The 144,179-nt window shown below is 43.6% G+C and overlaps 1 protein-coding gene and 1 non-coding gene across 7 annotated transcripts; both read left to right on the forward strand.

The window, feature by feature from the left end:
* Positions 1 to 3,835: 3,835 nt before the first annotated feature.
* Positions 3,836 to 81,698, forward strand: KLHL13 (kelch like family member 13). Of its 6 annotated transcripts, XM_054996932.1 has the most exons (9): positions 3,836 to 3,978; positions 16,695 to 16,753; positions 21,495 to 21,566; positions 59,445 to 59,586; positions 64,108 to 64,240; positions 64,447 to 64,643; positions 69,662 to 70,457; positions 77,059 to 77,172; positions 80,144 to 81,698. In XM_054996932.1, the coding sequence occupies exons 2-9, from the start codon at positions 16,734 to 16,736 to the stop codon at positions 80,629 to 80,631; spliced, it is 1,962 nt and encodes a 653-aa protein (XP_054852907.1). In that variant the 5' UTR covers positions 3,836 to 3,978; positions 16,695 to 16,733; the 3' UTR covers positions 80,632 to 81,698. The 6 variants fall into 6 exon arrangements, with proteins under 6 accessions (XP_054852907.1, XP_054852910.1, XP_054852909.1 ...); XM_054996935.1 differs by lacking the exon at positions 21,495 to 21,566; XM_054996934.1 differs by lacking the exon at positions 16,695 to 16,753.
* Positions 81,699 to 83,013: 1,315 nt separating this feature from the next.
* TRNAA-GGC (transfer RNA alanine (anticodon GGC)) lies at positions 83,014 to 83,085 on the forward strand. Its single transcript has one exon. It is a non-coding gene; the product is annotated as a tRNA-Ala (tRNA).
* Positions 83,086 to 144,179: the final 61,094 nt, after the last annotated feature.

Raw genomic sequence — 144,179 nt, forward strand, 5'->3', positions numbered from 1 at the left:
TCATGTCCTGCTTTTCACTTTTTAAACATGTTGTTCTTGCTTTAATTTTAATGTGATGCTTTATTGTATTTATATACATAAAATACATTATTATATTATTATATACAGGTTTATGAATTGAAAGAATAAATGAATAATATGAAGATAACAATGATGGCCATATCTGTTCGGCTGTTAATTATTATCTGATACTTAAAATTATATTGTCTTTGAACCAGTAATGCTGTTTCAGATTTTAGTAGCAGGGGGACATAGCAATTTTAGATACTAATTATGATGGAAAAATATCTTCAGTAAAGGCCTATTCTTAGATGTTAAGACAAAAATGCAGCACTCTTTCTCTCCAAAGGGTATGTCTGAAGAGAGAAATGTCACAACAACTACAAGAATGTTACCGATGCAGTTCAAAGATTGCCTTTGACTTCATCATCTTATATATTAATAGCCAAGTGGCCCAGATCTGTGCATACTTAAATCCAGAGAATGGAGTCATGAACAGACAAGACAGATCTTCCTGCAACCTGAAAAATGTCCTAGGTTTGAATATCTGAAATCTAAAAAAAAGTGGTTAAACTTCTCTCCCGTGCTAAAAGCGCCCATATCTTTAACCAGATGCCTTTGGTGGCTGTTGCTCGGCAACCGTAACAATTTAGACAGTATTCCAGACTTGGTTTCTGATAGGAAAAGGCAGGGTGAGAAGGTAGGCTCTTTCCAAGGCTGTTTTGGCCTGTGAGGGAGGACACATTGGGGCCTCAACCAGAGGAAACCACCAGGTGTTTTGATACCACATGACTTGCATGACTCACCCATGCCTGTTTGCTACTGTTCAACAACAGCACCTCTCCCCTCCCCCACTCTGTAGTGGTTAGAGTTTCAGAGTAGTATCCAAAAGACCCAGGTTCGAATCACCATGCTGCTGAGGAAGCTCACAGTGTGACTTTGATCCAGTCATACTCTCTCAACCAAACCTACCTCAGGGTTGTTGTAAGGATAATATGGAGGCGAGAATTATGTAGGCTGTTTTGGGTCACTCTTGTGGAGAAAGGCAGTATATAAAGGAAATTAATTACTAAATATAGATGGAAATGGGGGGCAGGTAAAAAGTAAGTTGTTTAGAGGGTTTGAGGAAAGAAGGACATAGATAAAGGTGAGCATATGGAGGCTGCCATGAGGTGGGAAAGAGGAAATAATGTCAGGAAGGGGATACAGGGAAAAGTACACCTGCAAGTCCTTTCAGGTTCCCCACCATGCACCTGGGCCCAGCTCAGCCAGCACCATGCAACTCAGCCATAGGGTAGAGACTGTCAGGGGAAAGGTGAAAAAGGGGAGCAGGCAAAGGTGGGCGGGAAGCAGGGAAAGTGGGGGAGGCCATCTGGGTGGCCAGGAAAGGGAAAGAGAACTTGGTGGGGGAGGGGAAAACAAGATGCTCCCCATAAGAGCTTGCAGGTCCCCCACTTGTATATACTAATAGCAAGTGCCCTCTTGCGGATCCTTAAACCTATGGAGCGAGGCTGATTGGCTACAAAACAGATGCTTCTGCAACTTTGGGGAACGCACCAGGGTTGCAGAAAAATCTGAAAAGTTTCAAACATTACATTGGGGGGTTAAATCTCCACAAAACAAAAGCTTATGTGCTCAGGCACACAGTGATTGGTGGGGAGGGAAGTGGCTGAAACCCATGTAGTCTATTTGGGGCTGCTTTCAAGTCCAGACAGCCTTCCCGTGGCTGCAGAGCAAGCCAGGAGGCCTTTTAAGCCACCAGGACTGCTAAATCAGGCTAGCCCTTGGCAACTTCTAATAGAACCCGGTGGCCTCCCATGGCTGCCGAAGATGCCTGCTGTGGCCTTCTCCTGCCCAACAAAGAAGCTGCAATGCCCTCTGTGGCTGCTGCCAACAATGCAAGTGCTTTCTCCAGCTCAGCACTGCAGAAGCTGAAGGCAAACATCCCTTCCTTTCCTTTTTTTTAAAAAAGGATTTTATTTTGTCACATTTTTGAAAACCAAATAATCCAATCCCACATGCTGCTTTCTTTTAAATTCAGAAAACTAAGCAGAAGTTCAGGGTGTTCTCTCCAGTTAAATACCCCCCAGCCTCCAGTTTTGTTTTATTTGTTACAGAATTTCTCAGCTGGATGAAGGTGTGTTAGTATGTGGCTTTTGGGGCTCGGTCATCCCGTACTTTTTCTTTCTAGAATTCAGCAAAGTACCCAGAACCCCCTAATGTGGTCATTGTCAATTCTATCTAGTGAAAGGTCAAAATAGAGCTAATTTCAAAAGCAAATGCAGTTTTTCAGCTTAGGGCCACATTAAAAAACCAGGAGATGAGTTTTGCATATCAGCTTTTTAAAGTTCAATCTGTACAAAATGGAATTGATTCCTGCATAATGAATGTGAAGAGAGAACTGAGATTCAAAGGGAGGCAAAAGATAGGGAGATTGGAAAAGGTTGCTGCTGAAGGGGGGAGAGGAAGTGACTGCCTATCATTTGCTTAAAGAAAAGAAAGGGCAGTCCAGTATCAAGCTTGAATGACTCATGAACCTCGAGAAGCCTGACAGTGATGTGTGGCTGCAGTGGTAGTCTCAGGCTTAAATATGCATAGGGAAGCTTGCCTTGCCATGCTGCCCACAATCCATCTACGCAAATATCTGAAATTCTCCATTTTAATAGAGCAAGATTTGGGTCCAGAAGTGGCTTAAAGATCAGCTAGAGTAGAAGTGATATGCATGCTCAGCCTAGCTCCCAATAACTGATCTGCAGCATTCTGCGCCAACTGGAGTCTTTGCAGTAGCTACCTTGAGTCCGAGGTGGGTTAGAAATGTTTTACGTAAATAAGCTATTGCAGCCAAGTCTAAGGCTGCAATCTTGCACGCACAACGACTTGGGAAGATGTCCCATCAAATGAACATTGGACATCCTGGCTCTGATTATATACTACCACTGAAGAGCTAGGAATCCTTAAACATCTAGCAATGATAACTCTGATAAGCAATAGTTCACTATGGTGACCAGGCAGAAGTTTCATCCAGCTGTACTACTTGAGATCTTTTAGCAAGGTTCCATAATTTGAACCTGGGACTTTGTGCAGATGCAAAGCACATACTTTGCCTCTGAGGTATGAAGTGACTAGTGCATTTATTATCTCCTGTAACTGACAGCACCTCTCCGTGGCTGGCCTTCGCTCTCCCTGAAACACTTTTCAGCTACAGGACCTTGGATATTTTCCCACACTTTCATGTGAAGTTGCTTTTTACTAAGTGGACCAACAATTCCAGCTGTCAGTACCTCCCCAAGGTCTTAGTGTTTCCAGTCCTGTTCCCAAAGACCATCCATGCTAGGCACCGGGACCTCTTACTAGGTAGTTCTATATTGTTTAGTGTGTCAGTTTTAGAATGTCTTATGGTCTATTTCAGCATTTCTTTAACTCAGTATTGGATTTTTGCTGGTGTTAAATCTTTACAAATTTGCATGTATACTCTATTATATATGTATTGAAATGGCTTTCGAATTGACTATACTGATCCACACTGTGTAATCCGCCTGGACTCTTAGCAATAAAGATGGACTATGAATAATGTAAATAAATAAACAATTCTTTTTTTTAAAAAAACGAGCTCCAGTGGCTAATAGGAATTTCAGTTCTAAAGTTCCGTCACAATCCCCGGCTTCTCAGAGCAACCGACTCCGAGCAAGGCTCGAACTCCCGTCCCTCACCGCCTTCGTTTCCGTCCTCGCCACACCGCCTCCCATCTCGCGCAAGCGCAGAGAAGCCCAACTTCAGGCTTCTTGGTGACGCAAGAGGGCGGGACGAACGGCAAAGGGGGCGGGGCTCCCGATTCCGGACTCGGGAGGACTTTTGAAAAGCTCCCGCAGCCGCCGCGGCTACCGCTGAAGGGAAAGACCGGGAGAAGAAGCGGCTGGGCCGGCCCTCTGCGGCCTTGACGCCGCCTCGCCAGCGGGCTGGGTGGCGCAGCGATCGCGGGTGAGACGATGGCGGCGAGCGAGAAAGCGCTCGTTGTGAGGAGAAAGGGGAAGGGAAGGGTCGCTCTGTGTCCTCCTCCGTGATTGGCTGGAGGAGGGGGGCTTCTGGGAGGCCTTTGCGTATTGGCTCGGTTGGTTCCGAGGAAGCGAAGTGATGTGATTGGCCGGTGATAGTCGGAAGGGGGGGAGGAGAGGGGGGGGCTGGTGTAGCTTAGCTGGAATCTTAACCCCCCCCCCGAGTTAATGGAGGGAAGAGGGGCTGCAACTTGCAGTGTGTACAGTGGCTCTCCCCACGTGGTGGTTGCTGTTGAGGGTCTGGATCTAGGGGTGCATTCTGCCTTTGTAGTTGTGTATGTATGATGTGCTGACAGCGTGGTTGCTAATAAAATACTCCATATTCAGTATTGTTAATGGATGTGTTGCATAATGCGATGTATGACCAAAGTAAGATGTGTCCCTACTTTAAGGAACTTGCTATCTTTAATTTTTTTTAAATATAAATTTTATTATTACATACAGAGAAACATATGAAATAGGAATATACCATCAAACTGCAACCCTTTTCTTACAGGAACAGTCAAGTTCCATATCACTCATACTATCTTAAATTTTCCCAAAGAAAGAAATAGGACCACCACAATTATCCATACATTATAACCAGTGGCATAAATGAAATATAAATATACCATCAAATTGCAACTGTTTTCCTACAGGAACAGTCAAGTTCCAGATTGCTTGTACTATCTTCAATTTTCCAAAAGAAATAAGTCCACCACAGTTATCCATATGTTACCTCCAATAAAACAAATGAAATAAAAAAATGCCGTCAAGTTTCTACTCTCTTCTTACAGGGACGGTCAAGCTCCAAATCCCGCATGCTGCCATCTAGTTTTCAAAAGAAAGATATAAGACCACCACAAATATTCATATGTTCTGATCTTAACGTATCTTTTACGTATCTATTATATCTTTCCTCATACCAGTTTTTATAAATTGTGAGTCATATAAGCTCCCTACATGGTTGTTAATGTTGAGTGTCTGGGTCTGGGGGTGCAGTCTGGCTTTGTAGATGTGTGTATGGTGTGCTGATAGAGTGGTTGCTGATAAATACTTATTCAGTGTTATTAATGTATGTGTTGCATAATATAATGTATGCACAAAGGAAGATAGGTCCCTACTTTAAGAAACTTGCCATCTAAATTTTGACTGGAAAAGACAGTGGTGGGAAGGGAGAGGAGAACTTACTACAGTTAATAGTTTTGTGCTTGCTTGGGGTCATATTTGCAGGATAGAAACTGATGTGGTACGTGTGAGGCTGCTTCCAGTTTGTTTTCGAGCCCGGTTAGAAGTGCTGGTTTTGACTTGGGAAATCCTTGGGAGTTAAATATGTGATGGACCCTTTCCTCCCCACATTCAGGCCGTTGGCTGAAGTGCTCCTTCTAGTGCCCCCATTCTCTGGAGCCAGGTGGATACTACCACAACAGGGCAATCCTAATAGCTGTAAAAGAGAGCAAAGGGACCATCTTCTCTGTAACCTGGCTGGACTGGAGAATTAATAATAATAATATTTGATTTATGTATCGCCTTTCAGGACAACTTAATGCCTGCTCAGAGCAGTTTCCAAAGTATGTCATTATTATCCCCACAATAAACACCCTGTGAGGTGGGTGGGGCTGAGCAAGCTCCTAGAAGCTGTGACTAGCCCAAGGTCACCCAGCTGGCTTCAAGTGGAGGAGTGGGGAATCAAACCCGGCTCTCCAGATTAGAGTCCCATGCTCTTAACCACTACACCAAACTGGAATGTTTGTGCTGCCCCTACTTACCCATCTGGAGAGAAGGTTGCTCACTAGCAAAGAATATTTTCTGTTGTAGGAGCGATTCCAGAATGATGTCAAATTGTAGAATCTTTCCTTTCTGGTTCTAGTCAGTCAGCTTCTCTGCTGCCAGAGATGTGTTCCCTTGTGTGCTTGAGAAGGAAAACTCTCATTCCCCCCGCCTCCTTTTGAGTATAGCATTGAAGTTGGGTTTGCAACTGTGGTAGAAAGTTTTGGGTTGATCTCAATGTTTGACTTGAAATGTACTTGTTCCTTTTAGGCTTGTGAAAGCTGAGAAAATACTGGCAATGGCTTCCTGAACTATTGCAATCTATCCTTTTCCAGACTGTCTTGACTGCGTGCTCATCACAAGCATGGTTATTCTGTACATAAACAGCCCCCTGTTAGGATAGCTTCTGGTTTTCCATCAGAATTTGCTTATTTCATAGTAAGCATCTCCTCACTTTTGCTATGATGTAGCATTAAAAGGCACTTTTAAAAACAGATGTGCAGTTTCATGTAGCTATGCTTTTAAATATTTATATATCCCCTTATTTGCAAACTTAAGTGCAGTGCATTTATGTGAGTAATGCACATTGGCACACAGTGTTTCTAAAATAAGAATGTTTAGAGGGAAGCTGTTGGTTTGAGGTTAATTGCAAAGTGATGAGATTTTTTAAAAAATGGTGTCTTATGATTTCCCAGCAGATTTTGTAACAGTTGTAGTATTTCTTGAAATTCAAAAGTCCGTTTGTCCAGCGATAAGCAAGAGGGTATGCAATTAAAGAAAAAGGGGGGGGAGGGTAGTGGTAATCCATGCAGTGTTGCCAAAGAGGGTTTGAGGGAAAATCACCGTCCTCATGGAGTTTTAAAAGGGAACTTTCTGGTGGGTAGAGGAGCTGGTTCCTACGGGCCAAGGAGAAGTCAAGATGACTGTGCAAAACACTTTCCCTTTGAAATAGCTAGCTGTATAAAGCAGCCATTCAGCCAGCACTTACACCGGCACCAATTTTTGTGTCCATTGTAAAACTCGCTTGGGGGCTAGTGTCGCTTAGTTGCCTGATTTGTTCTCCAGCTTAGATGGTGACTTTTCAGTATTCCCTTCCCCTTTTATCTTGTGCTGCAAGATTCCACCCCCCCCCCCCCGCCCCGCATTATAGAGTCTCTCCATGTATTGATGAAGGGCTGTTTGCACCAGCGTATAGGCACAGAGGGCTGCTGTCTAACAGGGATGCAATTGGAGAAGTAATTTTGGATTCCAAGGGACCACTATAAAATATTTAGATGACAAGGTGTTGTAATGGTTGAGATTTCTCCAGTTACATGATAGGGGCATGTGAGGAATTGTGGAAGGATGGAACAGCTGGGAAATCCCATCCCTGTACCCCCAAATCTACTCTTCTAGGATTGTGTCAGGTTGCAGGGGCCCGCCGAGGCTGATTCTCGCCATGTTTCAATTTTTCTTTTAACTGTCTCAGATGCTATCAGTTTTCTGTGCTTTCTGGAGTATATTCAGCTTTCAGAGCATTAGCACCTCCCCCCCCCCCCCCCGAGTTAACTTGGAAAGTTTTGATTAATCTACACATTCTATTTGTATTTTTCTGCATACCTGGGGAGTCCCCTGAATGTGTGGAAAACACTTCCTTGTCTATAACTGGCCTGGCTTACATACTTTAATGACTGACACAGGATATTTCCTCCTTTCATTATATATAGCGATGGGCCATGGGAATACCTGCCAGTTGAGGGCCGTAAGGGAGTTCTTTTGCACTGAGGATTGCTCCTTTATCAAGCCAAGAGATGAGTGTTGTTCAGATAAAATGGGTCAATATAGTCACTGATCATACACAGGCCAGCAAAAAAAAAAAAAAAGGTCCAACTTGGATTTCTGTATCTCAAATGGTGATCAGCCCACCATGTAGTTGTTGGGCCAAAGTAAGCTTTACTATGTAAATAAGGCAGCACTTAACAAGGGCCTTCCCCCCACCCCCTATGTTTAGAAGTTCTCAGATTAGCAAGCCATCCCTGGAACTTGGTTCTGTACCTTAGTTAGCATAGTGGTTAATTCAGAATTAACTCGGAGCTGGACCTATGTTGGCTTTCAACATCAGTATTCATGGCCATTTTTTTGTTTTTGAAACCAAAATAGTGCTTTACACTTGTGGCTAAGGATAAGGCTTGTAATTAGCCATTTGCCTGTGGTGAGGAACAGTTGTCTTCTAGTGACTAGGAGTGATAGTGCAACATGGGCTTGGTTGTGCAAGTGGTTCTCTCCCTCTGGCTTAGATGGACTCATTTGATAGTTCTGCAGTGGTTATGTATGCTGATTTCTCCCCTGCTTAAGGGAGCTGTGCATTGCACACCAGGGGAATGATCCCTACTGCTTGCCTTGGATCCTGGATCCAGGCAAGGTGGTACAAAGATTGGCACCCAGACAGCAACTGCTGCCCACCTCAGCCCTGGGAGCTTTTAAAGTCCAAGGCAGAGACAAAGGTAGCTTCTTGGGTTCAGCTCTTCCTCTAGGTGCCCTTGAATGTTCTGCGTGCTGCAAGTTCTTTATGACTGCAGGAGGAAATCTATATTCTTCTCTTTAGGGTAAAGGATGGTGAATCAATTGTAATGTAGGCTTTACAGCCTCTAAGCATGCTTGGGTGAATGAATTACAGGCTCAATAAGAGAGGTGTTATTTCACTTGAATCCCAGGTGAGGTTATTGCTTTTTATACTGATAACGCAAGTAATCATTGTTTAGCGCATTTATTGCCATCTCTGGAGCAGAGGCAAGACCAGATTCAGTAAGGTAACGGGTATGACTGAGTGAGCTTCTGTAGACGAGTCACTAGTGTGTTGGGCTGTAACAGCCAGAGATCAGTTCTGGGGTTCTGTACTTAATCCCTCCCTATCCCAAACATTGGGAAGAATCCAAGATTCCCGCTTTTAAGACTGATAGGCTGCAGCTATAGCCCTAGTGATGCTGCATTGCATTTTCAGGGCTGCCAGTTCCAGTCTCCAATAACCAGTGAAGGGGGTGGGTGGCGTGGCTCATTAATAGAGCATCTGCTCAGCATGCAGAAAGTCCTCGGTACAGTCCCTGGCCTCTCCCGTTAAAAGGGTCAGGTGGTAGGTGATGTGAAAGAGCTTTCTCTCTCCCCCCCCCCCCAAGATTCTGGAGAATTGTTGCCAGTCTGAGTACATAGTACTGACTTTGATGGACCAGGGCTCTGATATGGCACAAGGCAGCTTTCTGTCTTCATGTGCATTCACTTGCAGCCTCCGGGTAGTTCTGCAGTTTGCAAATGATGCCTTTGTATCCCCTCTCCCCCCGCGCATGTATCACTGGGGAGATGTAGATTACTGAACATTTTTGGAATTTACTCCTTATTGTGTGGAGATGTAACATTTCCAGAATCTCTGAAGATGTGATCAGGAGGGATCCCCCCCCCCCCCTTTCCTGCTTTTTCAGGGGAAAAAATGAAAATTTGGGAACATTTGGAATATATTTCAATACTTTTACATTCTTATCAAAACTAAACTTATTCTACTCCATTAGAAGCATAATATGCATAATTTATAACTTATTCAGCATATTGGGTTATACTTCTTGGCATATTTATGAAATTTAAAAGTATAAATGCCTTAGTTTTCAACAAGCAAAATTGCAAATACATCCAGTACTGGAGAGAGTGGCAAACTGCTGCTCCCTTTGCTACTTTACCATATTGTGTCTTAGTTTCCTTCAATTGAGAGGGAAGTGGGGAAAGTTTTTGAAATAGAACATACAATTTTTAATAAACTAAGATAATGTATTACTTGGCCAGAAAAAGCCTCATGTGGTCTCAGTAAGACTAGTATTGTATTAGGACATTGAATTAAATTTTATAACATTGAAAACATTGAACACTTCGATGTATTGTCGAAGGCTTTCATGGCCGGAGAACGATGGTTGTTGTGGGTTTTCCGGGCTGTATTGCCGTGGTCTTGGCATTGTAGTTCCTGACGTTTCGCCAGCAGCTGTGGCTGGCATCTTCAGAGGTGTAGCACCAAAAGACTTTGGTCTTTTGGTGCTACACCTCTGAAGATGCCAGCCACAGCTGCTGGCGAAACGTCAGGAACTACAATGCCAAGACCACGGCAATACAGCCCGGAAAACCCACAACAACCATTGAATACTTCAATAGCACATTATTTGTGGCCAGAATAAGACAAGTGTATGCAATGAAGATATCTGAAAACACGTTGTCTGTGATAAAGTTATACAGAGAAACTATCATCTGATACTGTACATCATCTTGCATGAAAATATTCCTGTTATATATTTTGTGGAAGTAAAATGTTATCTTAAAAAGCATTTAACTAATTCCGAAAGATAATATATTTCATAGGAATGTTGTTGAATTCTCAAAATTTCTAGTAGTCCATTAGAAAAATTGAACAAAAAAGTGTATGTGTGTGTGTGTGTGTGGGGGGGGGTTAATCTTGTCCCCCTGAATTTTTCTGCTTGGCCCCCGCCCAGGCTTAAATCTCAAGGTTTTAAAAAGCTATCTAGAGTTGAAAGATGCTTCTTGTGTTCATAGATTTTTCTTGTTTTGTGGTGGCATGGGCAGAGCTTATCTGTAAAAGGATGTAAATGCAGCATTCATGTAATTCCTACCCATTTCCACCAGCAAGCTGTGCTGTGTAACCAGTCATGTGATTGGATGGACCTGGGCTTTTTTTCTGGGAAAAGAGGTGGTGGAACTCAGTGATGGAACTCAGGACCACACAATGACATCATTTTGGGTCAGCTGGAACAAGGGGGAAGTTTTTTAAAGTTTAAATCGCCCTTGATGAAAATGGTCACATGGCTGGTGGCCCTGCCCCCTGATCTCAGAGGGGAGTTTAGATTGCCCTCCGTGCTGCTGAGTGGCACAGAGGGCAGTCTAAACTCCCCTCTGTCTGGAGATCAGGGGGCGGGGCCACTGGCCATGTGACCATTTTCAAGAGGTGCCGGAACTCCGTTCCACCGCGTTCCCAGTGAAAAAAAGCCCTGGGATGAACAATATGTGGGGCAGAGGGTGGAAGTGGAGAAGGCTTTTGTGGTGTGGCAGTTAGTGTGTTGGACTAGGATCTGGGAGGATCACATCCCCACTCTACTGTGAAAGCTGGCGGGGCCATCTTGGGCCAGTCTCCTACTTTCAGCCTAACCTACCTCACTGGCAAGTTGTGAGGATAAAATGGACAACTATGTAAGCTGCTTTGTGTCCCCCTGGGGAAGAAAGGTGAGATAAATGAAGTAAATAAATAAATTGTTGTTGAGGGTAGAGAAGAATGCAAATAGGTTGGTAGGAGATGAAAAGAGAAGTGTAAAGGGGAGTCTGTATGTTTATAGGCAGTTCCATTGCCTTACCCAATATGTCTGACGAGGCATGGCATTGTTTTAGCTGCTTTCTTTCAGACTGTTTTTAATAAAAACTTTGACCCTCCCAGCATGGCAGAAGGAAGGGATGACGTTTTCTTGTGCTGAGATGCCACCTGCAGAGTCTGCTTGAAACAGAGTTGAAATGCATTCGCTGCTTCAGGCACTTTCTTGCCTGGAGGAATCACTTCAATGTTTTCTCCTGTTGCTTGCATCACCGCTTTGCTTTTGTTGCCATATTTAGGGCATCCTTTGATAGTGAAGCTGCTGGTATCAAATTCTGTCTAATGCAAGAATCTGGAATACATCCTTGGAAAGAAATGTCACCTGTCTTGTGTAATATGTGCTGTCAAGTCACTTCTGACTTACGGCAACCCTATGAATTAATGCCCTCCAAAACATCCTGTCATTGACAGCCTTGCTTGAGGTCTTGCAACCTGAAGGCCATCACTTTCTTTACTGAGTCAAGGGGTTTTCTTTTTTTCCTACTGCTTTCAACTTTTCCAGTTGAAGAGTCTTACTGTCTTTTCCAGCGAGTCTTATACAACTCACCTGTCATGTTAGTCATTAGTCATTTTAGGTTCTAAGAAGAATTCAGGCTTGATTTGATCTAGAACCCACTTACTTGTCTTTTTGGTGGTCCATGGTATCTGTAGAATTCTCCTCCAACACCACATTTCAAGTGAATCAAGTTTCTTTCTGTAAGCTTTCTTCGTTGTTCAACTTTCACATCCATTCATAGTAATGGAAAATACCCTAGTGTGAATTATCTTGATCTCACCTGTCTTAAATGTAATGCCTGAAGTATTATTCTCTCTCGTTTTTTAGAAGGGGTGCCTGGTGATGGTCTATTGCATCTGTCCATGTCTGCTTAGTTTAGTTTATGGATACTACGGCCTTTCTGCCCAGTAAGGGCACTCAGGCAACCAGCATGGTCTGGAGGTTAGCGTCGGACTAGGATCTAGGAGACTTGGGTTTGAATCCTTACTCTACCGTGGAAGCTTGCTGGATGCCCTTGGGCCAGTTACCCTCTCTCAGCTTTACCTACCTCACAAGCTGGTTATGAGATTAAAAAGGGGCAGGAAGAAAATGGTGATGTAGGCGGCTTTGGGCTTCCATTGAGGAGACAAGCTGGGTATAAATACCTAAACATAATAACTCCAACACTCAGACTTTGTATCTGAAGGAAATGCAGAAAGCCCGTGGGTTCCTTTTTCTGTTCTGTCACTGGTGTTCTTCTCTTGTGTGGCCTGTTCTTTGGCTTGCCTCATACCATGCTGGGGCATCACTATGCTGAAGACATGGCTTGATGGTGAAAGTGGGCAGGGCCCTCTCAGAGTGATGGCAAACATGGTGTTTGGCTCCAGGGACTTACAGCTGTCTGCTTGCTCCAGCAAACTGGCACGCTTATTCATAGCTGACATCGACTGAAGGGTTGGGGTGTGTGTGCGAGGGGGGAGGATCCATCCTGCTGTGTATTATGGGCTGGAATGTACAAGAATATTAAGTGGTGCCCTTAGATGACTGTTCAGAATTAAATAATCCTGCATGCTTGCTACAATTGGCCCATTTTTATTCATCTCTCAAGAGGAGAAAGTTGCAGTTTTGAATGAGCTGTTTTCTTAGGTTTGCACTATGAAAACCTTGTTGTTTAACTTCGTATATCTTCCTTTTCTGTGTATCTTTTTGTTCCTCACCCCCCTCAAGTCTAAGTTGATGGTATATTGGGATTACCAGACCAACAATACATTTCTTACACTTGCCCTGTTTTCTGATTGTGACCAAATGCACCTTTCACAACTGCAAGCAGGAATTGTCCTGGCTCATCTTTGTACTCCAAGTACCTGTGGAAGAGGGCGGCTCCATATATGCTTTGCAGCATTTCCCTTGCAGTTGAACAGGTGTTGTGTTTTTCAGCCAAACTGTTTTGCCAGCCCAGATCTACAAGTTAGCCTAACTTGGTGGGGAGTGGGGGGGGGGGAGGTGTTTGAGTGAAGGCAGTAATCCAGAGGAGTTAGCCATGTTAGTCTGTAGTAGCAAAATCAAAAAGAGTCCAGTAGCACGTTTAAGACTAACCAATTTTATTATAGCATAAGCTTTCGAGAATCACGTTCTCTTCATCAGATGCATGGAGGGCAGAAGGAAACTGGCCAAATATAGAGGAGGAGAGGGGGGAGGGGGGAGGAAGAGAGGGGGGATGTAAACAACTCCTTTGATATGGAGATGCAGACAGCTCCTTTTGGTGTGGGGATCAGTTTGCTTGTGTAAAGATTCAAAGGAGTTTGCTGTGTTAGTCTGTAGTAGCAAAATCAAAAAGAGTTCAGCAGCACTGCTGAACTCTTTGATTTTGCTACTACAGACTAACACAGCAAACTCCTTTGAATCTTTACACAAGCAAACTGATCCCCACACCAAAAGGAGCTGTCTGCCTCTCCATATCAAAGGAGTTGTTTACATTCCCCCTCTCCTCCTTCCCCTCTTCCCCCCCTCCTCCTCTATATTTGGCCAGTTTCCTTCTGCCCTCCATGCATCTGACAAAGAGAACGTGATTCTCGAAAGCTTATGCTACAATAAAATTGGTTAGTCTTAAAGGTGCTACTGGACTCTTCTTGAAGGCAGTAATGTTTTTCTTTCTCCTCACCTCTAATAGTATTTTAATACTTGGTGTTTGATACAGCTCAGTTATAGATTTGCCACTTAGCTGAGAATTAGGCTACAGAGTTGGCTGTTTTTAGAATAATCTCATGTATGGCACGATACAGCCCAGAGGCTGCCGCATAATAAAATCCCTCCTATTTGCCTATCTACCTAACAACCCTTCAAGATCATTGTGGAAGAAACACAGAAGTAATTCATAAATACACCATGTCTATTGAAGCCTGCTTCAGGCTAAAAGATGGGTTCCATTTCTCTCTTCCAAGTGGAGATCCAGTTTACATAGCAGCAGGAATCAATAGTCAGCTTCAATGGAAATGTACCCTGGAGCTCTTTAAACTGCAGCTTACAGGTCTTGGTGGCAATATCTCCTCTCCCTCCCCTTCTGTGTGGTTCTCTTCAGTGCATCCGTATTACAATGAGCTTCTGGGAATGGTAAAGTATTGAGCAGTACAGCAATACTTACTATTAATCCTCTGTTGCTGGTGTGAAGATAGCTGAGAAGCTTAGATAAAAGACTCAAAAATAAATGTGTAGCTTTGCATGTTAATGTGAATTTCTTGATCATTTGCTTATGAAAGACTGTGTTTCTGTTTTCTATAGTGACTTTATTTTTGGTAGTATCTGCTCGGCAGAGATCAACCTGAATGTTTTTTTGTGAATGGTGTAACTGTGCACCCTGTCGCTATATTACCATACATCTGGCAAAGGCTGGAAAATAGAGCCAGTTCACCAGAAGGGATTCTAGATAAATCTCTGCACCAAGGAGAATGATCAGAACTTTACTGATGGTGGGAAGACGTGCTTTGGTTCTTGAGCATGGTTTTGAAAGTTTGTTCCTTTTTCATGGCAGTGTTTGTACAGTGAATCCTGGAGTTTCCCTGAAGACTGTCAGAGGTCCCTCAGGAAGGAGAATGGTCATAGTAGTCAAGCTGTCTCTTAGGAATGCTTGTCTGCCAAGACCAATCTTCCCTTCTTGCTCACAGCTTCCAGAGAGCGTTGAATGTGTTCTTTTTGGGTACATTAGTTCAGGTGGGAACAATGCTGAAGCCTATCAACCAGGCCAAAAAATGGAACAGGTGGAAACTGTGGAATGCAAAATGGCCATAGCCAGTTTTCCAGACCGTGGTTTACAGCCTGCTGATCTAGTTGAGATAAGAAGTAGAATTCTCATGTGGCGAGATCTAGAAACTGGCCATGTCTGAAGAACAGGTTTCCTTACCAAACTTAACTACTTGGTGCTGTCCTAGAGTCCTGTTCAAGTCATTTTTTCCTGGTAGTATGTGATCAGTAAATTAAAAATTGTGTAAATGGTGGCAGCGCTAATTTGACTGCCTAGAAGTCACTGAGGCGAGCTCTGCCTATGAGCTACTGGTAGATGCTGCATGGTTCATCCCACCAGCTTGTCTCATTTTGTCAAAGCGCCTGCAGTTAGCCAGAGTTTAATTATTTCAGAGAAGGGGTTGGCTAGAGATTAAGTTCACAGAATAAAACTGTTCAGACCCGTTTCTTCTTGCCTCTCCTCTCTGCTGTAGCAACTTGTTGGGAGCTGAACTGTTTGCTTAAACCTTGTTAAATTCAAGCTGGGTGTGACTGGCATGCTTGCCAGCTGGGCTGTGTTGGCTTCTGCTCTGCTGAGCCTTGCAGAGAAAACCACAAATGGGACTAGCCCACCTGCCCGCACTCCTCCCCACATTGGAAGTAGCCTTATGAATAACCTGAGAGTTGGTGGCTTGAGGGGGAGGGGTCACTTGAGAGCCGGCTCTCTAGCTGTGGGTCCAGCTGGTTCACATGGGAACAGCTCAGGACTTGCCTGGTTGTTCCCCATTCTTGTCTAAGAAAGCTTTTGGTAACATCCCCCTTCCATCTGCTGCTTGAATATGATGGCATTATTGTGGGAAAGCAATAGACTCTTGGGGTTGGGTCCAAAGATGTTGTTCTGCTGGCATAATTTTTTTTTTCTGGCAGAGGAAGGATGAATTTTTTTGCCAATGCCCCCCATGCTATTTGTGAAGTTCACTTGCTCCCTCAGAGCAGAACTTAAGAGGGTCATTGGTGTGCAGCTGTAAGGGGAGTCCCATGAGCCTTTTCTCATTTGTGATCATTTGGACCGAACTCTTGGGTATTCAACAATGTCAAACTTTCCCTCAAGAATCACAGGCAGGACATTGTCTTGGCTTGGTGAAGAATTGGATGTGGGGCCACACTCATCAATACCTGCGGAAGAGACTGTTCCAGTGTGTGGGACCTCACTGCTAAGCATGCTTTGCTTTGAGTTTCCACATAGTAAAAAAGCTTGCCAGACTTCTTGGACTGGCCACCTGATTTACAAAATAAAGCGGAAGTCTGGTGGCACTTTGAAGACTAACAAAATCAGTTCCGGCCTGAGTGTTCCTGAGTCCGAGCTCGCTGCTTCAGATGCAAATCTACTTTGCAGTATACTACGCTTTCTGAGTGAACATTTCAGTTTCTACTTTCTTGGTGCATTTAAAAATGATTGACTCTGGTCCTGTCTTTAAGACATCAGGAATTAAGGCACTGGTTGCTATTGGAAGGAAGTTTTATGCATGAATAGAATGGAAACCAGGGTGACTGCTCTGAGCATACTCTTGCATTTGACAAAAGGCGACCTAGATTGTCTTCCTTCATACCCCCCCTCCAAATCTCCCTGTCTACCCTAAGAAGAGGCTGCAAAGAATCACCGTATGAGAAGAACATGAAGCATTTGCCCTGATTCTGATACCAAGTTATTAATGTATAGCTAGCTGTGGCTTGCCAGACTCTGTCAAAATGTCACCTTCCTCTCCCTGAGAGTTTGTCTCAGTTTTTGTTTTTTGTTTTGCTTAACTTGCAGGTGTGTAAGCGGCAACGGAGGCATATCAGTGTGCCGGAGATGATGTGGAGAGACACTTTGTGAGTAACTAGAGATTGTGTGTTACACAAAAACAGTCACTGAGTAGGGATAGAAATGAAGTGGAACTACTGATCTTTGCTCCTGGGTTCTTGATTGTAAACTAACAGCATGATAAGCTTGGATTTGGTCGAGGGAAGCAGTGGATCTGAAGGGGTGGCTGACACAATACCTTTCAAGGTGGAGGTGGAGTAGAATGTTGGATGCTTCAGATTTGCTTATGGGGACTGAGCCCCTTCTGATATGTTCAGATCTGTGCAGCAGCTCTGTGGTGGAAGATACCATCCAAGGCCCTCTACATTTGCATGTACTAGCTTTAGGTAGTAAGGAAAGCAGCTTTCTTAGCAAAAATGGAAGCTTCAAAAATGTATAATGAGTGGGAGCCATTGGATGACTTTGTTATGTTGGTTTTCTGGGAAAAGATGCCCTTAAAATGGAGTGTGACTTGATGTAGCATGTTTATTTGGACTTGTATTTAGTAAACAAATGCTTAAAAGTACAGCTTGTTAATTTTATGTCCCAACAGTAACAAATACTTGGAAAAGAAACATTTGATTAGGGACCAAAACAAATTAAGTGTGGTTTAAAGGTTATATTCAAAGCTTTATGTGGCTATTATTTTTATTGGAAAATACTTGTAAAATTTGAAGAGAATATTAGCATACATTTCTCTTGCACTGTTTAAATTTAATAATAAGGAAAAAATGAATGCGCTGAAAACAGTCGAGATACTAACAGTGCAGTCCTGTGCAGATATACTCCAATTAAAGCCCATCATCTTCAGTGGACTTGCACTAGAGTAACTCTTCATAGAATTGTACTGTAATTTTAATACCCCCAAAGAACTGTGCATGAATGGCCATGGACACAGTTGTCCATTTATTTATTTCTGCAGAATTTAAGTCTCTTCCATGGAGGCTGTTGAGGCATCTTGATTTCACTGTTACTCTGTAGGATAACTTGTTCGTTCTATATCAGATACTTAATTACAATGTCATTTCCCCCATGTGAGAAGAGACATAAATAAGCAGCTGTACAGTTAGTTCTGATTTGATTTGGTCTGCACAGCAAATCAGGTGAATTCACAACGTTTTTATTCTGGCTTGTATTTGTGGTTTTATTGGCAATGACATCCATTCATTGTTGTTACTGTTATGGAACAACCACTCTTTAGAAATGGAAATCATTCTACAGAAAAATAAGAGCATAAGCAGGCCCCTACTAGATCAGACCTGTGATCCATGTAGTCTGGCATACTGTTTCACACAGCGACCTTCCCCAATGCTACTTCCTAGCTTTGGTGTACAGTGGGTTACTTTAGTCACCGTGGATAGTAACCATTAATGGATCTATCCACCATGAATCTCTCTAATTCCCTCTTAAAGCCATCTATGCTTGTGACCATCTAGCCCCTCACTAGGGCAGTGAATTCCACAATTTAGTTACTTGTTGGGTAAAGGTTTCCTTTCATCTGTCCTGTAGCCTGTGGCTTATCCAGAGAGTCTCCAAGTCTTAGTATTATAAGAGAGGGAGAAAAAACAAGCCACTTTCTCTACCCCATACATGATTTTATAAACCTTTATAATGTCCCCCTCCCTCCCAGTCATCTCTTTTCTAAATTGAAAAGTACCTAAGCCTTTCCTCATAGGAAAGGTGTCCCAACTCCTTAATAAAGGCCTGCAAAAGTTTCCTTTTCTTTGCCATGTTGGTTTTGCAGAGCAATATGTTTTTCAGAAGTCATACTGTATTCAATATAGTAAAGAGTCCAGTAGCATCTTTAAGACGAACCAGCTTTATTGTAGCATAAGCTTTTGAGAGCCACAGCTCTCTTAGTCAGATGCATGCATCTGATGAAGAGAGCTGTGGCTCTCAAAAGCTTATGCTACAATAAAGTTGGTTCGTCTTAAAGGTGCTACTGGACTCTTTACTGTTTTGCTACTAAAGACTAACACGGCTAACTCCTCTGGAACTGTATTCAATGGATCTTACTCTCTACTAACAGTAGAATTTTCAACTGTTATACCCATCTAAACCCTCTGAAGTCAGTGGGCTTAGAAGGGTGTAACTCTGACTAGGACTGCACTTCAATTGTCTAAACTGTTTGCAACTCCCTGCTCTACTGCTTTTCATTTATTATCAGCTGGGTCAGTTTTCATAGCCTGTCTGCCATCTAACACTTGTTGAAGCAGATCAAATGCTTGGTTTGGTTATTCCCTCATGGAACTAGTTCACAGGGTAAGGTCTGTGACTGTGAGACGCACTTAAAAGCCCAGATCATTTCGGGTACAGATGCCTTTGTGCTTAGACAATGAAATAATCCCTTTTTAGCTCTGCACTGGAAGAGTGTGTCATGCCAGACCAAATGCAAATTGCTGTGTAGCAGCTGGGTTTGTCAAGCAGTTTTGAGCTTACAGGGTTCCAAGTGCAGGGGAGAAAGTGTCCTCTTTCCTTCTTTGTGCTTGTTTAAAGCTTCCTGATATTTCTTTTCCCTTGAAGCATGAAGCCTTTTTACACTTACGGCTTCTGGAGTTGCCATGAAATACAGAGTTCTGCTTCCAGAGCATGCAACAAATCTCGTTTGCAGGAAAGTCAAAAGTGGGGGCCTGCCGGAGAGTTCTTACGCCCTGCTTCTGCTCTCTGTCCTGATTATGGCACTTGGCACCCCTCTGCTTTTAATAAGGGAGGGGGCACGGAGAGCTTCAGCAAATCTCAGTTGTGTTTTTGCTCTGTAGGTAATTTGCTGGGGGGGGGCGTAGTTCTAAAACCGCACTTGTGCAGCTGGTTGCTCTGCATAATTTAGAACGTTTTCTGCTAAAAGAAAGCAAAGGTTTGGTGTTTTATTTTCCGACAGATTTTATATCGGGCTCTTTGTCAAGTGTTTTGTGTAAGTTGAGCTGAAACATTTTTTTTCAAGAATGTATGTCTTGGTAAATAGCGTACGTTTCCATATAGCAAATGCATTTGACCATACGAAAAACAGCGAGATACAAAATATCACTTGTTGCTAAATAGGAATTTAATATATATATTTGCATATGTTTGCGTATGTTATAAATATATATATATTTATATATATATTTGCATATGTTTATGTGCATATGCTTCTGGGAAGTGCCAACTCAGTCATAAATGGTGTCAGCATAGAAATGAGTTCATCTTTATGCTCCATGTAAGCATGAGTCTTTCTGTCTTGTCAGAACTGTCTGATGGTCCCATATGGCTTGTGGTGAGGTTTGGCATGGGCAGTTTCTGACCACTGAACTCTTTTTAACCGTTCAGAACAGATGCGGCAGATCGGGGTGGTAAGGGAACATTTTGAAGTGTGCATATTTACATCTGCCGGTATTTACAGACAGAATTAAGAAAGCATCTGATGTCAGAATTGAGGTTTTTTTTATATAAGAGACAGAGAGATTGGGTAGGGCAGTTGTCCAGGCCCTGCTATAGTCTTCTGTTCTGTGTGGGCTCCTTTTCTGGCTCCTATACTTGCAGTAATTTAATCCGTTGTGTTGCATATCGTTTAGGTGCCCCCCCCCCTCAAAGTAGAGATTAATGTTCTCCTCTGCATATATGAATCAAACGAGCACGTTAAATCCTGGGTGAGTTCCCTGTGATTGAAGGAGGAGAAACACAAGCTTTCCCTTTGCTAAGATCTGTGTTCTTTGATACTCCTTTTGTTGGAATCTGATCTCTGCTGGCTGGAGGTGTGTTGTCTTTACAGTGTTTTCTGAAGACCCCAGGGACTGGGGATAGATTTTTACGTCCGGCTTCTTTTGTAGATGCTTTGCTGGATTTTTTGGGAGGAGGAGAGCAAAATGTGGAAACTAGCGCTGCCTCTTTTATTTCACTTTTGAGCTTTGGCTCTGTTTGCAAGAAAGATGTTTACTCACAGAAACGTGAAACGTGGCTTCAGGTCAGCACAAACATACTCAGTCCTACCCCGGAACAGAATCTAGCTTCAGTCCTTCCAAATTGTGTGCAGAACCTACCTGTAGCAAGGCAGTGAACAGTGTGGTAGTTGTGGAATACAAGGAAGAGTAAGCAACACACACACTGTTTAGCAGGAAGGTGGAAGAGCCTTGTATACAAAGCTCTTTTTAATAAAGAAGCCAGCAGTATCTCCAGGGTCGCCACAGGTCTGCTTTGGCAGCTGAAAGGAAACTTGATCAAAGGTCCTTAAGCTGCTTTATCGGGTGGATTTTAGGAGAAGGAGAGTGCAGCCCAGGGAGCCGTCCCTTGTGAAGAATGACATTTTCTGATTTCGAGTCTTGACTCTTTGCCTGACATCCTTATTCTGTGAAGACCTTTTTCTTTCTTTTTTAAAGGCGGGATTTTTGTTCCTAAAATGATCTTAGCATGCCCTTTCAAGGCAGATGGAGCGTTTGCTATGTTTGCTGTTCTTTGCATCCAGACCCACTTGAGAGCAGAAGGCTATTTGAAATGCACATTTAACCAAAAAAGGAGTGGTCTGGCAGCACTGTGTGGGACTTGACCCTGCCACTCTCTGGTGAAGAACGAGCCCATTGTCCAGGACTTCCTTGTCTAGAAACAAAAGCTTCATTTTCCCAACTAAACAATGGATGGTGTTCCTATGTGGCTGGCAGTGCAATTTCATCAATAATCCCCCCACCCGCCCCTATGAACATCACTCACATGGTATGTTAGGATGACATGGTACATTAGAGTACCACGTTTCCTTTCTAAAAATCAGAACATTAAAGTCTTATGTCCTTTGGTCAACAGGGGAGTTACTAACATTGACGGCATGGATCATTCTGTGCTCAGAAGGGAGGTGTCAGCTGTGCTTCATGACAGGTATGTGTGTGTTTGGGTTTTTTGCTGCAAAACATTAACACTGTTGTTTGATTGCCAGCATTTGCTTGCTCCTAGTCTTTCTTTGGGGGAACATACATTCCAAGAGCTTTAATAACGTTCTTGTTTTAAAGTGCAACAAACTATGGCTTGAGATACTTGTTGGCTTGTTAGGGCGCTCAGTCTTGTTCCCAAAAGTAATGAGATCAGATGTGATGTGGTCTAGCAGGCCTCTGTACAATTGTCAGTGGGAACTTGGTTTGGGCAAGTCCCAGACAGCTGGACATTGATTTCTAGGCTGCAGTATCTTGTGGAAATTGGCTTCCCAATGCACGCGGGTTCCAGTAGGCTATTAATGGCTTTTGATGACCTCCAATTTGTTGTTGACCTCTGGTGCACAGAGATGTTCGGTATGGAGGGACAGAGGCTCTTTGGGATCTGTGCTGTGCACCGCAGATACATTTTGACTGACTTGTTGGCATTTTCAGCATGAAGTCTATGTTCCTGCCAAATCGCATGCAATATGGACAATGCTTGTTAAAGGTGGTTTGGTCTTAAAACAGGATGTGAAACTTGATGAGCCGATTGAAAGGAAACACTTTGGAGTCAGAACTGAGTCCCATGGTCATAGCTTATTGGTCAGGAGGGGATGACGGTTATGTTCCCATCCCTTGAACCTCTTTCTGCTGCTACATCCAAGTGAGTGTTAGCAAAATATTTAATATCAGTAATGTTGGTGGACTCATTGGGAGCCACGCCATGGACCCACCAACCCTCTTGTCTGTGATGGAGTTCTTACTTGTTGGTTACTCAAGGCAACGTTGTCCCTTAAATTACAGGCCACCTACCATTCATATAAAATGGTTAAAACCTTCCAAACAGCTTCATATGTTTCATCATATTCTTCTTACTCTTAAGAAGAATTCTTGCATTCTTCTTACTCATAGCTCTCAGGCCCTTTAGATTCTTGCAGCTTTGACTTCAGGTCCTTTGATCAGAAAGTGGCTTCTAACTACATTATTCATTGCCGAAAAGCCTTTGTAGTCCCATGGCTCTGGGGTGTGGGCATGTGCGTCCCTACCTTCCCTTACTTGGGTAAAAATTGCCTTGTCCTAAAGTATGGCATTAACTACTTGAGGAATTCCTGGTCATTTGAATATATTGTTTTACTTTTTTTCTTTTTTTTATATTGTTTACTTGAACACATTGCTCCTGACAAATTGTATTTCACGCTATTTGTTATAGACACTTGCTAGATTGCAATTGGGAGACGTGTGGCACGGCTTCATTTCTGCAGGCGCCATTTCAGTACAAGGCAAAGGTGTAGCTGGTGACCCTTTTGTTGAGTTTGAGAAAGTCAGCAGTTAACAAACTTCTACATATAAGACTTAAAAAAAATGTGTTGGGGAAGAGAAGTTCAAGTTCATGCTGTGTTAAGATTTTAAATTGCCTATTCTTAAGCATTCTAGTAGCAAATATCTTGTTAGCTTGTCAGGCTTTTTATTTGCATTGTAATATCAACCAGCTCATATGTAGTGGTGACTTATCAAATGACATAGCAAGATCTGTGATATTTATAGTGTGAGAAACTTCCTTTGAGTTTTGCCTGGTGCTTCTCTGCTAGTTTTAATCCAGGGGGGTGGCGGTTGTTTTTGGTGTGTGGGTTGTGTGTATTGTATGCTATATGCTGTCAGGTTGCTTTCGACTTACGGCAACCCTATGAATGAAAGACCTCCCAAACATCCTGTCATTAATAGACTTGCCCAGATCTTGCAAATTGGAGGACATGGCTTCCTTTTATTGAGTCAAGCTGTCTCATTTTGTGTCTCTCTCATTTTCTACTAATCTGGTCAAAAGAGGGAGCAAATTTTTCCAAGCTGAAGAAGTGGACACTAAAACAATTAGTGTGGTAATGGAGTCAACTCAGCTGAAAAAGGGAAGAAGATGCAGGCCTGGCTGCCTAGGGAAATGAGGCCCAAATGATTTTAAGGCCCCCCCCACCTTTGCTTATATGGAAGAGGGTGGTAGGAACATAGATGAAGGGGGGCTCTTTAAGAGGGATGCTGCTATTCTTGTGAGAGGCTTTGGGGGAAACCATTCTTGAACATGCAGACCAGCTCCATCAGTATGGGAAGGATAGAGACACTAGTTTTATTCCTAGAACCTTGGAGCAGCACTTGTTAGCAGTCGACTCTGATCTTCATGCTAAGAGGGAAGCTTATAAATATGGATATATCAGAAACACTGCTCGATGAGGGTAGGGAAATGGCTGCCAACCCATGGCCAGGAGTTGGAAAATTACTGACATGTGAGTCATAGTCGAGAATGGCTATCAGGCCCGCACTCCCTGGAGAGGTGCAAAGAGCTTAAGACAATAGGGTCTTCCAGGAGTTCCTGAATCAATCATCTCCACAATCTCCTGCTCTTGCCCTTATCCTCTCTTCAGTCTGTGCTAACCAGGGATCTGATAAGCCCCACGTGTCCCGCCATTGCGGGTCATCAAGCACCTTTCTACCTTTAGTAACACCCAGGAAAGCTTAATCAAACCTTTCCCAGTTTTATTATCTTTCTTCCGGAGACAGGTCATTAAGTTATTGTTTTGGGGCAGAAGACACATCCTGCCCCAGGGTACGCACATTCCACGGTATAATTGGCTACCCTCCGCCATTGTTCTGTGTGAGTGTTCTTGGATCCGACACCCACCCTTGGGTGCATGTCTGAGCCTCTCTTTCCTAGTCACTCAAAGCTACTGTCTCACACATCCCTCCTGCCTTCTAGACTGGCAAATGTTACCTGACCCTGTACTCTCCAGTTTCCTCCCTGTTTTTTAGTTAGCTCTGTGTGTGTATGTTGTGTGCTATTTCCCATGTGTTTGCTTTTGCTACCCCTTCAATAAAACCATTCCTCTTGAACGTCCGCCTGTTTATTAAAGAGTTCTCTAGAGGAACGATCCTCAAATACATTGATGGAAGAATCTCACTTGTTACCCCCTCTTGCTGCTTCTCCTTGTATGCTAATTCCCCCCAGTTTGCAAGGAGACAACATATTTGGGTAACGCACTGACCTGTAATAAATTATAACAAAGCCTTATGGACAATTGGACAGTGTTAGCCCTGGACTGCTTTATGGCTTCTCTGTGGTTGGTAGCAGAGGGGGGAGAAGTTCTGGTAGTAGCTTTATGTGATGTAGGATGTTTGATGAACAGTTTATTTCATTGCAGATTGGAGCCAGCATGAGTGTTTTCAAAGATGGCTGGTGATAGATAAAAGTGTTTGCTGCTTATCCTATCCTCAGTCCTCCCCTGAGATAATGCTGAAGGATCCTGTTTCTTCTCCTTCATCTTTAATATTGTGCAACTCCAAATCAGTGAGAAACAAAACTACTCTCCTGACTTGGTTGCAGGAGGAGGAGAAATTGATTTAGCTTGTATTATTGAGACTTGTTTGGAAGAAAATGAGGTGGTGTGTCTACCTCAGTTAACTCCTCCTGGTTGTCTGTCCCTTCGCCAACCCTGCACTGGAGGCCAGGGAGGGGTGGTGGTAGCTGTCAAACATCAGGGACAGCTACCACCACTGTGGTATGAACATCTTAAACCAATCAGTGACTCAGGGTGCCTTCCCTTGTCCACTCAAAGAGGTGGTGATCAGCCTCACTACTTTCAAAACTACTCACAACAGGAAAATGATGTAGCCATCTTATTACCTGTCTCTAATTTGCCCTTTGTGGTCAAGGTGATTGAAAGAGTGACTGCAGACCAAGTTCCGGTCTTCCTGCATACTCAGCTGCTCTGGGCCTTTTTCAGTCTTGTTTCAGGTCTGGCAATGGGATGGAGGTGGCTTTAGTGGTTGATCTGTCTAAATGTAGACAAGGACCATATCTACTTGTTGCTCCTGTTGGATCTATCATCAGCCTTTCATACATATTGCTGAGATGTTTACAGGTAAAAGTAGGGATTAAAGGATGTGCTTTGAATTGGTTTAAATAATTTCTTATGGGCAGGACACAGAAGGCTGCTGTTGGCGTCAAGTTGTCATAGGTGTGGGACCTGCCTTGTGGAGTTCATCAAAGCTGAGTCCTATCCCCCATGCTATTCAATTTCTATCCCCCATGCTATTCAATTTCTGTGTAAAGCCCTTTGGGGAAATCATTTGTGCTTTTGGAGTAGGTTGATGTCGGTATGTCCAGCTCTATATCTCTTTATCCAAATTGTGTGGTGAGGCTGTAGAGATTGTGAACTGGTGCCTTACTGCTGTGGTTTAATGGCTACGGATAAACATGTTGACACTAAATCCTGACATCAGGTAGTGTTGATTGGGAAGGCTGAAGGACATTGTGCTTCTCATAATGTCCTTCAGCTAGATTGGGGTTAGATTGGATGCAGCTTTATTGCTGGAGAAGCTAGCAAATGCAGCTCCAAAAAAGGCATTCTTTCAGTTTTACCTAATCCAAGGTAAAACTTGATTCAGCTGATCTGTCTATGTGGAACTATGCTGTGGTTATCTTGAGGCTAGACTATTGTGAATCACATGGGTCTGCGCTTAAAGATAACTTGGAAAGTCCAGTTGGTTTCCAGTGCTGCAGCCTGGTTACTTTAGAGAGCTAGGTGTAGTATGCATATCACACCAATTGTGTAGTCACTCCATTGGTTACCTATCAGTTTTACTGGGTTTGGGTCAAGGGACTAGTTATTGTGTACAAAGCTGTTCATGGCTTTGGACCCTCATATTTACAGAACCCCCCCCCCCCCCGCCCGCTATGCTCTGCTATGAGAGCTTTGTCATCTTAGTAAGGCCTTCTGAAGATACTACCTTATGGGTAAGATGCCCATAGATATGTATTTTCAGTTGTGAAGGAGGGAAAAATGAGATTCCCCCCACCCCTTGATGGATATAGATTTGAAGAAAAGGGATTTTATATACTTTTTATATACTACTTCTGTGCCTTTTCAGTATTACATGCCTTGCACTTTTTCTATGCTCAGGAGCCAATGTAGTATTTGTAATGCAACCTGTAAGAATATGACACTTGAAACAAGAAGATCTGAGAAGAATGTATGCTGAACCTTGTAAGAACTGAGGACTAAAAAATAAATATATTGCTTGTAGAGCTGCACTTATAAGAATATTACACATATGTTACATTATTCTATAAGATTCCAATAGGAATCAGTATTAGAGAACCTTTTGTAGAAAACTGATTTGTTGCAGCAAGCTGGTTTGGGCCACCTGTGGCATTATCTCCCTTAAGGCTGCAGAAAAAAAACTGGGGGAAAGGGCAGAAATGGGGGAAACATTCCTTTCTGCCCATGGACTTCAGTTATCTGAAGGCCCCAAGGCTGCCAGATTGAGACTTCATGGCGCCGTCGAAGGTAACAGTGGCAAAAGGAAGTGGGCAAAAGGGTGGAAGGTGTCCTTCCAAAATGAGGTCAAGATAAGAAGCTGCAAGAATTGGAATTCCCCCCAAGTAGAGGGGCCGACCCAGAATTGCATCTTCAAATCAGAACTGACCCTAGATACCTTACGAGCCAATAAGATAACAAATATTAGAATATTGTAATATTATTATAATTACCTGAAGGTATTAATTGCTTTGCACTTCTATTGTAATTTTGATGAGCTTTGCACACGAGGAGACCGTCTACTTCTGTGTAAAAGAAAGGGCTCATCCACCGGTTTAATTAAACCATCTGTTTTGCTTCAATTTAAAAAGGACTCCAGGATCTTTATTTTAATTTTTATTGTGGTTGGTCAGAAAAGGGAGAACGAACAGCCCCCCCCCCCCCCGGCAAATCCTTGTAGGTTTCTGCCCGTATATGACCTATTTGCTGTGTATATTATCTGTTACTGCATTGCTTTCTACTTTTGTAATTCCATTTCCTATACAGCATGTTTGATATTTTTGTACTTTTTCTAATTTTTGTAATTATAGTCCTATTGCATTGCTTATTAGATCTTATGCTAAGTGTATTTTACACCATGTAATCTGCCTTGAATCTCAGTGAGAAAGACAGATGGGAAATAAGGTAAACAAATAAAATAATGCTATAGGAAGTCTTGAGGAGACATGCATTACAGAAGATACGTGCCAGATGGAGAAAATGCCTGAACTTCAAACCTTAAAAATTGTTAAGAGATTTCTCTTTAACATCTGAAATGCAAGTTTTCATCAAGGGAAAATGGATTTCATTTACACCAAATTTATTTCTTCCTTTGCTGGGATGTTGTAGTCTTTTGCTGTTCAAATCTATGCATTTACTCTTGTATCCATTGTTACATATATTCTTTGAGGTAAAATATCCCCCCACCCCTGAAACTAAAGTGCATTGGTCTTTACGAAAAAGCCTCATGCTTGGTTCATGTTTATCAAAGTATAAGAGAGAAGCAGAAAGCTTGTACTTAGTTGGTAATATTTCTAACAAAATATCTCCAATGCTTTCCCTACCATCACTGTGGCTGAATTGAAGAGGGATACTATTTTTTTTTAAAAGAGTCTGATAGCTCTCAGGCTGCAATTCTATTAATGGCCAGCTGGTGGCAGAGAAGAGTAGACCCAACATGTGAAAGCGCATGAGTGGATAAGCTGGGAGAGGTCGGCTCCTTGTTGTGGCCTAGCAGCTTGAACTCTGGGCCAGGTCAGTCAGTCCCTCATTCTGCATGTTAAAAAAAAAAGGCCTGAGGGAGATCGTTTTACCGCACCCCAGTCATGTGTGAGGCTGTATCTGAAAGACAGAACTGGATGCACCCTGCACTGTCATTTCTTCTCTCCCCCTCCCCAGCCCCATAAACAAATTGGCCAGTGAAAGAAGGTTGTTGTCGTTCTTTTTTCTTCCCTTCTTAATATCAGTATCTGCAGAGTATCTGTTAAGAATCTTTTATCCTCAGATACTTTCAAAAGCATTTTAATTTAAGATCTCATTTGGAATGTCTGTCTGCTTGGTTCACTATTTTGGCTGAAGCCAGTTTTTATAGATCTGAAGGCAAGAGATTGCAGCATTAACAAAATGGGTAGTTTGGTGTCTGCACCAGCTTGGTGTGTTTTAAGAAGGGAAATAATGCAATGACTGCTGGGGTGGAGTTTTGGCAAATGCCTGAGAGTTGGTTTTAGGCATCGTGCCACACTGTGACTTGTCTTAAACCCTAGTTTAGAGTTTCCTGCTTTGAGTTTCAAAACCACAGCTGCTCACCTGCTTTGGTTTTTTGTCCTTCTGTGCCGCACTTCCCTTCTTTAGTTACAGTGGTCTCTGGAAGTGGAGCGTAACTATGGCATAACTATGGTTTGGCAATTTAGGTATTGCAGCCAAGCATAATCAAACTTCCTAAACCACGTGTTAGTGTTTATGGCTGAACTTAAAAGGTGGCTGATGCTACAGACTGAAGTATGTTTTGCAGAGAAGTCTCAATAAACTTAGTGGGACTTCTTCTCTGTTAACTGTGCTTAGGAGTGCTGTCGAACAGTGGAGTTACACAACCCTCTAAGCTCATTGACTTTGGTGGATTTAGCAGTTTGTAGATTGAGGAGTAATGCAAGTTGCAAATAGAGAACAGTTGAGGGCTTGCGTACAGAGGAATGCAAAAATAGGGTTTTGATCAGATTGCCCAGAAAGTATGAGATATAGGTGTTTGTGTAGACAAAGTTTTAGTTTCAACTCTATAACTTAACTCTTTAGATAATGATAATGATAACGATAATGATAATATAATTTTATAATAGCACTTTGGATGGCTTCTCCTGATGAAGCCTGTTGCACTGAGAGATTTACCTGTGCCTTGTTTAACTTTTGGGAACGTAATGAGGGAACTGGGAGACCAATCCAGAATGCTAATGGATTAGTATATTAAATACATAATAGTTCTCTTACTGAAGACTAGACTAGTTTATTAATTACAAGTTAAATAACCAAATAAAATGAATTATCTTATTGCTGACAGAGGGGGAAACTTCTTTTATAGTAGTCTATATATTTGGTTACTTATATGATTGCCTAGAGTAACTGTTAAGTTTGTCTATTCCTTTTTTTCTTTTTTGTTTTGATATTTGCATATATTGTCCTTATTATGTCCTTTTAATTATGATTTCTAATGGATTAACCATATAGATGTTTATAGTTTCATTCATGTGGGATCCTCAACAATAGGTGGAAGTATAATCTGTATTGCGTTGGACTTTCTCCCTCTGAGTCGGAGGACATCCTGGGTGTTTCCACTGTCCAATCAGGGAGGGCAGGAAAGTTGATCTTTCGTCCACTTCCTGGCTGTATGTGGAAACACCCCCTGTGCTTCCAGTTCCAGTTCCTTTCCTGCCTCCAGGGAGAGCAGTTTACCTTAGGCTAGCTGCACTGCCTTTCTGAATTTTTCTATCCTATACCTTCCATTTCTTTCTTTCTTTCTTTCTTTCTTTCTTTCTTTCTTTTCTTTCTTTCTTTTCTTTCTTTCTTTCTTTCTTTCTTTCTTTCTTTCTTTCTTTCTTTCTTTCTTTCTTTCTTTCTTTCTTTTTTCTTTCTTTCTTTCTTTCTTTCTTTCTTTCTTTCTTTCTCTCTTCTTTCTTTCTTTCTTTCTTTCTTTCTTTCTTTCTTTCTTTCTTTCTTTCTTTCTTTCTTTCTTTCTTTCTTTCTTTCTTTCTTTCTTTCTTTCTTTCTTTCTTTCTTCCCCTTAACTACTACTACTTCTTCATTTCTACACTCCTTCTCCTTTACCTCTACTGAGGGGACAGTCAAGGAGAAGATCGGAGACTGAAGATCCAGGATGGCATCTGCAGCCTCGTCAGACTCGGAGGAGAGCTTTATGGAGAGGGCGAGCCACCCCCCAGGAGCTGTCTTACCGATGCCGGGGGTGTGCTCAGCCGGCGCCGGCTCACCTTGTGAGGCTGAGCGGCTCCCCAGCGAGAAGATGGCTCCCAGCGAAGATCAGCCCTCAAAGAAACGGGCCCATCTCCAGCAGAGGAAGCTCTTCAACCAAGCAGCAAGAGCCTCCGAACAACAGCGACGGAGGGAGCTTCCTTTTGGCGGCAAACGACAGCGCGGCTAGCGTTTTCCCGCCTAAGCCGACCAACGCGCTTCCCAACCTCCCAGCGGGAGAAATGGGAAAAAATCGTGAGACAGATACCCAGGACGCCCAAGTAAGTGCCGCCTATTTATCTATGCCCCCAGAAGTGATGGGTTTTTTACGCCACACTATGAGAGAAGAGATCCTGGCCTTATGGAAGTCTGAAGAACTCCAGCCTTTCCAGCCTTCCTGCTTCAGGGGATGTCAGGATTCCCAAGGGAGATCCAGCTCTACAACGCCTTGGCCCACCAAGGCAGCTAGAAAGACTCAGTCCAATGCCACTATGGGGGGAAGGGGCTGGATAGAGGAGATCCCTTCCCCTAGTGAGGAATCTGATGGCGGGGACTTCCTTTCTGAGGAAGAGCAGGATGAGGAGTCTTCTAACACTGAACACTCAAACAGGTTGCTCCAGGCAGAGGAGTATCAATACCTTCTTGCAAAGACTCTGTCTGCCCTCGAGCTCCAAGAGCCATCCAGGGGGGAGGAAGAGGCCTCTCCTAGGGACTCCGGGAACAGACCCAAGGGGAGTAGAGAGTTCTTCCCTAGATCAGAGGAGAAGTCCAAAGTTTTCCCCTTCCCTGGGGTCAGGGGTCAGAAGCCCTGACTCGAGAGTGGCCCCGGTGGGAGGGAGACTACTTCTGTTTCGCCAACAATGGAAGGATTCTTGGGCGGATGCCTGGGCTATGGAGGTGGTATCAGTTGGCTACTCAATCGAATTCTACTCTCTTCCACCGGAGCGCTTCCTCATTTCTCCACTCAAGAAAGACCCGAGCAGAAGAGCGATCACAATCCAAGCAGTACATCACCTGTTGGACATCAAAGCCGTGGAGCTGGTACCTCAACACCAGATAGGAACCGGGGTGTACTCCATCTTTTTCACCATCCCCAAAAGGAATGGAGACTGGAGATCCATCCTGGATTTGAAGTTCGTGAACCGGTTCATCAAACTTCGTCACTTCAGGATGGAGACCCTGCGGTCCATCGCGGAGGCGTTGAGACGGGGAGAGTACCTGACATCCGTGGACCTGATGGAGGCTTATCTTCACGTGCCCATTGCTCCACCTCACCAACGACATTCTAATATGGTCCAGCTCCCGAGAACAGTCGATCAAGGACACTCTCCTGACAATACAGGTACTAGAACAGCATGGCTTCCTGATCAACAGGTCCAAGTGTTCCCTAGAACCGTCTCAAAGTCTGGAACACCTGGGACTGGTTATCGACACGCGAAAGTGCTCCTTCTTTCTTCCAGAGGAGAAGATCAAGAAGACCAAACAACGAGCGATGGCCGTCATCAGACAACACCAGTCCTGCATCATGGAGCTAACCAAAGTGCTAGGTCTGCTCGTGGCCAACTCAGAAGCTATTTTCTGGGGATGCTTTCATACCAGGTCGCTACAGGCTCTACTGCGGCCCTACCAACACCAGATAGCTCAAAAAAGACCCATCAAGATACAAGTACCCTTGTGGGTCAAGAACAGCCTACGTTGGTGGACCATCGATTCCAACCTCAGACAAGGCAAGGGTTTCTTGACTCCCCAGCCCATACAGTTGTTCACGGATGCAAGCCTCTCAGGTTGGGGAGCGTCGCTGGATGGTCTACCCGGACAGGGCCGGTGGTCTACGACAGAACGGAGGCTACCCATCAATGTCTTAGAGTTGAGGGCAATCCGTCTGGCTCTCATTCACTTCAAGAACCATCTGTTTCTCCAGCATGTTCTCATTCACACGGACAACGTGGCAGCCAAAGCATACATCAACAGGCAAGGAGGTTCCAAATCATCCCATTTTCAGAAGGAAGCACACAAGATTATCAGCTGGGCGGAGGACAATCTTCTATCCCTGCAGGCGGAACACATCAGGGGAGTGGACAACGTGGAAGCAGATTGGCTGAGCCGAGAGTCTCTACACCCGGGGGAATGGTCTCTCAACAGGGAGATGTTCAGACTGCTGACAGACCACCTTGGCACTCCGGCGGTGGATCTCTTTGCATCACCTCAGAATCATCAAGTACCGAGGTTTTTCTCTAGATACCTTCACCCGGAGGCGGAGGGCACGGATGCCATGACATCACAATAGCCCGAGGGCCTGCTGTATGCATTTCCTCCCCTTCCGGTTCTACCAAGGTTACTGCGAAGGATCCAGGAGCAAGCAGCAACAGTAATCCTAGTGGCTCCTTACTGGCCCAGGAGACCCTGGTTCTCGACTCTCCTGTCGCTGTCGATCCATTCGCCACTCCACTTACCAGTACGTCCGGATCTGCTACAACAGGGACCATTCTGGCATCCTCACCCAGAATGGTGGTCCTTGACCAGATGGAGGTTGAGAGGTGGTCTCTACTTAGAATAGGATATCCAGCGAGTATTGTGGAGATGATGCTAGCAGATTGAAACCGGGGGATAGAAAGCTTCACAGTAATTCAACAACGCACCACGCAACAAAAGAAGCACGCCCCAGGCGGAATAAACCAAAGGCAATTTTACAAATTCCTACAATTATAGTGCATAATACAAAAGTACAAGGAACATTAGATATCAGCAATTACAAAGTCCAGTAAACTCACAGTACTGCTGCTTACAGCAGCTATAGCCAATATAGTCCCCAATTGTATAAGTGCTTGTACGTTCACATAAGGAGGGCGGTAGCCCTGGTAGGCGTTCGTAACAGCCGTGGACTGACAAGCTGTCCCAATCCGACGCTTGTAGAAGCCGCTGTGAGGTGAGCAAAAATAAACAACTAAGGCAAAAAGCAAGCCGTCCCAGTCCGACACTGGTGAAAACCGCTGTGAGGTAAGCGGGAACGGATAACTGAGGCAACGAACGTAAGCCGGCCAGATCGTTTTCTTTTTCTCGTTTCAGACTTAATTAAGTCTTTCATCAGGCCATAATATATCATAAATCACAAATTTAACCTCCCAAGAACAAATCCAACATATCCGGATATGTTGGATTTGTTCTTGGGAGGTTAAATTTGTGATTTTTGCCTTAGTTGTTTATTTTTGCTCACCTCACAGCGGCTTCTACAAGCGTCGGATTGGGACAGCTTGTCGGTCCACGGCTGTTACGAACGCCTACCAGGGCTACCGCCCTCCTTATGTGAACGTACAAGCACTTATACAATCGGGGACTATATTGGCTATAGCTGCTGTGAGCAGCAGTACTGTGAGTTTACTGGACTTTGTAATTGCTGATATCTAATGTTCCTTGTACTTTTGTATTATGCACTATAATTGTAGGAATTTGTAAAATTGCCTTTGGTTTATTCCGCCTGGGGCGTGCTTCTTTTGTTGCGTGGTGCGTTGTTGAGATGATGCTAGCAGCAAGAAAGAGATCTACAAATAGGATCTATAATTCCTCGTGGAAGGCCTTCGTATGATGGGGAAAACGTAAGAAGATTGACCCGATGTCCCCGTCCATACGTGACGTCTTGGGGTTCCTGCAGGAAGGACTGGACAGAGGTCTGAAGCCACCTACCCTAAAGAAGCAGATTGTGGCGATCAGCACTGTACTCCCAAGATTTGAGTCATGTCCGCTATCCACTCATCCTCACGTTAAGAAATTCCTTCGGGGAGCCACCTTACTAAACCCACCTACGGTGCATCGTTTTCCGACCTGGCACTTACACATCGTTCTCAAGGCCCTTACCAAACCGCCTTTTGAGCCCGTGCGAGACATCTCTCTCAGGTGGCTGAGATTAAAAGCTGTATTCCTAGTGGCCATTACTTCGGCACGTCGAATCTCCGAGCTGAGCGCATTGTCTGTTAGACCAGATCTGTGCATATTTCATAAAGAGAAAGTGGTCCTCAGGATGGACCCTTCCTTCCTCCCCAAGGCGTATACACGATTTCATCATACGCAAGAGATCGTTCTTCCCTCCTTCTGTCCGGATCCTAAGCATCTGAGGGAAAGAGAGTGGCACACCTTGGACGTACGCAGAACACTCAAGGCATACATTATTAGGACGGAACAGATTCGTAAGACGGATTCACTATTTGTTAATATTGCTGCACCAAGAATAGGACAGAGAACGTCTTCATCTTCCATCGCATACAGCATCAGGACCTGTATCAGCGAGGCGTACAAGGCTTTCAAGATGGAAGTCCCATCAGGCATTACAGCCCACTCCACCAGGTGTACAGCCGCTAACGCAGCCCTGAGATGGAACGCCTCCATAGAAGAAGTCTGCAGGGTGGCCACCTGGTCATCTGTGTCGACCTTTATTAGACATTATCAGTTACACACCTACTCGTCAGCGGATGCAGCGTTTGGTAGAAGAATCCTGCAACATGTCGTGGAGGACGAAGAGCATCTCCCACCCGAATCCTGAAGAGACTGCTTTGGGAGCACCCAGGATGTCCTCCGACTCAGAGGAAGAACGGCCCCTTGGATACTCACCTTGAAGGGTCCTTCTCCTCTGAGGTAAGGAGGACATCCTGCCCTCCCGAGCTCTTCGTCCTCTGTCTAATACTGTTTTTCCTTCTACCGCTGCACTAACGACCTTTATTCTCTGAAATTATTCTCTTGTTATAACAGTTACTAGTTATAAAGGGTCTTGGTTAATCATAGCCCTTTGACAGTTTCTTTGTTTGAAGTCCCTCTCGTTTCAGGGATATTTACCTTGTATAGTGTCTGGCACGATGACTGCTGTGGGGATACCTCCGGAACTGGAAGCACAGGGGGTGTTCCCACATACAGCCAGGAAGTGGAAGAAAGATCAACTTTCCTGCCTCCCTGATTGGACAGTGGAAACACCCAGGATGTCCTCCTTACCTCAGAGGAGAAGGACCCTTCACGGTGAGTATCCAAGGGGCCGATCTGCTTGAAATTGAGGAAGGGGTGTGAAAAAATAGTTCATGTAATTTACTTATATTTTGTAGGTACTGCAGTGTATTATTATTATCCAATGTATTTCACAGCATACATAATCCGTTAGATTTATTCATAGCTTTCTGTATAAGGTTCTATGCACTCCTATTGTTCTTTTCTATTTCTTAAATAAAATAAAATTTAAAAAAAGAAACAGAGATGGGAGGATCTTCTCCTCTCCAATGTGTCACCACCTGATGTTTATTGTTAACTTTGTTTCCTACCACCAGGCTATGGTTTTCTCAATAACAAGAGCGGAAATTCAGCTAGAGAATCCAGGAAACTGTCCCCTCCGTGTGCTAGTTCTCAGAAAGGGCAGGATTTCTTTTTACATTGGAAGCAAACCTGTTTGTATGGAGAGAATTGATTAGGAAGGGTCTTTCTGGCTTTTTCAGACTAGTAGCTCTTCTTCCCACTTCTGTACAGAGTGATCAACCCCCCTGTACCCTATACTTCGTATATAGTTACTTACCCAAAGAATAACTGTCCAGCTAATTCTAGAAGCATTTCAGTGGTTGTGAAAACTTGGCGCACTTCTCATAAGACTATTGGCCAGTTAATTTTTTTAATCCGTTTAACTGATTGCCTGTCTTGCCGTGGTTAACTGCGTGAAAATGAACTTACTGCATAGCTGAAAATGCCTCTTGAAGGAAAGTTGTATATCTTTTTTCTGAAGCGCAGTTCCCTCTTAAGCTCAGTTTTAATAAAGAAAGTGACCACTTGATGAAAGATGATGAAAGATGATGAGAGAAACGTGTGTGAGGCATGTTTGTGAAAGAGACCCGTGGAATGGGCATTGGGCAAGGGTCGTTGCAAGCAGACGGCGTGCTGCCCAGTGTTTTTGTGAAGGGAGGCTTCTACTGGTTTGTTTAATAATCAAACAGAGCCTTAAAATCCTGTAGCAGAACTTATATAGATATAGTTATTGTCAGTGTGTCATGTTTAGAATTGTTTTTTCTTATTCTCTATGTTTATTGTTTATTGTGTTATGGTGTATACTTTATAGTTTAAATAAAGAAAAATTTTAAAAGGAAAAAATCCTGTAGCAGAACTTCCCCGTTGGCTGTTATCTCTACTTCTGGTCTCCACGCCAGTCCCCAACCCTGGCTTGAAGAATGGATTTTTTCTGCAAAACCAAGCCCAGAGAACCCCACCCCTTGTAGTCCCAGTTAGTGCTCTGCAAAGGCTGGGGATAATTACCCTTTTTAATTTGCCACCTACTCTTTCATTTACCTGCCAGATTGATGTTCAGATCTTGAGGGCTCTGTCTTTCCTGTTGATTGGATAACATCACCCCAAGCGATTTTGGGAAGAGGAGTTGCTGCTTGGCTGTGTAGAAGCAAAATGAGTAGTTTCTGAGGAAAGGGGAGCCTGAGAGATGGTTGCCTGCGAGATGTGATCCCTTGGTTTTTTAAAATAACTTTAATTATTGCTTTCAACATGTTGAAGTTGCATGTTTGAAGGGTATGTATTTCTCCCCCATAGTTAAATTTGAGATGGCCGAGGTCCTTCGAGGAAAGTGGAAGGCTAATGTGCATGCTCGGTGTGTGCGTTCGCGTTTTGCTGTTGTTAAGATTTCTATTTTAGTCTCCTGTTTTGCACAGCTGAGGAGTTCTGTGCAAAGGGATCCTTTTCGGAGACCCAGAGTGGTATACTGTTAGGATGCTGGACTAAAATTCAAAGCCAGTTTAAGTCCCCACTCTGCTATGCAAAATTGCTGGGTGGCCTTGATCACACCCTCCCAACCTAACTTATATCATAGGGTGGTGGGTGTGAGGATAAAATGGAGGAGAACAATGCTCTGGATTTCCTTTGGGGAGAAAAACTGGTTACAAATAAATAAAATCTTTACTAGCTGGAAAGAAACCCCTTGGATGGATATCTTGACTACCTTGTTCCAAAACCTGAGGTCCCGCCATTTCCATTCCTGTTACAGAGGGGGATAGGATCCTTGTTTGTCACTCCCACCCCAAACTAACCCCTGGGCCAAGATACCTATATTGTGTTGCCTGTACATTTTCTTGAACAACAGAATCTTGAAAAGAGTAATTCGGATTAACATGCACTAGGTCAAATGTTTTTTAAAAAATTAATTCAGATTTTGCTTTCAAGTTCTTCTTTTATAGCTCTGCTGCATGTTGCAGCCTGCCCATAAAATGGGAGTTATGAACACTAAACTTAAGCCCATTCTGTTAATCTGTTCACTTAGTTGCCAGAAGGTGGCATTACGGATTTTGAGTGAACATTTCCTAATTTTCTGAACTTTCTACCTAAAAAACCAATAATAAAACTTCCAAGTTTAACAAACATTGCCCCCTGGGTGCCACCATATGTGACAGCAATCCTTGCTATTGAAATTTGTCAATGTGCAGGGAGCTGTCCCGTGGCTCTGCTTCACCTCACTTTGTCACCCAATTAACTCCTACTGACTTGATAAGATGAAACAAAAGGATATTTCAAAATGTGAAGTTTAAAGCTTGGTTACCAGAGGCTAGCTAGCTAAATTAAAGCAGCCTCCCTTCCCCCTTGGAAGGCCTGAATATTGTGTTTCTTGCTTAATTCCTGAACAGAATGCTTTGATTTCTGCTTCGACTTTATATTGAGAACTCAAACCCACCTTGACCTTACAACCATCTTCTCAATTATATGACTGAGGTGGCTTTGAAATTGAGGCTCCCTTTTGGTAGGAGAGGAAATAGCTAAGGTGACATCAGAACTGGCCTAAAGTGTGCAGAGGAAAGAGTTTGAATCAAGACTTCTTCAAGCTTTTTACTCAAATGGGAGGGCTGTATTGTAGGGAAGATGCTTCGCTAATGAGTTAGGGACCAGAGACTTCATCACTTTATTGCCTTACATATTATCTGCTGCTTTAAATATGTACTCCTATGTACCACCAGTGCTCTATGTTGTCTAATGTTAGTCCTAGAATTGATTATGTTCTGCTTGAGTATTTTTTCTATGTTTTGAATTCTTGCTAATACTATGTCTTTTAAACGTGTATCTATTTACCCTACGGTATTGTTTATGAAATGTCCTTGATACTGTTTTGAAATGTACTTGATACTGATTATACTAGTCTCGTACTGTATAATCCACCTTGAATCTCAGTGAGAAAGGCAGACGATAGATAGATAGATAGATAGATAGATAGATAGATAGATAGATAGATAGATAGATAGATAGATAGATAGATAGATAGATAGATAAAGCAAGTGGCTCTTTCTGTAGTCTGTCTTCTGACCATGTTGTTCGCCCTCCTCCCCCCGCCCCCAGCTTCAACAGTGTTATGCTATCCATTGTTCCTGAACTCAGCACAACGGCATTTAGAGAAAGCTTGTTGCAGGTTCTGAATGTTTCATGCTTTGGTTGGTCCTCTGGTGATGAGTCCTCCCATGCATTGACAGTGCACTGCATCTGCTTCTTGATTATTGAGCTGTGCAATAGTTTTAGCAAGTTCTGATCTGGAGGAATGTGTCCAGGCTTGTTCTCATGAATGGAATTTTTGCCTGTGGGACTGTTGTGTCTACAGAGGGATTGGCATTTTCCCTAGTAGTTCACACTGGTCTAGTAAACAGTGGCCTTGGACTGGGTGTTTTTGTCAGTTTGCTTGCTATGCAGAAGCACAGAATCCCTGTACTGAGAACTAACCGTGCTTTTGTTTTTTGCCTGTATGCTCAGCAGCCTCTTCTGGGGCTTTGTACAGTTTGGGGACAGCTTGGTACTACAGTGAACTTTCCAAATAATCTGGAAAGATGAACAAGCCAGTAACCTGGGTGGGAGGGAACTGAAGAGCTCAAACAAGTGAGAAGGTGTTTTTTCATATCCCCCCTGCCGAAGAAAACCAAAGGTGACTCTAAATTGTTTGTTTGTGTATGGTTTAGGAACTGAGCTGAATTGAGTTGAGTGTTTGCTATTTAACTTTAGCTTGAGATGAGTATCCTAGAACACTGAACAGAAACGAATTATGATTTGCTAAATTCTAGAAAGTATACATTGAATCTAACTTAGCTTGTGTCTTTTGTTCTTGTAATCTTGAGTAGTATTAATAACTTTCCAGGAAGAACAGCTGACACCTAAATCTTCAGTTGTTATATGTATTGAGCCTATGTATTGAGCTATTTTGGCAATTCATGTTTACCTGGTAATACTTCTGCTAGGCTTCAGTGGTAACTTGTGATTCCCCCCCCCCCCGAGGGGGCACACTTTTCTTACTTTGGCCTGCGTAAAGTCTGTACAGGGGTGGTGGGAGGAGCGAATACGGCCTGTGCATGCATAGATGTGGTGGCATTCTTTGGAAGTGAAACAGAAGGATTCGACTCTTTGCACCCTGACATGATTGGGAGTAGCTTAAATTGGCATACGACTTCTAGCTGCTTTCCCCCAGCCCCTGCATCTGTGAAGATGGATAAATAATAGATGAGATGAGAAAGGGACGGAATTCCTTGTGTGCTAATTTCTATAAAGCGCTCAGTGACCCTGAATGTGAAGCAAAATCTACAGCTTAGTTCTCCCCTTGTGCCTTGAGACCATGCTCCTCTTCTTAAGTGAAGATCACACGTAGGTTTCATGCCTTTGATGAGCGTGGCATTCAAGCTGTTTGCACGGTGTTTCCCCAGATGTTAAAGCAAGCCTTTTTGCTGGGGCTCAGATATAAGCTTGCCATGTTCAGAAATGCTGAAGAATTTTAAAATTTGAAATTAGTTTCAAATTGTACAGGCATTTTTTAGTTCTGTTTAAATTCTCTTGACAGGCTTAGGAAGAAAATGCAGGCAGTTAGTTCCCAAGAGCACAGGGTGGAACGGTAAGGCAGCTAAAACACAGCAGGGCACAGGTGTAGTTGTTTTGGGTCACTGCAGAGGGTAAAGATTCTAGCAAGGGGATCTTCTAGTGCTGCAGATCATCTTTAACTTACTGAAATGGGAGGCTCAGCCACAAGTGATAAAACCATTTTAAAACATTTTATACGGGCAGTCTGATTGCTGTGCTGTCAGTCCATCACACAGAGGTCAAGTGAGGCAAGCTGGCTGCTAAGGTACAGGGTGCTTATGGATTTTAAACCCCCGTCCTGCTCTTTCTGGGCATCCCATGCTTTGCCATGTAGACAATCAAGGGGTGTCTGCAAACAGTGCTAAGTGTGATCTCCATGAACTGTAGAAAACTGGGCATTCCTGGTTCAAATTGTGGATGGATTCTCTTTCTGCCTGCCTCATTCACTCTTACTACGAGAGTCAGTGATTATTGATCCTTGATCTCTAAGACTTCAGCTGTTAGATAGTAGAGAAAACCTGTGGATCAGTTTGGCACCAATGTCTGCAGATCACTTCTGAAAAATTTCTTTTCCCTTTGCAGATGACAAATGTCTGGGCCAGTGCTGTACTGTTCTGTCTGCATCGCTGGTTCATACTGGGGGAGGGAGGGAGAGAATGGTAGAAGGATGTAGTGCCATGTAGAAAATGCAGCCCACCATCTGTTCCTGGTATTTCCTAGGAGAAAGATGAGCCAGCAGCTGTTTGAGCTGATACATTGAAGGCTTTCATTTCTGTTGAGGATCACAAGGCTGAAAGGAAGATGAGAGACCATCTAGTCTGTTGTCCTGCTGCATGACAGAATCACATCACAGAATCACTCACAGAGTGAAATTATTAACCTAGGCTTTTCAGTGTTCAAGGCAATTTACAAGCACGATAAAGTAATCCTTGAAGCAGCTTTGTTGTAAGATACTCCTGTGTTACTACCTTATTGTATTGCAGATAGGGAGGCTGAGAGTGAGTGGCTTGCCTAGGGCTACTTGGTGAATTTGTGGCAGAGATTTGAATCAACTGCCTCCAAGGTCACAGCTTATTCTCTCAGCTGCTGTGCTATGCTGGCAAAGTAGCCCTTATCACATGAGATAAAGAAGAGCTCTGCCTGATCAGTCGCTATTTTCACCTCCACCATCCCCTTATAATGTGCTGGCAAATGAAATAGGCCATCAAGCAATTTCCTATTAACATAGGGAGTGCTGTCCCCAGTGCGTGAAGTGCCCTGTGGTTTTTTTCATCCACAACAATTGATGGGAAGTCTAGGCTGAATGAGAGTAGCCAGCCTAGGCCACCTACTGAGCTTCAGCGAAGAGTAGGGGTTCCGTGTTACTTAACAAAAATAATCCTTTTATCAGAGTAGTGCAAAATGAAGTTGTTTGACTGCTGTAAAATATGTTGATCAAGTAACTTAAATGGCTGAGATTGTAATACACTCCCAGTCACCTAGTGCAGTAAATTAGGTGGCTCAGACAAGTGAGCCTAGTTATAGCAGACATGCCAGTTTCCTTGATCATCTGGAATGCCGGGATTGGTCTGTGGCACTTCTCTCAGTGGAAAATACAGTGGAAAGAGGACGCCAAGTGACATATGTTGCCCTACTCTTATGTGAAAGGAGGGGAATATTTCCTCCAAGCTTAATTTTATTCACGTATTTATTTTTGTTTTTACAGTGGCTTTCTTGTTAGACTCAGTTGGCTTGTATGTTTTTATTAATACTTTCTGTGCCAGTTGTGCACTGATGGTTAGCTCAGGTAGAGAGAGGACAGAATTGACGGGCTGCTTCAGAGTTACTGAACAGCGATCCTGAGATCAGTCAACTTTGATGAAAATAGCAGTCGCTTAATTTACAGTCATGGATGCGGCCAGTGAGCCACTAGAGGAAGAACAAAGCAGAGCCATGCAGCCAATGAGGCTGTGTGATGGCTCTCTGTGCTGCATTGCCTTCGAGGGGTCAAAGCTGCTGGCCAAGGTGGAGGAACTCTCGCTACTTGGCAATAGAGTTGCTCTCATCAAGTCTACCATAGTCTTCCTGTGTTTCTCCGGAAGCCAGGGAATCAGCTGAGCAGTACACGGGGCAGTTTCTACTGGCTATGCCAGACTGACACTGATGGGAGTTTTCAAAATTGCTGATTTTTTTTTTTATAAAGCAGTGCACACTACACTGGCACTTGGTAGAATTGCCAAGTCCTGTTATTCCAAATCAGCAAATCTTGAGCTTGCTTCTGCCAACCAGGTAGTGCTTTAGCTTGAAAATCAGAACAACCTCTTTGTCCTTCAGCTGCCGGAGTGGGGGGGGAGTGGAAATGGAAGTCATCCCCTGACTATGTGACTTTTAAAAAAATGCTGTTCATTAACCTTGATTTTCGATGCATGAAGAATGCCTGAGCTCTGGCACAGAGGCAACAAAGATATATTATGTCATGTTGTACAACGTAAGTTGTGCCCATGGTGCTTGGCTGCAGAATACAAAGGGATTCAGGGAGTCCAGGCGGCCGTGCTATCTATGCAAATTAGACCTGTCTGCGCACCACCATTGGTAGCGTGCACCAAAAGCAGGCATCTTGTGGCACATGAATGCGTAGCTGCGATCCAGTTCTATGAAAACAGCTTGTAGGGTTTGCTGCTCACATCAGTGAATATCCTTTTATCTGTAATAAATTTGAGGTGGTCTCATCAGCAAAACCAGACCTCTGGAGTTTTGCAAGACTTTTCAGATTTTTTTAAAAAACTGAGAATTAAAGACCAGGTATGATCTCATGATTCGTGTACAGCATGTATATATCAAGGGTTTTATTTTTTAAGCCATGGAACTTATTGCTAATTTTAAGTAATGTGCCAGCAGTACTAACATTTACTGATTAATTACTGTCTGGGAGGGCATCTTACCTGCTTAACTGATGGGTGTCTGTTCTCCCAGCAGGAGTGTAAATCGGGGACAGCTGAGCATCTTTCAATTCAGGGCTGCATGCCGGTGTAAGGCTTGCCCAGGGTTCTTGGATTTCAGCCTACAGCTACAGTTTTCCTTGCAGTTGGAGACTTGAAAACAAAATACGTATAAGGCGCCACTTTGGTTTTGTACTTTGCTTCCCCCCTCTTGAACTGTAAATGAAGCTGAGCAAAAATAGCAGTGATTAAATAAAAAGCACTTGATTGGTGCCTTTTCCATTATATTTAGATTATTCTCCAAGGAGACATTCAGCCATGCTGTTGAAAAGAAGCCTGCTTTGGTGGCACCCTGCCACAGTGAGAGAAGCGTGCTCTCCAGTCCATAAAAATCAATGTTGAAGTCTTAGTCAAACCTACCATGCCAGCGTGCGGATACTTGTGCGTCGGGAAATATGATAGACTTTTTACATCAGTTATTCAAGGTATCCTTAGACTTGGGGGTAAAATTCCTTGCTAGCCTGTTTTTTCCTTTTGAATAAATTCTCAGCATAGAGTCATCTTTATAGATGGCATTTTTTCTTTTAAGTGTTCTCCCCCAGAGTTGAAAAGTGCACACATGCGTTTCTGGTGGCTGTCTGTCCTTGGAGGTCACCACCAAACAGACCACAGAACTGCAGGGGGCAGCAGGGGGGAATGGATGGAGGGGGGCTGTGACGGACACCTGCGTGTGCCCTGCTGCTTCGTCAGGACTTCAGGCAATTTGTGAGCTCTTGGGCAGGAGGGGGGCTGCTCTATTTGATTGTTGATCAGGTTCCTGCAAGGACGGTTATTAGCTGCACATTGCTCTCGGTTTCCCCCGCTGCAGACAGGAGAGTGATATTCATGTTCCCAGAGCGTGTTGTAAAATGCATGAGATTTTTACTCATCTCGCCGGGAAGTCAAGGGTAGGAAAAATGAGAACGCCTTGAATCCGAAGCCATTTAGAAGAACATGCAGGGATCTGCAGAAATGTATCCTTGTTTTCTCTTTCGATCACTCTGACTATGGATTAGGAAAGACTGTCTCCCTCTCTATTTTTCTTCCTCTCTCTTTCCTTCGATTTTTTAAAATTATAATCTTATTTTTGCAATAGGCCTTTTTCCATGATGGCATTCTTATATTGTTTGACTTGCACAGAAGCTGCCGTCTTTGGTCACTGATCTCTCTCAGCCGCTTGGCCCAAGGCTATGCTGAGATTTCTCTCGCGCTGGTATTGTTGCAGCTCAAACGAAGAATGTTCAGAGGATGACAAGTGTATTCTGAGTAGGTAGGTTGCTTCGTTTTCATTATGTGGAACCCTTCACTCCCACCCCCCCCTTTCTTTCTTTTTTTTTTCCTGCTACCATTGGTCAGAAATCAGGTTAATAGGTACAGAATGTAGTACAGTGCTGCAATGTGACTGAAGGTAGACAATAGCATTACAGGCTTGTTCTTGGGGGGTGGGTGGGAAAAAAGGCAATCTTTTTATAGAATAAAGCTGCATTGTGGTGGCTTGCACAGTGCAGTCTCTCTCTCTCTCTCTCTCTCTCTCTCTCTCTCTCTCTCTCTCTCTCTCTCTCTCTCTCCCCCCCCCTCTCCCTTGCTTGCTTTTTTGAACATATACTGCAGTCAACACTTCTCTAACGAGGTGGCACTATTGGTGAGTTGGAGCCATAGAATCATCTTACTGCTTTAGGGGACGGCTGGGTTTAAAAGGAAATGCCTGGCAGCCCCCTTTCCCAGACTGGAAGCCTTGGCTTAAGGTCATTGGCAGGCTTGCTGGTCTCGTCCCTAACAGCAGCCTCCGCTGGGCCAGTAGCGTGTGACTGGAATGGAAGTTCGAGTTGGTAGTCTGTTATGGAAACGCTGTTTGCTGTTATTGTAGTATCGTGGTGACCAACATGCCATTGAAATGGAAAACGAGTTCTCCTGCTATCTGGAAATTCCCAGTTCCTGTGCTTAAAACATCCAGGTCGTCGCCACTTTCTCCAGCATACATGTAAGTGAGAGAACTGAGGATACCTAAGGTGGGCTTTCTTTTGTGAGATTATCCCTCCCCCCGGCACTCTTTTGTGAGGCTTGATGCTTTTTTGTGGTGCTGTATTCTCTGATGTGACATTGGTCTCAGAATTTTTATTTTTAACCTTGCATTTCTCTCTTTTTAGAACCTCCAAATTGTAACCTGCCTTTTGTTGTCAGTTTCTCATTTCTTCTCCCTTCCCTCCCCCATGATGGATGATGTGTTGAATCCTTTCTTTGTTGAAAATGACGAGAAATTGTACAGATTCGGCCATATCCACAATTTATTTTTTAGTGCACGTTATCAAAGTTTGTCTGGTCATTGCTCTTTAATTCAAATCTTAGATGAGCAAGTGGGAATCACCACCACACAGCTGTTTCTTTTTATAGCTTTTATATTACATGAACAGATACATAAGTAATACTTACCCTGGTGTCTTTTCCGTATTACTGTGCTTGTATGTGTGGCATTGTAAAATACTGGGATTTAGTCTTGCTTTCATTATCTCATTCTAACTATTCAGTCATTGAGGAATATCTCAAAGCAGTAATCAAATTAAATATTGCTTTATTGGAGCAGACTTAGCATTTTCTGTTTTTAAAAAGTCACAGTAGCATTTTCATAGAGTAGTTCTGGATTCCTGGCTGGTATTGACCATAGCACATGGCGTGCCAAAAATGAATGCAGTAGAAGTTAACTTGATACTGGTAATGCTCATTAGCCAATGAGACAGGTAGGAACAGCTTCTGTGGCCCTCAGATCTGTAAAACACGAAATACATGTCTTGTTCTAGATGGCTTCCCTCAGGAATTGTATGAATGGGATAAGGCACTTTGAAGCTTTGATCTGTATACATATTGGCTTTGTTAATGGGCTAGTTGTCCCTGAACTATTGTTTTGGTAGAAAGTATATATCTCCATATTGCTCTGACAATTAAAAAAAATTCACATGAATAAAACAATATTGAAGAAATACTTTATAAATGCACTGTAAACTGTTTTAAAGCATTCGTTTGCGTTTGGAGCTTTTTAAAATCTGAAACTTAAAAGCAAATTGTAGAGTGGAGAAACATGGGAGGAAAAGACAGATCCATGCCGAGGAGTTTCGGGTGATAATTGTGTTTCTGAGAAAACCAAATATTGCATAGTGGTCAACATTGATGAGGGTTTTTACAATCTCTGGCTGAAGTGACATTCTGCTCCAGGCTAATTTGATCTGCCTACCACTTTACACAGGAAAACAAAAAATTGCTGCCATGGCTTTCCGTGGCTAGCAGCATGTTAAAAATACCTTGTGATTAAAACCGAGTTATGTATGGCTGGTGCAGTGCCCTGTTTTCATACAGCAGCACTCAAAGTGTATGCACCCCCTGAAGCAGGCAGACCACAGCTTTAGTAGAAAAGTAGGTGGTGATACCATATTTTTCAGGTCAGGCGGGCATGTGTTCATTTGTCCTTGGCTTGTAAAATCAAGATGCCAAAGTATAGCTCTAAAATTATATAAAGGGTTATGTAAAAGGCTGTGAAAATGTTGGCTCTGGTGAACATGCTGCATTTGAAACTCCAGGCTATAACTGACTTGGCCTGTTATAAGGGGGAAGGCATGGGGTCAGTTGGCAGAGCAACACATCAGTTTTTTTTAAAAAAAATCTATGCATAACTTTTTCATGTGAAATTGCTGCCACCCAACTTGAGACCTTGAGATAGGGTCAGTTATGCATCAGTGACTCTACTACATCCATATTAAACCAGCCGCTGAAAGATTGCTCATATAGGGATTAAAATACACTTTGAGGGCATACACAGAGTGGAAAATGTAATATATTTCTGAAGTTGTGTGTTGTTAAATATTTGTGTAGAATATCTTCTGTAGCAGAATTATTTGAGATACAGATTTATAACCTTGCACTGTCCATACCAGATACATTAGATGTGGGTATAAGAGCCAATGGTCTCCTTCTAGGTGTAAAGTAGTAACATATTATGATTTGGTTCTGTGTTGTGTGTGTGTGTGTGTGTGTGTGTTCAGAACATATGTGCTTTGGTGAGATTTTCATTCCCTATCACATTTCTGTTAGTCTTTCATATTCTCTTACTTCTAAAATTATAGCAAAGAAATCTAAACACCTGTTTTTGACCACCCACCTCTAACAACTCACAGTATTGCAGGGGAGGTGTGTAACATTTGCTTGCTTTGCTTAAAAAAGCATCTGATTTTTTTTCTTACCTATGAATGTATACATGTGCCTCCTGGTAAGAGGGTTAATGCAGATGAAGTACTCCTGTTGATTATTAAGGTCAACATAACCCTATACATTTTGCCTTCAGGTCAATTTCTTTGTGAAATCCACTTATTAGACTGATGGGGGAATATAAAAGCTTCTTAACACACTTTCAGTATAGTTGGTGCCTGCCACAAAAAATTGGTTCCACCCTGAGCTGCTTGCTTGGGCACTCTGTGGAAGCTCAACATCTTTAGCGAGCCCTCTAGGTCTGCTTTAACTCTTATGAGAAGAAAAAGATAACATTGCTTTAAATGACGTTTGCTGGACTTTACTCAAAGAAGGTATATACAGGGAGAAGATGTCTTGTGAGCAACTATCCATATATGGGTTGGACTCATCTTAGAAGTTCTGTTGAAAGGAGAACAGATTTTTTTTTTAGTTAAACATCAGCAGCTTTTCTTGTGACCTGCGCTTGTTCGGTATATGAGGAGACTGCTGGGTGTCCATGAATCTGTTTATCAGTGGCAGGCAGAATGTCCAGTGGCACTCTGGTCCCCTTCTATGAGCTCCCATCTGTGCTTTGAAGAAGGTAAGAAGCAGAAGGAGGAATGTATCCTGCTGTTTCCTTCTCCAAACCTCAGTCAAATGAAGAAAGGACCCAGTTCTTTCCCAAGCCTGACCTTGATGACTCGTCACCTATCGCAAACAATGGCAAAGCCAAGGCAATGTGGTGTGAACTGAGTGTTTCATATATGACTCTAAAATTTGATGAAGGGTAAATGCTGACAGAAGAGGCAGTGACAAATCAGGGGGTGGGGTGGTAAGCGGTCTGTGCAGTCTAGTGTGTCAGATGAACGTTAGTCAGTGTTGGATTTGCCTACTAGATCTCCCAAAATTGACACGTCCATTCTGAGGGTTTCCCTCAGGAGAGTGCAGTGCTTCTCTTTCTACCTAGTATGGTTACTGCTGTGGGAGACAAAATGGCTCTCCCACATGGAAAGGCAATGCAGCTTGGGAATACTGTAGATTCTACACCTCAATAGACCTTTGAGCCATGCGCTGTAGTTTAAGACTCGTTAGATAAGCTGTGTTAGATAATCTAAAACTATATTCTCAGAAGCGAAAAAAGTCATTAAGCAAACAGGGTGGCTCAAGCAAGGCTGCTGTCCTGTGGCAGGGACCTCTTTGGGGAAGGGGCCAAGTATATGTAAGTGCCTGGTGAGAATTGCTAAGCATATGGCATTGGAGACCATAACAAAAGGAGACATCCTTGGAATCTAAGCGTGTCTCAAAGGTGTATGGTTTTCTGGAGAGAAAAAACCAAAATTTCCTAGTGAAAAAGGCAGTTTAGCATTTCCTCCAGGTGCAGACAGTAAATCAGGTGCCTGTTGTCCATGGTATAGTGGTTGGTATCCAGCTAGGCCTAGGGAGATCAGGTTCAAACTTCCTCTGTGCCATGAAAGCTCATTGGGTGGCCTCGGACCAGGTCACTCTCAGCCTAATCTCGCAAGGATGCAAGAGGAGAGGGGAATCATTTTTGTCACTCTGATCTCCTTAGAGGCAGGGCACATGATAGATGGATAGGATGCAGGAGGCTGCAGGTGAGTCTTTAAATGGGTATGTTAGCCTCAAGCCCAGTGGTGGAGTTGCTGCTTGCCACCTTATTGACTGTTAGGGAGGTGATGGGTGTTTAAAGGGTACCAATCTTCCTTTTCCTCCCTGTGCCATTGAGGCAGCTGGCCAGAAGGTGGAGGAGGAAGTACTTCAAGCTGGCCCCTGTGCTCTTGGGCTCCACCAAGGTGTCTTAGAATAGCCTGCATATTAGATGGTCTGCTGTGGCTCTGATTTGCGAATATCATTTCTGCCTTATCCTTGCTGTCTTGCAAAGTTGTGCAGTATTATAATACATCCATGTCAGGTTCAGTAGCATTGGAGATATACTGAAAGGAAAATGCTCATCTCAGCTTAAAGAAGCCGTGAAATTCATATCTTGGCCCTCATTTTCATCTTATGACCCATCCTAATAACATACTCTGTTTTTAAAGCATGTATAGAAACTCCATTTAATACACACATAAGATGCAGCTCTGCCTTCCATGTCCCAAATCTTAGGAAGGATTTTTCTGGTAGTCCGGCTCTTCTCACTCCTAAACGCTAAATACAAACTGAAATGAGATCTTAGCTTTGACGGATCTTTGAGAGGTGGAAGGGGATCAGCTTCAGCACTGACAACTTCTACCTGTTCTTATGCTACAGCTTTGACAGATGAGTGGAATACTCATATGACCATCTTTGCTCATTTGGATCTTGGGTATCCTAGTGGGAGACAGAGTCCCAGAATCCTCTATTCAATAGAACAGCAGAGTATTTCAGAATGTTGTTAGGGCAGAAGAAAGGAAGCCGGCAGCTGTTAGGGCAGAAGAAAGGAAGCTGGCAGCTGTTGCAAGTAACCAGGAGCCACTTCAGATACTTCCTAGAAGCCATGGTAGTGGATGTTCAAGTGACATGAGCATCTGCTTTTCATTCTTCTGATGGAAGCTTCTGCATCTTTCCTGGGGTAAGAAGGGTGAACTCCAGGTGCAGCTCCGAAAAAGAGATGAATGAGTCACTTGAACATCTGCTGTCTTGGCTTCTGTTTAGTGCATAAAGCCATCTGAAAACTCACAGCCCAAGCACACTTCTTTTGGGAGACCGGTTACCCTGAAAGCAGTGGTGCAAGAAAGTGTGTGTGTTTAGGATTGGAGTGGTACCTTGCACCTCATAAAATTGGATTCTGCAAGGGCTCTTGAAAGGTAGAGGAAAAATTCCCCAGGAGATGTTACAAATTGGTCTGTGGATAGAAAGGAAAGTCTGTATGTTGAAGTGAAATTTTATCAGGAAAGGGGTTTTGGTCTCCCTTCGTCCATGTTGTATTGCTTCTAGTATCACTTAGCCTTATTGCTTTTCTCTTTCATATCTGTCTGCTAAGATGAGTGTAAACAGGGAGAGTTTGCCTAGCAGCAAGTGGGCGTCTTAGGAAAGGGTAACTGACCTCAGCAGGAAAGAGGGACTGATTCTGCTGGCTCATTTGGCAGCTCCTTGTGAATGCCAGATGAGCACCTGAGCTGGTCTCATGAGTTGACTATGCCATGGTAGAAGCCCATGGAAAGAGCTTTTCCCTCTTCCGTAATACTAGAACTTGTGGGCACTTAGTGAAGGTGACGGGCTGTATGCATAGGACTCACAAAAGGAGGTGTTCCTTCACTCAAGGAGTGATAAATCAGGGGAGTTCATTGCCACAGGATGTAGTGATGCTGACTCATGCCATTGGCTGTAAAAGAGAATTAGACACATTCATAGAAGTCATCTCCACCAGTGGCAATTGGCCACATTGATGAAAATATAACCTCCATCTTTAGAGGCAACAGTCCACTGAAAGTTCAGTGCTGTGGAGCAACAGGGTGACGCTTAGGGCTCTGTGCCCTTTTTGTAGGCATTTGGGGGGCATCTTTTTTGCCGCTGTGTGAAGCAGGATGCTGGGCCCTGGGTCTCCTTCAGCAGTGCTGTTTTTCTGTTCTTGTGAATTTGTCTACACACCGACGCTGGCCTGCCCCATGTGAATCTAGTTTTCTTTCTAGAAGAGTTTGCGTGCTTTTTGCATTTAAAAGAAAAATGGCTATCTGCCCTGTAAGACCTTATAACTCTAGGAATTTGATTTTCGTCACACTATCCCTTTCTTTGCTTGTTTGTCTTTGCACGAGTAGAATAGAATAGGAGGAGAACCTGTGGCCCAAGATGGCCTGGATGGTGGTGGGCTGTACAAACTCTTCTTCTGTTTCCAGATGTTATGTCACTAGTAAGCTTGTGTACGTTTCAGCCACCCTCCAAATAGTCTTTAGTTGAGTTGCTTTTCCTTGGCAACAGTGTTGCCGTTGCTGCCGAGCCCCATTGGTCCTCTGTGTTTTTGGCAGATGCCAGAGCATCCTGGAGGCAGAGGAGTTCCGACCTCAGGAGACGATAAGGATGAGGTGTGCCAGCTTAGCCAAATAGCTGTCCTCGCTCCACTTGTGACAAGGTTAAAAGAACAGAGTCCTGATCGGTTAGCTCTGCAGGCAAGCGCTGTGCTGTAATTGCTGGAGGGTTTAGCACCAGCAGTATTTTCTGGCTGGGCCTGTGAGTCATCCTCCTTTTTCCAGTGAGAGAAGAACAGCAAATGCCCAATTAAGCCACTTTCTCAGGAAATGCTGATACAAGCTTTCCCCCATAATCTTGTTGGCCTCCCTCCGTTCTTGTCAATGCACTCCAAAGAAGCCTGGACTTCTGTAGATTTATATTAAAAGATTTTTTTTAAAAGTCTACCACGATAGTCATAGTTTAACTGTCATAATCAGTCACCAGTAGAACTGCATCATGGTTCCTCTCTTCTTCCCAATCCATTCCCATTGTAAAGCTCTTAAATAGGGTAGACGCGCTTTCCTGCTGTCAGCTGGGGGTGGGGTGGGGGGGACTGCCTGTTCCCTGGTGTGACTGTCTACCTCAATGATGCAGTATGAAGCTAGACATTAAAGCAGACTTTTTGTCCTAATTAAACAACTTGCTGTCCAGCCCACAGATTTGCTGCAGCAGCAACCCAGTGTTTATGATGCACCAGCTCCTGTGTCTCATATCTTGCTTTTTGTTGCAAGCGGAGAAATCCTATGTGCTTCTTTAGAGTGGGTTGGAAGTGCCAGCCTGGATTTGCAAAGCAGTGTGTAGATGAGAGAAGCAGACTTGCAAAATAATTTAGTAGCCTGAGGGGAATCTTGTGCCAGCCTGCTTACCTGTATGAGATGCTTGCCCAGTTTTTTGTGACCCCAAAAGAAATGGTAGTTGGGGAGTGTATCCAACTTCCTTGTTTGTCTTCCTGGAAGCAAAGCTTACTGGATTGGTCCTCTGGGCCAAGCAAGTAGGAGTTTGCAAGTCTGCCCTAGGAGGGATGTATGAGTTGCACCATTCATGGCTACTGGGAAGGGTCCAAAAGTACAAGTCCAACAACCTGCCCAAACAGTGTTCTTCACAGGTGGTATGCCTGTCCCCAGTCAGTCTATCCAAACCAAGAGTGCTCTGGTGAGGTGCTTTGATGGGATGCTCACAGAGCAGACAGCTCTTGTTTTTGGTTTGCAGGGCAAGCAGAATATAAATGAAATCAGATAACTCGTTGACTTGGGAAAATGGGTTAAAGCATAGCAAGCTCTCCACTTAATGAGATTTACACCCCACCTTTTCCATTAGTACACTCAAGGTGGTTTCTGAATGTGGAATTTGCAATCAGTATTAAGATTACTTGCCTCTCTATTATTATTTTAGATTTCTTTTGAATTCAGCAGCTAAAACTTTGTGATACCATTCAGTTAAAAATCATTTGAAATTAGCTTCTCTTGGCTTAATAAAAGGAGTAGATGTTCTTTGTGTCTAGTGAAAGAGGTTGATGAAATTCCTCACCTTGTTAAGGTTATTTTGGGGGAGGGGGAGGGTTGCAGGATCTGTGTGTTCCTGCTGGTGCCTGCCTGGATGGCAAGAGGGCTTCGCTTCAGTTTAGCTGCAATCACAAATTGCTGTTACGGCATAGTATGTGATGTATCTGGCAGACTGGGCTACTTTTACTTCATTTAATGCATTGGGATACAAAGTCCCCACCCACGGCACTGTCATTAACAAAATTACTTGCTTGTTAAAATACAGATTTAGAAATGAACCTCTGTATGTATAAACATGTGGTGAGCCAAATTTATACAGCTTGGCAGTGAGACTACTTTACCTTGGTTAAATTTGAGAATTCAGTAAATTGGACTTTTCCCAAGAAATAAACTCTTACCTGTGTTGTGTTTGAAAAGTTGTAACATTTAGCAGCTTTTTTACAGTACTTTCCTGTTGAAGCATTTAAAAGAATGTTGTAACAAATTGAGCTAGAATGGTCACAAATGCAGATGTTCATGTTTTTGTTTTGATATTAAACTACTTGAGGCCAGTCTGCTTCTGTACGTGAATTCGGATGACTTTCCCTGGTCTTACCAAGACTACAGCATCTTAGTCAGCTCTAATGCCAATTATTTTCCTTTTTAATGCCTATCATCACTTTCTTATATCCAGGGCTTTTTTCTGGGAAAAGAGGTGGTGGAACTCAGTGGGTTGCCCTTGGAGAAAGTGGTCACATGACCGGTGGCCCTGCCCCCTGATCTCCAGACAGAGGGGAGTTTAGATTGCCCTCCGCGCCATGGCGGGGCCACCGGCCATGTGACCATTTTCAAGAGGTTCCGGAACTCCGTTCCACTGCGTTTCAGCTGAAAAAAAGCCCTGCTTATATCCCATTTGGAGTTGCATCTCTTTCCCCCCAGGTAGCTTCCTGACAGGCTACTGAATTGCTCCCACTTTCTCTTTCAAAAGTGGCTGCACTGGCACCTTCCTCTCAAGCAATGGCAAGCACTAGGGATTTTGCCCCCCCCTCCAGTTGCTGAATTTAGATGTATGGTTAGGCCAACCACTTTGTAAACAAGCCTCCATGGGCCTGCTTGCGGGGAGGGTGGGCTAGAAATCCAATCAATCAATCAATCAATCAATCAATCAATCAATCAATCAAACAACTGACCCCTCCCCCCCTTCCAGGCTGAAAAACAGGTTTGGGGCAATAGGTATTAAGGTTGAATGATGCAAATTGAGTGCTCTTATCCTCTTCTTGCATACTGTTGCAGTGAACGGTACTCTTAAATAGGTGCTGCTGCTTATTGTAAAAATGGAAGTGGCACATCAGTGATTAGGGCTTTCATATGAACAAGATGGATAAAGCCAGGGCTGTACGAAGAGGGGCTCTCCATGCCAAATCACTTGATTGTATCTATTTTAAGAAGCTGGGTGCTATTCTACTCTTTTCAATGCTAAGAAAGTGTGAATATCTTTAAGGTTAAAAAAAAAAGCACCAGCATCATATATTTAATTTTGAATAGGCCCTGACCATGCGTATCCTTTAATCTGAGAACTGGAGGCACTTCAGAACAAACCATGGGCTTCTGCTACCTTGAAGAACTTACCCCCTCCCCCCAGAGTTGCAGAAAAATCTTAAAAATTAGACACGTAAAACAAGAGCATGCTCTGCGCAAGCAAGATTTACCTCTGTGCCGCAAAAACTTTTCTGAAAGAGAACACACTGGGGCTTGGGAAAGTGCCGGGACATCAGCAGAATGGTGGGGTGAGCTCTGCTACTACCACCTTGCCACTGCTCTGCAACAGATAGAAGAGGCCAGCAGGTAGAGAAGGCCAACAGCACTGTGGTGCCTTGTTGCCCCAGACCAGTGTAGCAGTACTCCGAACTATGCGGTGCTCGGCCAGCACTGAAGTGGGGCATTGGGCTGGGAGGCAACACAACAAGGAAGGAGGTAAGGTTGGAATGGAGGAAAGACTATCATAGAAGGGTGTATTGGGGAAGGAACACAAGCATCTGTAGGGGTGAGAAATAGGGAACCATCTTAGGGAAGGGGGAAGAAACAGGGAAGAGTCTTTGGGAAAGGGGAGAAGGAACAGTGAATGATATTTGGAAGGGTCTTTGGGAAGTGGGGAAGAACAGGGAACAGTCTTCAGGAAAGGAGAGGAAAGAAACAGAGAAGGATCTTTGGAAACAGGGCAGGGGGTGGGTGGGAAAAAAGAACAGGGAAGGGTCTTTGGGAAAGGGGGGAAAGAATAGGGAAATTTTTTTGAGAGGGGGAAGCAAAGGTAGGGGAATGGGATTCCTGCTCCCTGCACCTGTCATGTCATACCCCACTATCACCACCACCACTACTGCCGTGGCTCTCGGCATTGCCAGACCCGGCATGGCTTCCTCCCCCACAGTGTCGCCCCCATACAATCTGCAGCATTTTGTTGTGGGCCCCTGCTCATACACATCTAAATGCCAAGGTGGGGTGTAGCTTTGGACATCCATTTCCCAACATGCTTTTTAAACGAGAGGAATTTCAGGAACAGTTTATAACTTGGTAGGGAGAGTCTGCTATGAAAGAAGGTAAAACCAAACCCCTCTTGGGTATGGCTGTTTTGGCTTTTGGTTCCAGCCACCAGCTTGTGTGAATACCTTTCTCAGTTGGGTGCAGAGTGAGTTCTGATTCAACACCTGTTTCAGATTGTAGTTCTTTTGTGGAAGTCCTAACCTTTTACCGACATTTATGCTGATTAAAAATGCATCTGGCTACCCTTTTTATTTAATGACATGTATTGATCGCAGCAAGAGAATTAATTAGAAAATGAATTAACTTTCTTTTCTAGAACTCCTGGTAGTGATATAATATGCTTACGAGGAAATACTAATCAATATATTTACATTTGTTGTTGCCTAATTAATTGTATTACTTGGCATGCCAGCATTAATGAATACAAATAAAATGCTTTTTGTAGCTGTGTGCCTAAATCAGGTAGACCTTCTGGGTGTGTGAGAGAGAGGTTAGCTTTGCAGCCAGAGCAAGCTAACTGAGCGGCTAAAGGGAAAGCATCCCCTATGCAAATGAATTTATGACTCTTGTGGTTGCGGGGGTGGGGGGGGCAGAATCTTTCATTCAGCTGAGAGTTGCTGATGGTCCAGGGAGGCACCTCTTGGTGGTTATTATAACTGTTCCAGTTTCAGAACTGAGTAAGTTGAGCAATGGAAGAATCTTCATTTGGAAAATGTGGCAATAAGCATTAAAAGCAACCTTTTAGCAGTGAAATTAAAAACTATATTCTGTACTTGATCTGTGAGTGAAACTCTTCTACTGATTGTTTTGTTCTGATGAACATCCAAAGAGTCCTTCAGGATCAGACAAAAGATCCATTTAGTGCAGTATCCAGTGGCCAATTAGACACCTCTGGAAAGCCTACAAGTCAAAGTTATTGTCCTCCCCAGTATTCAAAGACACACTACCCCTGGACATGGAAGTTTGGTTGAGCCATTGTGGCTCATAGCTGTTAATAGACCTATTCTCCATGAATTTGTCCAGCCCTCTTTTAAAGCCATATACGAACATGCTTAAACTATATTCCTTTGGACAAGCTAGATTCTTAAGACTCGATTCTTTCTCCTACATATGTTAGTACTAGGAAGGCGTGTGTCTTTTTCTTAAGACAGATTGGGGATCCATTTTGTACCTGACTTCCTCAATTGCTTCAAATGCAGTATTTCAAATTCGTAGTCAAGTCACTGCTTAATGCCTTAATTCTTTTCCCAAAAGATTTGGCCCTATAAAAGGTTACAAATAATATTGTTTTGCTGTGACTGTTTTTATTTGGCAAGCTAGAAAGCATGCTTTGTTCCCTTTTCTCCTCCCTTTGCTCCAGTTAGTATATATGTGAGCTTACTTGGAAGTAGGCATACTGCTTTGTATCTGACTCCCTTTACTTGTGGCTGATATCAGAAACAACATAGAATGACTTTTGATCTTGGTGAGCTTCTAGGCACGGTTTTTAAACTTGAAAACATTTTCTAAAATACACAGCCTGTTTAGACGGCATACCAGTAGCGGCTTTATCGGACTTTTTCCCTTGTTGCTAAAATAAACCTTCAATAACAATTATATTTTCTGGCATAGAATACAGTAATAGAAATAAATCCTTGGATTAGGACTGTGTAGATGCTTTATGCAATTTATCAAGAAGTAACCTGAAAAAAAAAAATCTCATACCACATCTAACATGTTAATTGTAATTTACAATATTGCATGCTAAGAGGCACTCAATTTTTTAAAATGTTCTATATACCTGTGACTTGGTGGTCACATTTTAAAGTATCTTTTTGCATTTCTGTGCTGTGTGTTCTGTGTAATTCACACCCACGTTTTAAACTCATGTTCACTGTTTGGTCCAACTTGTTGAAAAAATTTCTTATGGCAGGTCCCCATTCAAATTCTCTGTCATGTTGGGCCCCCATTCAAACTCTCCGTGGTGTTGACCCATCACTGAAAAAAAATTCTCCAGTTTCAGAAATTGCTTTAAATTGATGTGATCTCCCTTAGTGGAGTCAAGAACATCTCAACTCCAAATATGTATTTGTAAGAATTCTTGAAACAATGCTTTGGATTAATGTGTAAATTGGAATTGCAATTTTTTTTAAATAAGAGAAGTGTAACCTAAATTGGAGATTTAACATTCACTAGGGTGGGGTTGAGCTGGGGAGGGGAGGGGAGGGGAGGGGCCATCATGCTGTTAAAGTAATTTTTGAAACTGATTTAGAGGCCAATGTGTTGAACTGCATGTTGCAATCTAGCTTTTTCCGATTGAGACCAGCAGTTGTGTGTTTGACATGTAGAGCATTGTGAGTAGCATAGATTGCTTCAGCACCAGAGCATGAATAGCATAATGCACACTCAGGCAGTCATACTCAAGGTCACACTAGGGTGCCTGCCTTCCGTTGGCGTAGCCTTCACTTAATGCATGGCTTAAGGCACAGAATGCACCCCCTGTGAAAAGCACCATGGCTTCCTGTCTGATTGCAGCGAAATGCTTTGGAAGCTGAAATCTTGGTAGGAGAATATATTTGCCAATAAGGAAATTATGACAAAACTATCACAGCTTTGTCACATTCTTCTTTCAGCGAGTTCAGGGCAGCTTGCATGGTTTCCCCTGCCTCCACTTTATCATGACGACCCCTCCTTTATGAAGTAGGTAAGGCTGAGAGACAGAGGCTGGCCCAACGGGACTCAAACATTTCCTAATTGTATAGAAATTTGGACCTGGGTCTCTCCAGTTGTAGTCTGACACTCTCATATCACGCTGGCACAACAATCTTAGTTTGGAGATAGGGTTTGCTTGGTGTAATTTGCACAGACACACAAAGTATGACCCTGTGCTCTGTAATGAGCACTTTTAAGTTTTCACTGATGTTAAATATTGGACTTGGTTTTACGAAGTTAACTAGCTCCAGTAGCTAGCATCTCCCAGCAACGCTTAAAATTAAACCCCGAAATTGCTGCTTCACACTGAAACATCACTTGGTAGTTGTAATGGAATGATTTATCTGTACCTCATTAAAACTTCCAAAGTGTCCAGTTCTGAGATTTATATCCCAAATTCTGAACAGCTCAGAAAGCTTCAGATAAGGTCTAAAGACAGAGATCTTGCTTAGTACAGATACAGATAATTTTTATGTGATTCCTTATAGTTTAACCCTTTCCATCAAGGCATGCCACAGAGACTTTGTTTAGCGTTTAATCTTTATACTTTATTGAAATAAACTCTAATCTTTTTTAATAAAGCAAGATACTAAAATATAAAGGCTTATTAAAATGAAGCCGATAATTGATGAACATATGCATGCAATAAAAAGAATCTTTTAACATTTCTCAATTAAATCTAGTAGTGATTTAAAAGCAAATCATACTCAAGTCTACTATGAAATGCACTGGATTCTCAATAAACAGACATTTTTCTCAACTAAATCTTCATCATGAGATTTCCTTCATCAAAATCCTAATCTCTTACCTGGATGACATATTTTATACTAATTAACATGTACTATCTCTAAAGACATCTCTAAGATCTTTCACACGTGAGTCACGTGACAATAATATAAAAATATGATTGGTCTTAAAGTTAGCTGATTCTTTAGATTATAAACATGTGACATTTTACCAAGTGTGATGTTATAGTGCACCTGCATGATAAACTCTATAAATCTTTAAAGTTGTCCAAAGTTAAACGAGTAGATTATTAGTGGTCCATTCTAGCAATTAAATAATCATTAACCTTCCTTTGTCCAACTTCTTTTAATTGGTTGACAAAAGATAAAAAGCAGCAGCACAACCTGCTGACAAACTACATTGAAGTTTGTACAAAATTCACTAAAATACATGTGTATAACTAGAGTATATTGTAATTTAATCCATACTCCTACTACAATAGTATGATAGGGGGCTGATCCTATCCCCTGCTTTAAATTCTTCTACAATTATCTTGCTGGACCACAAAATAAACCTTTCTCTGTGACTGCCATTCCAATATATGAAAAAACAGGCTGCTAGCTCAAGGCTATCTTTTGTTGCTTTTACATTTTAGATCTCTGGTTGAAGAGGAGGACCCTCACATGAAAGTATCTCTTGGGAGCAGCGATATGGGTGTGTCTGCCCATCTGCAGTCTTCCAAGGCAGGAACCACAAGATTTTTCACCAGCAATACTCATAGTTCTGTGGTACTACAGGTAAGTGAACATAACATTCCATACATTTTGAGGGAGTTCCTCTGAGATGTCTCCAGTGGGACTTTTAACCCTTGTCTGTGTTGGTAGTACTATTGACAGTCAAGCCATTTTGACTTTAACTGTACAAGGGTATCCATTTTATCTCCTGAATAGAGATGGGCACGAATCGCAAGATGAACTAAAGTTCATCATGAACTGGGTCGGTTTGTGCTTCGCGAACCAGCGGTTCATGGAAGCCTGTTTTCCACGAACTTTCGTTTGGTTCGTGTTAAACCCCAATACCCCTTTCCATGCTGCTTTGCAGTGGCAGGAAAGGGGCTTTTCCACCCCTGGATCAGCTGCTTGTCGAGGATCCAAGCCAGTGGGGGTGAAATGCCCCTTTCTGTGCTGCTTCGCAGCAGCACGGAAAGAGGCATTTAAACCCCATGAACCGCTTCACGAACTGGGGCAAATTTGTGAAAGTTCGTGGTTCATGGTTCGTGAAACGGCACGAACCGCATGGTTCATTTTTTTCCTGGTTCGTGCCCACCTCTATTCCTGAAGTTTAGTTTGGAGTGGGGTTTTTTGCCAATGAAACAGATCATTTTGGAAACAGTGCCAAGAAATGTGGCCGTTCCCTGTGATTGAAGGAACACACAGTGTGAGTTTGACATTATACAAGCAAAGAGACATTTGCCCAAGTCTCTTTTGAATGCCTTTGAGGGAAATGACCAGGCAAAGTTTTCTTTTCAGTGTTAATATTTTGCCCTTCTTATCTTTTGTTCCCCTGGCATGGAGCATGTTTTGATGGGTAATTCAAGTTTCATTATCAGCATTCTGTGCTGGAGTCCAGATCCACCCTGTGAGCACAGTTATAGCAACCATCTGCTGCTGCTACTGTGCAGTATGTTGATTTGGGACTTTCATTTGCAATGGAGCAAGGCAGAGCTCCATCAACAGGCTTTGGTTTCCTTGTTCTCTCACTGACCTCATAGGCAAGGAAAACAGAGTGGACGTTCTGTTTTATTCTCTGGAAACTCCATGTGCTCTACTGGCACACTGGTGAAAATGGAATACCATAGAGAGAGCCATAAACCCCCATGAGTTATGGGTCTTGCACTCAGTCTATAAAACAAAAAACCCATGAAGAGAACCTTAGGATACAGGGCTGATCTGGCCCTTTAAGGAACGTTTGGCAGGTTTAAAAGTCAAAACCATCAACACTATAAAAAGTGAACGCTTTAATTACCTGGACTTAAAAACTGTTTCCTCATAATCAATATTGTTCTTAAATAGCACAAAAACCTGCAATACTTGTTCACCAGAGACAGGAGTGGGGTTAGTGTACACAGCATGAGCAATTATTGCTCTCTCTGCCTGTTTTTGAACTCTCTGCAAAGGAAGAAAAAACTCTGGTGTTTGCCTCCAGCCTGAAAGATCACAGCTTTCAAGATTACCAGTAAATGTGGAAATTGAGTATTAACTTTCCTTAATAACATAGATCTTTTCAGTAGGGTATCATCATCACACAATCAATAAGTTTGGTTGTAATTGTGGGGGTAAGTACCCTGCATGGAATACTATATCAAGTCACTTAAACAATTTAAGGATATCCCTGAAAATACTATCTTTCAACTTTCTTTTATCAGAATTAGTTTGGGTAAGATTGATAATAATAACAACAGTATGCTTATATACCACTCTTCTAGACAGATTAGTGCCTCACTCAGACTGGTGAACAAAATCAGTGTCATTATTATCCTCACAATACAGCTAGGGAGCTGAGGCTGAGAGGAGTGGTTTACCCAAGACCACCAACTGAGCTCATGGCAGTAGTGGGATTTGAACCAGCAGAGTGCTGATTCGCAGTCCACCCATTCAACCACTGTGCTACAGCAGCTGTCATAAAAGCTAGGTGATGAAAACAGTTTCCCAAAGAAAGTTATGCATATAAATCAAAATTTTGATAAGTAAATGATTTTCAGTAGAGCGCTATGGGTATAGTCATAATCTACACTTAAAGCAAGGAAAATAATTTTAAAGCACTTGACTCTTCCAGTTAACTAGAAACATTATTGAAGTAGGATTAACGGTACCAGAACTTACTTTAATATGGAGCAAGAATAGTTTCAGTTGGGTAGCCTTGCCTTGTTAGTTTGCAGTTGCAGAACAAAAATGAAGTCCACTTAAAGAGCAACTTACCTTGGAAAATTTTGTTGGTCTTTAAGGTGCTATGTACTTGAATTTTGTTCTCACAGCAAGCATGTTGCCTACTCTTCAATGAATTTATCAAACTATGAGTAATCTTCCATACCTGTTACATGAAAAGTTATCTTTTCCATCTGTGCTTCATCTTCCAAGTCTTAGACTAAGATGCAGCACAAAGGCTTCTTTGAACTTCAATTTTTATCCCCATAGACTTCAAAGAATTAGAGACGTGTGTGGATTGAAAAATGTGTCACTCCGCTGTGTCACTCTGCTCTTTCACAGGTTAGCTTGTTTCTTGATTTGAAGCATATAGACCAAGTTCCTTTCAGATGAAACAGAAGAAAGAATTTGAAGTGGGCGAGAGTTTTAGAGCAGGACATATTTGTAGTATACAGGAGTTGTAGTCTCCTGACATAATACTCTAGGAGAGCAATCCTAAGCAGGTCTACTCAGAATCCTACTCAGTTCTATTCAGTAGGACTTACTCTCAGGAAAATATCCTTAGGATTGCACTGTAGATTATCTGTTACATAGGTTTTTTCCACATGGGGCTTTTTTGCCAGTTCCGGCCCCACACAGCTTCGATGTCTCTTTCAAGTTCTGCACACATGATGACCCCAATTCAGTCTCCAAACTGCTTCCCAGAGTTTATTGCATTTTGTGTGGTGAAAGGCTGCACCTTATGCAGAAATGGTCCTTCTCCAGGTTTTCTGTGGTTTTTCTTCTTATGCACATACCCTAGTGTTTTTTCATCAGAGGAAAGATGGCTTTTTGAAGTGCAGAATGTTTTCTTCGGTGTAAGCCCTGGCTCTGCCTTTTGCCTTCCCCTTTATTCCCCATGTCTCGAATGGTTGAAGACAGTGTGCAACTACACCCTTTCCTCCCCTTTCTTCCCCCACCAGTCTTCGCTGTAATCCTTTTATAAAAAAAAATCTCATCAATGTTTGTTTTGTGTTGTTTGTGCACACTAACCTTGGCAGTTAACCTCGTCAGTAAATTGTCATCTCACAACAAGAAGCTATCAGGCTGAGATTTTGTTTTTCCCTTTCTTAAAAAAATAAAAAATAAAACAACAATATTGTAATGTTGTTGTTTTAAATAAGAAATAAAAGGGTTGCTACCTTGAGGGGGAAATGCTGCAATGGCTAACATAAAAACTCTGCAGAGAGCCCTGAATCCCGCTTAATAATGTAAAGTTTCTCTCCAGAATACCTCAGCCAATCATACAACCCCCTCTAATGTCCAAGCATTACAATGTTGTAATTCATGCACAAAAAACAAAACAAAAAAATCCCCACACTGAAGAATCTGCTGACGTATTGTCTCCTCCCAGAAAATCTGCAGCAGAAATGGGGCATTTTTCTAGTGCAGAAATAAAAACCAGACACCACTTCAGCTCATTTTTCTCTTACAAATGAAGATTTAAATGGTTTGTAGATACATTGGCAGAAACACACCTGGAAGTATAATAATCCTTGATCTTTCATATTTAAGTTCTTTCCATTTATATTTCTATGCATAATACTGTGTTTAGGATTGCGCTGAGTTCACTGTCTTAGGAGGATGTAACTCTGTTTAGGATTGCATTCTTGGTAACCAAATTGTACGTTTTGAGTTTGGCTGCTGGTGGCAGAAAGAAATACCTTATAAGGAGGTGGCATCTGGTGCCTCTTTTAGATTGTGAATTCAAATTTTGCTATTTTCTATTAGCTGAGTGGTTCTACTTCGTGAGAGTTCTAGGACTGGGGTGTGGGAAAAGATCACAGGGGGCAGATCCCTAAAGCTAGTCAGAAACTTGTCTGGGTGCCTTTCCTGCTTTTGCATCTCAGTCTGTTATGAGTGTGGTGGTTTAATGGGGGAGCAGCTACTTACTAGTTCTAACGTCTTTCTAGGACTCTTCTTAAATATTGAGGGGTTTATCAGCCTTGAGTCAGACTCAACTTGTAACCAACAGAAATGCATTCAGTCTGTACCTTAGGCATCTTGGGGCAAGTCTAATAACCAAATCAAAGACCTCCCTGAACCCGCCGGTCTCTATTTGAGGAGAAAAGCCTCTCTTCCTCAGAGAAGTTATGTTCAAAATATTCCATCAGGCAGAAAAGCTGCCCCTTTACAGTCTCTTTCGTTGAAAGGCTTTAGAGTGGCTGTGGAGTGACTGTTTTGATAGTTAAATTGAGCAAGAAGCAGGGACCTGCTTTCACACTGTTGTAATTAAAATAATGTGGGACCGCTTAAAGGAAAAGCCTCAGAGCCACCTCTTTTCCCCAGTTACTTCATCTTGTTCCTGCAACGGTGTGGCCGCCAAACTCATTCACGCAGTCTCTCCTTTCGTAGGGTTTCGACCAGCTTCGAATAGAAGGTCTGCTTTGTGATGTGACACTTGTGCCAGGCGATGGGGACGAAGTGTTTCCTGTTCATAGGGCGATGATGGCATCGGCTAGTGATTACTTCAAAGCCATGTTCACAGGTACAGTTAATGGCACTCGAGTGTTAAAAGGCTCAGCCTTTGAGAATATCTTCAAAGCACGTCATCCAGTGATCGCCACTGTTTTCAAGTGGATGCTCGTGTATAAAGCAGCCTTGTCTCGAGGTCAAGAAGTTTTTGGTTGTTTTTTTTTCAAACGGAAAGTGCTTTCAAGCCTTAACTTTATTTTCTGTGACTTTTTTTCTCAGGTGGGATGAAAGAACAAGACTTAATGTGCATTAAGCTCCATGGTGTGAACAAAATAGGTTTAAAGAAGATCATTGATTTTATTTATACTGCAAAACTATCTCTCAACATGGACAACCTTCAGGACACTTTAGAAGCTGCCAGCTTTTTACAGATCTTGCCCGTTTTGGACTTCTGTAAAGTGTTTCTTATATCTGGGGTAAGACCCTTTGGGTTACTGCTCAGATTCTGGTGGGTTTTTTTAGTTTTAAAGCACAGTGAATTTACCTGTCTGAAAGCTGCTTCCCCTCTTCAAACTGGAGTAGGCATGGTGACTGCAGCAGCTGTAGGTAGGGAGTTTTGTTCATTCTTCTGTAGCAGAGGGGGGGATCTTACTGGCAAGGTGCTTGCTTGTGAACTTCCAGTTCACATTCTTGCCTACAAAGCAGCTTCTGCAAGCAAGTTTTTAATCTTGGTGACTCCTAGGGTATCTTTTGGTCTCTTAAAAAAAAAAACCCAAACAAGCCTCCCTTAGTAAGTTTAAAAAACTAGGGCACATATTTATTTCCTTTTACTGCCTTTGGAGGAAACAATGATGGCTTCTTCATACAACTAATTTTCAGGTGTATACCTAAGCCTATGTTAAATGCCCACCTAAAAATGTAAAGCATATATTTGACACCAGTGTATCATACAGATATGCTTGTTGAGGGTGTTTACAGACATTCACTGTAGTAGGTGCACGTGGTGGGAAACCTGAGTTTTCCAAACATATCATGCGGGAAGTGTCTGTTTGCATTGTCGGGTTTTGTTTGGTATGTACTTCTAGGCAGGTTTGGTGCTCAAGACACGTTTCTGAAACTTGCAAGAGAGATCTGACGGTTCTGGTTGAGAACTGTTGCCTTTTGCTGTTGCAGATGTTTCCAGGGCCTTTATGTAATAGCTGGGTTCCATTGCATTCAGAGATGTTGCATAGGTTTTGTTTGCGCTCTGGTTTGAGTAGGAGCATCTTGTGGTTATGTAAGGCCATTATCTCTGATTTATTTGTGTGTTTTGGTCAGGGCAGAAAGGCTTAGAATCCTCATTGCCTTTTAACTGGGTTGTGCTTAAGAAGCCAGAGATGTCCATGACATTTTGCAGATTGATTGTGCGTACTTTGCTCTGGGAAAAACCTGAGCTAGGGCTAAAGGAGAAACTGACATGACATTGACTTACATGCAGCCATTAAAAATGGCATTGATGTGGATTTTAAGACCTGCATCTTAAGATCCATGAAAGCGGGACAAAAATAATCTAAGGCTGCCCAAAGGCAGAGTAAAAAAAAAAGAAAAGTAGATTGTGAAACATTTTGCATGCTGAAGGTTCTGGGTGAATGACTCCTTTTTCTGTTTGAGCTGCATAATCCTGGAGCCTGTGTTTTAAGTCCTCCAGTTTCCTGTTAGAGGTCAGCCAGTACTACACACAGTGAGTAGAATTGCAAATCTGGAGCTGGTCTGGAGTCTCAGATAAAGGAAACAATGTCAAAATTCTGCACGTCTGGACACTGGGGTCCAAAGGACAGCCAAGAGGCAAGGAGAGATCCACGTACTTTATCGCAGGCTTTTGCAGTGAGGATATAGGATTATCTGTGTGTCGGTTACGCTTGCAAACCCATTAACTGCTGGCATCTCCTAAATCCTCTCCTTTTTCATTTCTGTTACTGCCGCTCCAATTTATTTCTCGCAATTTTCTGGCTTCAGCAAGGATATTTGGGTCTGCTGTCATCAGCTACTCCTATCTTAGGCATTTTCTTTTAGCTGGAATAGCTGTATCTGACACTCCTTGCTGCCCTCCTCTGTTACTAAGTTATGCAACTGAAAGATATTTCTGCCACTTCTCAAGAAAAAGATATTAAAGTTCTGCAGGTTAGTTTTTTTAAAAAGAGAAGAGCCAATGCAACATAAAGCTAGTGGATTTGATGCAGCCCCCTTCCTAGCTACATATAGTGCTTTGGACAATACCCATCATACCCATGTGTGGCTTATCATTACCTTCTTATAGGAACACAGGCAGCCCCCACCAGTTCCTTAATGACTGGTTGAGATGCTCTGCATAATGCTCCATATAATGGAGTTTGTGCCACTTTTCCAGCACGGTGCAGCCAGTCACCCATGCCGAATGCCCTTTCTGGCTTCATGACTCCCTCCTGGTGGCACTTGCTGGGAGAGTGAAAGCCTTGAGTGCCATTGCCATGAAACTCAGCAAGCAGAGCAGAGAAGAAAAGGTTTGATGTATCTGAGGGGACAGAAATGGGGCAAGGAAGTCTGAAGGAAAAAGGGAGCGGTGGAAACAAACCTATAGAGTCAGAGATTGTTGATAGATGTTTGTGAGGAGAGAAATGCATGATGGGTGGGGGGCAACAGATGTGGGGAAATGAGAGTGGGTTGAGATGCAATTGCTTGTGAGAATACAGAGAAATTGGTATGGGGTGCAGAGAAGTTTATGGCGAGGGGGGGATGCAGGAGGTAACACTGGCTACAGAGAGCTCACAACGGGATGGAAAGTGCAGAGAGGCTTGGATGGACACGAGTGTACCAAGAGGCACAGAGGGGTGGGTTGATGGAACATGGGTTTTAAAAAGAACCCCTTTGGAGGGTGGAGGCGGGTCTTGCATAGTAAGCTGGCCCTCTTGAGTTAATAAAAGTAGTCCTCCATGCAACCTAAGGTGTGTACCCCTCCCCTTAAGTGTTTTAAGTTGCAGTATAGACAGCTCTTGCAGTCAGGTCTAGCACTGCTCTGGAGCAATTCAGGTATTGGTAAAATCATCTGAGCAAACTCATATTGATCCTGATCTGATATTGATATGAATCCTTTGGCCTCTCTTAGAACAAATGAGTTCGGCTTTGTTTTGTTTTTTTCCATTTTAAAGGAAGAGGTCCTGCTTTTAATTTGATTATCTTCAAAACATCCCTGTGTGATTGATCTCTCTTACTCACACAGTTATATTAAAGGCCAAGTGAGTTGTCCGAAGCTTCCTTGTACATCTTCATTAAATTCTGCAAATGAAATCCAGCAGTTTCTAACACAGCCATTTTAAGCTGTAATTTTTTCAGTGTTCAAATGTCTCATCAGGAGTCCTTGTTAAGGCTTCCTGCTATGGATTTGTTTTTTCTTGTTTCCATCTTAAAACCTAATTTTCAGATGTTTTAAAAATAGCAATCTGGCAATCAAAGGTAGCTTTATATCCTGCTACAATACAATACTTAGCTAGATAATTTGATAGTAAGCACATAGGGCTGCCTGAGAGATTCTGATGCTTTCCTCACAGGCCGAGGTGGAGCACCAGAGCTCCAAGTCCTAAACTGTTACTAGGAAGCAAATCCTGTGGAAATTTTATTTTTATTTCTTTTATTTTTGACCTACTCTCCAGCCAAAATTGGGCCCATAAGTGGATCATAAGAACAGGAGAAAGTAGTGGCACAAAGGACATGAAACTCAGATGTGCACTTGGGAGGGTCTGGATCCAGGCAGAATTGAGGGCTGTCTGTCTGCTGTTGCCCTCCCTCTGATGGAAGGCAAATGGACATTGGGATTTATGGGGGCTTAATTCTAAGTAAAATGTTTGGAAATTGAGGCCTTACTAGTAAAAGCTTCAGTTAGGTGGAATGGGAAGGCATGTTGCTTGTTTTAAAACTTGTAAGTGCATGCCATTTTGAGTTTTTCTTCAAATTAGAAGCCATGTTGTTAGCCTTTTGCAGGAACAACCTGTCCATTGGGAATTAGGAAAGCAAACAGTACGAAGCAAAAATGTGGTCAGAGGGAATTTACCAAGTTATTACATGCATTCTTTGGGTTCAGCATAGAATTAACATCTTAATGTGTGTCTTACCCTTGATACTTATTCAAGGATGGAGCAAAAGGGATTGGAGCAGCACTAGTTTTGAGTAGATTTTTAAAATCAATATTTTAATATTGCCTATTTTCAACATGTCAAACTACAAGTTACAGAAATAAATATCTAACAGATCACAAGATGACCCAATTAGAAACCATTTAAAATCAATAAACTTACCATCCATAAAACATGGTTAACTGTATTGAATTAGATTAAAGGTTCTTCTGTGAAAAGGCCATTTTCCAAAAGAGAGAGAGGTCGCTTTACAAAACTTGTGAATAATGAAGAGACGGGGTGCTTTGGGATTTCCATTAGGAGCCTGACCCAGCACTCAGGAGTAGACATGGGCACAAAGGGGAAAAAAACCCCGAACACCCTGTTCGTCGTTCGTTGCCATCCACGAACAACGAACAATGAACATGGACGAACATGAACTGTTCCCATACATGTTTGTTGTTCGTGGGGGCCAGAACCCCCCCCCCACTTAACCCCACCTCCCCTCAAACCCACTTACCTGGCCCTTTAAAGATCCCTTTAAACTATCAGCTGGCAGGCGGCAGGGGGGGATTCCCCCTGCCGCCTGCCAGCTGATAGTTTAAAGGGCTCTTTCCTGCCACATGCAAGGGGCAGGACCCTTTAAAGACCCCACAAACTGACCTTCCCAATGTCCAATACCCACCAAATTTGCAGAGGATATAGACCTCACTGTCCTCTGAAGACCCCCCAAGTTTCAGATCGATTGCACCCTGGGAAAGGCATGATCCACAGGTCTCCCCGTTGGCTGTCATTTTCTCTTCACAGTGGCAAAAACGGGACTCTCTGCTGGAAGATGAGTTCCCACATTCATGTACCATGTGTAGTTTTAAGGGCAGCCCCATGTACAATGCATTGCAGTAATCTAGCCTCAAGGTTACAGTGGCGTGCCGTTTGGCTAGGTAGTGCTAGAAACAGAGCACCGGGTTTGATGGGCTTGTGCTGTGATCCTGCAGGACACTTTGTGTCCTTTGAGTAGCTCTCATGCCCTTGGACTCTGAGGGCTAAAACCCATATCTATGTATACACTTTATAACAGTGTTATAAAGTGTAGATTTTAACCTTTAAAGCATTTTGTGGCCTGGGATCATCATATCTGAAGGACTGACATAATGCAGACAATCTCCAAGGCACAATTCTCTTCCCAAATCTCCCGTTACTTTGTTCGACATACATTTAAGGATGTGTTCAGTTTTCTGGTGATGGATTGCTTTAGAGGTTTATGTCTCATTGCTTCATTGGCCAATCTTGTATTACCTTGAATGTGCCTAAGTGAACATGAAGCTAGAAATTCAAAGGGGTTTGATTCCTCTTTTCTTCCCTCTCCATAGGTTTCCTTAGAAAACTGTGTTGAAGTGGGGCGGATTGCCAATACATACAACCTCACCGAAGTGGATAAATATGTGAACAATTACATCCTCAAGAATTTTCCTGCATTGTTAAGTACTGGTGAGTTTGTGAAACTCCCCTTTGAGCGCCTTGCCTTTGTCCTTTCGAGCAATAGCCTTAAGCACTGCACTGAACTGGAACTCTTCAAGGCTGCCTGTCGCTGGCTGCGGTCTGAGGAGCCACGGATGGAATACGCAGCAAAACTCATGAAGAACATCCGGTTCCCTCTGATGACCCCGCAGGATCTTATTAACTATGTTCAAACGGTGGATTTCATGAGGACTGATAATACTTGTGTGAACTTGCTGTTGGAAGCTAGCAACTACCAAATGATGCCCTATATGCAGCCCGTTATGCAGTCGGAAAGGACGGCCATCCGCTCGGACAGCACCCACCTGGTCACACTGGGCGGAGTGCTACGGCAGCAGCTGGTGGTCAGCAAGGAGCTGCGGATGTATGATGAAAAAGCACACGAGTGGAGGTCTCTGGCGCCCATGGATGCACCCCGGTACCAGCATGGCATTGCTGTGATTGGGAACTTCCTTTACGTTGTTGGCGGTCAGAGCAATTATGACACAAAAGGCAAAACAGCGGTTGACACTGTGTTTAGGTTTGATCCTCGCTATAATAAGTGGATGCAAGTGGCTTCATTAAACGAAAAGCGAACCTTCTTCCACCTAAGTGCCCTCAAAGGACATCTGTATGCAGTTGGTGGTCGGAATGCAGCTGGCGAGTTAGGTGAGTGCCTGGGATTGAAAACTCCTCCTTGCCTTATAACAAAATAGTCTTGTCTTATATGCAGATATACCTAACCTAGTTTCTTTTGACATTTTTTTGGGCTTATGATCTGAAGAAATGGACACCAGAGACTTGATTGCCTCATCCTGGAGTGACCAAACTTAAATGTGTGTTTTCACTGGACTGGAGTAAAATGCTAAGGGAGAAGCTGTGAGGCTCTGCTCGCTACTTCTAGGATTTCTGCAGAGTCTCTTTGCTCTGATTCTTGGTTTAGGTTGCTTTTCTCTGCCTCTTCAGTGCCAAAAACACCTTGACACTCGCTGTAGGACAGCATATGAGTATCCAGTCCTAAGGAGTGGTGATCCTCACATAGTATTTCAGCTTGATGAGTTTTAGCATCTTCCTGTTCTTGGTTTTTAAACCCTGGATGTTTTTTGGGGCTGTGTCACAAGTTGCATTGATTTGCATAAGGAGCGAGATCCATTTGTATGAAAATCAGTATCTGACTGTCTGCGCTTTGGATCTTGGGTCTGAAATACTCGCTTTTCCTTTTCATTAATTGCTCTGTGAGTCATTTTTCACTTTTATTGCAACCTTCATAAATATTTGCAGCAAAGGGATGAAGAATTAATGTAGCCCGCTCTTATTCCCATAACAGAAAGGGTTAGGAGAAAGGGGAGTTATCTGAATCTTCATTTTGTTCAGTGGCAGATGAGCAGGCCAGGTCTCCCATTCTCATTACAATGAGAGGAGAAGCAAGTAGCAAGCCATGCCTGAGGGTCTGTCCTGACCTTGCTAAAGGGCAGTTCTGGGAACCTTCCCCAAATTTGCTTTCCTGGTCGTCCATTACTGAATGGTAATGCACTCTTGATCAGTGTCGACATTGAAGGTATTGTTCTGTCTTGTAGAACAGCTCCGTGTGAATCTCCTAGCTGCAAAGTGTTTACGCAGTCTGCTTAAGATTTTCACTTGAGTGCAGCCAGTGACTCAAATGCAGGAGGGGTAAGGATTTTGAGATGGAGAATCTCCTCTCGCATTAGTGAAAGTGAAAGTGGGTGGCATTAGAAACTTATTCCTGTTATACAGAAGAGCCTGAACTGAATAGGAATGTTCCTGTATTGTGGGGAGTAGCAGAGTTTTCATGTTGAGTCCCAGACTTGCTGAGAAGTATCTGCACTAGTCTGTTGCAGTGAAGACTCAAGCTTTTTTTCACATGCTTACAAGGCCAGCAGCCCTTTTTTGAGGCCAAGGAACAAACCTGCATTTCTCTTCAGTGTCTGCATAATATGCAAGGTGGACACATCACATGATGTCAGTATTCGTGCAGTCTTTTCCTTTAATTAAAAAAAGGGGAAGGGGGATATTGCTCAAATTGGGAGCAGATGCCCATGGGCCTCCACAAAGCGCTCCTACCTTGCATGCTAGACAGAGTGGCAGCATTCACTGTTCCAGACTGCATATGAGCTGCATGCAAGAATCTTCTGGTTCCCTAAAGTTTGACTAATCTGTTTTGGAATAAATGTTTGTACACACAAGAGCGCGAAGCAGCTTGGTGATCTGTGCATGAGCGCACACTTGTTGGGGAGGGAAACCCTGTATTACAAGGTGAGTTTAAAAGATGAAAAGCACATCCAGAAAACAAATGACAGGGCATTTGCTCTCTTGACAGGGTCAAACCCATTGTCCATGGTCACTTACAAACCTCTCGGGATGCGCAATCAAGATAACAGCACATATGCAGTAATTAGTGTTCATGGGGAATTAACAGCCTGTTGTCTTTATTCAAACCAAGAGAAAATGTCATAATTTAACTCTGCTTCAGCGTCATCCATCTTTCTACCCTCTGAACATTTTCTTTGCTTAGGTATGAGCCTAGACAGAGCTGGAAGTGTTGCTCTGCTAGTTTCTCTGTAGATAGTTTCAGGTGGGTAGCCATGTTGATCTGCAGTAGAAGAGCAAGATTAGAGTCCAGTAGTACCTTAAAGACTATGTCAACTGTCTAAGAGCATTGTTGATAGATGATGGCAAACCTAATGCTGCTGGCGGTGCAGGTGCACAAGCCCCTGATGGTGTGGCTGTTGCTGTTTTGGGTAGCCCTGAGAGAATGTGCATTGAGAGTGGCTGTTGGGCTAGTGTCTCTCTTGGCTGCATCCCATTTGCTGGTGAAACGCTGTGGTTTCAGTTTGGAGAACCAGCCTTCTTCCAAAGCCTGCATGAAAAAGTTGTTGTTATCAAAGGGTGTTTGTTTATACTTCCTGCCTGGCTGGTATCCTAATGAAAGCCTAGAGCCCAGTAAAGTGAAGAGTTACGACGAGTATCTGACAAAGATCAGGAAGGCCTGGTTCAGATCCTCACTCAGCCATGAAGCTCACTGGCTGATCTCAGGCCAGTCACACACCCTCATCTTAGTCTCTCTCATTGGGGCGACTAAGGATAAAATGGAGGAAGGGAGAATTCTTAGAAGAAGGTGTCATAAAAATGTATTGGGTAGCAAGTGAGACTGTTCCTCTGTTACCACTTTGGCCGTATCAGTTTGTTCTTTCACTTCTCTGTGAAAAGGCTGTAGCTCTAGAAATGCTTGCTAAAATCCTTGAAGGGGCCAGTCCTGTTTGGAGATGGGGCAGTTGTATTGCAAAGACTGGCTGTAGTGATGGTTGTTGTGGGTTTTCCGGGCTGTATTGCCGTGGTCTTGGCATTGTAGTTCCTGACGTTTCGCCAGCAGCTGTGGCTGGCATCTTCAGAGGTGTAGCACCAAAAGACAGAGATCTCTCAGTGTCACAGTGTGGAAAAGATGTTGGCAGGTCATTTGTATCTACTCAGGAGGGGTGGGGTTGAGCTGAGTCATCCTGTAAGAGTTTCCCAGGGTGTGGAATGCTAATGGCGGGAGGCTTCACTGTATCCTGAGGAGGTTCTTTTGCATATGGATTGGTGCTTGATGTGCTAATCTTCTCTGCAGGGCTATTGTCGAGTATAGAGTGTTTTGTTAGCCTGGTGTTTTTCAGAACTGGAAACCATGCTCTGTTCATTCTTAAGGTTTCTTCTTTCCTGTTGAAGTTTTGCTTATGCTTGTGAATTTCAATGGCTTCCCTGTGCAGTCTGACAAAGTAGTTGGAAGTGTTGTGTGTTGTGTGTTCAGTGGTGGCTGAACATAGCCTAACTCAAACAGGGCACAGTATCTTATTCCAGGACACCAAAATACTGGACAACACTTCCAACTACTTTGTCAGACTGCACAGGGAAGCCATTGAAATTCACAAGCATAAGCAAAACTTTAACAGGAAAGAAGAAACCTTAAGAATGAACAGAGCATGGTTTCCAGTTCTGAAAAACACCAGGCTAACAAAACACTCTATACTCGACAATAGCCCTGCAGAGAAGATTAGCACATCAAGCACCAATCCATATGCAAAAGAACCTCCTCAGGATACAGTGAAGCCTTCCGCCATTAGCATTCCACACCCTGGGAAACTCTTACAGGATGACTCAGCTCAACCCCACCCCTCCTGAGTAGATACAAATGACCTGCCAACATCTTTTCCACACTGTGACACTGAGAGGTCTCTGTCTTTTGGTGCTACACCTCTGAAGATGCCAGCCACAGCTGCTGGCGAAACGTCAGGAACTACAATGCCAAGACCACGGCAATACAGCCCGGAAAACCCACAACAACCATCGTTCTCCGGCCGTGAAAGCCTTCGACAATACACTGGCTGTAGTGATGGATTGTGTGGGCTGCTCTGAAGGTTTTCAGCGGTATCAAGGAAGGTGGGCATAAGGATCCTGTGGTCTTGTGAAAGTTTACCTTGGCATTCAGAGAGTGAACTGGCTGCATAGCATGAGTAAAGCTCAAGTGAATGGCAGCCACTGAAGTCCTGGTAGAGTATTGCCCAGCAGTGGGACCCACCCTGGACTTGCAGGGGCAACTCCATCAGCTGAGGCAAGCTGTATGCAGCAGCCCTGCCAGGATGTGCCCCAAACGGACAGGGTAGGGCTGCAGACTCTGGGGTAAGTAACCGGGTTTGGCAGCCAGGTGGAATCCATCAGACCCTGCTGGGGAAGGGAGCAACCCAGGAGGCGGCAGCAGCTGAGACATGGCTCCAGGTCACTTCCTGGTAGGGTGGAGGGGAAGGGATTGGAAGGGTGGCCTATTTAAGGAGGACCTGTGGCAGGCAGCCTGGGAGAGGACAGGGCTCAGGAAACAGGTAGTGCAACCCCTTCCTCTCTCAAATGTGAGGCCTTGCAGGCCCTTTGCTGTGATGAAGGTGATAGCAGAACAAGGTGAACCTGGCCTTGACAGGGGGAATGACACGAGGATGGAGTGCAATTCTGGCTATAGGAGAAAATTGGGGGGGGGGGTCCCACTTATGATCTTAATTCCCTCAAGTGGTGGCTGGCTGACGGTTTCCTTGTATTGGGAGCCACCTCTCGATCTCATAAGTGTTTGGGGGTGTGGTTTAGCACTTCTCCAAATCAAATTTACAGGACATAAGAGATTTAATTGAACCCACCTCTAGGTACAAGGAACCGTCTCTAAATCATTCTTGAGATATCTGCTCTAAAGAACCTGCGGGGTTATTCTAGTGCATCAACACTCCAGTTCAGGCATGTGGGGGATTAGAGAATCTAGCAAGGCCTCTTACATACAGAAGGTCCAAGTTGTGCTAACGCAGGTATAAAATGAGCTGCCTGCATCTCCTTCTGAAAACAGCCATTTGCACCTGTGACAGAGGGAGGGCAAAGAGAGGCTTTGTTTGTTAAAACTGGGAGGCACGCCTAGCTTCTCCATGTGGCATAAAATTGATCTCTTGAAGGTGGGAGCCAGGATGAGAGAGAACAGCTCTTCAGCAGACTCGAAGACTTCAAATGCGCAACCAAATTGTGTGGGTGGAAGAACCCTTTATTTTTATGAGGTGGAATTGTTTGAACAAATCTTTTCCTGTCATTGCAAATGGTTAAGGGTGAAAAAAATCTTAACTGTTCCTTGTAGTTAGAGGATTTCTATTGCTTCTGATACCTTTTTTTTTTAAAAAAAGAGAGAAGCTACTCTTTCTACTGGAAGAATTTGGGAGTGTTGCCTTGGCCTTTGTTCTCTTGTCCTCTTGTTTTCTTGTCTGAGTGTCTGGTCACTGGTTGGGTTTGGCCCAGGAGGGTTCCCTCTTTGTTTGCTTTGACTGCTGAGGCTGTTTTATGCTAGAAGGAGAGACCTTGTGGCCTTGTGTGGGCTGAGTCACACTGGCGTGCTCATCACTCAAAAGGTCATCGCTTGATGATTTGCAGCCAGCCAACTGTGTGAACCCTTCCTGTCTTCACATCACCTTTGCAGAAGTACAAAGGCTCTGCCCGCCTGTGCTGCTTGGCCGAGGCTGGCCACTGCTCATATGCAAGTTGTTGCGCAGTTGGAAACAGTGATCATTCTCCGACTTCTGTTTTTAAGAAAACGAGGCAGCATGCTCCTTATGAACTGCCAAAAGCCCAGGCTGGTAGCACACGCTCACTTTAAACTTTGGTAGCAGGATTTGAACCACAGGGCCGCTTGTTGGTCATCATGCGAACTCTGCCAAGTGCGCATGTGAGATTCATGCCGTACTTCCCATATCTCTGTCAGTGTCAGTTTGGCAGGGATAACCTGGAGTGATGCTTTGAGGGCAATCAAGGTGGGATGGAAATGAGGACAGGTGAGGCAATCAGAGCAGGCAGAGAAGTGTCCTTTGCAGACAGGGCAGCCGCTAGCATCTTGTGCCTTCCTTCCGCAGAGTAGCATCTAAAACATTACTGCAGCATCTTCATGGTTTCATCTATGACATCCAGTTTTCAGAGAGCATTTTGCTGTGCAGTTAAATGTCCTAGTTGTGCTAATGATATCTGCAGAGGTGGGGTTGCTTTTGCAACTTTTAATTTTTGCTGTCTAGCCAGATTATATGGCTAGACATGTGGCTAGAGGACACAGATTATGTGGGAGATGGGGGAGGCCATAGGTGCATTTGACTTGAGCACCATTAATTCAGTCACTATGTATGTGCGCATGTGCATGCACACGGTTTCATTAGATGGAAACAAATGGTAATGGGAAGGTTTTGGCATCTTCACTTCTTGTATGTGAGGTTAAAAAACTATCTGGTGGGTGCATTAGTTAACAATAAGAAAAATGCTTTGAAGGCTCTGATAGATAGCATTTACCTGTTGAAGGGAACAGTGGCTGCCTCTGGAGGTGTCTGCTAGAGACCCCCAAAGTTTTTAAAATGGCTCCCCTAAATTCTGCCTGTTAAAATGAATGCATGGATGAAACCCCCAGACCGGCTTGGTTGCTTGCAAGAGGAAAGGCCATTCTGGTGGTTCTGAGCAGAGGGGGGAGGGGCTACAAAGAGGGACTGCTTTAGTTCTAAAACATAGGAAGGTGGTCCAGCAGTTGTACTCACTAGCTTTCTAGCTCTGGACTCCACAATCAAATATATTTGAAGCTCGAAGCAGTAGAAAGCCTCCTTGTCTTTGCCTCTCCTTGCAGTTTGTGGCTTAACTTGCTTGAATAATCTGGTGGGTAGTGGGTGGATAGACCATAACAAGGTGAGTTTTTTTAAAGGAGTCTTTTCCCCTCCCTAAACAGCCACAGTGGAGTGCTACAATCCAAGGATGAACGAATGGAGCTACGTGGCCAGAATGAATGAGCCTCACTATGGCCATGCGGGGACTGTTTATGGGGGCCTGATGTATATTTCAGGTAAGCATTCTTATTTCTGGGCAAATATCTCCTCTCTCTCTTTTCCCCCCACTTGGGCCAAACATATTGCAATGAGCTCTAACATCCACAGCAATCCCTGTAACCTTCTTTTTATGGTGCGCCTCTTGCATTTGGCAAGTTGCAGTTCTCACTTCACACAAAATCATTCAAATGGAACATGCTGCTAGATCCCCAACATTCATTTTAGATACAATTATTCCGGCTGGTAGGAGATCGCCTTCGGAAACAACCATTTTAAGAAGTAATTTGTGTGATTCTTTTAAATCTTCAGAGGTGTGTTTCTTAGGAAATCACAGATCCATCCTCCCTGCTGCTTCTAATCCTACATGTGCGTCTTTTTGACTAGGATAAGTTGTACTTCAGGGAGGCTTAGGAAATCCAGCGAATGCTACGATATCTGCTATGTCTTTGGGACAGAATTGGAGACCTTTGAAGTCTTACTAGAGAGTGTAAATCTTTCAAAGGCATCCTCAGAAGGGAAAAGATATCAGACTTCAGGCTCAGTTCCCTTTTTGTCTGATTCACGTCAACAAGCTGTGCCTTAATACTTCTTTCACTTGAGAGCAACAGTAACACTGATAGAATAAGCTGTCAAGTCCCTGAACAATTGCTCTCTGCAGGGAGGGCCAGGTGCCAGGGCACCAAATGGTCCTCCCTGCTCATTGGTGCTCTGACTGTGCCTGTCTCATAGTGGAATGTCTAGGGCACAGTGCCCAAGTACGTCGTTGTTCGAAATGCCTCAGCTTGCATCAGAGTTTCCATGAGAGAAACTCACTGTGTGTGTGTGTGTGTGTGTGTGTGTGTCTGTACTGAGGGTCTGACTTGGTACAAGGAAGCTTAATATCTCCAATGGAGATTCTCTTCCAAAATTAGCTCGAGCCAGAGATGTGTGAATCCTACTATGCCCGTAGTTCAGCCTCTCTTACTTTACCAGTTTCTTCCATGCGGTAAACTCTAAAAGAGGAGACGAGGTGGTATAATGAGGCAGAATTAGGTGGTGGCCTCAGGATGGTGGATTTTGCAAGGGGCAGTAAGATGCCACTGAAAAATTCAGCGTTTTGGCATTGATAGTGCAAACAGAGCTGAAATCATGCAAGTCAGTTTATTTTGGGGTTCCTCCATCTTTTCCCTAGTGATCTAGGAACAAGAGCCCAAGAGGCCAAGATAGATACGTGTGGTGTCATTTCCACACATGATGGCTACATACTCCTCCACCCTGCATAGCATTTATTCTGTATGGAAAGATATGTCTGAAATGGCCTTGTCCAAACTGAATACATTTCCCCCAAGTTAGTAAAGTGGATGGAATAACATGGAGCTCGGAGAGAGCACGATCTCGTAGCCAAGAGTCAGATTGGATACTGGCAGCCACGATTCAGGAGAGGCTCAGGACAGTCTAATTTTAAGGGAAGGAGGGTTCTCAGATAAGGGGAGCAGACCCCTTTTCTGTCTCGCGTCTCTGAGACTGGAAATGAGACAGGCTGCTAGAAAAATGCCTGGGGGGAGGGGAAGATGGGAGCATGGGGAGGTGTGGAGGTTTGAAGTTTTATTTTATGAGAGCCAGTTTGGTGTAGTGGTTAAGAGTGCGGGACTCTAATCTGGAGAACTGGGTTTGATTCCCCACTCCTCCACTTGAAGCCAGCTGGGTGACCTTGGGTCAGTCACAGCTTCTAGCTCTCTCAGCCCCACCCACCTCACAGGGTGTTTTGTTGTGGGGATAATAATAACATACTTTGTAAACCGCTCTGAGTGGGTGTTAAGTCATCCTGAAGGGCAGTATATAAATCGAATGTTGCTGTTGTTGTTTTTGTTTATATCTTATTTTTATTTGTTTATACCCTGCTTTGCTACCCAATGGGAGCCCATCACATTGTTTCCACCTCTGGCACTGTATCCTCACAACAACAAACCTGTGGGCTAGATTGGTGGTGGAAAGTGCTTTCAAGTCATAGCTAACTTATGGTGACCCCTGCTGGGATTTTCAGTGCAAGAGACTAGCAGAGGTGGGGTGCATTGCCTATCAGTGCATAACAACCCTGGTCTTCCTTGGAGGATTGCCATCCAGTTACTAGCCAAGGCTGTCCCTGTTTAGCTTCTAAGGTATGACAAGATTGGCCTGTCCAGGTCAGGGCATGAGGTAGATTAGGCTGCGAGAATGTGTCAGCTTCCATGACAGACAAGGGATTCAAAGCCAGTTCTCCCAACTCCCAAGTCAGACACTCTAACCCCATGACATTCCAGCTCTTGATGAATGTTGATGAAAATGTGGCTAAAGTTTGAAAGTAGCTGCACCTGTTTTATACATGAACAGGGAAGACTTGCTAAAAAACAAAATGTGGCTTCTGAAGTCTGCTTCAACTCTCAGAAGTAGTGTTGCCATTGTGTCTTCTCTTCATGGAAGTGCAGTAGCCCTACGAGTGACCTATGAGAGTTTTGGGTGCTTCAGGAAAAATTTGATTCCCAGGATACCTCAAGGGGAAAGCCTGCTAGGTGTTGTAAGTCTGTAGAGCATGTATCTTGAAATGAGAGCGAGTAAGACAGTGTGGAATTTCAAGCATTGAAGGGGATGAAGTGTGGGAGGCAAAAAGTTCCAGCCCCATTGAGCAAGTTAAGATGAGATCTCTTCCTTCAGTTCTAATAAACACACATTGGGGATAGAAATGTAGGCACACATTTACAATCATGTGTGAAGATGGCATTCCTCTCTAATTGGCGGTATGTCCATCCATCTGATACTTGTTGTTGGTGAGAACTCCAGGTCTGAAGTGATCGGTATGTTCAAGAGAGGGGATGTGCACCCAAAGTATTGCTGTTGAAATGATAAATTGTCATGTGGGATCCTAGTTGCTCTTGCTGTGACAAAAATTTCCATAGTTTTAGACTTTAGTAATGTGTTATCATTAGTGCTCCTCTGACATAAGACATGTGGTTGGTTTTCTTCCCTCTGCAGGAGGCATCACCCATGATACTTTCCAGAAGGAACTCATGTGCTTCGATCCCGACACGGACAAATGGACTCAGAAGGCTCCGATGACCACAGTCAGGGGCCTTCACTGCATGTGTACTGTTGGCGACAAGCTCTATGTCATTGGCGGAAACCATTTTAGAGGAACCAGTGATTATGATGACGTTCTAAGCTGTGAATATTACTCTCCAACCCTAGACCAGTGGACACCAATCGCTGCTATGCTCCGTGGTCAGAGTGATGTCGGGGTGGCTGTGTTTGAAAATAAAATCTATGTAGTTGGAGGATATTCGTGGAACAACCGCTGTATGGTGGAAATAGTTCAGAAGTATGACCCAGAAAAGGATGAGTGGCAAAAAGTCTTTGACCTCCCAGAGTCCCTTGGGGGCATCCGTGCCTGCACACTGACAGTGTTCCCTCCCGAGGACAATACAGGGTCACCTTCTAGAGAATCTCCTCTTTCGGCACCTTGAGAAATATCCCTGGACTTGCAATGACATTGAACCAATACTGTTGCACTCCATCATGGGTTCTCCTTTTTTCTTTTCAGTAGTATCTCTAAGGCTTACCTGAAAACACTCGGCACAGTTATTGGCAGGACAGGGGGGGAGGGCATTGCAGGCAGAACAATGATTTTTGTTACATGTGCTGTTTGATCTAGGATGTCTCTGCAATTGACAAGAGAACGTTCTGAAAAAGTCTTTTTGGAGCCAAATGAGTAACAAATGAGGCAATCAAGGTGGCTTTTAAAAAGAAAAAGTATTTGATTTAGGCACATTAATGTTATGTGTTGAGTGTGAGGGAGGTTGAAAAAGTGGTGATGGAAAGGGGGACAGGAGGATCTCGGTTGCGGTTTGCAAAGTTGTGGAGCTGAATGCCTTCCTTCCTCATTGCCTCTTTGAAAGGGAGGCGACATTGACCAGTGCAAATGGTCAGCATCTGTCTTGCCTCAACCTCCTCCCCCTTTTAACAGAGCGTATTTGACTTATCCATGAATCCAGTTAACTCTGTGGGTGCTGTTTGGAGGATGTGGAGTTCCTAAGGCAGAGAGGCAGGAGAAGCCCAGCAGTTTGGAAACATGAACGAGTATACAACAGTTGGACCCTGAAATTATAAACTAGGGTATGTGCTTGTGGAATTTTAAAAAAAAACCTTTTTGAGGTATAAAATAAAACATAAATATGAAGATTTTAATCAATCCCCCTTCCCGATTCAACTTCAGTCATTATCGAAACATAAGATATTCTTACATGGGGATTCAGTTCAGTTGTGCAAGCTGGTTGGATGCCTGCACTAAGTTTTAGGTAGACAAGGGCTAGAAATGTTTAATTTTAAGCCACTAAATTTTGACCAAATTCTTCCATTCACATGAAATTTCTCTTTTCTCCCCCCGTTTTGTTGGCAAGATAATTTGCCCATTACACCTCTGTATAAAATCTCAGTTAATGTGGTTATTTAGCACAAAATGCAGCTTGGGCCAAGAGCTGCTTTTGCTCAGAGAATTCAGACTACCCTGTTTCTTTTGTTCAATAAAACCTTTAACTGCAATTAGTTGTTTTTTAGATCTCATTAATGCACTCTTCCTGCTCTAGGCTCCCTGTTGCCAGGAAACCTCTGTATATATCTTTGCTACCCACACACAACACCTGGTGGGCAGCCAGTCTGCAAAGAGCTTCCAAAATGGAGAGTTTGACCCACTTTCTGGAAACCCCAGACTGAGCACTGATTGTGAATTCAGTGCCTGCAAAGGTGGCCATTGTGGCTGAACAGTTTTACAGAGTCTAGGCAAGCTGAGCTTTAGTCCTTCCCTCTAAAATGTTTCTGCTGCAAGCTCACAACGGGTTTGCTGGCTGTTGAATGGGAACAGGCACAATGTTTGACATGCATGGTGGAAGGAAACACACAGAATGGGGACTAGTAGGCTCACTGTTCAGATTCCCGAGAATGTGTGTCAGTATTCTTTTAAAAGCTTCTAGCCTTTATGTCTCCAAAGATAGGTTTGAAAGTGCACGTTATGTTGGCTGAAATCTCAGAAGTCAGGAGAGTAGCTAAATAAGATTTCCAGTGGTTGGGGGAGAGGGCAGGGATCCAGGGCTGTAGTGTTTCTTCTCTGGCTACCCAAAAAAGAATCAGTATGCCAGCTTGATCCAGCTTGCATGACTTCACAAGCTGCAAAATACAATGCACATTATTGGAATAGGTTGGGTACACAATCCTCCAGGTTCAGGAAGTGTGTGAGTTTTCAGAAGTAAAAGCTGTTGCAGGATTCAGCAGGATCCCAGTTTAGAGATGTCTGGAGCAGACAAGTTAAGTACTTTGGAAGCTGTTCTCCGAGCCATACAGGGCTTGCCAGAATTTCCTTATTTTGCAAATGTTGGGGGATTCCTGGAACATTCAGTGTCTTCCCTGGAGCTGCTCTGCTTAGAATGGAAAGAGCCACATGTGCTGAGAACCAGTAAGCCTGCTGGCATTTCTGTTTTTAGAAATTGGCATTTGGGAAATCTGAGTGTGGCTTCCTGCCCTTCATGCTTAACAAGGTGCTTGATAGCTTTTTTGAATGGCAAAGCCTTGCCCACTGTCCAATCACAGTAGCTATCAGTAAGGCTCCAGGATTGCCTTTAGAATGCCATGTAAGTGATCTGAGAGAGACTCTCATCAAAACTGGGCAGCCCTTATTTCAAGGCTGCAGCAAACTAGCTTTCCCTTTCTCCCTCCCCCTTCAATAAGTCTTCTTGTTCTATTCTTGTTTTGCTGAAGTGGCAACATATCAAGGCTGAAAGGCCCTTGGTAATCATCGACAAACTAGAGGCCAGGGCATGCTGTCATACTGCTAAAACAAATGGCAGTCTTCTGGTGGGACTGTGGCTCAGTGGTAGAGCATCTGCTTGGCATGCAGAAGGTCCCAGGTTCAATCCCTGGAATTTCCAGTTAAAAGATAGTAGGGAGTGTGGAAGATCTCCGTGCAAGACCCTGGAGAGCTGCTGCTGCTCAGAGTAGACAATACTGACTTTGATAGGCCAATGGTCTGACTTGATATAAGGCAGCTCCATGTGTCTTCTTGCATTTTTTTATTCTAGCAGTTTTTGCTTCATTTGATGCAAGAAGTGATAACAAATGTGTAAATATGAATGGATGTAATAAGGGGAAGACAAAAGAAGATGGTAGGGCCTTAGAGTCATGAAATGCAAGAAGAGCTATCTGTGACGTTTCTGTGCCAATTTCAGCTGTGACCATTCACAACTGCAGTAGCAAGATGGTGTTCTTTAACACATGGTAGTTTTAAAAGGCCTGGTCTTTATTCAGACGTTGATGAATGCAGTCTAGTTCCCTGTCATTTAATGCTAGATTTCCTCCTTTGAAGTTCCTTAACTGAAGAATGGTGATTTGGGTTAGCTGCAGAATGTTCAGGGAGACCAAAATGTTCTAAATGGACCCACCAACCTGCAGAGGAGAGCTTCATCTCATCTCGGTGTAAGTTGCTGCTCTGGGCTTGCTGTTTTGCAGCAAGGCAGCATCCGCAGGACAGTAATCCATGCAAAAATGGGAGTGGGCCCCCCTGAGGGGACGTACTATTTTTACACTCTCTAGAAATATAAAGCAAGAAGGGTGTTTCCAGTTTCAGCTGAGAAAGATGTGGAGTTTGGCGTCTGGCAGTTTGGGCCCCGCTGTTCTGAACTGAGGCCATGAACTGTTGAGGGAAAGATAATGTTTGGCCTTTACTGATACTAAACACTTGGTGTTTGTGTTCAAGGCACTTTAGTTCCTTATCCTTACAATAGTCCTACAAAGGCAGGGCAGTATCACTAGCCGATTGTAGAGTGGGCTGAGAGAGCGACTTGCTTAAGGCAAATTTGTAAGTTTATTGCAGAGGTAAATTGGTGTTATTGTTAAAATGTGTAGCTTTGAGGGATTATGTAACTTTGACTGTGTCAGTCCAGAGTGGGTGAACTCTGCTCTTCTATAGTCTACTCTCCCCACCGCCCTGGAATTCCCGCTGTCAACAGAAGCGTATTAAAGTTGCCAAACAGGAATACCTATAGAGGATCTTGTAAAGGGCTCAAGGGATGTGTGTTAAATCATCTTGGCTCGACGCTCTTCCTTGAAATAAGAACTGCTCTGCCATACTGGATCAGGCCAGGTCTACCTAGTCCAGGGCTTTGCAGGAACCCCAGCCAGGTGGTGACGTTCAAATGGCCTTCAGATCTCCCCCACTCTGTTCTTCGTCTTTCAAAGGACTCCTGCCAGGCTAGAACGTGTTTTCATCCCACTTAAGTGTGTGCACAGTTCTAGGAGCTCCTGTGTGCTCTTGTGGTCTTCAAGCTCCGATCAGAATTTGTGGTGGGGGTGCTTCCTCTCCCTCTGCTCTTGCGCAGACTCATTTCTTAAATACCCAGCTGTTCCGGAGGAATTTTCTGTTGAGAAGAATGCTTCACTGGCCCGCTTCATTTATATTTAAAGTTGCAGCTGTTTTGTGGGTGGTGCTGAGTGCAGCTGCAGGAAGCTGTTTGAGCAGCTGTCGACACCTGATCTCTTGGAGCTGCTGCAAGATTGGGGGGGGGAGGGTTTTCTGTCTTGATGTCTTTCTCTTTTATCCTGTTGTGTACAGTTTTCCTGTTCTCAGATATTATCAGCTTCTCTTCCTCTGTCCTAAAATTCTCCATCAGCTGAGCAATTGTCTCTCCCTTGACTATGATGCACATTTGGACTCATCCCCTGCACGTGCCTGCACAACATGTGTAAGCATGCTTGCCAGCTTCTCCCAGTGAACTGTTTTCTTCCCGCATCAAGGTGCTAAGTGGTGGACCCTGGACCCTGTTGGTCTGCTGCTTCTCACTGATTTGTCTGCCCTTTTTGACCCAGCGTGCTGTTAGCCGCTGGGGCCACCTCGGTGTCTCTAGGCGCTCACTTAGAGTATGGAGCTTTTCTGTTGCTTGTTTCTGGTACCGTCAGGTATGCGGCTTTTGCATGGGGAGATTAAGTTTAGCCAGCATCATTGCAAATAGCTGTTGATAGATCCATGCCTCTTTATTTATTTAGATTCTTAAGCCCCATGTTTCTCCCAAAAGGGGGCCCAAAGCATTGTTCTCGTTTGTTTTATCCACACAACGTCCTGGAGAGAGAGGTTAGGCTGAGAGCATTTGACTAGTCCAAGGTCACCCATTGAGCTCCATGGCATAGTGCCTCCCAGATCCTAATCTGACCCTAACCACGATTCTGGCTCTCCTATAGCTGTCTGTGCTGTTGGCCATTACCTCCTTGTAGTAGCAAATTCTGTCAGTCACATTACGTGCAGAAGTTCTTTTGTCCAACCTGAATCTTCTGCCAGCCACCTTTACTGTGTAACTGAGTGTTAGTGCTATGAGAGGAAGAATAACTTCAACATATTGTAAACCTTTGCCATATCTACCTCCCTCAGTAGCCTCTTTGCCTACCAAACTAAAAACTTCTAAGTGCACTGGCTTCTCCTTGAAGAGAAGGGGTTGCCAGCCAGTTATTTGAGTTGCCCTTTCCAATGCTTTCCCCCCCCCACTCTGAGAGTTTTGAAATTGGGTGGCCCAAACTTTGTATAGACCACAAAACAGCATTCTAATTCTTGCAAGTAATTCCTCCTCCATTTCCAGGGGAGAGCCAGTTTGGTGTAGTGGTTAAGAGCACCAGGACTCTAATCTGGAGAACCGGGTTTGATTCCCCACTCCTCCACTTGAATCCAGCTGGGTGACCTCGGGTCAGTCACAGCTTCTAGGAGCTCTCTCAGCCCCACCCACCTCACAGGGCGTTTGTTGTGGGGATAATAATAACATTGCTCTGAGTGGGTGTTAAGTCATCCTGAAGGGTGGTATATAAATCGAATATTATTATTATATTTATTTAGAATTTTTCTGTGCTCCTGCTGTAGAGGCCTGTTTCAGGTGGCTTGTAGTTAAAAACCATGGTATATAAAAAGCTGTTAAAAACAAGCCATTTAGACATTAGCAGCAGAAGCACATCACCCTGAGTCAACTCTGTCAGGCAGGATTCTGCCACAGCTGCAAGAGCTCTTTTCTGAGTCAATACATATATTCTGAGAGAATCTGAACTGGCTCTGAAGTTAAGGGTCTTTGCTCAAATGACCATCACTGGTTTCACTTGGTGTGGAACGGAGAGTGCGGGGGAGGATTAAGTATGAAGGCCTGGGTCTCGTTGCCTCCGGCTACTGAAGCACAAAAACAGCCAATTCTGGTGCAAAAAAAAAGTGTTCCTCTTAAGAAAATAAGTACCTTCTAAGGGAACAGATTCTTCCCTTTACAAAATCCTGTTTTAAAAACATTTTTCTCCCTAATTTAGCAATCGTTCTTTCTTTTTTTCTTGGAAAGAGGCTTTGGCAAATGAAATCAGATTCATGCTGTCAATCAAAAGTGCCTGGCAAATTGCTCAGAGGGAGGAATCATGTCCGTATCCATAACAACCACAACTGTTTCCGCCCCTGTCAATCTGCACTCTTGATGAGAATATTCTCCCTTAATGTACTAGGAGCCTTTGTGGGTGGAACACAGCTGATCTTTCCATTTTTTCTGGGCCACAATCCAGCACAGAGTTATGCACAGAGGAGCCCAAGCCAGTTTCTATAAAAGTAATTAACAACTCTAAATAAGTTAACACAAAAGGGAAGAGTCTGTAGCTAGCACGTTGATGGACTAGACTTTCATGCTGGAGCTTTGGCAGAACTTCCCTCATTCTGATGTGTACATAGAGAGTAGCTGCTCAGATCTTGGCTCAGGCCGCGCTTGGTGGCAGCTTTTTTTGAACCTTTTTTGAAAATTGGCAACATGGTTGCCCTAAAGAGAATGAAGGAGAGAGGACTACAGAGCTGATCCAACATTCATAGCTGTGGACTGGAGAAGATGGCATTCTTGACATGTTACAGAGGCTTGTGACTGGGACCTCAGAAAGCCTGGCAGACTGTCATCCCCTGCACCCCGCTCATTTGGTTGTGCTGGATGTTAACCATTGGCACTTGCTGCTGCAGGGACCACTTGCCTGATGCTTGGCCCTTCCTCACTGTTAGCATCAGGTCCTCCAGTCTGCTCACAGAGTGGCAGGAAAGCTGCTTGCTGCAGTCTAAGGACAGGGCTGCATGGATGCTGTGATACCACAAGAGTGCTAAACGTAGTGGGTACAGTCTGGGAACTCGCCCTCACCCGCCCCACCCCCCCTCTGTGTAGAACTATATATATGTAGCAATGAGCAAGAGTTCAGTAGCACCTGCAAGGCTAACAAAATTTGTGGTAGGTTATGAGCTTTTGTGAGTCACAGCTCACTTCTTCAGGTGTCAGGTATCTTGTGTGGCTCACGAAAGCTCATGCCCTACCACAAATTTTGTTAGTCTTATAGGTGCTACTGGACTCTTGCTCATTTGTACTGCTACAGACAGACTAACACAGCTACCCATCTTGATATATCTGTGTATGTGTGTGTATGTCTGTCCAATAAATCTCAGCTCTCTCATTTTATTTTTAGACAAGTTTCTAGTCCTTATGCTTTTCACAATAGGCTTAGAAGTGCATTGTCAATGTTTGCTTGAAATCTCTAGACGCACCTAGGTGATGAATTTGGTGGTTGGCATGTGTTTATGGCCTTGGTAACTTTGCCTTTTCCCATAACTGCTGAAAATGAGAATAAATTGTGTAGAATAGGGGAAAATCGCAAAATTCCTCCTATCTATAGAAGCTGTGCAGACCTTATTGATATAGCTCTTGAATGCAGAACACAAGATAAGAGCATCCCTGAGAACAATGGCACTTGATAATGTGATTGGAAGGGGTGCTAAGATAAAGTATGAGAGCAGTTTCAATAAAGTAGATTGCTTAGTATCATCCCTGTGCTGAGTTATAGAGAGCAGCAGCTTTGCTGAAGGCCACCTGAGTACATAACCATACAAGGTCTGAACTAGGGTTTATCACTCAGTTTTGCCAGACTCCACCATTTCTAAGGTAGGTGAGGGAAGATTTCTGAATGGATTCTGTTTCTATGGATGTAGCAGCACCAAAGTGCAGTTCCATAGCTGTTCATTAAGTTCTGATGTTCTCTAAAACCTCTCAACAAAAAAAGTTTAAATCGCACTTGGTGAAAATGGTCACATGGCTTGTGGCTCCGCCCCCTGATCTCCAGACAGAGGGGAGTTTAGATTGCCCTCCACACCAGTGGCGTGGAGGGCAATCTAAACTCCCCTCTGTCTGGAGATCAGGGGGGCGGGGCCACTGGCCATGTGACCATTTTCAAGAGGTGCCGGAACTCCGTTCCACCGCGTTCCTGCTGAAAAAAAGCCCTGAAGGTATGCGTCAAACATTTCTAAATCTCCAACTCCTCCAAGATTCCGGGCTGACTCCTGCTAGGTCCTAAACAGCAAGTGCTTTGCTTCATGGAGGCTGGCAAAGATTCCATTTCTCAATGTCTCTGTGCCCTGGGGGCATCTGTCCTTGGTCAGAAACAGAAGCAATGGATGCTAAAGACAAGGGCATGTTGCCTTTTTATTCCGCAGCATGAACCTACCTGAATGTATCGGGAAGCCTGAAGGTCAACACAAGGAAGGATCGTGCATTGTAATCTCCTCCCACCCCTAATCTCTTCAGGCCTGAGCTAGACAGACAGTAGAACGAGATGGCAGTGTGCTGAGATGGTGGAACAGGCTGTACCACTTCAGATTCCATAGGAAGGGTTGTGCTTTTCAAAACTGCCCTACCTTGACTCCCTGTAAATAGAAAACTATCACAGCATGCAAAGATGGGCATTTTATTTTGCAGTGTTTTTTGAATTGGGAGAGCAATGAAAAGGTAATACCCCCACCTACAGTCTGAAGTGGTACAGCCAGTTTTAACATCTGATTGTGTTACATGGGCTCCAGTTAGCAACCATTCCCGCTCCCCTCAGTTGCAGTTATCACCAGAGGGGGAGGATCTGTCCCTGCCAATATGCTTATTTTTGCCCTCCAAAAGAAACCTAATAATATTGCCTTTTAAAGCAGGAGAGTCCAGCTGGTGCTTTCTGTGCCAGCCAGCTAAGTCAGGATGCCTAGTTGTGTGGTGGGTTAGGGTTGTTCTGTTCTCAAACTCATCAGTGCTCAAAAAAAGCATCCACACCTTCCTCAGCCACACTGTGAAGTGACTGAGTGGAAGCCATGGCTACAGCCAAGCCCGTGTCAAATACGTCACGCACCCTCGCTCGCCTCCTCACCATATTTCCTCCAAAGAGCTGGGTGGAGCTTCAGACCCAGCAGGCGACGTGCACGGAAATGGTGATTCAACACAGACTCAGTTGTACCCTCCTCCTACTCAATCTGAAGGCTGGTTTATTAATGAAAGAAGTCCTTCAATGTACTGCGATGTCAGTTCCCACATGGATTAGAGCTAGTTGTGCTAAAGTTTTGAAGTTTTCTTGTTAACAATGATTTAATACGTACACACACAGTGTGTGTTGGGTCATCTGCTTTTCAGTTGTTTAGAAAATCACTTTATTTTGGAATAAGAATACCGAATTTACCTAGGAAGAGTTTAAACTCTTTTCTACATTCCTCTCTTTCAACTTTTGATTTCCTGCATTACTGTTTAAAGTTGATGCTGGTGCTTGCAAATTCAGCTGTAGCAAAAGGCCTGACCTGCCTTATATGCTCAATGTTTCCTTCACTGTTGCAGAGTGCTGTCTGAAAGAGCTACCTGACTGATAGCAGTGTACACAATATGCAACTTCAATGCTGAACCTTCAGATGGTAGAGGTACCTTTAAAGCCACAATACTCTTGTTAATGGTGGCCTCCAAGGATGGATTCCAAATCATTGTGGGGTCCTGAACATGTAATAATTTGTGGAGTGAAACAACTCTCTCCTTTTACTAGGCTACCAAGCCAGACCTTGTTTAGCAAAACCTAAATGTACATGTTTCGCTACTTGACAGGTACTATGTATGCCAGTAGCCCAGCAGCACTGGAAGGTTGTTGGCTGCTGTTCTGAGCTTCATCAAGTCTAGACTTTCAGTAGCCAACAAGCTGGAGTCCTTTAAACTGTTGGGTGAGTTGCAATTTTCTCTTCCTTCATTTCCCTGGACTCTGGCTTTCTCTTCCCTGTAGCATCAGGTTCCCCACTCCTTCCTTCAATCTGCTTCCTGCTAGTACAGGAGAAAAATCTGCTTCATGTCGCTTTCAGGCTTTGCTAAGACATCTGCAAGCAAGGGGTGCAAATGCAGAAAGAAGCAGCGCTTGACCTCCCGCTGTGATCTCCTTGCTTCTGTCCTGTGCAATAATATGGCCGAGAAATTCATCCTGATGGATGCCCTAATGGATCCTGGTTTGTATAGTTCACATGCAGTAAAGGGCAGGGATGAATTTCTGTCTTGTGAATCTCCCCTCTTCCCACACAGAGAACATAATAATCCTGTTCACATGTTACAGTGAGCACAAGAATACCCTGTATATATGGACATATGTCTGTAAGAAAAAGCCAACACACAATCATTTTACTAACAAAACAGGGGACCAGTGCATGGATGAATGTGGGGCTTCAATTTCATGTTCCACTGTACAGGCATTGAGATTTACACAATACATGTACAAAGAAAAATCAAGTGTACACTGTACATGGCTTGTATGTGCATTCACTGTAACTTGTGAACATGCCTTAAGTCTAAAATGAAATCTGCATAGGAGCATCCTTGCTCTCTTTACCTGTTTTTGGTGTGGATGGGAAAGATCATGTGAGCTGAAGCTGTGGACATAGGGTGTAGACTCCCTGGCACAGATTATGATGCCTGTGAGTAGGAGGAGAGCCCACTCATGCAGCTTCATCCTGCGCATAAATTTCATTTCACCTGGAACTGCTAGCCGAGATGTGAAGAGTTTACTGCTTAATAAGTGATCGCTCATCTGCTTGAATTGCACATTGCAAGCAAATACACAGTCATTTCAGGAAATGCTAGCTTTTTATCAAGCATTCAGAAATAGTTCTCAATTGTATTGCACATGTTCTGCATCAATATGTTCTTATTCGGCTTTCCTGTAGTTGTCCACTGCCCATCCAACCAACCTACTGAAAATAATTCCTTACAGTAGAGCTGCTTTCCTGTTGTGGCTTACCTCTCCTTTTCCAGCCCTGGAGGTGTTGAGTCTTCAGGCAGCAGGCTCTTTTCTCCCTCAAAGGGAACCCAAATACAGTTATTACAAAGCCCTGCCTTCCTCCTTTGCCTCTGGTCACCCATCCTTAACTACAGTTACTAAAGGTAAAGGTAGCTCCCCTGTGCAAGCACTGAGTCAGTACTGACCCATGGAGGGGAGGTCGCATCACAACGTTTTCTTGGCAGACTTTTTACGGGGTGGTTTGCCATTGCCTTCCCCAGTCACCTAAACTTTACCCCCAGGAAACGGTACTCATTTTACTGACCTCGGAAGGATGGAAGGCTGAGTCAACCTTGAGCCAGCTACCTGAACCCAGCTTCCACCAGGATCGAACTCAGGTCGTGAGCAGAGCTTGGGCTGCAGTACTGCAGCTTACCACTCTATGCCACGGGGCTCTTTATAACTACAGTTACTAGGAGGAAATATATGCTCGGATAAAAGATGGACCTGTAAGTAACAAATGATACAGTAAAATCATTCTCTGGCTAGCCTATTAAACCAGAGAAAGGTGAAAACTGCCCCCGCAGCTCTGTGCTTTTGAGCATTGCAGGATGCTTAGAATCAAATTGGTGAAGCCTTTCCAAGCATGAAAATGCATATGCAACCAGGTCAGGTCAGAAAACCTGAGCCATTCCCCCACTGATAGGGCTGAACCTTTCCCCAGCAGGATAAAAGTACAGGGCTCCATATGTGGCTTTGGACTGGTAGCCAGCCAGAGAGCCTTTTGAAAAGAAACTAGGAAATAAATTTCTAATGCAAGAATAGCATAGCAGTGGCAACATCTGTTCCAAAGCTGCCTGGCCCACTCAATGTGACCCCGTGCAGCTTCTGAATTCCTAATTTTTTAAAAAATTTTTTGCTTGCAGCTAATTCAGGGCCTTTTTGGAGCCAGTCTCATTTGCAGAGGAAAAACTGCTGAGTTTAGACAATAGCAGTTAAGACTTTCCCCATCCCCATCTGTAGAAATTCACTGAGATGCTGCTCTACACAGCCCTACCCTGGCCCCATTGCGTAGGATTGGATGTTGCTTCTCCTGGGAGGAGGAAAGAGAGCTGTGCGTGCTTAGAGACTCTTAAACGGGACATTAAGAGTCCCATTTAGGTGGTGCTAGAATGCACTCTGTCCTTTGAACAGCTGCCTGAAAGACATTGCTCTCCCTCAAACTGCGTTGCAAAAGCTGCATCTATTGAATTTTCTACATATTATGAACCTGTTGAAAGCAGGGGGCCTCTGTCAGGGGAGGGGAGAAATGCGACAGATCTACACAAGCTCTGGCATGAGAAATGAATTTGGAGGAGCTGAGCAAAAAATGTGGTTCAAGGCATACTCCCCAAAGAATAAATGCAACCAGAGGGGAGACGAGCAAATTATGATTTTTAGATAAATTCAACACAACCCTTAAATGTCATCTGTATGTGTGATATACGCAACCGCTTGGCATCAGGAAAAGGAAATAAATTGCAACCCCAAAACTGAAGCTGGACTGCTCTGTGTTCAGACATTACAAAAGTGTCTATTTCTGTGCTTTCACTTTGAAAATAATTTCTCTGGTCCTCATAGTTGCAGAGCTGTATTTGGGAGAATGTTGTCTGAAAAGATCTCCTCTGTTCTGTTTCTTTCAGTAGAGTTTGTGGCAAGAATACTTCATGGGCTGAATCCACACTTACCTGCATAGCAGGAAGCAGTCGGAATGATAGCTATACGACTGTTTTGCGCTATGCTGGTAAGTGTGGATTCAGCCCTGGTAGATTGCTCCCCATGTTAGTCAGCAGCACTCAGCAGACATGAGATGCCACCTTGGATAACAAAATGTCTTGCTCAGCTGTCAAAGAAAAATGCCTTATGAAGCCATCTCCCTTATGAAGGAACTGATACAAACATTTTTTTCTTTTTGATACCATATTTGATCATTGGTTTCAGTCAGTTTCATTTTTGTTTGATTCCCCACTCCTCCACATGAAGTCAGCTGGGTGACTTTGGTTCAGTCCCAGCTTCTAGGAGCTCTCTCAGCCCCACCCACCTCAAAGGGTGATTGTTGTGGGGACAGTAATAACATACTTTGTAAGCAGCTTTGAGTGGGTGTTGTCCTGAAGGGCAGTATATAAATTGGATGTTATTATTATTAAGCCAACCTACCTTTTCCTGTCCCCTTCCCACCGTCTTCAGCTATATTTATTATTTATTTACTGCATTTATATTCCATCTTTATCTGCAATGGGGACCCAAAACAGCTTGCATCACAATGTTTGCCTCCATATTATTCTCACAACAACCCTGAGAGGTAGGCTAGGCTGAGAATGTGTGACTGGATCAAAGTCACTAAGTGAGCCTCCACAGCACAGTGGCAATTCAAACCTGGGTCTTCCAGATCCTACTCTGAAACACCTACTACACTACACTACCCTGGATTGTGGTAGGGGAGATGCTGCTGTTGAACAGTAGCAAACAGCCAGGCTTGGGTGAGTCATGCAGGTCATGTGGTATCAAGTTGCCCACTGGTTAATTCTGGCCCTGGCTTCAAAGAGTTCTCTCTCAAAGGCCAAAACAGCCCTAGAAAGGGCCCTTCCCCTCTCTCTGCCTTTTACTTAACATAAACCAAGCCTGGGATGTAATTATGGTTGCCAAGCAATAGCCAGTGAGGGCATCTGGTAAAATCTATAGGAATTCCTTTTATAATTTTGGTTTTTTTTTAAATCACCCCAATGTATTTTTTTTTAGATTTCAGATTTTTCTGCAAACCCGGGGCATTTTTCAGGTGTGTTGAAGTTTTGTCTTGTATGTTTATGTCTCCAATGTCCAGATTTACGTATCCCCAGATCAGGGCCAATTGGCTTTTCATATATAAGACTAATAACAATCTGTTTGCATGTGGTGTAGAAAAAACAGTACTGTTAAGTGGTTTGTTTACTGCTTGAAAAAGACAGGGCGAAAGCCTTACTCCCTATGCTGTTGCCTGGAAGAACATCCTTATATCCCCTGCTGTCTGCAGCATTCTTTTATTATTCTGAAAAAATCCTCACTGCTCCCCGCTCGGTACACCAGTGAATTTAACCAAATCTGGACGACTCCTGCCCTGTTATCATAATTAAAACGTATGGTCAGGGGGAGCTGTGCCAGTCACAATGTTTATAATAAGAGGGATGCTTTCCCTCTGGCTTTCACTCGTTTCCCTGATGTTGTCCGGAGGCTGGGATGCTGGAGGCTTCAGTGGTTTCTGTGGCATAACAGATAAGGACCAAAAGCTAATTAAGATTATAACCATTTCTTTGGGGGGTTTCTGCCATGGAAGAAAGGCTGGGGTGCTGCTTGATCTGAGCTTTACAACCTCTCTTACTGCTACAATTTCTTTGCCTCCAATCTTTCACTATGAATTTCTTTGCAGAAAAATGAGTTCATAGTTTGGGCTCCTGAGCAGTAGATGCTCAATCCACTTCCTAATTCCTCTTGTGCCCAGCCCAAAGTCCTTACCCTGGCCCAGGGCTTTTTTCTGGGGAAAGAGGTGGTGGAACTCAGGACCGCACAATGACATCACTTTGGGTCAGCTGGAACAAGGGGGGAGTTTTGTAAAGTTTAAATTGCCCTTGGCGAAAATGGTCTCATGGCCAGTGGCCCCGCCCCCTGATCTCCAGACAGAGAGGAGTTTAGATTGCCCTCCGTGCCATGGCACGGAGGGCAATCTAAACTCCCCTCTGCCTGGAGATCAGGGGGCGGGGCCACTGGCCATGTGACCATTTTCAAGAAGTGCCGGAACTCCAGTCCATTCCACTGTGTTCCAGCTGGAAAAAAGCCCTGGCCTGGCCTTCCATGCTCTTGACAGTTCTTCCCTGGACTTGACTCTCTTCATCCTTTTCATAGTCTCAATTTTCAAGTCTGTTAAAAAGGAGCGTTTTTTTGTTCTCATGCCTAAACTGACTAGAAAGGGTGGGACGGGGGAGTGTTCAAAGTGTACAGCATGCAACTATATAGCTCTGTAAGGTTGCCAACTCCAACCGGAGATTTGCAGAAGGGAGGGAGCTCAGTGGGGTGTTCTGCCCTCAGAAACTGCCATTTCCCCCAGGGAAACTGATCTCTGTAGTCTGAAGCTCAGTTGTAACTCTGGGTGGACTCCTGGAGGTTAGCAACACCCGCTATTAGAGCCCCTGCTTTGCATGAAGAATGTTCCAGGTTCAATCCCTGGTACATCTAGTCAAAGATCGCCATCTAGCAAGTGTTTAGAGAGACCGTTCTCTAGCACTGCCAGCCAGAGAGCGAACTACTAAGATGGATGGACCGATGACCAGACTCCATATGTAATAAAAATGGTTCGGTTCCTATTTTCTTGCTTCTTTGAGCTGCGATTGTCCTTCCACAGTATTCTCAGCCCTCTGAACATCACTTTTCAATAGCTGTGCCCCATCTCCCCTTTGGCCTGGAATTCTCTCCCAGAGTTCCCAATGGACCTCCTGCCCCTGCTTCCACTTCCTCCTCAAAACTCATGGTTTTTATGAAACATTGACCACTAGTCCTCACTGCCAGCCAAAAGAAAGGTGAGGTATACATCCATACTTACTTGCTCTGATTAGTGTCCCATTCTTGTAGTAAAGGGTCCAATAGCACCTTTAAGACTAACCAACTTTATTGTAGCATGAGCTTTCGAGAACCACAGCTCTCTTCATCAGATGCATCTGATGAAGAGAGCTGTGGTTCTCAAAAGCTTATGCTACAATAAAGCTGGTTAGTCTTAAAGGTGCTATTGGACTCTTTACTCTTTTGCAACTACAGGCTAACATGGCTAACTCCTGGAGCTATCCCATTCTTGCCATTCCTCTCTCCACCAGCATTCAGATTATAAGCTTCGTGGGTACAGGGAATGATTTTTTTTCACTAATTTGACTTAGGCATTAGACACATAGATAGCTGCCTATATAACGTTAGATAATGGGGCTTTTCGTTATCTCTCAAGCACACCCTTGTTTTCACACTCCAGGGTTAACAATTTGAGCTAATATATTAAAATGTACTAAAAATGACACCTTATTCTGCCCCTAATTAAAAACTTCTTTAGCCTGTCTTCTGTTTTAAAATGTCCATTGCCATCCCTGTGGCTTTTCTTCTGCAACAATCCAAAAATTATATAATATGTAATATATTTAAAAATGAGTCAAAATGTCTTTGCTCAGAGCTGTCAAGTCTTACGCAACACCAAGAGTTTATAGGGGTTAAATTTGGTGCCTACAACCCTGCCACTCTCTTCTGTATTGATCTCGGAGTACTTTCTCACTGTCAATCACCTGCAGAAGCCTGCGTAGGCAGTAGGGGTTCGGCAGCCCACTCAGCAACAGAAGCAAGAATCGTTAAGTGAACCCATATCAAGGCAGAGATGGTTCATATGCAATTTAAACACAGGGAGAAAAAAAAATCTGGAAACAAGTGTTCATTTCTTTCAAATGTCACTCTAATTTTCTGCTTCGTGGGAGCAGACAATCGGTTCCTATGAAAAATAGGTTTCTTTATTTTTTTATATAGTAAATGTAGCAAATGTTTTCTCTTTCAGCTTTCTACCTCTCTGTCGATCTAGATCAGTGGTTTTCAAACTACTTACTGGGGAACATGGAGGGTTCCTCAGATGCTCAGCAGAAGTTCCTTGGTGACAGCTGGAATGGCAGATGAGCATTCTTTCAAGGAGCTGCCCCGCCAGGACTGATTTTCCTTCACAATTTGTAGCTGTGGGGTGGGAATGGGAGGTTGATGGAAGACTGGTGCGTAGACAACATACAATGAGGGCCAGCAGCCCTGGCTGGGGCCCTGCATGTGTGGGGACCCAATTTTAAATCGAACTTTGTGCATGTATAGAAAATGCACATATGCAATGTTCCAAGTACCTATGCACATATGCAATGTTCCAAGCTGCATGTTTAAATTGGGCACCACTAGTATACCAGCATTGTGTGCATTCTATGGTGTACCAAAGTTGCTGCATGCGCAAGCAGAGCAATCTGGTATATTGGGACATTGGGTGCATCGAAAAGTTTTTTGTTTTTTTGTACACATCTGGTGGTATGCTTAAATTAAGCCTGGATGCACACTGTAGGATGATCTCCTCTCTCCTGAATTTTTTGCAATGGTGAAGGGCTTTTCAGAATACAACTTGATGTAAAATAGATTCCCTGCATGTACAAAGTTTGAAAGTCACAGACCTCTTGGGCTGAGAATACCTTCTATCCTTTCTCTTCCCTTTTAAGAGGCAGTTGCGATTGGTAGCAGCAGGGGGAGGAGGGCTAAGCAGCAGCAGCTGGCAAGGTTGCTGTGTATGGAGCCAATATGATACTCCCTCTGTCTCTGACTGTCAGGTCAGATTGGTAAAGTAGTTGTCAATGGCAGCCAGTGCTGAACACAGCTGCATGGGGCTTTTGACTGAGGGCAAATGTTTTCCTGCAATGGATGGGCAAAGGTGACAGCACGTATTCAAGAGCTAGCATTGTGGTTCGTTGCTTTCTCTGTGCTGTAAAAGAAAGAATGACATCCACGATAGCCATAAAAATGAAAGACTTGTAAGCAGAGTGATTTGCAAAGCTGTTGAGTCACTTTGTAAATGGATAGCTTTAAGATTAAAGAGTGTACAAATGGAGCATCAGGCTCTCTCAAGGGCTTGGGAGAAAGGCTCAACTTTCTACAGAAAACTGAAAATCATGATCCATTTGAGTGCTGGCAATTTTCCCTGAGAGAAGGGGGTGTAATATTTTCCCATGCTTCAACCCTAGGAAAGAAAGGGCAGCTTCAGACTACTCCATACCCTGCATTTTCATTGCAAGCTGCTTGAATAAATACATGAGGGGTGTGTGCAAATGCCTCACATCACGTACAGCTGCAAGGTTCTTTAGCCTCTCTGGCTGCACAAAGTACCATGCGTGCCTCTGTTGGCGGTTGCTATGCAACAGAGGCTGAGATGTTCATCTGTGCATCCCTCCCAAACTCATATAGCCAGTTCAGGCCCTCTAACTGCCTCAGCAAAGACTGCCCTGCAAACAACATTATGATCAGGCTGCCAGGAGTTGTTTCCTAGTGGTGATTCCCGCAAGTAAAAGAGGCTCATGCTTCATCCACCTGAAAATGGTGCAAGATAGTCATATGGATCAGAGATGATTTTTCCCATGGAGTTCCCTCCTTAGAAGCCCTGTATAGTGATTGTCAAGTTACAGAGACTCTGGTATAAAGAGGGTGGAACTAGGCAGCAGAGAACAGCCACCCGTTCACTGAAAAGGGCCTGAGATTTTTAGAGGTGACCAGGGCTTTTTTTCAGCTGGAACGTGGTGGTATGGAGTTTCGGCCCCTCTTGAAAATGGTCACATGGCCGGCAGCCCCGCCCCCTGGTCTCCAGACAGAGGAGAGTTAAGATTGCCCTCTGTGCCGCTGCTGTGGAGGGCAATCTAAACTCTCCTCTGTCTGGAGATCAGGGGGCAGGGCCGCCGGCCATGTGACCATTTTTGCTGAAAGTGATTTAAACTTTAAAAAACTCCCCCCTTGTTCCAACTGATCCAAAGGGATGTCATTGTATGGTCCTGAGTTCCACCACTGAGTTCCACCGCCTCTTTTCCCAGAAAAAAAGCTCTGGGGATAGAGCTGCCTTTGGAATGCTGTAATGAAGCCTCAATGCTAAAATCAGAATCCTTTATGCGAAGTTAAGTACATCTGCCAGGGCCAAACTCTGCTTTTAGTTCTTCATGCAGGCTCCTTAGACTTCTTTCTCCAGTTTTTCTATCTCCTCTCCATTATAACAGCAGCTGCCACATTAATGTTGCCAGTTGTGGGTTGTGAAATTCCTGGAGATTTTGAGGACGGAGCCCCAAGAGGGTGGAATTTAGGAGGGGAGGGACCTCAACAGGTTATATTTCCATACAGTCTATCCTCCAAAGGATCCATTTCCTTTGGGGGAACCGCTCTATGTGGTAATTCTTGAAGATCTTCAGTCACCACATGGAGGTTGGCAACTCTATGCCACCTAGCTCAGGTCTGTTATATCCTGGGGCTTTATTCCTCTTTGCCAGTATTACTTTTGTGTAGCCTTAGGTAAGCCTCTCAGCCCCAGTTCCCTAGCTGTTAGGGTTGCCAGGTCCCCCAGGGCTCAAACTGGGGGAGGGGGAGGGTTGCCGAGGGAAGGGAAGCGAAGAGAACCTACCTTGCACACACGCACTCCAGATTGCTTCTGCGTCACACTGAGAATGATGTCATTCCCAGCACAACATGGAAGCGATCCAGAGTGCTCTCTGGGATTTCTTCAACTCGTTCCCATGTCTTTCCCCCACTGGCCAGGTGAGAGGTGGCAGGGGGTGGAGGCTGGGATCAGGGATTCCCCTGTCTGCCCTGGGGGAAAGGGATCCCTACCAGTTGTATTGTGGAGATAATAATAACACTGATTTTGTTCACCTCTCTTAGTGGGCACTAATCTGTCTAGGAGTGTAGTCTATTAACATTATTATCATCCGTCCTTCTGTCCGGACCAATCCTTGATAAAGACTCCTATCTCATGGCTAGACTTCTGGAACATTCACTGTAATGCAGATTCTTCAGGCAGGAATGTCTCATGGGCTCTTTTGGGTGAGATAATGCCACAGCTAGGCCCACTAGACTGCAAGGCTTTACATATTAAACTAGGTAGCCAAGAGACAGTAGGCCCAGACTAGAGATGGGCACGATCCAAAAAAAAAATACCGATTAAGCTGTTCGTGGATCTGGGCTGCTGCCGAACCCAAGCCACCAATTCTAACTGATCAAGTCCCATTTCCGATCCGGAATCGGGAAGGCCAAAGTGGGAGGGCGCCCCGCTGTTTCCAGTCATATAGGAATGGTGGTTGGTGGCAGCGGCCACCAGGCCTGGTGGGCAGGGGGAGGCAGCGATGAGCTGCCTCACACACTTAGAGTAGGGGGGGAGTTTTTAGTCCGGCAATGAGCCGCCTCCCCTCAGGGAGGGGACATTCCCAGGGCCAGATCTACAGTTGCCAGCACCCAGGGCAACTGTAGTCAGGCTCTTGCTCCTGGGTCGCCCCCGCCCACGCAGCAAGCCGGCTGTCCCGGTGCGCTGCGGAGCTGGCAGCAGCGCAAGTGGCTCGGTGGCTGCCCGCGCCATTCACCTGCCCCGCAAGACAAGGGCCGGCCAGCTTGCCCACTCGCCCCTTGTCCTGGGGAAAGGCGAACAGCACAGGCAGCCTCCCAGCCTCCTGCGCTGCCTTTTGCCTTTCCCCAGGACAAGGGGTGGCTGGCTTGCCCGCGCGCCCCTTGTCCTGGGGAAAGACGAATGGCGTGGCCGGCCTCCCAGCCTCCCACACTGCCTTTTGCCTTTCCCCAGGACAAGGGGTGGCCGGCTTTCCCACACGCCCCTTGTCCTGGGGAAAGATGAACGGCGCAGGCAGCCTTCCAGCCCCCTGCACTGCCTTTTGCCTTTCCCCAGGACAAGGGGTGGCCGGCTTGCCCACTCGCCCCTTGTCCGGCGCAGGCGGCCTCCCAGCCTCCCGCGCTGCCTTTTGCCTTTCCCCTGGACATGGGGCGGCCGGCTTGCCCACACGCCCCTTGTCCTGGGGAAAGGTGAACGGCGTGGCTGGCCTCTCAGCCTCCCGCGCTGCCTTTTGCCTTTCCCCAGGACAAGGGGCAGCCGGCTTTCCCACACACCCCTTGTCCTGGGGAAAGATGAACGGCGCAGGCAGCCTTCCAGCCACCCGCACTGCCTTTTGCCTTTCCCCAGAACAAGGGGCGGCTGGCTTGCCCGCGCGCCCCTTGTCCTGGGAAAAGACGAACGGCGTGGGCGGTCTCCCGCGCTGCCTTTTGCCTTTCCTTTGTGCCCATGGCTTCAGAACACCCCCTTCCCCCTCCCTCCCCTGGGTTGCTGCTCCGTGGTTGGAAGGAAGCCTGCTAATCAAGGAAAGCTGGGCTTCCATTCATGTTTTGAGGGCGACAGAAGGAGGGCGAACACAGCTCATTCCCCTGGCTCCGTTGCCCCGGGAATAAATTACTGGCGCCAGAGTGTCTGCAATTCCAAACAGAAACCGATACATCCGATCAAGTCCCGAACAAGCAAACCCTCAACTGCTGGATTGGTTGCCATGGACAGAACCAATTATCTGAGTCACGATAGCGCAAACGCCAAAATTAGGGTTTTTTTGAAATCATAATTCAGATCGTGCCCATGTCTAGCCCAGACTGTCAGATATACTGAAATGACTAAATGTATGCCCTGGACCTTATTCCAGACAGACATCTTGTTTGTTCCTAAGGAGCCATTGGACTCAAATCCTGCTGTTATATTGCAGACCAACAAGGTTACCCACCTAAAACTGTTCCAGACAACTTTGTAAATAATGTGTTCCAGCATTTGTGCAGCTTTTAAACAGCCATTTTTGTAAAGAATTTCCATTATCCCTTAGTTGCAGTAAATATAAACAAACCCTTCAGAAGATTTTACAGGGGCAGATCCTTTTTTGCCAGAGGTCACTGGAGAGACCCAGTGTGGTGCAGTGGTTGCAGTACTGGCCCAGAATCTGGAAGTGGTAGTGGTGGTGGAGAGTGCCCTCAATTCATAGCGTACTTATGGTGATCCCTGGTGGGGTTTTCATGGCAAGAGACTAACAGAGGTAGTTTGCCGTTGCCTGTCTCTGCAACTCTGGTCTTCTTTGGAGGTCTCCCATCCAATTACTAACCATGGCTGACCCTGCTTAGCTGCTGAGATCTGACAAGATCAGGCTCATCTGGGCTATCCAGCTCAAGACAGAATCTGGAAGACCCAGGTTCAAATCCTCACTCTTGCCAGGTGCCTGCTGATGGTGGGAAAAGTCTCACCAATTTGCCTTTCTGCCCACTGATTGCTGAGACTGCAGCATGGGCAAATGGCTGCCCGTGCCCTCCCATGTGATGACATCATTTCAGGTCACACTGGAAACAACTGCATTGTATGAGAGGTGATTCTGGTTCTCAGGTGTCTGCCAGTGGTGGGCAAACTCCTGGCAATTTGCCCTGTGCCCGCTGATTGCTAGTTACCCAACAATTGCCTGCCACCAGCAGGCAACCCATGCAAGCATATGGCAAGTGCACTCTCATTGGGGCGTGGTGGGGTTACTTACTGAAGTGACATCATGTAGGCCGTGGGTGTCCATACATCACCAAATTTCAAGGCACCTCCACTTTTCTTGTCCCCTCTTCTTCATTCTCCCAATCTTCCTGCCTCTTTCTTCATTTCTGTCTGTTTCTGTTAATTCTCTTTTTCCCTTCCGTGTTTCAAAAAGCTCATGGGCAGGGGGAAGGTTATCAGCCAGTGCAGATATTTGTGCTCTGTGTGTGTGTGTGTGTGTGTGTGTGTGTGTGTGTGTGTGTGTGTGTGTGTGTGGTGGTGGTGGTGGGGTCTTAAAATAAATCCCTGTAGGGGACTGCTGCATTAATGCGCATCAACATAATTGTATCAAGCAATTGATGGACTGGTCTTGCCTGGTGCTGCAGTGCATTGCCAGGTGAAGGTGCAAGTTCATTTTGTGTTTCTCGCTAGCAACTCTTTGCTGGCCTTTGAGTACCAAAATAACAAGGTAATTTCCTGCTCGGGCCATGTTAAGTAGGATCTTGCTCCAACAGAAGATGATTACAAATGCCAGGAAATATTCAGGCCATAAATCTGGCTTGATTATGGAACCACTCAGCGCTAAAACAGCCGAGCCTTTTGCATAAGAGGAAGCTGGGCTTAGAATTAGGTGCTCCACAATTTAAATAGAGCCTGAAAGCAATTTGTTTTCTGAGCCCGCAAACAACATTTTCTGGACCAGCAGCTGGGTAGGGAAGGGAAGGATGACAATTTCTGTGTATCCTAATGAAAGATATCTAAATATACAGCATCATGATGACTCTTTAGCAATAATTTCACATTATGGCCAGACGGAAAGCTATTGAGTCCAAACTACACAAGAGCAATATGCGATTGGCTCTCCCAATGTTTTCTTTTTTCATCATTGAAAAGCTGCCACGGAGGGGCGGGATGGGGTCTGATGTGGATAAAGGTTACAGTATAGAGCAAGGGCAAGTCAACCACTTACCCACCCCTCAATTTTCTTAATGAAATCACTCTCTTGAATCGCTGAGAGCAGGACTGGGGGGGGGATTACAATGCAGGCATCTGTTGCCTCCCACCCCTGAGTAGAGCTGCCAGGTCCCCTGATGCAGGTCCACCAGCAGGCTCAGGGTGGATTTAGTTCTTTTACTGTAAGTGCCAAAGCTGGCATGACAAGGTTCACAAAGCTGTTTATAAAAGCTAAGTAATACACACTAGAGGTGGGCACGAACCGAAATATGAACTGAAGTTCATCATGAACTGGGCCAGTTTGTGATTCATGAACCAACGGTTCGTGGGAGCTCATTTATCACAAACCATGACAAATTTTAGCTCGGTTTATTTGGTTCATATTTCTGTTCCCATCAATCAGCTTTCTAGGCAATGAGGGGGGTAGGCTCTCTGCAGACCTTCTGCTGACCCAGAAGTGACATTTTCATGAACCGAACAAACCAGTTCGCAAACTGGGGCAAGTTTGTGAAAGTTCGTGGTTCATGAGACATGATGAACCACGAACCGCATGGTTCAGAATTTTTCTGGTTTGTGCCCATCTCTAGTACACGTATGTCATCCCAATTTGGATCACAGTCGCACAGAGAGGGGAGATGAGGTTTAACCCTTTAATCTTCTCTCTGCTTCCTTGATTGGATCAGAGCTCACCATACTATAATTAACCTTTTTAAAGTGATTGGGAGGGGGGAGATGTGACTGCTACAAATCTATCTTCTTCCTTTTAAAACTCTAATAAAAATGCAAGGAGCTCAGTTTTTTCTTTTTTTCAATTTTACACATAGGAAACGTGTCCAATAGAAAATTCTGTAAAATAGTCATGCTATAAATACAGTATTTTAATTCTCAATTTCGTGAGACAAGCAGAAGACAAAGAATTAGCTTAATCACTACCTTTGAGTATTTAATGTAAACCAAAATTAGTTGTTCATCTGGTAATTCTCCAAATATCATTTTTTTTAAAAAAAGTCTTTAAGCTGTCAAAGTCAGATTGGGGTACCTTGACCCCTCTGTATTACAAACTGTAATGTGTAGTTTGGACCTTACAAAAGAATTAACAGTACAAACAAAACACAATGGCAATATTATTCGTAAAAACAAATAAAGCCCAGTCCAAAATCTATAAAACCTCAATTTAAAAGCAGCTCTAAAAGAGCTGCCTTGGAGACCCTATTTGGGTAGAAAGGCAGCATGCAAATGTTTTATATAAATAAATAAAATGATGAATGCTGCAAGACAGTTCAAAAAGTAGCATAAAAGCACTGTTATAAGTTCAATAAACAGTTTAAAGCTCCCCAGATCTTAGAAATCTAATAAATAAACAGGGCACACAAAATCAATCCACCAGCCTCTTTAAGGCAATAGTGAGAGGGATTAACAGTCAGTTTGGAAAAACAAAGACGTCTTTATTGGGCAAGGAAAACTGTGTGCTGGGCACTTAGTTTGAAGGGAGGGCTTCCACATTTAGAACTGTGTAGGAGTTGCACACTGTCAGATTTGCACAAGTGTTCAAGTAGTACACAGGCTAAGTACCTTTCAAACACAACTCTGGCTGTGCAGAGTGTCTGTGTGGGAAGGAACTTACACCATGATGTGTAATTTAGGACTCACCAAATATAAATGGCCTCTCTGAGAAGGCCTCTCTTGATCAGGTTTCAAGTGTTTGATGCTTGAGGGCAATTTTTTCCCAGAACTTTTCCAGGGCCTCAGTCTGTGTGCACCTATTCATTCAGAGGCCAATTGGTAAATTAAAACAGCCCAAGAGCAAACTGAGCCTAGTTGCTCCCTGCGGCTTACCATGCTACAAGAGCCACTTGGCTTGGACCCAGCCAGCAGCGACCACGGGGCAGGCTGGAAGGCTAAAACAGCCCTAGGACAGGTCCCTACCCCTGACCCCATACCCTTGAGGGAAGGGGCGCAGCAGTCTGAAAGCAAGAGCCACTGCCTTGTGGACTCAGCTCCTGCCCACCTGATGTGAAACAAGCGCTGTTGGCTGTGACTGCCTGCCTCACGCAAAGCAAGGGCCACTGGTTAAGCCTATCTACCTTGTTCATAGTGAGGGTTGCTGGCTTGCAGCAACTCTTACTGACCTCAGGCGGGGCCAGCCTGCTCATGGTCTCACTTTGCTCAGGGCCAGGGAGGCCCTTTTGCCACGTATGTGTGGACCCCTAGGCCACTGGCCTGCTGGGTCTTCTCCCAGTAGTTATAATGGTTGATCTGTCCCTGATAACTACTTATTATTTAAGCTTTTCCCTACTTTCTCCTGTGCCACTGCACAGGAGCAGGTAACAGGCAAGCTTGTGCCCATTATTGTTGTTATTGCCACTGGGGCCTCACCTCAGCTTGCTGCAAGGCAAGTAGCCTTTTGGGATCTCTCCTGGTAAACTAAATGGCAGCCTGTCCTTGGTGCACACAAGTTGTGCTCCAAGGCTTCTTTAGAACTGATGACTTGCCGCTGGATTTATGAAGCAACAGCGCTGACAAGTATTTGCATTTCAGATGATGTGAGGTAATACAATAGAATATTTCTGGGTTATATTTGTGATGGTCCATTCACTCATGGAAGTCATTACTTGTAGAGTAGAGTAGAGTAGAGTAGAGTAGAGTAGAGTAGAGTAGAGTAGAGTAGTAATTGAGAGAGGTGTACATGAGGAAGGGGTGGACCAACACTGTGTTACTTTTCACCTGCTATTTTTAAATAGAAACTGAAGCTGGCCACTTCACAATTCCATATCAAAGCTCCTTCTCCTAGTTTCTTTTGTCAGGCCAGATCAAGTATATTGGGGAGGCAAATTTGATTATCGATTCATAAATATTCCCAGACAGCCTGCAGTTCTAGTAAGAATAAGCACTGACATTTGTGACAGATGTGAAGTTTTTTCCCCCAGGACAGAAAGGGACAATGCTGAAAGGAAAGAAGTGGACTCCTCCGGTACCTCACTTTGCTCTCATTTGCCTGAATGTCTAAGAGTCTCTCTACATGAGACATCTGACAAGAGAAGAACGTGTTGGGAAATGTAATGTTAGCCTGGAAGGGTAGTTTAAAAAGACAGAGCTGGCGGCAGGGCAAAGGCTTTGCTATACACTGGAGCTAGGTGAAAGGGGTGTGAAATGCCGGAGGGGAAACTTCAGCCCATTACAACCTCTCCAGGTCCAAGCCCAGCTCTGGAAGGCAGCTCCAGCCCTTTCCATTCCTCGCTGCCCTCTGGTTGTGTGATCCCATACAGCTTTAGACTGGAAAGGTGAAATTGACAGAGACTTCAGGGAGGGGAAGATTAAATTAATAAACCCTCTGAGGAGCGATCTCTGCCAGATTTGTCTTTTAAAACTACTCTTCCCAGCTCATATTGCATCTCTTTACACTTGACGAACACGTGCCAAGGCGTCTCATGTAGAGAGACTCTAAGCCGCAACCTCTATCTTAAAATCCAGAATTTCAGATCTGGAGAATCTGATGTTTTGAAATTATGCAGCATTTCACTTTTGCATCAATCCAAGCACCTTCTGTGATTGTTTGCTTACCAATGAAAGCAGCCGGCGACTTCCAGTTTGGGATTTATGGAGGTCTGAAGCAGCTCCATTTGCGGAGCTGACCGGACTGCCGTTTTAAGTGGCCGGCGGGGGGAAAATAGCCCGCGGCCGACTGCTCTCAGGCGGAGAGCAGGCAAAGAACGCTCAAGACCCTAGGGTGTGTTAGATCTCGGACGAGGGGGGGCTCTGCGCAACGGGTCCCCTCCCGATCCTTGAGGTCCCACCCTGCGACAGGTCGGCTACAATCTCTGCGGCAGTTCTGGGGCCAATTCGGCTGGCATAAGACCTACATACCCAAGCTTCGATTGGGGGAAGAAGTGGAGAGGAGAAGTTAAAATCGAAACAGCGATTACAACCCGAGAAAAGTGAATGAGAAGGTAAAGATCACTATCTTCTGATACGGGACAGATTGATAAAAGCAGAGAGGAATAAAAGTAGATTTTCAAACTGCAACAGGCTAATGAAAAGGAGGGGAAGACTCGGCAAGAGTTGTATTTGAAAAGAGACTAAGTTTAAAGAAGTTATTAAAGAAATTGGACTATTGTTTTGAATACTTGCGGTTATGGAGCTGTGAGAAAAAGATACCATCGCGAGACCTACTGTGGGAAGTCGGGAGACAGGAAGTGCATAATAACAATAGAGTTGCTGGAGAGAAGCGGCCCTTGCTGGAGGGCAGGAAGAAGGGAATCGCCATCTTTGAAAGGGGAAGGGTCGCGGCTTCAGCGGAAAAGGAAGTAGGCCATTTTGGATTACAAAATCATAGAGAAACCATAGAGAAAAGACGCCCGACATTTTGGACTCTTTAAAAATTAATTTATGCAAGAAGACCGGGACACTTGAAACAAAAAGACATTAAATCTTACGCCACGGAGTTAAGGAAGAGAGCGGACTCGTGGGAGCGAGCTAAAGCAAGCCCCACGATGTCGAAAAAAGAGTGGCAATCGGCAATAGAAAACCTGGACAAAAAACTTTTAGAAGTGATTAAAGAACTTAAGGACACGAAATTGGAGCTGATTAAAGAGGTTAAACAGACAGTAAAATCGGAGCTGTCAGAAGTGAAGAAAGGTATGGAAACAATACAAAATGAATTACAAGGAACGCAGCAGAGAGTTAAAGCAGTAGAAGGCGCGATGGAGAATCTAGCAGACACGCAACAAACAGAGATGAGACTGATGAGGGGAAGAATGGCGGTTGCGGAAAGTAGACACATGGAGAAGCAGCTGAGATTTCGCGGCTTGCCGGAAGTGGAAGGAAAGACAGCGCAAGAACAGATGACTGAGGTGTTAGCTGAATACCTGGGGAAGGAGGAGGAGGAAGTTGTGGCTATCCTTGATGTGGCATATCGCGTAAACTCGAGAATTGCAACCCAGAGGAAATTACCAAGAGATGTGATTGTGCAGTTTACGACACGAAACATGAAAGAGAAGATTGTGACTAAACAGTTTCAAGACCCATTGGAGATTGATGGCAAGACAATTATCATAATGAAGGAATTACCCAGATCAGTGTTACTAGATCGGAAAAAATATAAAGTGCTAATCCAGATGTTGAAGGACATGAAAATCAGGTACAGATGGGAGCTCCCAGAAGGTCTGTCCTTTGAATTTGGAGGGGCCAAAAAGCGCATTAGATCTGAGCGAGAGATGGAGCGATTTATAAGGGACAATGAAAAGGACTTACCAACAAGATTATGAGTATGGAGTGTAAAGTTTTATCTTGGAATGTAAATGGACTAAATTCACCGAATAAGAGAAAAAACATTTTCCACTGGCTATTAAAACAAAAATGTGACATTGTTTGTTTGCAAGAGACCCATATTCGAAAGCAGGATGTAAAATATTTAAAATTGGGAAAACTGGGCAAGGAATTTGTAGCGGCCTCCAATAAGAAAAAAAGAGGAGTGGTGTTGTATATAAAAGAGGAGCTACAGCCAAAATTTGTAATGAAAGATGTGGAAGCCAGATTTATAGCAGTGGAATGTACCTGGAACTTAAAGAGAGTGTTGGTAGTCGGAGTTTATGCACCTAACGGTGCAAAAGAAAGCTTCTTTGAGGATTTGAGGAAGCAACTAGACGATCTTTCATATGACCAGATAATTCTTGCTGGAGACTTCAATGGAGTGACAAACTTGGAATTAGATAAAAAGACAATAACGGCACAAAAGAAAAGAGGACTATTACCAAAGCTCTTTTTTGAGTTGATACAACAGGAGACTCTAGAAGATGTATGGAGAAGAGAATATCCTAAAAGCAGACAGTTTACTTTTTATTCTGCAAGGCACTCTACATTATCAAGAATTGATATGATCTGGGCCTCAAAAGACTTAGCGTTATGGACTAAGGAGGTAGAAATAATGCCGATGGTAGGCTCAGATCACAATCCAATTATGTGGAAATTAGGGAAAAGGAGAAAAAGGAAAGCATGGAGAATAAATGAGGAGGAGATGCTGAGAAGAGAGACAAAGTTCTTCATACAATACAACGTGAATAAAGAAGTACCAACTGATAAAGTTTGGGATGCTTATAAGGCGGTTATAAGGGGCATACTAATGGACTTAAATGGTAGAGCAAGAAAAAAGAAAGAGGAGAAAAGACAAGAGATCGAGGAGAAAATAAAAGCCAAAGAAATACAGTTAAAAAAGAGACCAGGGAAAAAGAAATTATATCAGGAAATTAAAATACTTCAAGAACAGTTAACAGCAATGAGTAATAAAGAATTGGAGTGGAACCTTAAAAGACTGAATCAGAAAGCGTTTGAAGGTGCAAATAAACCTGGGAAGTATCTGGCATGGCAATTGAAGAAGAGAAGGGAAAAGAAAATAATAAATAAAATTTGTGAAGACAATAAAACGTAATTGGAACAGACTACCATTAGTAGAGCCTTTTACAAATTCTACGCTAAGCTGTACAATAAGAAAGAGGTAAATAAAGAATCAATAGCGTCATATTTGGAGAAAATGAAACTTCCAGTAATCTCGGAAGTTTGGAGAAATAAATTGAACAGTGAAGTAACGGATGAGGAATTAAGTAAGGCAATACAATCTGCAAATTTAGGAAAGGCGCCAGGGCCAGATGGACTTACGGCTAAATTTTATAAGACAATGGCCAATGAACTGGCACCATTCCTAAAAGAGGTGATCAATGGAGTTTTAAGGGATCAAAGGATTCCAGATACCTGGAGTGAAGCGAATATATCATTGATCCCCAAAGAGAGCCAAGACTTGACTAATGTGAAAAACTATAGACCTATATCGTTACTTAACAACGACTATAAAATCTTTGCGAAGATACTGGCGGAGAGACTGAAGGGGTGGCTTTCGGAAGTTATCGAGGAGGAACAAGCAGGCTTTTTGCCAGACAGACAAATCAGAGACAATTTAAGGACAGTGATTAATGCTATTGAATATTATGATAAGCGTTGTGATAAAGAGGTTGGTTTCTTCTTTGTTGATGCTGAAAAGGCGTTTGACAACTTAAACTGGGACTTTATGTTTGCCACTATGGAAAAGCTACAATTGGGAGAAAGATTCATTAGAGCAATTAAGGAAATTTACAGAGACCAGACTGCAGCAATTGTGGTGAATGATGAAGTGACTAAGAAATTGACTATAAGTAAAGGAACAAGACAAGGTTGCCCGTTGTCTCCACTGTTGTTCATTTTGGTATTGGAGATCCTGATGATACAAATACGACAAGATGAAGAAATTCGAGGAATAAAAATAAAGGACTATTCATACAAGGTCAGAGCATTTGCGGATGATATAATGTTAATTGTAGAGGACCCATTGGAGAAGATGCCAAAAGTGATAGATAAGATTAAGGAGTTTGGAGATTTGGCAGGTTTTTATATTAATAAAAAGAAGTCAAAGATATTATGTAAAAACATGACTAAGCAGAAACAACAATTGTTAATGGAAATAACGGATTGTGAAGTAACAAGCAAGGTGAAATATTTGGGAATTGAACTGACTGCTAAGAATATAGACTTATTTAAAAATAACTACGAAAAATTATGGACTCAGATAGAGAGAGATTTGATTAAATGGAACAGGCTGAATTTGTCATGGTTGGGAAGGATTGCAGCAGTTAAGATGAATGTGTTACCAAGAGTAATGTTTTTGCTACAGACAATACCAATCATCAGAGACTCTAAGCAATTCGAAAAATGGCAGAGGAAAATATCAGATTTTGTATGGGCAGGCAAGAAGCCTCGAGTGAAAATGAAAGTTCTACAAGACGCAAAAGAAAGAGGCGGAATGCAACTGCCCAATCTAAGACTTTACCATGACGCAATCTGCCTAGTGTGGTTGAAAGAGTGGATGACGTTAAAGAACAAGAAATTACTAGCCCTAGAGGGATACAAAAAAATATTCGGATGGCACGCATACCTATGGCATGATAAAGTAAAGGTGAACTCGATGTTCCTGCATCATTATATACGGAGAAGTTTATATACAATCTGGAAGAAGTACAGAATCTATTTACAAGAAGGAACCCCTTTGTGGGTAGTTCCATATGAGGTGATAGATCCGAGAGCTGTTGATAATGAGCAACAATGTTTAACTTATAAAGAAATAACTAGAATTGAAGCATCTAAACTCAGAATAAGGACACAGGAGGAACTACTACCTTATTACGATTGGTTCCAGTATAGACAGATTAGAGATTTATATAACTCGGACTCTGTAAAGGGAGGTATACGAACAGAGAATTCGGAACTAGAGCAGACCCTTTTTAAAGAGGACAAGAAAAGAATATCCAAGGTATACCAAGTACTGTTGAAATGGTATACTGAGGATGAGATAGTCAAAGCACAAATGGTGAAATGGGCTATAAACTTCAACAAAGAAATAACAATGGAGGCATGGGAATACTTGTGGAAGACTACAATGAAGACAACGACATGCACTAGCATTAAAGAGAACATTTACAAAATGATCTATCGTTGGTACATGACACCAAAGAAGATTGCGCTAGGGAATTTGAACACTTCTAATAAATGCTGGAAATGCAGGAAGCACGAGGGCTCCCTCTACCATATGTGGTGGACGTGTGAGGTAGCTAGGCAGTACTGGGGGGAAATAATAAGAGAAATGAGTGAGATTTTACAATTTCAAGTAAATAAGAACCCAGAACTCTTGCTACTAAACTTGGGAATGGAGGGAATTCCAGCCCATCATAGGACGTTGATATTTTACATGACGGCAGCAGCTAGACTTTTGTATGCGCAAAAATGGAAAATACAAGATGTGCCAACTATTGAAGATTGGATTTACAAATTGCTGTATATGGCAGAAATGGATAAGATGACAAGAAAACTGAGAAATCTGGACTCAGGACAGTTTAACACAGACTGGGAGAAGCTGAAACAATATTTGGAGAAGAAATGGGAGGTGGGAGGAGAACTGTGGCAGTTTGAGAACTATTGAAGTATAATAAAATGTAGAGGGGGGTGACTTTACCGGGGGGGAGAAGAGGTAAAAGTGAATCTCTAAGCAGCTAGGTTATTAGATTGATATATATAGAATAATAAATAGAATATTGATAGAAAATAACTAATTATAAGTGTTAACTATAAGGATTGACTAACTAATAATATTTTCTTTCTGATTCTGTATAATGTACCAAACTGAATATGTTCATCTGAAGGTATATATGAGTCAAATTGATTGATATCATATATAGATTTATGATTGAAGGGGAATAGAAATATTAATGTAAACAAATATAACCAAAATAGAGAGAAGAAGATAGAATGAATAACATATAGAGTATAAGTTAAACTGGCTGGTTTATATGAATGTATGGTTTACATAGTTTATGATATATAGAAATATTTGAAAATGGAATTATGAAAAAGGGGATAAATTGTTTATCCATTATGGAAAAAAGGGACTCATAGTTAGGGTACAGAGCATTAAAAATAGTTAAAGAAGTATTGCTTAGAATAAAGGGAGAATATATATTTGTTAGATAGAGGAATATATAAAGAGTAAGGGAAAAGGGATAAAGGGTTGGAAAACTGTTGGAAGTCAACAAAAAGGGGGGGGAAAGGGAGGGGGTTAGAAAGTGGGAAATGGGAAAATTGATTGTAATGTATAAACATTTGATTCTAACCCAATAAAAATTTTTTCAAAAAAAAAGAAAGAAAGCAGCCGGCCAAGAATGATCACTGCTAGGTTTGTGGAGTTGTTTGGGAACAGCTGACACTGTTGTTTTGGGGTTCGGTTTCTCCTTGGAGTCATCTTTGTCTCATTTTGCTTAGTAACAATTACTGTGAAAGCTGGGCTGTTTATTGTTTTAGGCCAGTGGCTGAGGCTATCATTTCCATAACTAATTATGCATGAAACCAGTCTGCACTGATAAACACACACACACAGTTCTTTGAAGTTTCCATAACGGTGTCTCAACAACAACTGAATAATAAGGACATATATTCTTGCTTTGATGTTCCGAAAGCCTCCCCTCTTTTCCAACTACAACATGAGAAAGATTATGAGTTACTGTCTTCATTTCCTGACCACTGGTCTTTCTTCAAAGAAAACAAGGAAACAAAAATGTCTAACTGAAAATCTAAGACATAAAATGATCAAGGTGTAAATTGTTCCAAAAATCTGCAAAACTAGCCTGTTCTGTGCACTGACAGGTAAACCTGAATTGTGGGGATTTTTTTTAGCTGCATGAACAAATGTATCAGCTGCTCCTGCTGACCCCTTTAGTTAGCTATGGTGTAGATGGCAAATAGGCAGCCAACCAGCTGGAGGAGTCAGTTGTAGCTAAGAGTGGTTTTTTTAAAAAAGGCTCACAACTTCACCTGTACTGAATTTCTCTTCATGCATCACACTAAGGTTGCCTACTCTGAGTTAGGAAACTCCAGGAGATTTGAGGCTGTAGGCTGGTGGGGGGTAGAATTTGAAGAGGGGGGGACTGAGCAGGGATTCCCATGCCCTGGATAATTGCATTTAAAGAACCATTGCAAGATCCAATCACGAACCTCCCAACGCCTTGTCTGGTTTGGCCCATGAGGATATCAGGTGATGGGTGGGAAAGGTCTCCGCCTAGGCTAGATGGACCATGGTTTGACTCAGTAGGAAGACGCATCACATGTTCATCACTTTGCATTTGTATCTCAGCTGCCAATCTGCCCCTTGGATGGGTCTTTCCTGAAGCATGATTGGTCCTCATCCCCTGCCCCCAAGATGGCTATGTGTGAGCACATGTCCTCTTTATTAATGAAACTCCTTATTTATTATAGTCCTCAGGCCTTTTTTTCAGCTAGAACATGGTGGAACAGAGTTCCGGCACCACTTGAAAATGGTCACATCTCCAGACAGAGGGGAGTTTAGATTGCCCAGCATGGAGGGCAATCTAAACTCCTCTCGGCCGGGCAATCTAAACTCCTCTCTGTCTGGAGATCAGGGGGTGGGGCCACTGGCCATGTGACCATTTCCACCGAGGGCAATTTAAACTTTAAAAAACTCCCCCCTTGTTCCAGCTGACCCAAAGTGACATCATTGTGCAGTCCTGGAAGCGAGTGTGCACTTTGCACGTGCGCATGTGGTATCAGGGGCACCACCTCCTGCCAGGAGTTGCCCCCTGTGCTGGCAACCCACTGAGTTCCATGACCTCTTTTACCAGAAAAAGCCCTGATAGTCCTTATAGTCCTATAAATGTTTCCAGGTCAACAACAAGACCATGCTGAAGCAACGTATCACAGTGCTGCTTTCTCCTGTCTCAGATTCTTTGTGAGTGTGCACACATCCCTTCCTGTTCCCAATTTATTTCCTTGGTACTGAACCTTTGGTAGCCATTCCTGGTTTAGCTCCTCTCTCAACAGTAGCCCTGTGTGACCAGTTCCTTGGGAACATCTGGCTCTTCTTGGGCTTTGTGTTGGATGTGATAGAATAGGCAACTTAGCATGTTTGGACATTGGGAGCGCTGCATCTCTCTCTCTTTGTATGTGTTACTCTCTTGCTAAGTAAGTTGCTTCTCTTTGTCTAATATGGGAACGCCTCCTGACTCCTCCTCTCTCTGTTTCCTTTGTAAGATTTTCTCTTCTCCCCTCATGACCTTCCAAAAGGAAGGGTGTATTTTTAAGAGCTCCTGCCACGCAAATGTCATCCACACATGCAGCCTCGAACTGTTTGGCTGTGGTAACAGGGAAAGTAACCCTTTAGACTAGGATTCTTTCTTTCTACTCCAAGATGTTGCCACGAGTGGAATCTACTTCAACAAACTGTACGCTCTATCTTTTTCTGCAATTTGATTGCCTGAGGATTAATTGCTGCATGTTGGGGGAAACGCTTCTGACTGAGTAACTCTGTAACCACCCTGCTACCCAACGAAACATAACTATTTCTAATAGGCTGGATCCTGCCAGAGCTCCCATCCTGCCCTTCATCCTTTCTGTGGGTGAGTGCCAAAGTGTGAGCTCAGACTTCCAAGGAAAAATCAATGGGGGAAAAGCCATTTGAGTAATCTTCATTGCCAGAAGCATTTATTTATGCCTTGAAGGGTGAGAAGGCAACACAGTCCATTAAAGCACATCCTCCCTGATGGTGCCAAGCCAATCTGTGCATTTATTTGCCTAGTGATTTATGCCCAGTTATTACTAAAAGCCTAGAACAGTTAGCAATTAAAGTTTAGCCAGGGCAATAGGATAATTTAATACACTTAATGGGGTCTTGTTTGCAGAAACATTGGTTGTCGAAAGCAATTTGCCAAATGTAACATTCAGGTCATAATAAACATTACCTGCATGAGGATTGTGAGATTAAACCCATGTCAAATGTTTTGAATAAAAAGGGCTCTGCCTGATGGGAAGGAGTTCAGTTAAAGTGAAATGAGTGAGAAAAACGTGAGGATGATTTTTGATTTCCATGGAACTAAAAAATTTACTACAAATATTTGGAAAAAAACCCCACTTCCTTGGTTCAGTTTTCTGTATTTTTAACCACAGGAAGTGCTTTAATGGTGCAGAAAAGATGTACAAATAAATGCCCTTCACACCAGGAGGGTTGGGGGTGGCTTCACCATAACACAGCATCCTTACAATACGGGAGTAACTTCCATTTCCAAGTCTTCACTAAGGATGCTGCATACGACGGGCTTCATTATTGGAAGCCTCCATACACTGCTGAGTTTCTCAGCACAGAAGGTGGTTGGGATAATATCTGCCTCTTATAGAGAAGAAAAGAATCAGTGAGAGTTGCTGTATGAATTGCGGCAAGAGTAGAGCAAGGTGTGCTGCTGCTTCCAGAGGAGAAAAGAACTGGCTGCTGATGGAACAGGATGCCCAGTTACTGTGCCCTAAGATTGTCACCTGGGGATACTCCCCAGACCCTCAGGGACCGGCACTGCACCCTGAGTATGGGCGATTGGCAGTAGATGGGCAGGAAAGATTTAAGGGACAAGTTTCCTGTGTGTCCTAGGAGAACAAAAGACAGTCCCTGCCCAAATCATAAAGCAAGTGTGCCGGTTTTTACATTCAGCAGAACTCTAAGTTAGGATGGAGGTTAAGCTAACAGCTGCTGCATCCCACCCCCGAAAAGGATGCTGGGGAGAAAAGGGGGGGCCAGGGTATGGTGCAAGCCTCACTCTGCAGTTTTTAAGAATCTTAATAATAATATTTGATTTATATACTTCCTTTCAGGACCAATTAACGCCCAGTCAGAGCAGTTTACAATGTCATTCTTATCCCCACAACAACAAACACCCTGTGAGGTGGGTGAGGCTGAAAGAGCTCCGAGAAGCTGTGACTGACCCAAGGTCACCCAGCTGGATACAAGTGGAGGAGTGGGGAATCAAACCTGGTTCTCCAGATTAGAGTCCCACCATTCTTAACCACTATACCAAAATTAAGACATAAGGGAGAGAAGCCAGTTGTGGACCTAAGGAAGCTAGACTCTGCCTGCTGCCCAATACTTCCCTTTATAACAGTAAGCAGTAATTCACCAGCACTGGCAGGAATCCTTGGATCCCAGATTCAAATAAGCGCTGATGGTTTGCTTTCAGACTGAGGTCCAAGCTAGAGGTGCAGAAGAGTTCCCTGCAGCTACCCAGCAGCTTTGGAGAGTAGCTGTTAAAAATAAAGGAGACCATAAATGACCTCGGAATGCCTCTGCAGGGAGAGCAGGAGCTTCTCCCCCCCCCCAAGCCATTTCCGGGTCAAAACGGCAGGGGAGTGGGAGTCCCCCCTGTTTTTTCATGGAGTAATATGTGCACGTGGAGCAGTAAAAACAGGGGTGGGGGAATTCCTCCTGTGCTATTGTGATAGGGGGGAATGGTTTGAGGTTGGAGGGAGAGCCCCTCCTCCCTCTATGGAGGCATGCTGAGGCCATTTGGGCTGTCTTTTATTTATTTATTTATTTATTTATTTATTTATTTATTTATTTTATTTTTTAACAGCCATTTACTTGTTGACTGCTGCATGGCTGCAGAAACTTGAGTTGGGTCTGGGGAACTCAAAACCTGCACGTCTAGCTTGGCCCTGAGAATAGGCATTGCTTCTTGGTAGGACGAGTAGGACTTGCTGTGACCTATGATTGCCCTGCAGCAGGAACAGCCTCTGATCTAGTGGTCTTCAGCATTGAGATGCATTTTTAGCTCTTATGCAGCAGAATGGAGCCTACTAAGCCGAAACCCCTTAACGTTGTTGGAAGCAGCAATGTCTGGTGTACAAGAAGGAAGAAGAGATGAATACCCTTCCATACAGGAGGCAGCAAGGATCAGTTAGATAGGAATTTGAGGACAGCACCTCTCTTCTCTGTTAAGTGTCACTTCCTTATCTTGTCTCCTATTGGGCTAAATAGGGCAATATCCTTCCTCTTCTCTCTCCACCCTAAACACACACTCTCTACTATGTAGTTAGATAACCAGCAGCTATCTCGATCTATCCTCTTTACTATCTGAAATGTAGTTCCTAAATAAACTATTTTTACACCTTTAACAGTCCTGTGCAACTACCACTGTTTATTTGACACTCTGCCAACAAACATTACAGGAAAAGAAGGGCAGAGTTGACTCCCCCAGGGTTAGGACCCAGACGGGCAGCAAACCAAGAGAGCTGGGATGAGGAATGTAAGCTTAGCACAAGGAGATGAACCATAGTGAAGAACAGCCAAACAGCATTAGAACCACAGGGAAATCCTTGAAATTCTGCAAATCTACTGCGGAGTGACCATCCCTAACTGTCTTGCTGCTCCTCTCCACTTGTATGCAGAGTTGCAGGCAGTGCAGCAATCCTTTCTCAATGCAAGTGCATTAGCAGCACATCCTCCAAAAAACAGCAAGAAAAATATGGTGACGTTTGTGATCCATCTTCGTATCCTCCTGACCCCCATGAGTTGAAGACTGCTGTTCGGACCAGCTGAAGGTTGTAGCACACCTCCTTCCTCTCTGGGGTCTAAGATGAAGATGGGAGATTCTGTAGTGCCCAGGGCTCATTTAGAGGGGGAACGTTCTGGCAGTTCCTCAAAGAGGTCACATGTTAGGTGGCCCCGCCCACCTGACCCTCGGCCATTTGGGGCCCGTTTCAGCCTGGATTGGGCCTCTGACGGGTGATAGATCACTCTCCCACTCAGCAGTGGCCCAATCTTAACCATTTTGGGCCCCTTTTTGGCCATTTTCAGCCCCTTTTTGCTATTTTGGGCCCAATTTTGGCCCTGAATGGCCAGGATTGGGTCCAAAACAGCCAGGATAGGTGATGCCAGAGGGTGTGGCATATGCAAATCAGTTATGCTAATGACACATTTCCGGTGATGGCGAGGGGTGTGACATATGTGAATGAGTTATGCTAATGAGTTACGCTAATTAGTTCCTTGAGCTGTTTTTCTACAAAATGACCCCTGGTAGTGCCCATTTCTCTTTCTCCTCTCTCTCTCTCCTCCATTTTCTTTCTTAACATCTTTCCTGAAGAAGAGTTTGGGAGAAAAGAAAGAGTGCATGCCACTTTGATTTTCTTTTGTTTGAAACCATTTTACTAACTTGTATAGGATTTTGTTTATAGGCATCAAAACTCCTCGTGTATGGGCAAGGTCAAAACCAGAGGGTGCATCAACTTACCTGGAGCACTAACTCACTGAAGTTAAGCAGTCTACAAAATGTTGGAATATATGTGTGTTGCAAGGTCTGAGATTCAGTCATTATGGGGTTAATGTGTTTACCTACCATGCTATTGTTTAGATTGACCTGGAAAGGGAACCTGGCTCAAAGCCAATAATCTGCAAGCCCGGGAAAACTTGAGAGTGTTTGTAAACCGTTATTGGTCAACAGGTCAGGTGACTTTATTTCTAGGGTCAAGAAGGAGGAGGAAGAAGAAGATTCTCCATTCTGTTATCCCAGCTCTTTGTAACAAGTAGCAAGAAAAATGTAGCTCCAGGTTTTGCAATCCCGTGACCCTTTTTCCTTTAGAAGTAAATGATTTTTAAAAGCTAAACTCGTGTGCTGACTCTCTATTGATTCAAGATCCATTGCACCTCTGATTTAAAGCTATTTTAACCTTTTTTCCCCAACACAAAATGCATGAGCTCTTTGATGTCTGCTCTAGGAAAGCTTTAATTCAAAGAACAAGTTTTTTTTTAAGTATAGGAAGTTTGTGTGTGAGGTGGGGTGGGGTGGGGTGGGGTGGGGAGAAAAATGATTGGAGAAGGTCCTCTCTCCATAAGTGGTAGTGCTCCAAACTCCATCCCAATAACCAACTCAGCTGCCCCACCAAAGATTCCCATTGAGCTCTGTAGGATTTTCAAGAGTGGGAAAAAATCAGATGCCAGGAGTAGGAACTTTGCCAAAATCTATAAAGCTCCCCCCTCCACAGACCTGGGGTGTACGTTTCCTGAATTTGTTCAGTAACCGCAGCTGCAGTCAGTGGATGGTACCCTTGCATGAGCTGTGCCAGTCGGATCCAAGAGCAAGATCACAGAGTTATGTTAGGGAAATAAGTTTACTTTAGTTGTGTTAGGGAATTGTTTTGGTTCTGCTTGCTTGGTTCTGTTTTAGTTGTTGTCATGACTAATTTTTGTACATTTGCCAAGCATGCACTATATGAAATCCGCTGCAAGAGCGGCAGCATCTTCACTCTGTACAAGCCAATCAACTGCTTTACATCTTTACTTTTGTACAGGTCTACCAAGCATTTCAGCAGTGTTTGCGCATCTCAGACTCATCTCCTCATTCAGGCAATGCCATCCTGATGATGAAGGAAGAACCTCATTATCTCATTCTGAAATTACTATGCAGAATGAACAGAAGAATGAACCAACCCATTTATTGTGCAGTCCTATATAAAATCACTCCAATGTCCACCTATTAATGTCAGTGGACCTAGAACTAGAGTAACTGTGCAAAGGATTGCACTATCCAGACATCTTTCTTGAAGGAGGAAGGAAGCATCCTTCTAGTACATAACACTAGACCTAGGGTTGCCAGCCTCCAGGTAGTGGCCAGAGATCTCCCGGAATTACAACTGGTCTCCAGGCCACAGAGATCAGTTCACCTGGAGAAAATGGCTATTTTGGGGGGTGGACTCTATGGAATTATGCCATGCCAAGGTCCGTTCTCTCCCCAAACCCCACTTTCTCCAGGTTTCTCCAGGTTTCACGCCCTAGATCTCCAGGAATTTCCCAACTTGGAGCTGGCAACCCTAACTAGACCTCTGGCAGAAGGTCTCTGCTTCAAGGAGCTTGCAATGTAAAATTTAACACAGGGGAGGCCACAGAGGGAAGAAAGGAACATGGAAGTGAGGGTAATCAAGGGATAATCGGGTCTTATAATCAGGGGAGGCAGGCTTGTGCTTTGCTATGATGGCCAGGTATATATTCTTAATTCCCCTTTCCCCTGTTCAATTCAGAGATATTGTCGAGATCAAACAGAGAAGAATGTTCACACCCTGCAGATCAGAACGATGAACAAATCACGTCCAATTGCTGCAGGGTCATGGGTTAATAGGATCACAAATCTTGGCATAATTCCTCATCAAGCCACAATAAAAGTTGCAATCTTCCATTTAAGACGTCAGCTTTACAGCTCCAGCAGTGTTTGTCAGAAGAAAAAAAGTGACTTACAGCCAATTTGTGAATTGTGAAAAAAGAGTAACCTTTCAGTAATGGCTTTGCTGGAATTTGCTTGCGTCTGTTTTGCATAATTAATAAAAACCCATTTTGAGGCAAGTTAGCTTCATCATCACTGCACACAGAGGGCTTTGTTTTGGCTGGCCGAGGCTGCCAAGAGCTATAACTGGGGTGTTTTTTCATGAGATTTATTGAGGAGGATGCAGGCAGTGGGGGGGGGGTGCCTCCGATTTATGGCGATATGGATTGAGGCGACTGCCAACAGCAATATCCCCCTTCGAAAGGAAGGCTCTCCGACACTGTCTCAACAGCGTCGCCATGGAAGCATGATTGTCCGCTCTTTCCATCTACAGGATAAAAGCTGATAGAGAATGAATGATTAATACAGAAAGCCAAGGCAGTGTCATCTCATTAAATGTGCGAAGATGGCTGTTCTATCCAAACACGGTGGGCTGGAAAACAAACCACGTCATTACTCCCCTTTTGGACCAAGCATCATAACAAGCTTTTCCATGCCAACTAATTACCAAAGATCAGGCTTTTCTAAGGCTTTTTACATCCTTTTCACAAGAAGGTGGAATGAAAAAGAGCAGCGCGCACTACTTGGGCACCTTGCTTGACAATTCATTGAATTCTAAACTGGGCTGGATTATACGTTAAAAAGATGTATTCTGGATTTCCATGCCTCCTGGGAGCATGGGGGCATGACTCAGATTGGGCCTGTGCAATGTGCAGGAGAGGGTGCTAAACCCGCCCATCCCTTCCCATGCTGAAATGGCCCCGGACAATTTGCCCCATTGATAAACTTAAATGTACTGTCTATGAAACTCTTCGGATGCTCTTCGGCCAGTCATTCTCTCTCAGCCTGTGTGGGTAGCCCTGATGCTCCCAGCCAACTTTCTTCTGAAGGTAACTCCAGGAAGTGAGGTGTGACAGTTAGTGCATGCTGAAAAACTGTAGGTTCTCTCGGGTTTCCAGAATGTGATAAATGCCAGTTTCATCATGTAAATGAAGCATGTTCATGTGAATAAAATTTGAGCCCAGAAGCATCTTAGAGACTGACAACGTTTTCCAACATATAAGCTTTTATTTAAAAAAAATGGAAGGAAGGAAGGAAGGAAGGAAAGGCAGGGTTTTTTTCTGGAAAAGAGGTGGTGGAACTCTCAAGAGGGAAATGAGGGAGAAACACACAGCCCCCCTTACAAAATGGCCATTTCCTCCATGGGAACAGATATCTGTCTGGTAAGGGGGCTGAGCCACCGGACAGGAGAAGTACTGGAACTCCATTTCACTATGTTCCTGCTGATAAAAAGCCCTGAGAAAAGGCATATACCTTAAAAAATCAGGATTTCAATAGCACCTTAAAGATCCACAAGATTTTCAGGGTATAAGATTTCAAGAGTTTTGATTCTTGAAAGCTTATGTCTTGAGAATCTTGCTGGTCTTTAAGGTACTACTGGCCTTGAATCTTGCTGTTCTGTTGCAGACCAACATGGCTACCCACTTGGAACCCTGGAAAATGTTATTCAAATTCAAATACTGATCTGCTACTACAGACTAATATGGTTACTCAGCTGAAACTATGTTCATCTGCATGTGATAGGGCTTCACCAAATGTAATTTTTAAAGCAAATGACAGTTCTCAAAAAAGTTTATCTGAACATGAAAGACAGAGATCAAGAAGATACAGAGAAAAATCTAGATTCCAAATTCATCTGCTCCTCCTTCATGGCTAGTTCTTTCATCTTTTATGTTAGATGAAAAAATCAGTTACATCTTTTACTACACAGAACAGGCTTTCTGTATAAAATGCAGAAGGATCACTTCCTCAAACTTAATGTGTTCATCTGTCAAATATGATTCTTTGCAAACAGGTTCCTTATCTCTTGTCTTATCAACCACCCTTACATAAGCACCTATGCTTTATTTTGCATCTATCTTAGAACCTTTCACAAAAGACTATTCCTATTGAATATCTCTGGAATCTTATCAGAATGTTGAGCAAGCACACAACCAAACTTGACCACCACATTTAATACTCCCTTCTCAAAAGGAATACTCAAGAGACTCTCCTAGCATATCTGTCAGTGCGTTGTCCCTTTGCAAAAGCGAAATGCTCATTAGAGTCAAAGAATAACCTGAAGGATCTCTGATTATTTAATTTTAAAAGCCCTCAGGACTTATATTACAGGATTTTTTATTTACAGGGATTCTCAAACCAAACAAAAGGCCAACCTTGAAACAGTTTAATAAATATTTCAAAAATGTGACACCATCTAAACTATTCTATGGTTGAAGGCTACTTTTTATCTCAGCTATCCTCGGTTGATGGCCTCCACCTCATGCTTGTGATGTTCGTATTGTTAATGCTTTCAATATGTACTGGTGTTTTTAATGGAAATTTATTTTTAGTTATTGGATTTATTTAGTCATTGTTAGCCGCATCAAGAATCAACAGGCAAAGCATGTGTTGGGAACCAGTGTATTTTAGTAGTTGAAATGTTGGATTAGAATCTGGGAGGCAATTTCAAATACCCACTTTGCCATGGATGCTTATTGGGTGGTCTTGGACCAGCCTCAGCCTAACCAACTTCACAGGGCTGTTGTAAGAATAAAATGGATGAGGAGATAATACTATATAAGCCACTTTGGGTTCCCTTTGGAGAGGAAAGCAGGGTTTAAATAGAGAAGCACATTTGTTTACTAAATTAAAAAAAAATTAAGTTGCAGGCCATTATTTCAAGAGTATGCTAGGTGGTGTTCAGGAATCAGGTTTGAAAAGCTGGGGAGCAGTGAGAGGGGACCAGTGGACAGCAGAATGGGAGATGTGTAGGGAAAATAACAATGTGACTTGAGTGAATGTTTCCAGATCACAAACCAGGGATTCTGGATAGAGCTAATACAATGCAGAAGGAAGGGAAGACTATTGATAGCCTGGTGCAAAAACTGCTGAGGAAGTGGAAGACAACAGCGGAGGATGTGTTATTTGCCCTCACACCACTCCTCCCCCCCAGCAATCCATCGCCCCTCTCCAACCATCCTCTGCTCCTGCTCGTTTGCTAAAGCAGCCAGAGGAGGCGGCGGCCAGGGACTGGTGGGGGAACAGAGCAGGGAGACGCCCTGATTGCTTCTCCTGCTTCCTCAGCACTTTTAAAGGTCCACCGGGTACCTCCCCATTGCAACCTGTCTTGTGTTCCTGTGCATTTTTTAAAGGTCATGCTCTCTGCTCTTCATCAATGTTCCGTTCTTTAGCGTTTTGCCCTTCTGGTGTATGAGTTTGCTAGAAATCTAATTTCATCCCAAGGCAGTTTGCCGGGCGATTCCGCAATCATTAGAGACTACAGTAATTGCGATTGAGCCAGTGAGTTCACAGACATAAAATCAATTTTAATATCATCCTCTTTGCATCTGGTGCTTCTGCTTGTGAGGCCTTTTCTCTGTGATTCACTATTGACAGCTAAAGCTGCTTGTTCCCCATGAGTTGCTTTCAAAGGGATCACCACCCATTATCTCCTCTTTGGAACTGGCACTGGAGCTGCTGTATGCTTGCCTTTCTAAAAACCACTCCAGGAACTGGGTACCCCCCGTCAACCACTATTTCTTATCCAATTATTTATTATTGTTGAATTGATACTTCAATACAATAGAAATTATCAGGGTTCTTTCAAACGTTTATAAAACCAAGTGTACCTTAAAGCTGGCTGTATTTTCCTTCAACTAATATTTTCCCTCTGACTCAGTCACATGTATGCATCTTTACTTCACGATATACTACTCTGTTTCCTTTTGCCTAACTGATTTACAGTACCTTAAGATCCTCATATGGTGATACATCATTTGAGGACTTACTGTGGCTCTATTAAAAGGAGAAATTATTAGGAACTTCCTTCTCTGCTCTTCTTCAATTGTTTTTCAGGATGTGGACCCCAGATCAAACCCATGTACTTTGTAATGTGTGAATGAGCTTAACTGGAGTGTGACCCCCCCCAGCTCATTTATTCATCTCAAGATTTCTCCTTTTTTCTGGCATTATGGCCGTTTCCAGACGGCTTACCTGCCTCCGGAACGTCGCGCCATCTTGCGGGGAAAACATGAAATATTGCGTTTTCTCGCGCGAGTTTTGCGCGACGTCGCGCAAAACTCGCGCGAGAAAACGCAATATTTCATGTTTTCCCCGCAAGATGGCGCGACGTTCCGGAGGCAGGTAAGCCGTCTGGAAACGGCCTATATTTAATGGGCACACATTCAGTTAGGTTTTTATAACAGTCTCCCATCTAAGTTAACTAGGAGGCTCCAATTAGTGCAAAATGCTGCAGCTCGACTGTTATCAGGAGCAAGCAGGAGCATGAACACCACTCCCATCCTACAGTTGCTCCATTGGCTACTCATCAGTTACTGTGCTCAGTTCAAGGTATTAGTTATTACATACAAAGTTCTTCATAACTTTGGTTCTGCATATCTACAGGACCGCCTCCCTCCCTATGTTCCTCCATGGCAGCTTCGCTCTTCTGAACAGGGTCTCCTGCAGGTGCCAGGCTGCACACAGGTGAGGTCAGCAGCAGCTCGTACACGGGCTTTCTCTGTGGTGGCTCCTATCCTGTGGAATGACCTGCCTGAGGAAGTCAGAAGAGCCCCCACTCTCCTGGCTTTGCGTAAACGATGCAAAACTGAACTATTCAAAAAGGCTTTTTACTCAAATGGGAGGGCTGCATTGTAGGGATGGGATCTCAGATGCTTCTCTAATGAGTTAGGGACCATAGACTTCATCACTATATTGCCTTATATATAATCTGCTGCTTTAAATATGTACTCCTATGTACCACCTGTGCTCCATGTTGTCTAATGTTAGTCTTAGAATTGATTATGTTCTGCTTCAGTACTTTTTTCTACTCTATATTGGATTCTTGCTAATACTGTCTTTTAAACTTGTATCTATTTACCCTATGGCATTGTTTATGGAAATGTCCTTGATACTGAATTGAAATGTACGTGATACTGATTGTACTAATCTCATACTGTGCAATCTGTCTTGAGTCTCAGTGAAAAAGGCGGACTATAAATGACATCAATCAATCAATCAATCAATCAATCAATCCATCTATCCATCCATCCATCCATCCATCCATCCATCCATCCATCCATCCATCCATCCATCCATCCATCCATCCATCCACTTTAGGTATCACAAGGTCTGTCCTTCTTTCATGCATTTGCAGTAAGTCCTTCCAAAAGCAGCAACAAACAACAAACAACAAAACAAAACAAAAAGGCAGTGCTACCATTGCTTATGACTCAGCAGGTGGGACTCTAAAGACAACCAGGTGTCCTAACCCGTGACTCTTGAACATGAGCAGAAGACATGTCAAAGGTAGACATGTCACGGACTGAGGACTGTCAACTTTGAGCACGGCAAGGAGGGGGTCAGGCTACCAAAAGTAAATTATTGTTTAAGGAAGGTGTTTATTATGAGTCAGAAAAAGACAGAGATTTAAAATAATCATTACATACTAACAATCCATAGACACTAAAACAAACATAGAATGTTGGACTTGGTGCAGAAATGTTTCTGTTTATTATGACTATGACGTCTTTGCTAAGATGGGCCATTCTGTGATGTCACAGTAAGTCAGTCAATGGTGGTAAGAGGAATGGCAAGTTTGGCCATTTCCACACGCCGATAAGCCCCTGGAAAATTGTTCAAAACTCACAGCACGACGGCATCTTCATAGTGCAATTTCCCGTCATGATCCCATTTAATGGAGCAATGATGTCAGAAATCACACCATTAAACAGGATCATGATGGGAAATCACACTATGAAGACGCTATCATGACGTGAGTTTTGCACGATTTTCCGGGGGCTTACCAGCGTGTGAAAACGGCCTTTGTCAGAAAAGAGGTTTGATGTTGTTGATGGCACATTGCACTGAATGACCTTTTGCCCGGCATGATCCATCCAACATTCTATTAAATCATTGCTTGTGCTCTGACATGGCCAGCAATGGCTGAAGGAAGATGTTTAATATTATGTCAGAAAGAGAGATACATCATCCGAAGATCCCTTTTCTCCTATTCACTTGCATCATACATTGACTGTTCCAACGTTAAAATTGGCTTTTATTCTGGCTGCTTCGTTATGTAACGTTGTCAGCAAACAAGCCAAAAAACGTCACATTAGAAGCCCTGAGTGAACCCACAAGCCCTTTCAAACTGACTGATGTTTTGAAGGGTTACAGGATTTGCTTAGTCAGTCAGAAAGATGGGGATGCTTTCCAGGTTCCTTTGACTGCCCTGGAAAGAACTTCTACTGCAAACCTTCTGTTCTGGAATGAACGAGAGCAAGAAGATGGTTTTTGGAGTGACACAGGCCAAACGTCTCCATCGCCCAACTGGCCCAGAAGTATCTCTCCTTTCCCCGTCTGTGCTGCCTTCAGCAGGTTCTTCTTCAATGCCCCGTTTATTTGGAACACCATCTGAGCATCTCTCAAGAGTGCCACATCTCATTCTTCTTGCTATCCGTGTTGGTGGCATTTAAAGTCAGGCTAACAAGCACATTCTCCCCACCCCTCCACCCCTCAATTATCGTCTCAGCATATTACCCAGCAGCACAGCCAACTGGTTCTAATGCTCTCCTTAATCCTGACCTCTCTTTGTTCTTTTCCTTTGCTCCCCTTTCTTTCATTAGCGCCAGAGACTTGCCTGACATTTCATTGGAATGATGGCCTGTTTACTGTATGCAAATAATACCTAAATTATGCATGGATAATTATGAATTTACACATCCGTTTTCCTGCCTTGGCATAATGCCATGTAGAATTAGCTTCACTTGAACATGAGCACAAGACATGTCGATAGTAGACAAGGAAGGGCTCAGCTTGGGACGCATGATGCCTGCGTAGCTTCTCCAGGGAAGAGGCATGCGGGAGCGAAAGGCCACCACAAAGACCCCCTGTTTGCACACAAATGCTTAGTTCCATTGCCTAATGAATCCTTCATTTCCACAGCTTCCTGCTGCTGGAATGTTGTGACATGTTGATAGGCACCAAGAGTTTGTCAAAGGGTACTAATGTACACAGCACCTTTATTTGTTTGGGAGATTTATGTCTCACCTTTCTGCTAAACACAGTACTCAAGGCAGCTTACAACAGGAGAATTAAGAAGAGAATTAACATTAATATTATGCAGGCAGCTGCATGCTGAGGAGCCTACAGCTCTGATGGATTCCAAACCAGGGAGAAACTACGGTTCCAAAGAGAAGATCAATTTAATAGGGAAGGAAGGTAATGGGAACAACTTTTCTGCCTGCTAAGTGAGATGTAGGCTAAAATTCTGTTCCTCCTGTTACAGATATCTATAGGGTTGCCTGAAGGGGGAAAAAAAAGTCCTTTCCCTTTAATAGATGCTTAATGTGTGCAAATGGGCAATGGAAGCTTTTCATGGTATGGAGGAAAGTAACATCATCTGGGGAAAAAATCCCAGTAAACGTCTATTAAAGGGACAGGACACTAGGTTAGCCTGGATGCGGCTAAAGGCATGGCTCACACAGCCTGTGGCTTGGAGGGAACCTGGCCCAGTGGATCCAGGACCAATCAAGGAGTTGGAGTTGAGCTGTATTTTTTTTATATTTATTTGTCTAAATTCTATTCTTGCATTTTTTCCCTAAGTCATTTCTGGCCTCCAGTGTGGAAAAGAGCAAGATAGCAATAAAGCCCCATTCCTAGATACCTCAGGCAAGGGCTATAATAACCCAGCTGCAAATGCCCTCAATGACTACAGAGAGGTGTGGCAGCAGCATCTCCCAGCATGGCTACTTCCTTTTCCAGGGCTCTGCCCTACCAACAAGGCAATCCCTCCAGAGGAACAGGATTTCCATTTGCAGAGAAGGGGTGGTGGTGATTTATGCCAATTTCCCCTTCACCTAGGGTTGCCAGCGCCAACTTAGGAAATTCCTGGAGATCTGGAGGGTGAAACCTGGAGAAACCTGGAGAAAGTGGGGTTTGGGGAGGAAAAGGACCTTGGCATGGCATAATTCCATAGAGTCCACCCCCCAAAGTAGCCATTTTCTCCAGGTGAACTGATCTCTGTGGCCTGGAGACCAGTTGTAATTCCGGGAGATCTCCAGCCACTACCTGGAGGCTGGCAACCCTACCTTCACCACTGGCTCCCACTTTGCCCCCATACTGTTATTGAGAGTCTCCTCCCCGCAGGGACAAAATTTCAGAAGACTCAGTAGACTGCAGCAGAAAGGGGGCAGGAAAGTCCTATTCTGCAAAGCTCATGGTTGGTTGGCTACCCACCTCATGTGATTTTTAAGAACACTGAAGTCTAGCACCATGGTGACTTCCCTCTTTTCCTGGCAACTCCCGCCAGTCTATGGTTGAACTAAAAGGACTCTGGAAAGCTGCACTCCCATCTCTCTTGGGCTCGGTCTGTATTGTTTTTCTTTTGATAATGCAAGTCAGAGATACAGAATCAGAGTGGCCGGCTGAAGCATTGCACAAGAGCCAGATATAAATAATAGAGAACAATGAAATGAAAGCCACGATCACTGGGCCGTCAGAGCAGCTATTAAATATAAGTACTTTTCCACAGCAGCTGGAAAATGTGGGTGTCTTCTGTTAAATTTAATTATACTCTTGCTGAGGATTGTGGGGCAAAAGGTGACTGGGGATTGTATGCTGAAAGTGGGAGTACTTTTAAAGAGTGCATGGTTAAAAATTCATTGGTGTGGATCAAAGCCCCAGTCTCACACCCACAAAAACGAGGCTTGGGGTGCCTGAATTTCAGTCAGTTCCCCCACGACCACATCCTGAGCCTGCATGAATCCTGGGAGGTGGGAACACGAGAGCTGTCTTTGTTGAATCATCCTGGGAGAGATCCTCAACAGATGACTTGCAAAGTACTTTGTCAGCAAGGCTGCTGAGGAATTTACCTAGAGTTACTGCTGAATTAATTTGTGTCATGTTCTATACAGTTCAGATTTATACAAAGAGATTACCCATGACACCTGGTCCTAATGTTTGCTTATGGAACAGCAATGCACACACATGTGTTGGAGGGCTGGGCAAAGGATGCTCAGGTATTGAAAGACAGCACCGAGGAGGCTGATTGGGCTGCTTTGGATTCTTTTGCATTTGTGGGGCATTTGGGCTTAAGGACGGAGAAGTATCTTAGGCAAAGGGCAGGCAGGCTGCCGAGTATTTGCCAAAGACAGTCTGAAGGCTCACAGGCTAGTAATGCAGAGGGAAGCCCTGGTGCCCTCCCTTACCCACAAATTGCCTGCAATGATGGGGAGGCAGCTTCTCTGGGAGATGTATATCAGCTAGTTGAGTCCACAGATAAAAAGGATGAACAGAGTAAGCATGACTTAAACCAACTGCAGTATAAAGAGCAGCTAAAACAAGCTAAAAGGTCTTGTATGGCAATCTCTAAACCTTGTTTCAGAACAATAAGATCTAATAAATGAGAACCTGCATGGTGGTTTTACACTTAGAGGCTCAGGTCTCCTCCATAGCAGGTAGTGCTTTTCATCAGCTCTGACTGGTTTGGTTACTACAGCTGCTCGTTGAAAAACATGATCTGGCCACAGCGATCCATGCTCTGATCACATCCAAGTTAGATTAGTGTAATGTGCTCCATGAGCAGCTGCCTTTGAAAATGGTCTGGAAATTTCAGTTGGTCTAAAATGCGGCAGCCAGGCTATTGGCAGGGGTTGGTTACAGGGATTATACCACCCCTCTGTGGAAAGATCTGTGTAATAGAATGGCTCCAGTGACCCATGGGCACCACTCTGTTCAGCTCTCCAATGCATCTGGGCATAGGGTTACCAGCCTCCAGGTAGTGACTGGAGATCTTCCGGAATTACAACTGGTGTCCAGGTCACAGAGATCAGTTCACCTGGAGAAAATGGCTAGTTTGGGGCGTGGACTCTATGAAATTATGCCATGCCAAGGTCCTTTCCCTCCCCAAACCCCACTTTCTCCAGGTTTCTCCAGGTTTCACCCCCCAGATCTCCAGGAATTTCCCAACTTGAAGCTGGCAACCCTATCTGAGCACCAGCCACCGCCCATGTCTTTGCCTGGTGACATGCTGTTCTCTCAGCTAGCCTGACCCTCAGAGGGGTTTGCTCTCACTCTTTCCGGACCACTGCCACCAACTGGCCATTTTAGGAATTACTTGCAGAGATGGCCAGTGCTCCCAGCTTCCCTCCCCATGTTGCCATTCTAAGGCTCTGCCTAGCGCCTGCATCTTCTGCTACCAGAGACTGGTTACTATGGGGATGACTTACCGCATTTGCACACTCCTGGGAATTAGTGATTTAGCAATTGACAGTCTCCCTTCCCTCGGTACCCATTTTAAATAGTGTTTTTAAAGTAAAATGTTCACACACACATACTCTGTACAGCCATGTACTGAGCGAGAAATAGAAAAGGTATGAACTGTCATTTCCCCTGTCCCTTACTCTGCACATGCCCTAGCTGATTGTATTCTAAGCCAGGCCCTTTAACTTAAACATTAAAGTTTCAAAAATCTTCCCATTACCATGGAGACTTTGTACAGGAAGCCAACCCTTTGGCTGCTCCATATGGCAATGGCAGCCATTGGATGGATGTCAGGCCCTTCCTCCAGAATGGACCTTTCAAAATGGCTCATGCAAAATGGGAACCTCTCCCTCTAGTCCAAGGGATTTTATCATCTCTGCCCGCTCCTTGTGGGTCAAAGAATCTTTCCCTGCATCTCCAGGAAGATCCCTGCTAGCTCTTTGCACCTCCAAGTCTCAGTTCCATCTTAGGAATGGTGTCAGATTTCCAGTTAATGTGTGAGCTGACCATTTCATTATCTCTGGCCAAGAAGGCAATTAGCATTTCCAAAGTTTTGATAGTTGGTACTTGAGGGAAGCGGGGGGGGGGGGGGATTCAGAGCAATTGACTTCCCCCTTCATTCCTTTTCTTCAGAGAGGGGAGAGAAAAACCTTAAAACTCAAGATGGAGGTTTTATCAAGCACAATCCTCCAAATAAAATTTATTTCTCTACAATTTGCACTAGTTATCCATCTATTTTTAAGCACAGTTCAGAGTGCTGGTTCTTATCTCTAAGGCCCTAAATGGCTTGGGGCCAGGGTACCTAAGGGACTGTCTGCTCCAGTCAGTACAGATCTTCCTTCAAGCCCTGCTTTCTGTGCCCCTGCCTTCAGAGGTGAGTGGCAATTAGAGATGGGGCATTTTTTGTGGTGGCACCTCACCTTTGGAACACCTTCCCAATTGGGGATCACTGGTCAGATTATTTTCTTTTAGGCGCCAGGCCAAAACACATCTTTTTACCCAGGCTTTTAGTTAGAGATTTTATCTTGCCAGCTTCTTAATGGTCTACTTCTATTTTATGCAGTTTATATCCAATTGCTTGTTATTAATAACTTGTTTTAATGGCTTTTTAAAAATATTGTGAAGTGGTTTTCATTGTAAGCCACCTCAAGCAGGACTCTGAAGAGGCAGTATAGAAATATCCTCAAACAAATGAATGAACGAACGAAAAAGAAAGAAAGAAAGAAAGAAAGAAAGAAAGAAAGAAAGAAAGAAAGAAAGAAAGAAAGAAAGAAAGAAAGAAAGTCCAACACAGCCGGACTTGGTCCCGGAGCTACAGGGGTCGCCCTCCTGCCGGGATCCCCCGACTAGCCAAGACCTCAGCCCAGCCAGCCCCCATACCTTGAAGAGGGGCAACCGACAGACCCCCATGACGACATCACACCCCCCAGGCAGCCCAGCCCGGAGGCCAAAGAGCGGGGAGCAGCTGGCATTGGAAGAGGCCCCCGCTGCTGCTCAGCTGAGGTGTGGGACGCCGCTGCTGCACCTGCAGCAGTGAGAGTACATGGAGGAGGAAGAAACCGTGATGTCCGCCTCAACAACCTCACAGCTGGGGAGGAGCGCCCCGGCTCAGGCGATGGTGGGCCGCTCTACACTGGGCTGGAAGCAGCCATGCCCCGCTGGAGAGGGGCGGGCCTGACCAAGGAGAAGGGAGGGGCGAGCAAGGCTATCAGAGGGAGGGTTCCCGGGGAATGACAGGTCAGGAGATTGGCAGGGGGGAAGAGAAGATGGGGAAAGGAGGCTTTATGCCAGTCAGGGGAGTGGGAGGCGGGGATGCCAGGGGAAGGGAGGAGGGAGGAGGAACAAGGGGGGCTATGGGATTGGCTTTGGTGGTGGGGGAAGAGGGATAAAAGGGGCCTTCCCAATGATGCCGGGGAGGAGCTGGCTGAGGCTGCTGGAGAAGGCACAGAGAGAGAGTGGCTGAGCCAGAGCCCAGCGGGGTAGGAGGAGGAACAAGGGTGATTTCAACCCCCTCCCCCACCCACATCTGAGGCAGAGGGAGCGCCCCACAAGGAGGTAGACATGGCAGAAGGTGGGGCAGGAGTGGTGGGCGAGGCAGGGGCTCACACCAACCAACCAACCAACCAACCAACCAACCAACCAACCAACCAACCAACCAACCAACCAACCAACCAACCAACCAACCAACCATGTGATGTTAGAGCAAGTCCACAAATTACCAATTCCTCAATACCTTCAAATATAAGAGAATATCTCTAAATTGTAAATCATAAAATAGCACCAAAGTAACCCTCTGGTATCAAGTGATTTTCCTGGCCAGGAGTATTATGGGCTATAACGCTTGAATCTGGTTTTGTATATAGTTCCCTCTAGGGATGTTTAAACACTCACCAGTTTGGTTCACGGTCTATTCTGCAGTCATTATCAGGGAGTGGATTTTTCATTGTACAGCTCACCTGTTCACTGTGTTAATTTTCGTGTATTCAAGTAGCACAGTACAGAACTGTGCATTGTTTGCACATTCTCAGCCTAGTGGCAAACCTACTTTCCCCCTCCTGCACAGTCCTGTTATTGCGTGCAGCTTGACAGCCAATTATATAAATAAAAGGTAAGGAAATCAATCAGTCAGTAATTATAAGTAAACACAGTGTTTGAAAACAAATCTTACCATTTAATCTTTGGTCAAGTCCATGTTATCAACATTAAATTGCACATGTATATTTTCACACAAGTTTGGGAGAGGTGTCATTCCCCTTGCCCGATATCGTTTAATTACGTGACCCAACTGTCTGTGACTATGGGTAGAATCATCTCACATACTGCGTAGTTGCAAAAGCACCTGCAAGGCAAGGGAATGAAACTTTACCGTCACATCTACTGTGCAGCTGCAAAGCTGTCTGCTGGGTGTACGGCTCATGGATGATTGTAACTACTGAACACCGCATGTCCACCTGCTGAATGTGTTTTCTGTGCAGTTCATAGCAACCCTAGTTTTCTCCTCTTACCGGGAGCTCTAGTGGTGGCAAGAGAGCCAGTGAACAATCAATAGATTTAAGAGTGACCTGACACTGCATGTCTTTTCCTTTTTGTGTAGAATTCTATACAAAGCAGACCTAGTTGCGATACTAAACAGAGTTACACTTTTCTAAGCCCATTGATTTCAGTGTTGGACTGCAAGTTAAGTGCTGAAATTTTTCTTTGCAGGCTGTTCGCGTGCATTACTGAAACAGGACATGTAAACGAGAACGCTGAAGATGGTCTTTCTGTCTAACAATGAGCAGTTGCTTTTGTTTCTTTTATTGTAGGTCCCCACACTTCCATAGGTATTGCACAAAAGTTATTTTATTATTTGGACTTTGGTAATATGCACATTTATTTAAAACCCTTGTTAAAAATAGCTACAAATTCTTGAAGTGGTTGCCAATGCCAAGCTGAACTCTACTGGGCTGAAAAATGCTTGGATCATGCTGTTGTCACAGTAAGATGCATGAAGGGAAAAACTGTGTGATTATTAATTTATAACTTTATTCAAGAGATGTATGAAATGCTATTTTCTAGTTTCACGTATGTGTATTTTTGGTGTCTTATTCATTTCACCCATTTTAATTGTCTTGTGTTCCTTTTTAATGGCATTTTTATGCCATTTATACATTATACACAATTGACACAAAATAGCACACATTTTAACAGGAAAACTGTGACACAAGAAATTGAAAAATGGCACATGAATGGCTCATGGGTTCAAAATCACATGAGAAAAGCCAAAATGAAACAAAGCTTTTTGAGTCAAAGTTGTAGGCCTGTGAAATTTGGTTTCGTCCCCAATTTCTGCCCTGATTTACTAGCTTAATTGACTACTTGTTTTATATGATTTATTGCACAATTCAACCAGTGCAAGTTGTAATGGTGGTGCTCCCTTATTCAGACCTGCTCCATACTTGCCTTTCCCGTCATGACTCTCCAACCAGAACCACATGAGACAGAATGCTGTAAATCAGATACACCATTTTGCATCAGAGATGCCACGCGTTGCCTGAGGAAGAGCTCTTTGCAATTCAGAAACTAGTTGTACTTCCGTATCAGTACGTTTATTCAATATGAATGATTGTTAGACTATTCTTCCTTTAGGGATAATAGGGAGGACATTCTTGTAACTTGTAAAGTTGACTGCTTGTTATACTGCTGTAAACTATATGGACAGGATTGTCTTCTGCTGCTAATTTTTGCATGCTTATATGCTGTATGCTGTCATAAGAAAGAGCAAGCATGTGTACTGAACCGGAGTATTAAACAAGGGTGTCATACTTGCCTGCCTCTTCCACCAACCCAGTGCTGCTCATGCATTTGTGAGCTCTTCCCTTCCATGTTCAACCCTAGAATATGCAGAAAATTTCCACTAAATTATTTGCCATTACTTTAGAACACATTGATTGTGATAAAACACAATGAAATCTCATAAGTTTAAGAAGAGAGAAGCTTTACCCAACATGTCAGATCAAGACTCCAAGGGAGAAAATATGTGCCAGCAAAAGGAAGAGGGGTATGTTTAGGTGGACCAAAAAAAAATGGCCAGAAACATGGGGGGGGGGGGGAACCCAAAGGAAATATGTAGGATTTTTACAACTCAGTCATACTTCATTACAATACTTCATCACAGTTTTCTGAAATGTAGCCAGATTGTACCTCTCACCAGACAGATCTTTTGTTCCAAACTTGATTTTATGATAAATATAATGTTTAGGCTGCCTAAAAGTTGAAGCTTAAAAGACAGACTTTGAAAATGATGCTCTGCTATCCCCCTGTAATGGGCATTTTCACCTGCTCCCAGTTTCTGTTGGCCTTTGATGGGCAGAAAGGTCTGCCTTTGTGCGCCAGCAGCCACACATGGATGAATTCTGCAGCAGCCAGTGAACATCAAAGCACTTTAACAGTCACAGATGGTTACACACAACAGGCTGTTTAATGTCTGTCAACCATTGTCACATATCAGTGACATTTCCTGGATGTGAATTGGTTGTTGAGTTGAACACAAAGTCATTATCTCCTTTTGGCATATTGACATTTCTGGCCTGTAAAAGGGTTCCATCATTTGCCCGATATCACGTCTGTATTGGGTCTTACCTCTCAATTGACACCATTTGTCTCCTAAAGGGCAGGTCAGAGAAACCAAACCTCCTCTTTTGCTACTCCTTAGCTGCCAACTGGCTTCTAAAATGGGTGAACTGCTTAGGAAAGATCTTTCATGAGGCTATCCTTGGTGAAATCTCTTGTTAGTTTGGGAGGGCATATACTTGGTATGGTAAAAGTCCCGGGCTCAGTGTCTCCAATTCCATGATGGTATGTAAAAGAGCTGAGGAAGTCTACCTAAAGATAGCCTTGTTCACAGGTTCAAGGTTTTTAGATGGTCTCATAATGTTCCCAGCCCTTCAGTCACTACAAATATCTGACAATAATCTCTGTTCATGTAGCTGGGTGTGGGTGGGCAAAGCGAACATATTATTATGCTTTCCGTGTACTAGTAAAAGGCCTGCAAAAAGTATAGATCCACTTCACACCTGTTTATCTGCTCATCAATGCTCTGGAGTGGAAATTTGCTATATTACAACACAACTGAACCAACTGCGGAGAAAGGTTCTTTATGCCAAATTATCGGGTCTCTAACACAAATGCTATTGCACCTACGTAATTAAGTGCAGCTAGGAAAATTGCTACTTCCATGCTAATACCCATCATTATTACATCCATCCCAATTAATGCCCTGCATACCAGTTCCTGGTACATATTGCTCTGCTTCAGGTTAGCTGTCTACCTTTAGCCTGATAGTTACATTAGGAATAACAACCTTGGAATTTCCTTTTTCCTCTGGCATGTTTACATTTTTTAAGGGGAGACTTGGAGGTGAAAAGGAGTTGCAAAAAAACACATCAGCTTTATGGCTCCAGGTGGTTGATTACCCATCTCCTGCAGTATCTGAATTGTTTTGCTTGCTTGAGGTTTTTTCCTTTTTTTAAGGCATTATTTTGTGGAAACTATTCAGTATTATATCAGGTTGGTGGCCTGAACCGTGTGCCACTGATGATTCTTTCTTGTGACACAAGGCTGAGCCAGGAGATCTTTGAATTCCTTCTAACCATGGCCAGATTTAAGTGCAGGTGATTCAGCTGAGCATGGAGAGTGCTGGGTTTGAGGGTGCCGGTCATAGGTTCTATTCTCAACAGGGGTCATTTTGTAGAAAAAGAGCTGGAGGAACTCATTAGCATAACTCATTAGCATATGATCCGCGCCATTTCAGCCCCAATCCAAGCTGAAACGGGTCCAAAATGGCCGAGAGTCAGGTGGGTGGGGCCACCTAACATGTGACCTCTTTGGGGAACTGCCAGAACTGCGTTCCTGCGCGTTCCCCCTCGAAATGAGCCCTGATTCTCAATTATCACTCACTTCTGACACCAGTAATACAAAGTGCTTCTTGTCACTTGTCAAATAAACAACGCAAACATCTTTTAAAATATTTTTTCCAATTTTTTGGAAAATCACATCAGTGGGAGTGAATAATAATAACATTAATAACATTTGATTTATATGCTGGCCTTCAGGACAACTTAACACCCACTCAGAGTGGTTTACAAAGTGTGTTGTTATTATCCTCACAACAATCACCCTGTGAGGTGGGGCAGGGCTGAGAGAGGTCAGCCAACTGGCTTCAAGTGGAGGAGTGGGGAATCAAACCCAGCTGTCCAGATTAGAGTCCTGCTGCTCTTAACCGCTACACTAAAATGATGGTGATATTATCGATACCATAAAAATATTCAGATATGGGAAAAACAAGTATCATACTCATATTGACATGATATTCATTTATTGTCTTAGATGACAGGCCAAAATCAATCATTCCAATTGTGCCCAAAAAGTCATAAAATGGGCTACCAATTGAATTTTTAAAAAAGGTATTCAAAAGCTGAACCAATAAAGCGTGAAGATGTTCCTCTGCCGGGGTGCCATTTGATCTGCTGCTGGTTCGGCTTCCAGTGTTGTACTTTTGTGGCCTAAGCAATGCCCAGGCTCACCAGTGAACTCCTTGCCCCTGCCCGACTCCACTGCCATGACAATCTCAGGCATTGTAAAAATTGTTTCCATTGACACATCTGGCTTTTCATCCCTGCCACAGGCTTTTGCAATTCTTGATCTCTACGAGTTTTTGATCGGTACCCAAATCTCTTAGAGCAAGATTGTGTGATTCATAAAAAATGAACACAGAACCAATCACAAAACCACTAATGAACAATATGAGCTTGCTAATTGCCTCTGCTTCAGTCAGCCAATTTCCAGGTGTCGGCAGATGCAGCTTCTTTTCAGTATCCAGTTGAATTAGATGTTAGGAACTTACAAAGAATGCGATAGGAGACCATTTAATGTGCAGGGGGATTTGGAGTGCCAGGCCAGGAGGCCTTAAAAAGTCAGTGGATTTTCCATACAGAAAAGCACATTGCAGATTTTTCCATTCAGCTGCTCTTGCTCAGATCAACTGTAGGAGAGGTGCAGTGTTGCCTAGTGGACAGTGAGTCAGGTTTGAATATTCAAGACCCAGTCTCAGCTATCAAAGTCCCTATCAATGAGTAATTGTGAGCAATACTCTTGGAAGAAGAACTACAGTGCAATGCTGGAACACATGCCTTACATGCAGAAGTTCACAGGTTCAGTTTTGTCATCTGCAGTTTAAAAATTTGCTCACTGTAGGTGCTATTGACCTACCCTTTACATATGTTAATTAATTCAGTTGTATGTTTATATGGTTGCTGTACTCCTTGTAGACTGTACTGAATTTGCTTAATATATGTCACGCTGTGTATCTTCCTTTACTAGATTTTATGCTAATAGTACTGTAATGATTTCAAGAAATGGGTGCATGTGTCTTTAAATGTTTGGTGAGATAGGTGAAGAGTGGGGGTGAAAGAGAGAGATGAGTGAGTGATATGATTGGTTGATGACAGAGTGGGCGGAGTGAAGGCGTTTTTCAGTTATTGAGGGAGAGAAAAAGATTCAGTTAGGGCAAGAGAGGCGAGCTGTGTGCAGCCTGAGTGTGTTCATGTATTTTTGAGGGAAAGGCAACCTGAGTGGAAGCCTGAACTGAGTGTGTCTGTGAGACTATATATTCATTCTATTTGAAGCAGACAAACTGTGTGTGCGCCTGAGAGAGAAAGAATTGAGAGTGAAAAGAAAACAGGCTAGCTGTGTGCTGTCTGAGGAGTTCTCTGTGAGAGAAATATAGAGCCTAGAGAAAGAGGCTAACTGTGTGTGAAGCCTTACAAGAGATCTGTGTGAATGAGTTTGGATGAAGCAACTAGAAGAACTAAGAATGACTTTTATGTAACCAATACGCTTCTTAAAAAAATAAACTTTGTTTTGTTATATCCCAGAGTTATCTCCCATTCCTATCCTCAGGGCCACATAGAACCACGAAGGAGCCTGACACTCAAACACGTTACAAAAGGGAAAATTTAAATAAAATATTTTGGAATAATATATTCCTGGTGGCAGCAAACTACCCAGAGGGTGTAAGGGGGAGATTTAAAGCAAAATCCACCCTAAAGAAAGTACAGGTCATAACAAGTACCCTGCCTATCTCTCAACAGTTGGGAGTGATTCTCACCCACTCTGAATGGATGAACTGAATACTCTTTGACTGCTTCTTCTTTTGCACCAGCCTCTACTTCTAACTTCTCCCCAGCTCCACTCTCTTCTCTGTTCTTGAACTCTGTTAGGCCTTAACAAATTTTCTTTGGCTCTTGGAGTTAAATCCAAAATTTAGGAGCCAGACTCATTTTTCATCCTTCAGAGTTTTGTATTTTAAAGACCAACAATACAATTTTCAAAAAGCCCCATCAATGGATACTGAAATCCAGAGATTGGGGCCATGGACAGACAAGACAGATCTCACATCTGACCTGAGAAAAGCCTCAGGTTTGCAGAAAAATATGAATCTTAAAAAATGATAGAGGCAGCACCTTTGGCTGCATACTCAACAGAGAAGTTGACAGGATGGGCAATACTTAATAACTGGGCTTATACACCACTCTTCTAGACAGATTAGTGCTCCACTCAGAACAGTGAACAAAGTCAGTGTTGTTATTATCCCCACAATACAGCTGGGGAAAGGGTTGGGGATGAGAGTTTACCCAAAGCCATCTGCTGAGCTGATGGCAGTAAACCATCAAAGTGCTGCTGACTCGCAACCCAACCACTTAACCACTATGCTACCAACATTCCCCTTCCCACCTGTCTTCTGCCAACAGGAAAGAATTTTTTTTTAAACCAAGTGTGGGTTTTTTGTAAGACTCAAACCTCAAAATATTGTGATCTAACCCAAAGTGGAGTGTATTTCTGTGAAACATCCACTAAGGATCACTGAAAGTACTAGACAGACACCACAATGAAATTTCTAGGTGTGATGCTACCTAGTGCCCAGAATTTGTTGAGCTCTGCTTGAAAGTATAAATTGAGTTGCTTTGGATGTTTCATATATCTGAATGATCTGATAAAGTAAATTCTGGTTCTCTAAAGCTTATACTGGAATATATTTTGTTAGATTTAAAGGTGCTACTGAACTCCTGTTTAATTTTCCTACCATAGATAAATTCAGCTACCCCTCAGGATCTCAGTTAAAAAAAAGGGAAGCTGACAAGTGTCCAACTTGACTTGAGGGAAGCTGACAAGTGTCCAACCTGTTTAAGGCATCACTTGTAGCTTGGCTCTCAGGAAGCAAGACTGGGGAAGAGCCCTTCTCTGCTCAAGTCTTTGGAGAGCCATCGACAGATTGAAGTACGCAATTTTGCTTGCAGATCAGTGGAATAACTCAGTGTAAGGTAGCTTCACCTCCCACCCCTTGTAGTCTCGAATTTCCCCAGCTGCAAAATAGAAATATGTGAGTATCTGTTGAGCCTTAAATGGATAATCACAAAGATTAATGCTATTTACATCTTGAACAGCAACCAAATAATAGGTTCAAAAAAAGTTAAAAGTAGTCACCACTTTTCGTTTACTTGTGTTGGACTGATCTCCATTCGGAGGCCTTATCTCTGTTGCCTTTGTTTTGATTTCTTACCCAGCAACAACTTTGAACTCTCAGGAGTCTGACTGTAAACTTTTCATACCTTGTCTCTCCTGACACATGGACTTTATCCAGTCATGTTAACATGCTACCTTTATTCAGCAGAAAACTGTGTTCTCCACATGCCTCTTCCATCTCCTTTTAAAACATATTAACTGCATGGTTAGATTCACAAACCGCTTCCCAGCAAAGTCTCGATGAGAAGAATTGTGACAAATATCAAAGTCATTCACCCAAATAGTCCAAGCACTGGAGAAAATACTTGCTCAGTAAAGAAGAATCATATTTGGGAACTGGAAACATTTTTTGACAGTTTCAGTTTTAACAGGTCTCTGTGTGTCTGCACGCAGTAGCTTGTGCTTTCTAAAAAACTGAAAAGCAGATAGCAACAAAAAGAACTGTTACAAGTAATTGATAAAAATTAAAGCTTAACTAGATTGGACTGAAGCAGTTTGTTATCCTTCTAATGAAAAAGCACAGAAAACAGGGCCGTTTCCACACGGCTTACCTCTCTTCGTAATGTCCCGGTAGATCACGCAAAAAATGCGGAAGATCATGTTTCCTCGCGCGAGATTTGCGCGATGTCATGTGACATCGCACAAATCTCGCACGAGGAAATGTGATCTTCCGCGTTTTTTATGCGATCTACCGGGACATTACGAAGAGAGGTAAGTCGTGTGGAAACGGCCCAGGTGTTTATTGTTCACCTCTTGAAAATCAAATAGGAGAGGGAATGGAAAGAGAATGTTACCTGTGCTTTATTTGCTCCTCTTTTGTAATTGACAAGCAGTTTGTACCTGTGGTAGCCAGTGAGAAACACAACTTGGATCAAATGAACAAATTCCCCTAGAAAATGCAAGCTTTCATAGACGAGATAATGAGTGGATGAAAATAAAAACAGGAAAGGCTGGTTTTCTGGGCACACACCCTCCTATTCAAAATTTAGGAATTAGAATTGTATTTTTCACATCTGCAGCTGCAATGCTCTCTCTCTCTCTCTCTCTCTCTCTCTCTCGTTAAATTTCCCCATCATGTTCTAATCTCAGATTCTGGCAAGGTTGTGATAGACAATGTCCGCATGGGAGGAGCAAGATCATATATTCCTTTTAACTGGAGCAACATGGGAAGCAGCCATACAGAAAGTTTATCTGTACCACTCAACTAATATCAGGTATGAATGTGTGATTAAAGGGGCATTAACTGATGAACATAAAGAAACCTTGAGCATGCATCATTAAAGAACCCAATGAGGACTTACTGGGGAGGAAAAATAGGAAATAAATTCACTGAAATTATTAGCAAACAGGTATAAATTCAACACTGGCAATGTCTGATTGGACCAGTTCTAAATACTTTATACTCCTGGCTCTGATGAGATGCATTGACGAGGAGTAGACAAGTAAGGGGGTACTTTTTGCAATTTGCTTTGCTTTATACCCACAGCTTCCCCCCATCCTGCTTTATGCATTTTAATGACCCTTTCTCTTTTGTGAAGCTGTTAAATGTGTTTAAACCAAACGCTTTTAAAATAAAAATGCATCAAGTTGAGTTTTAGTTATCAATGAGATAACAATCACAGGTATAGCAGAAAGACAGCTGATCTATGGAATCTTCTGTTGCCAGTGATGGCTGCCTTGATTACAATATTTAACAGTAGATCCCTTTCATGCTAGAAAATTTACATATTCAACACAGCAAAGCTCTGCATTGCTTTATTTCTTTGGGTGGCTGTCACAGGCAGTTTGAAAACAATCTATCAAGCATTGAGCAATGATTGCAAGAACATGTTGTTATCACAAACTGGAAGCCCCTGTTAAGAGGGCAAATACTTGTGATAGTGAAGAAAGCAAACAGCTACCTCTATTAAAAAAGCTTCTCACTATGTACATGCAGACTAATCTTGTGTTTCTGTTGCCTATTGCCCCTATAAAATCACCCAATCTACCTTGCATACTACCTCACTAATACTCTATGGATGGTTTGACCACATCTCTAGCCTAGGTAATACGGCCAACTTCCAGCTCTGCCTTTGTAAGGCAGCAATCACATTGCAAAGATAATATGTTAATTGGGCCAAAGTTGTTATGGCAGTGCATTCCCTGTACTACTATTTCTTAGGAATAAATTGTTAGAATCACAGGTCTGGAAGAGATCTGTCTTCTTTCATACATTGCACTGATGCAGGATCTTTATTAGCTCAATGTTACTTACTGAATGGCTCATAGGGTAGAGGCCAATAGAAAAGGGGATCTATAGAAGGTCCCAAGTTCCATCTCTGGGAACTTCACGAAAGATCTCAGAAAGCAGACCTCTGAGTGGTGTTACTAGTCAGAACAAACCACACTAGGCAAGGAAGGCCAACTGACTGGCTGCCTATTAGGCAAGCTTGTTATATTTCTATAGCAGAAAATTGCACTATACCATATGATCAGGATATCTAAATTATTTCCCAGACCAACTCAAAATGAATCATGCAAATTAAATGTAAAATTGAATACATTAAATGTACAATTGAATACATTAAAAAAAAAACCCTGGGAGTTGTTTAACAAATTTGGACTTTGTTCGACAAGGCATACTGGCAGAGGTTGAGAAGATGGAAGGGTTGGGGAAATCAGATTATAACTGAAAGAGAAACAGAGACCTGTTATAGCACTAAATGGCAACTCTTTCTCCACCAACAGTTTTTTTTAAAATTTCCAATGCATTTTAAGAGACAACTTCTGTAACCATATAAACAGTAAGATTGGGGTCCAGTAGTATCTTAGAGACCTAGGTGCTACTGGACCCAAA

Source organism: Eublepharis macularius, chromosome 13 (assembly GCF_028583425.1).
Source record: "Eublepharis macularius isolate TG4126 chromosome 13, MPM_Emac_v1.0, whole genome shotgun sequence".
Taxonomy (NCBI): domain Eukaryota; kingdom Metazoa; phylum Chordata; class Lepidosauria; order Squamata; family Eublepharidae; genus Eublepharis; species Eublepharis macularius.

Bases quoted from the DNA above. Each gene is read 5' to 3' on its own strand.
- KLHL13 (XM_054996931.1), top strand. From the start codon at position 44,384: ATGCTGAGATTTCTCTCGCGCTGGTATTGTTGCAGCTCAAACGAAGAA. The intron at 64,241-64,446 runs GTACAGTTAATG...TTTTTTTCTCAG, and splicing joins CTTCAAAGCCATGTTCACAG to GTGGGATGAAAGAACAAGAC. The intron at 77,173-80,143 runs GTAAGCATTCTT...TTCCCTCTGCAG, and splicing joins GGGCCTGATGTATATTTCAG to GAGGCATCACCCATGATACT.